We start from the raw sequence: 143,754 nt of genomic DNA on the forward strand, positions 1-143,754 counted from the left end.
GGAGGAGAAGAGAAAGATCTTCAAAGAGAAACCAGAAAGTCCAGTTGCCTCCTGAAAAAGCACCTTGGCGATAACCGAGACCTGGAGGACGGAGGATCTCCATATTTAACCACAAGAGGGAGTAAAAAAAGACCAGAATATTTGCTTGTAAGCCGTTCACTTAATAGAATAAACTTGTAGTGGTGCTATCTGAACACAAGAGGAAGACGATGACCAAAACATTGCTTGTAAGATACGAATTTAGCAGAATAAACCTCACCATTCATAGTTCCCCGATACTTAGAAGAAAACAGGAAAAGGGGATCTGAACCCCTAGAAAGTATTTTGGAGGAGTAATCAAATAAAACTCTTCCAAGTGATTTAAGGAACGAAGCAAAAACTAAAGAAAAAACAATGTAGGCTCTTAAAGGATCTTCATTAGGAGATTCATCAACTTAATGGAGAAGTCAAACAGACACAGTAAATGGTAGAGTAGATTTTTTTGCAGTATAAAATAAAGAAAGATTTTAGTATGAAGCTGACCTGGATAATAGGGCCCTCTTAGAACTATAAAACAAGGAACTCCAAACATGGTACCAAACTCTCCCTGAGATGTCTGGAGAAGATAAGATAACTTTTTGGGCCCCTTTTTTTTTTCTGTGAGCAAACTGGCACACATTAACAATGAAATTCTGTTATCTGCTCTCAAGAGTGCACTTATGCATAATGCACACATACACATGCTATATACGTACATAATTATATACCTTCACCATATATGTGTGTGTGTGTGTGTGTGTGTGTGTGTGTGTGTGTGTGTGTGTGTTTGAGCATTGCTCAATACACACACACACACATATATATGTTTTCTTATGTTTTCTTAAGTTTTCGCGGGTACTTACATGTATGGCATTTGGCTTTGCTCGGGTATTTTCCCACGTCATTGTAGTTGTGCTTTTCAAGTTGTAGCGACGTTTCGGCAGAATCTCATCTGCCATACAGAAGCCTGATGATGGCAGATGAGATTCTGCTAAAACGTCGCTACAACTTTAAAAGCACAGCTACTATGACGTAGGAAAATACCCGAGCAAAGCCGAATGCCATACACACACACACACACACACACACACACACACACAAATATATATTAATCAATGCCAATTTTGAATTTGTAGTGGAAAGAGGAACTCAAATTCACAAGGTTGATACTATATGGCAGAAAACTGTGGTTAAAATTGGGTGTTTTTTTTTTGGATACCACAAAGGCCCCCTCCCGGAAGGTAAAAGGAAAAGGGGTCATGAAGAGGATGCCAGGAAATCCTGCAGACCCTGGTCGAGCATTGCTTATAATGCTATCCCCTGGACAGAAGGGAGTGAACTGACAATAACCTGCCAATAAATAAAAAGATCCAGAATGATTAAAAAAAAAACAACTGGCTCAATTAATAGACAAGCATAGAAAATGTTAGAAATATATAACATATGCAGAATAAATTCCCAATATGCCACAACGAGGAGTGTTCCAAGGGATGCATTAGTACACTTTGAAAGAAAAAGAGGACAAGTTTGAGATTGTCACTTTAAATCTAAACTGCAAATTGATAATGTGGACATAAACGTCCTGAAGGAAATCCCTGTTAGAATTTTGAGAATAGAATAGAATAGAATAGAATAGAATAGAATAGAATAGAATAGAATTCTTTATTGGCCAAGTGTGATTGGACACACAAGGAATTTGTCTTTGGTGCATATGCTCTCAGTGTACATAAAAAGAAAAGATACATTCATCAAGAGTCAAGAATCATAAGGTACAACACTTAATAATAGTCATAGGGTACAATAAGACTAGACTAGACTAGACTAGACTAGAATAGAATAGAATAGAATTCTTTATTGGCCAAGTGTGATTGGACACACAGGGAATTTGTCTTTGGGGCATATGCTCTCAGTGTACATAAAAAGAAAAGATACATTCATCAAGAATCATAAGGTACAACACTTAATGATAGTCAAATCAGCAATCAAATCATACTAGGAAACAGTCAATATAAACCGTAAAGATGACAAAGTTACAGTCATACAGTCCTGAGTGGGAGGAGATGGGCGATCGGAATGATGAGAAGATTAATAGTAATAATAGTGCAGACTCTGTAAATAGTTTGACAGTGTTGAGGGAATTATTTGTTTAACAGAATGATTGCATTCAGGAGAAAAACTGTCCTTGCGTCTAGTTGTTCTGGTGTGTAGTGTCCTATAGCGTCATTTTGAGGGTAGGAGTTGAAACAATTTAGGTTCAGGATGTGAGGGTCTGTAGCAGACGTGGCATTCAACAGGTTCTGACCAGTTCTGGAGAACCAGTAGTAGAAATTTTGAATAGTTCGGAGAACCAGCAAATCCCACCTCTGACTGGAGATTTTACGGTATCCTTCCCCTGCCATGCCCACCAAGCCACACCCATAGAACCGGTAGTAAAAAAAAAATTGAATCCCACCACTGGTCTGTAGATATTTTCACAGCACTCTTTTTGACTCGTGCAGTATACAGGTCCTCGATGGAAGGCAGGTTGGTAGTAATTTTGAAAGAGAAAGGCATTCCTTCCAGATACTTTGAAGCAGAGAAAGTTTTCATTTCATTGGAACAAACCTGAAAAGGTGATTTTTCTCTATCAAGAACAAAGAATTAGACTGAATTCTACAGAAAAAAAACCAAGGAAGCAAAACCCTTAAGGTTAAACAAGAAATGATGGACACTTACAAGCAACTGGATTTGTACCAAGTTAGACTAAAGCAACAATGCTTACTGTGCAAAAATGGAAGGATACTGTAATTCCAAAATGGAAGTATGGCTGGAAAAACTGACAGAACTAGCAGAAATGGCCAAATTAATTGCTTTAATAATCATTATAAAATACATCCAGCTGTGTTTCTACTTGGAAACTGTTAGGAATATAAGTCACCTAACAGGTATTTAGGTTGGGAATATATAAACCAGGATAGACATTTTAATACTGTATCTTTAAGAAAATCCAAAAGTGTAATTGAGTGTGTTTTCTCAAAAGGCCATAAGATGGAGCCAGAAACCTAGGTTGTTTAGTCTTAGTCTCAGAAGAAGTCTCAGTGAGTCTCTTTTTCCTTCTGTTGGAGAATATTGCTGTTCCTTCTAATTGACTGTTATTCATGGATTTGATGTAAGTTTGTTACTGAACTGTTTTTGACGCTGGACTTTGTTATTGGATTATCCCTGGACTGAAAACTGACTGATTTTATCTGTGGATGACTTTGGACTGCTTATTTTGAACTTTGCTTAAACCTTTATTGAAAGTAAAAAAACTATATTTACTGTACAGTGTATCTGTGTGCTGTGTGTGTATTATTCAAACACTACTCTCAAATACGTCTCCCTGTATGCGCTCATTCTCCTCACAGGGAATTATCTTAACAGAAACCGCTTCTAAGATTTGGTGCTTGAGGCAGAAAAATAAAATTCTGACTTTGGAATTTGCTGGTTCGATCACTTTGTTGCTGTAGAAAGGGCTGATATATATTAAGTATGCAAAAGTAAAAAAAAATGAAGCTGTATATTTATTGATTTTATTTTACTGCACTGAAAAGAATTGGAAATGGTTTTTTTTTATTTTTTACTCCACAATTCTCTCTTCCCCTTCTCTCTCTTTCTTTAGTTTTACTTGTATTTTATACTTCGATGATTTCAATAAAAATTATACAGATAATTTTTTAAAAAAAGTGAATTGATGGTAACTGTTCTTAGTTATTTGAGTTCATTTTTTGCAGACATTTTTTTACAGAAACCAGTAGAAGATAGACAATTAAATCAAATAAGTACAGCAAAATATTCGAAAGCAACACCATATTTCTCTTTGTACCCATTATGTAATTTTATAGAATGACATAATTCCTGGAAAATTATCTGTACAAATAACATACAGACAAGAGTATTGAATGTAGACATTTAACATTTTATACCACTTCTTCATATTTTAAAAACATGTCTACACTCCTGAATTATTTGATTTTTTAATAGTTGCTCTTTTATAACTTCTGTAAGCAAATAAATAACTGTATAAGTTGTATTATTTTATTCATTTTTACTAAATTTTATAAATTAATATTTATGCAAAAAAAATACCCTGTAATGATGATATTTTAACCATAAGAAGGAGCCAAGGACTAAAATATTATTAATTTAATAGAGTAAGACTCACAATACATAATTTTGTGACAGTTTCTGAATTATCACACATGGCTAGTAGAATAATACAAGAAAGGAGAGAGTCAGGAAGAAGCAAAAAACATCCCAGAATTATGTTTTTTATACATTTGTTCTTTAATAACTTCTGTAATTATATGCTTTTTATTTTTCTTTCTTTCCTAATTATTTCAATACATGTCCAAAAGAATAATTTCTTCAGTTTTTCTTTCTTTCTTTCTTTCTTTCTTTCTTTCTTTCTTTCTTTCTTTCTTTCTTTCTTTCTTTCTTTCTTTCTTTCTTTCTTTCCTTCCTTCTTTCTTTCTAAAACAAAGAATCAGCACTTACATTTTAAGGAAGATTTGATGAAGTCCCAGACATGGCAAAGCAAAGTAAGGTTGTTTTTCTTTTTAATCTCCAAATTGATTTCACAGGCTTATAACTTTATACATTTGGCCGAGTGAAGTGCTCGGGACACAAGCATTTGAATAATATTATTATTGATCGCCTAATTCGGATCCTTTCTCATCCTGAAAATCTGTTAGGAAGAGGAGTCCCTAACTTGAAGTCCCAGACTGCCTCACTTCCTGGGATGTTCCTGAATGAGATCTTGTCCTGTGGCGTCTCCACATATTTATCAGGAAAAGGTAAAAGATGAAAACGGCAGCTACTTTGCTCAGGAAAAGCCCGATGCAGAGAACAATGGTGGATTGTTGCTGAGAGTCTGTGGAGAAAAGACAGTGGATTAACAAAACAACATAACAGATTTGGAAGGGACCTTGGAGGTCATCTAGTCCAGTGGTTGCCAACCAGTGGGCCTGGGACCACTGGTGGTCCATGAGCAAAATTTTGTGGTCGGCAGAGAAATGTCCCCCTCACCATAGCAATTAATCCAGGCTGTGCAGGAACACAAGGATGCACCACCCACATGGCCTGCGGGAACACAACGCTTGCGTCACTTGTGTTGTGAACAACATGAGGTAGTGAGAGGAGGAGGGAAACGGCGGAGGGGGGGAACTTGCCCCACACGCCTCACCTGGCCACCGGGCTGTTTCTTTCCACTTCTTTCTTCCGCTTTTGGCTGCACGCAAAGAAAGCAGCCAAAGTCTTTCTTTCTCTCCCCTAAACTCCGCCAGAAATGAGTCTTTGGGACCCTGCAAGGCCTCCTGCTCCAAGAGGCTGCGCTGGCACGACAAGTCTCACAAAGACTCTTTTCTGTCGGAGTTTGTGGGAGAGAAAGAAAGACTTCTGCGGCTTCTGCTGCTTTCCTTGCATGAAGCCAAAAGTCTCTCTCTGTCTCTGTTCCATGAGAACGGAGCTGGAGATGGTATCCTGCGATCCCAAATAAAGAATGATCAGTTGGTAGGAAAACAGGGTGGGAGATTTTCCTGCAGACTTTTGGGGGGAGATTTTCCCAGGGTCTCTGGTCCGTGGGATTTAAAATTGGAGCAGGAGGCCTTGCAGGGTCCCAAAGACCTACCCCGTTTTCCTACCAATCGATCGTTCTTTATTTGGGATCACAGGATATTGTCCCCAGCTCCGTTCTCATGGAACAGAGACAGAGGGAGAAAGAGAGACTTTTGGCTTCATGCAAGGAAAGCAGCAGAAGCTGCAGAAGTCTTTCTCCTCTCCCCCAAACTCCGCCAGAAAAGAGTGTTTGCCGGCGCAGCCTCGTGGAGCAGGAGGCCTTGCAGGGTCCCAAAGACTCATTTCTGGCGGAATTTGGGGGGAGAGAAAGAAAGACTTTGGCTGCTTTCTTTGCGTGCAGCCAAAAGCGGAAGAAGAAAGAAGTGGAAAGAAACAGCCCGGTGGCCAGGTGAGGCGCGTGGGGTGAGTGGGGCAAGTTCCCCCACTCTTCCCTTTCCTCCCTCCCCTCACTACCTCATGTTGTTTGCAATGCAAGCGACGCAAAGCCTGGATTAATTGCTATGGTGGGGAGGACATTTCTCTGCGGACCACCAAAATTTTCTCATGGATCACTAGTGGTCCCTAGCCCACTGGTTGGCGACCACTGTCCTATATTATTATTATTAACACGCTCTGATGCTAAGGAGTTCTACTCCCCCTCCCCACCTGAAATGAAGTCTGCTCCAAATGCAAAACACAAGCAGAGGAGAGGAGTTTCAATTTCAGTTTCAATTTCACAGCACCAAGCAGCTTTAGTACAGAACAGTTGAGCTAAGCCACGCCCAGGCTCCTTGCTGTCTCCTTGCTCACACAGCAAATACTGTTTCACTTTCCAAACAGCCCTCCACTCTCTCACACACTGACAGGATGCTAGTCAGATGAAGACTGATGGATGCTGGTAGGCAGAGGCAGAATTCCCCCCCCCCCCTCATATATTCCTCCCCCAAAACTAAGCCTGACCACATAGTTTTGTAGTGAAGCAAGGGTATAAAGCTAGTATGTTTATATATAAGACATAAAAACTTCCTGGAAATCAGTTTTGCTTTGAGTCTGGAAAGGATCACAAAGAAAATGCGAACTATGCAGAAGCAGGAAACACAAGTAGTCCTTGACTTACAGCCTTTCGCTTAGTGACTTTTCGAAGTTACCACGGCACTGAAAAAAGTGACTGCACACAACTGTTGTAGCGCCCCCCCCCCCACGGTCACGTGATGAAAATTCAGATGCTTGACCACTGATTCGTATTTATGATGGTGGCAGTGGCCTTGCCCCCTGGGGGCCATGGGTTCCCCTTTTGTGACCTTCTGACAAGGACACTCAATGGGTGTACTGACCAAAGCTTCCTGAGACACCAACACACACACACACATTAAATCCAAAACCCTTTTATTTTAGTTCGATGGCTGTGAATTATCGTCCTTCACAGCCCGTAATGAGTCTCAACCAGTTATAAATAGTCCCCTTTGGAAGTCTGCCAAAGTCCTTCGGGAGAAGTTTGATAAGAACCCACCTTTATCTTCCTTGAAGTGCTGGCAACGGCTAAAGTACCGATTAGCCTCTCAAAACCAAAACAGAGCACAAGTTCACCATGGAGCTTTCGGGTTCCAAACCGACCAGAGCCAACAACCTTGCTTCCTGCAAAGGTTCCCGTCCCTTTGCACTTCCTTTATATCTTATGGGAGCCTTCCTCCTGAGTCACCCCTTTTGTCTTAACTACTCCTGCCTTCTGGCAGCTCTGTGCACGCGCGCACTGGGAACAGGCTTCCCTAGTTCCTCTGCCTCACTGCTGTCAGATTTTGGAGGCTCCGGTGTCAGCACATAACTCCCTGATGGCCCTGGCTCCATCTTTGTGTGGGATGAAGGACCCTTGTCTGAGCCCTCCCCAGACTCCAGGACTGGCCCATGTTCCTCTCCGCTGTCCGATTCTGCTGCCATCTCCGCAGGCTGCCAGCGGACCACAACAATGGGAAAGCCAGATTCTCTGAAGCAGGGGGCGCCAACTGTTAGGGATACACCCTAGCAAGATCTGCAGGGCAGTCAGGCAGGCAGGCAAAATATGTGAGATAAGTGTTGTGTAGTTTACACTCAGTAAAAGCAGATACAGTGCCAATTAAAGTGGTTTTATTCCAGCAAGAGGTTAAGCTTAGTCAAAACAGTCCATATATCATACACTTATTTCAGTCCGTCCAGGGATTATCCAGTTGCAAAATTCCAATGTCAAAAATGGTCAGTACACTTACAAAATAACAGTCCGGTAATTTATCTCTTCACAGTAGAGAGAGATATGCAACAAACTCAACTCAAGTTCTGTCTGCAACTCCAGTAATTGCTAGCAAAGCGTCAGGGAATGTCAGCTTCTCATCAGCGTCTCTTGCTTCCCTTTATGGTGGTTTCACACCACACCCAAAACTACATGCTTTGCATTTAAAGTAACACATACTCTAAACTAAGAATCATAGCTTATATATTATTTTATCTTACCCAAACTAGTTAGGTGACCAATGTTATACCTAACATTCTCCCCTTTTGGGTAATATAATAATATATATAGCTATTTACAATCTTAACCCATAGTCATCACAACTCTCTTTGTGTTTTACTGCACCTTGGCTTTTGTAAATTGATCAGCAATGTTTTGCTCAGTCATACAATACTCCAATCTTATTAAACCATCTTTACAGATTGTCTTACATTCAGATATCTAAGATCTGTATGCTTAGATCTCGTTTTTACAGCAATATTTGTAGCCAACTGTATGGCTGCTTGATTGTCCTCATACACAACAATGGAATCATTAACAGTTAATCCCATATCCAACAACAACTGTTTATACAGAATTAAATCAGTACATAATAAAGATAGACATGAAAATTCTGCTTCCATTGTGGACATACTTATGTGTTGCTGTCTAATTGACCTCCAACCAATTAATGCTTTTCCTAATAGTATAGCCATTCCAGAAGTTGATTTCTTAGTGTTTATATCTGTTGCAAAACTTGCATCAGCATATGCACTTAGAATCAAATCATCTTTTGCTCCAAATACAATGCATAGTGCATTGTCCTTTAAGATACCTTAAGATACGCTTTGCTGCTTGCCAGTGTCGCTCATTGGGGTCAGCATTGAATCTAGCCAATTGATTAGTACTATAGGCAATATCTGGCCTTGACCAATTACTAATGTATGATAGACTACCAATTAATGACTGATAGATAGTCTTATCGAATTTTGAACTCTGAACATCAGTCCGGCAAAATTCCTGACTCATTGGAGTTTTTGCTGGTTTACAAAGTTCCATCTTATATGTTTTTAGTAATTGATAAATCTTATCCTCTTGAGATATCTTATAGCCATTATTGGTTTTATTTATTGTCAATCCGAGATACTGTTTTATCTCTCCTAATTGCTTTAATTTTATCCTTTTTCCTAATAATGATATTATTTCAGTTGCTTCATTAGTTTTTGTAATTAAAGCAATATCATCTGTAAACAACAATAATAATGACACTATTCCATTTTTCTCTCTTTTGAATAAACATGGATCAGCTAAACCTGCTTTAAACCCTATATTGTTTAACTCCTTAATATATTGGTTCCATTCGTAACCAGATTGTTTTAATCCATAGAGACTCTTTTTAAACTTCCAACAGTCATTATTAGTTTTATCATCCTTAATCCCTACAGGTTTCTTTAGGTATATAGTGTGCTGCAATGGTGCATGCAGATAGGCAGTTTCTACATCTAAATGATTTATGATATAGTTTTTCTTAGCTGCCCACACTAAAGCTGCTCTCAAGGTTGTTGCTTTTAAACTTGGTGCAAACACTTCATCATAATCACATGCAGTTTGATTAAATCCTTGAGCTACCAACCTAGCCTTATGGGTAACAGTCCCATTTGTACCTGTTTTTAATTTAAATATCCATTTACAGCCAATGGACTTTTCACCTGGAGGTAATGTTGCATTCTCATAGACTCCCATCTGTTTTAATGAATTCAGTTCCTTTTTCATTGCTGTATGCCAGTTCTCCTGATCCTTTGCAGGATACAATTTCAATTCTTCCACAGTGGTTGGAATTTTGCTAATCTGGCACACCATACTTGCCTGATACCTATCAGGTGGTCTACTTACTCGTGTTGACCTTCTAGGTAGAACAGGACTCACAGGTGGACTCTTATCTATAACCTGTTCCTGGTCATCTATTTCCTCTTCACTTATTTCTTCCTTAACTGGTGCTATTTTCTCTTCCTTTACTTTATCTTTAATTGGACTTTTACTAGTATGGTGGCTCGGGCCCTTGTAGGTTTCTATGACTACACTTTTATTCGAATCGTGTTCCAATTTTTGCCATCCCACATGTTCCAGGAATTGAACACCAGCACTACAATAAATTTTAGTTGTATCCTTTTCCCAGAACCTGTAAGATTTATGGTTAGATTCGTAACCTACAAAAAATAATCTTTTAGCCCTATGCTGTCCCTTATGTCTCAGTTGTGTGGGAATATGCACCCATGCTGGTGCACCAAATGTGTGCATGTAACTCAAGTCAGGTTTTCTACCATGCCACCGTGTGAATGGTAATTCACCAGTTGTTGAGTTAACAACATTATTCAATATATGATTACCACACATTGTTGCTTCTCCCCACAAATTCTCAGGTAATCCTGAATCTGACAACATAGTACGAGCCATTGCCTGCAGTGTTTGGCCTCGCCTTTCTATAAAGGAATTATGTTGGCCTATATGGTGCAGACCTTTTATGTTCTACACCTGCCATCTTCAGTCTATTTTGGAATTTAGTATTTATAAATCTCGTACCATTATCAGTTATAAGAGTTACTAGTTTCCTTTAGTTTTCCTCTCTGCAAACTTTAACCAATTAAAGAAATTCTGATATGTTTCCGTTTTACTCTTCATTAAATAACAGAAACCATATCTAGAATAATGATCCATTATACTTAATATATAACGAGCACCTCCCACACTTGGATTTTTAGGGCCTATAATATCAGCAAATACGACCTCTAGAGGCTCCTTAGTCTTAAATCCATTAATTCTATTTGCTGGTATTACCTTGCTTTTTTCTTGACTGCAAGCATTGCAGTGCAAATACTTACTGCAAGGCTTCAGTTTTATACCTTTAGACAGTTCAACTGTTTGCTTGAGCATTTTAAAATTTATATGCCCTAAACGTCTGTGTAACAAATGTATGCATTCATCATGAGGTTTAACGTTATTATACACTGTGTTAGCCACCTGTAATTGATCATCATTTAACACATACAATTCACCTTTTAAAGTTGCAGTCACTTTTTTACCTTCCTTTCTATTATGCAGTTTTCTCCCTAAAGGTAACTACATAACCTAGTTTAATCAAAACTCTAACTGAAAGCAAATTAAACTTAAGTTGTGGTACATATAACATTTTTACATTTTCTTTTATGCGAGAACAATATGCAGTACCTTGAGCTTTTGCTTTCAGTTTCCAACCATTCGCTAATGATATCTGCTGTGAACTCGTGGACATCTTAATAAATCTTTTCTTATCTTTTGTTATGCAGTGCGATGCTCCACTATCTACCACCCAAAAATTATTATTGTTCACAATTTGGTTGCTATACATGGCTAACTCTAAGCACTTTTACCCTTTTGATGCCTTTTTGCATTCTGGCTGGCATTTTGGCTTTTTTCTTTCTTGCAGAATCGGGCCAAATGTCCTTTTTCCACAATTAAAACATTTTCTAATTGTGTAGGCTGACGAAGATAATTCCTCTTCTTGTGGCTGTTCCCTTCTGAGTTGATCCCTTTCAAGCCTTCTCCTGGCTTCTTCAATTAATCTGCCAGTAATGTCAGTTAATGTGAGGTTGTCCTTGGGCAGCACTTCCAATGAAGTTACGTAATCATCATAACTCTGATCCAAAGAAGACAAAATTATATAAACCTGGTGCAGTTCAGTGAAGATAAGCTCTTTTTCATGCAGCTCCTGAAAAATCCTCTTCATAGTGTTTATATGAGTCAACATGTCTCCATTCTTTTGAAGATGTGTTCTAAACAGTTTCCGTGTAAGATTTATATGAGCTCCTACACTCTCTCGAACATAAATCTTCTTTAAATTATCCCAGCACTTAGCAGCTGTTTCTTCTCCACGAATATGGACAAGTTGCTGGTCACTGAGTGTGAGTCCTATTATACAGAGAGCTTGCTCATTTTTCAGTTTCCATTCTTGTAACTTCTGGGCATCATCTTCATCCTCTGGATCCCAAGCATCTACCTCTGGTGGGTTTTGTATTATATTCCACAAACCTTCTCTGCGTAGAAGTAGGCTGCATTTCATAGACCATGAAACATAGTTTGTTCCATCCAGTTTGGATATTAGAGACAAACTTGGTAAATTGACTTGTGCCATCTTTTTCTGGATATTAAACTATAATTAAACACAGCTGTCTGTTTACAGTATTGTGTAACTACACAAACTCTCACTTTATATAAGCCTGTTATATCCTGGTTAGTTTGACTGTGCAGCTGGGCCCATAACCAGTGTTAGGGATACACCCTAGCAAGATCTGCAGGGCAGTCAGGCAGGCAGGCAAAATATGTGAGATAAGTGTTGTGTAGTTTACACTCAGTAAAAGCAGATACAGTGCCAATTAAAGTGGTTTTATTCCAGCAAGAGGTTAAGCTTAGTCAAAACAGTCCATATATCATACACTTATTTCAGTCCGTCCAGGGATTATCCAGTTGCAAAATTCCAATGTCAAAAATGGTCAGTACACTTACAAAACAACAGTCCAGTAATTTATCTCTTCACAGTAGAGAGAGATATGCAACAAACTCAACTCAAGTTCTGTCTGCAACTCCAGTAATTGCTAGCAAAGCGTCAGGGAATGTCAGCTTCTCATCAGCGTCTCTTGCTTCCCTTTATGGTGGTTTCACACCACACCCAAAACTACATGCTTTGCATTTAAAGTAACACATACTCTAAACTAAGAATCATAGCTTATATATTATTTTATCTTACCCAAACTAGTTAGGTGACCAATGTTATACCTAACACCAACTTTTTGGACCTTAGGGACCACCAAACTCATAATTTTGGACCTTAGGGACCACTAGCATGAATTTTGACTGATGGTGGCTTGCTCACATTGGAGAGAGAGAGAGAGAGAGAGAGAGAGGGAGGGAGAGAGAGAGAGATCTGATCTAACCTCTCTTCCTCTCTCTCTCTCTTTCACACACACACACACAAGCAGGGGTGGGATTTCAAATTTCTTAACAACCAGTTCTGTGGGCATGGCCTAATTTGTGGGTGTGACTTGGTGGACATGTGACTAGCTGGGCATGGCTTGTATGTAAATATTATAAATATTTATATACATAGTGATTTTTTTTTATAAAGAAAGAGCAACTTTTACCCAAAATCAGGCAAAGCAGGCAGGCAGATTAAGTTGCTCACAGAATCACGGATTCACTTAGAGACCCGTGTTTCTGCCATCAGCTAGCTCAGTCTGTACTGTTTCAGTCCTAAGGAAGGTTTGGCTCAGCTTAAAAGCAGAGCCGAAGATCTAAAGATTAGTTATAAAGCAAGAAATCCAATGATTTCCTGCTTTCTAGCTGATCTAAATCTCCCAGCACAGCAGAACAGCTGATGGTCGGATAAAGGAAAAATAGCAACTTAGCAAGCAAGTTTGCTAGGTAAGGAGGAAGTGGGCAGGAGGACAGGCCATGTGGGTGGCACAGCCTTGTGTTCCTGCGCAGCCTGGATTAATTGCTTTGGGGGTGCTCTCGGGGTGACATTTCTCGGTGGACCACCAAAATTTTCTTGCCGACCACCACTGGGCCACGACCCACCAGTTGGCGACCCCTGCACTGAATAACTGTGCTACTAAGGTAACAGCTACAAAGATTCACTTAGCAAGAAAGGCCGTAGAAATGGAGCCAAACCCATGGAACCCGCATTTCACTTAGCAACAAGAAACATGGGCCCAATGGTGGCCGTAAGCCAAGGACGACCTACCCTGATGCCTAATTTCATTTAGCGTAAAACAAATCTGGAAAAAAACCAACAACAGCCACCCTCCAAGGTTGTACGTCAATAAAACCTCAGAAAGGAAAGTTTTGAAAGTCCACACTTACTTCCTGATTTTTTAAGCGGCCTTGTAATGAAGAGCCTGGTGGTTTCGTTGACCAGAGGCTGAGAATCGTGCTTGACCTGACAAAGGAAAATGGAGGAGTTCCTGTCTTCGGTGGCCATCACCTCCATGAAGCTTTTGTAGGAATAAGTGCCATCGGGGTTCAACGTTTTGGGGGCAACCATTCCTTTTCCGCTTGGGGCATCCCTGGCAAACAGCCCCATTGCTGCATTTTCTGGATAAAAGTTTTCTGCGTTGCAAATGACCATCACCGAGGTGTTCAGCTGGACGGGGGAAGGTGGAATCATCTTAAGATGTATTTGGGGAGGAACTGAGCAAAGAAAGCCAAAGAGATTGGTCGTAAGAGGTTGGGATTCATTTTTTTTTAAACAACGGGTTCTGTGGGTGTGGCCATGTGACTGGGTGGGCGTGGCTGCTTCTTCGTTTTTGCAGCATCCCCCATTTTGGGGGCTTTCTTGGCCTCAGGGAAGCCTCCTCGGGGGCGTTTTTTGCTCCCAGGAAGCTTCCCTGGGGCACAGGAAAGCAGAAAATGGAGGGAGGGGCTCGGCCCTCGATCCAATTTTTGCCTTCTTGAACATCAGAGGAGCCTTAGGGGAGCAAAAATGCCCCCCCCAGCTCCTCTGAAGCCCAGAAGGCCCCCAAAATAGGTGGCAACTGCAAAAAAGCAAAAAAAATAAAATAAAAGCCACGCCCACCAAGCCATGCCCACAGAACCGGTAGTAAAAATGTTCGAATCCCACCGCTGCGCATAACCTCCTCCCTCTCTGCAACTCAAGGTTCACCTACCTCTCAGAACATCCCCAAGCAGGAAGTTGGTTTGAGCCTTCCGAGATGAGTTGTGTTGGATCTGGCAGCTCAGCTGTGACCTCAGGTCCCCTTGCTCAAGCAAAATTGCCAGACTGCTTGCCACGCGGTACACCCTGCCCCGCGGTCCTTCACTAGAAAAAAATTTAGCCTTTTCTGAATGTATCGTTTTCCCATCCTTCTTCCAAAAAACTTTGATGGCTTTGGAGGAGAAGTTCTTTGCCAAGCATTGAAAAGAAGCCCACGATCCTGCCACGATCCTGTCTTGAGGGCCAATAATTTGAGGCTGGGATGGTTCGACTGAGGGAGAGAGCAGAGAGACATCAGTTGAGGTTCCTCAGGAACAACACAGGAGTCTCCAAGAATGTTTTTGGTCACAGAGACACAGCCTACCAAACATGGAGTTTACTCCCACAGGACTGGGAACCTCCATCCCGTCGAATGAGGGACGGAGGGCTACCTACTAATTGTGGAGACCGCAGTGCCTTTCCCTGAAGCCAGTTCTCTTTCTGGGACTCTTGATCCAGACTTGGTGAATTCAGCAAGTTCTGACCAGTTGTTCTGACCCACGCACTTTTCTGACAAATCAAACACAATTCAAAAAAAGAACAGAAACCTTGTGATGTTTTTAACAAAATAATTAGCTGTGATAAGCACAAGCCTTGCCAAACTGTGCGAGACTTGCCAAAAGATAACAGACAGGAAATAATATGCAAAATAAGAACCTTCAAATACAAACTCAGGATACTAGAATGTCCACGAGGCTGGAGTTTCAAAACGTCTTTGCCTTCTGCAAAGAAGATTAGTTTCACAGCTGGCTTTTATCTTCTTGAAGGAGGGGGCATTAACTTTCAGCCTTACTCCCGAGTTGCCCATGCTGTTGTAGCTGCTCTTTCCTCAGAGCAATCCTGCGTGCACATCCACTTAGCACAGGCTCCTCTGGAACCTCCTCATCGCTGTTGCCAGCCCCCACAATCTGTGAAGGCAGCAGTCTACTCCCTGATGGTCCTGGCCCCTCATCTGAGTCCTCGCTCTCCTCATCATCCGCACCTGCTGCTGGCTAACCACAACACCAGTTCTGGAGAACCAGTAGATGAAATTTTGAATAGTTCAGAGAACCGGAAAATCCCACCTCTGACTGGCCCCGCCAACCCCATCTTTTCTCTGCCTCCCATTGAGTCCCAGCTGATCGGCTGGGTCTCCTTTGGTTGCCTGCACAGGAGAACGGAGCTGGAAAGCAGGTTAGTGGGGTGGGGAGGGAATGGGGATTTTACAGTAACCTTCCCCTGCCATGCCCACCAAGCCACATTCACAGAACCGGTAGTAAAAAAAAAATGTGAATCCCACCACGTGGTCTGAACTTCACACAACTGTAGGCATCTTCAGGGCAGATGGTTGGATGCTGAGGCAGATCCTTTGTGTTGGATCCTCGGATGACCCTCTCACGCACATACATACACACCTGTTATGTCTCACCTGTATCCACAGGTGAGCAATCAAAACTCTAAAGTTCGAAAAATACAAGCAACCGAAAGCAAACCCCAACAAAGGTAACTGCTGAGGTTTTTCCAGTTCTCAGCAGTAATCCCGAAATCTCTTGGGCAATCCTGAAGTGCCTATAAATCACAATGCCTCCGAGAATCTTCACAGTACTTTCGCTCCAACAATACACTTTGCTTCTGGCAAATTTCTCAAGCCAATCCGTTTCCTTTTATCCCCTAAAGAGGGCGTGTTAGTCTCATTAATCACTGGCTTGACGCTTCTTTCCCAATTGAGATTGATGTCTCAATCTCCGTCTATTTCTCACGTCAAGCCAAGATCCCTCAAAGCCCTTTTCCTCACTTGAAACCTCTCGCACGTTTTCCTGATTATCTGTTCCTGGCTGCTGTGTAATCAGAGAGGGAGGACACCTCCAATAAATTAGGTTCGTCTCTCGTAGCTAAGTCCACTTCCTCATCCTGGCTACCTTCAAAATCACTCAACAATGCAGGGTGGAGATGGGAGGAGCCTGCGCCGTGATGAGCGATACGGTCTGCAATCGAGCTCCTCGATTGCAGCCGATATCTCCGCTACCGTCGGTCCAACGGACCCACGCTGTCCCGTAGGGGCAGCCACCGTGAAGAGCGCACCCTGAGGACTCCGGGATACCGCAAAACCCTGGAGAGCCCGGGTGAAGCTCTTCTTGCCAGCGGCGGAGAGGCAGCCCCATGCTGCTGAAGCGGGCAGCTCCAGAAGGAAAGAGTTTGAGAAAGAGTTTGTCGGTTGGGTGAGAACTTTTTTTTTTTATATTTAATTTTTGAGTTTTGAAAGTTTACTCTGACTATTTGAAGAAACCTGTGTGATTTTTGTTTTTTTTGACAAAACTGACTAAGCGCGTTCTTTTAGGGAAACGCCAAAGAGAGAATCCATTTTTTTTTCTTTTCTTTGCTTCCGGACTTTATTGTTATTTATTGGATAACTGGACTTTTTTTAATATATTCATATGTTTTATTCTTCTTCTGGATTTTTATTTTTGGGCTAGAGGCTTCTCTTGATTTTGTTTGATTTTGTGCTTTTGCTTTTGTGTATTCCATCGCCCACGGCTTTCCCTTTCCAGAGAGGAGGGGGAAAGTGAGAACTAAGATACTTTGTAACACTGCCACCTAGAGGCTCGGAAATATTTTACTTGAACTGGAAAAAACAGACTCTTCTTCTCAAGGACATCCTCTGATAAGATAGAGGAAAGCACTCTGTGGAATATTATTACAGGTGTCTTTCTGGATATTTATGGCTTGCTTTGAAGCTTGTGGGAAAGAGAAGGAGTTATAATTAGAGCCTTGGATAATTAAATAGAGTGCAGTGTATTGTTGCTTATTCTCTTTTTTAATTTTTTTCTGAGTTCTGCCAACCCCTCCACTAACATCAAGGTCTTTACTTTTAAGCTTGATTTATTTGCAAAGGGAAGCCTCTGAACTTTTTTTTTTTTTTACTTTTATTTTATTTTGATTTAATTTGCTTTATTTTTTTCTTTTTGCCCATTTGGATCCTGTTTTTCTGTTTTTTTTTTTTTTTAATGTACATTAGTGGACTATTTTTTTTTTCCTTTTTCAATTGAGGTTTCTTTTTTTTTTTTTTTTTTTTGCTGGACTAAGGTGTGGAATTTGAAGAAACTTATTTTTCTTGGTTTTTGTGTTGTTTTTGTTTTTTTCTTTTTCTTTTTCCCTTCTTTTTTTGGCTTTGTCTTGTTTATTATTATTATTGGGTTTTTTATTCTTACTTTTACTCTTTTTTATGGATTACTTTTTTTTTTATTGGATTAAGGTCAGGAAGAATTTGAAGAATTTTTCCTTTTTTTTTTTTTTTTTCTCTCACTATTGGCTTTTTTATTGTTGGCCTTTTATCTTGGATTATAACTTCATATTTTTTTTTGTGGATTAAAATTTGAAAGAACTTGAAGAGTTGGAACCACTTAAAATGAGTAAGAAACTTATATCTTCGGTGCCTCTATGTCTGCTTCTGCCTCCCACCTTCTGGACAGCGCCAATTCAGACATTGTTAAAGCAAGATAAAGAAAAAGAAAAAGAACAAGAAAGAGTATCCTTTCAGATGATTATGCAAGGAATTCAAGATCTTAAGGTAAAAATGGATACTATTGAACAAAGAACAAGTAGGATGGAACAGATGATGGTAAAATATGAGGAGAGACTTCAAAATGTTGAAGAGGGGGCAAACAAAGAGAGGAGAAGATTGGAAACATTGACAATAGATTAACAGTGATTGAACAAGAAAAAGTGGAGATGTTGAAGGGAGTTGGATAGATCAGAATTTTATCTCAGATTTCAAAATATAGAAGAAGAAAAAGGACAAGATTTGGCCACTTATAATGGTAGGAATTTTGGCGGAGGCGCCGAGATAACAGAAGAGAAGATGATGGATGGAATAGATGAGATATATCGAGTTTTTACAAGATATGCGATGAGAAATAACCTACCCAGAGAAGTTCATATTAGATTTATTAAAAATCTTTGAAGACACAAGTATTGCAAGTAGCAAGAGAGAAGCCACTGAAATACAAAGGTAAAGAAATTTTGGTTTTAAAACAAATACCTAGAAGAGTGAGAGAGATGAGAAGAGAATATCGATTCCTGACTAAAAGGTTATTGGAAAAAGAGGTGTCTTACAGATGGTTGATTCCAGAAGGATTGATGTTTACGTGGCAGGAACAGAGACATAGAATTGATTCAATCGAGAAAGCAGAACTGTTTTGTGCAGAGGTTCTTGGAGGGAGAGAAGGAGGAGCAGGAAAGGAGGTCTCATCAATTGAACCCCAAGAGGAACAAATGGAGATTGGAAAAGAAGAAGGTGCAGTAGGTGGACAAGGATATTAAAGATCAACGTGAGGCAAGACCCACGAGAGTGGTTAAATCTAAATATAAAATATAATTATGGAAGAGAAAAACTGATTACAATGAATATAAATGGACTGAATTCAGCTGCTAAGAGAAGGAAGACTTTCCATAAATCAATGAAATTAAGGTTTGACATAATTTGCTTACAAGAAGTTCATATTAAAAAGCAACATGAACAATTGTTATTACAACCAAAATTAGGGAAATTGTTTACCTCTTTGACACAATCCAAGAAAAGAGGGGTGGTTTTATATATTAAAGAGGCCATTCCAGCAAAAATGATTTATACAGATGATGATGGGAGAATATTAATGGTAGAAATAATGGACAATAATAGAAAGATACTTTTGATTGCAATTTATGCCCGAATGATAAACAGGAAGAATTCTATAGAAAATTACATACCAAGATTGCTGAACTTGACTATGCTAATATAATTATGATGGGAGACTTTAATGGAATTGTGGATAATAAACTTGATTATATCGCAACAGCAGTAAAGCATAACAGAAAAACTCTTCCTAAATCCTTTTTAAAATGATAGATGAACTAACTTTAAAAGACATATGGAGAGAAAGAAATGATAAATCTAAGCAATTTACGTTTCTATTCAAATAGGCATTTATCATGGTCCAGACTGGATATGATTTGGATCTCAACAGATTTAATGTCTAGTATTCAAGAAGTAAATATTGAAACAAGCACTTGGGCTTGACCATAACCCATTGACAATTAAATGGAAGGGACAAGGGAAAAGATCGAGATGGACATTAAATAATACTATTTTAAAGGATAAGGAATTTATACAATGGATGGAGAAAGAACTGGCCTTTTTCTTTAAAGAGAATAGAAAAGAAGACACCTCAACACAGAATGTTTGGGACACAATGAAGGCCTATGCTAGAGGCTTGATAATAGACTATACAAGAAAAAGGAATATTAGGAAAAGGCAAACTCTTAAAGCCTTGGATGACGAATATAAGAGACTTGAAAAGAATTACAGAAAATACCACACAGAAAAGATGTCAAACTGAAACTGGATATAACTAAACATAAAATGGACTTAATAGAGAAAGAAGAACTGGCACAGAAAATTAGGAATGCTAAACAGAATTATTTCGAGGATGCAAACAAGCCAGGTAGATGGCTAGCATACAAATTGAGAAAGGAGAAAGAGTCGAGGAAAATACTGCAGTTAATAGACGACCAAGGTAAAATTTGTTATGGCAGCAAAGAAAAAAAGAAATTATCTATGATTTTTATAAGCATTTATAAGAAAGAAGACATTGATGAGGAGAAAGTTAAACAATACTTGCAGAATGTAAATTTACCTAAGATATCTAAAGAGATTGAAGAAATGCTAGAAAGCAATATAACAATGATGGAGCTAAGCCAAGCACTTAAGAAACAAAATAATGGAAAGGCACCAGGTCCAGATGGACTTCCTGTAGAATTTTATAAAACTTTTCAAGAATTACTTTGTATTCCACTGTTAGAAGTTATGAATGAAGTCATGGTAAAAAAGATAATTCTAAAACATGGTCAGAGGCTTATATTACACTTATTCCAAAGGAGGAGGCGGACCTACTTCAAATCAAGAATTATAGACCGATTTCCTTATTAAATGCAGACTATAAAATTTTTGCTTCAATATTGGCAGAAAGACTTAAAAAGTATTTGAATAACTTCATCCACCCAGATCAAAATGGGTTTCAAGCCAAAACGACAAATTAGAGATAATATGAGAGTAATTTTAGACACCTTGGAATATTATGAGGCGCACCCTGAAAAGCAAATGGCTCTGATATTTTTAGATGCTCAAAAGGCATTTGATAATGTAAATTGGAGGTTTATGGTACTCCTAATGGAACAGATGGGCTTTGCTAGAAGATTTATTCAAGCAATAGAAGCAATTTATAATGAACAAACAGCTAAGGTAATGATGGAAGGAGAATATACAGATTCTATTAATATAAGAAAAGGTACAAGACAAGGTTGTCCTCTTTTCGCCTTTGTTATTTGTATTGACTTTGGAAGTGTTGAATAGAAACATTAGAGAAGATAAAACTATAAAAGGAATGAAAATCAAAAAGGAGGAATTCAAATTACAAGCTTTTGCAGATGACCTAGTCTTTATTTTGGAAGATCCTATAGAAACAGCCTCAAGCTGTTGGAAAAGATAGAGGCCTATGGGGAGGTGGCTGGTCTGAAAATAAATAGAGATAAAACAAAGATTTTGTCAAAAGAACATGTTGCTGAAACAAAGAGAAGAGTTGGCAGAACTGTTAAAAATCCAAGTTACAAACAAGGTTAAGTATCTGGGGATATATTTGACATCAAGATGTAGTACGTTGAAGGAGAATAATTATATTAAACTTAAACAACAGATAGCTCAAGATTTGAAAAAATGGGAGAACTTACAATTGTCATTAATAGGAAGGATCTCAACAATCAAGATGAACATTTTGCCCAGAGTCTTATTCTTGTTTCAAACAATACCAATTAGGCTTGGAAAAGAATACTTTGAGGATTTAAATAAAATTGTTTTGAAGTATATATGGCAAGGCAAGAAAGCAAGAATAAAGTTAAAGCTTTTACAGGATGCTAGATTTAGAGGAGGGTTTGGTCTGCCTAATTGGGAGTTGTACTACCAAGCTGCAAACTTGACGTGGGTTAAAGAATGGATAACATTAAGGAAAACCAGATTGTTGACATTAGAAGGTCATGATTTGTTGTTGGGCTGGCATGCTTTTTTATGGTACAAGGGAACCAAAACACAGGGGTATTTTAGAAGACATTATATACGGGAGTCTCTGTGGTTGAATTGGGAGAAGATAAAAACAGTGTTATTTGAAAATTCCAGTTTGGTTATCGATTTATAGAAGCGTTCTCTTATCCTATAATCTATAAAAAGGAACAAACAGTTAACTATGGGGAATTATTAGATGAAAAGGGTGAACTTAAATCGATACAAAAACTGGAAGAACAAGGTATACAGATGAATTGGTTTTCATATTTGCAAATATATTCAAAGTACTATGAGGATTCCAAAGCAGAGGGATTTTATGATAAGCAAACTGACTTGGATAAGATTTTGATGGGTACTGATGAAAAGGTGATTAAAAAATTGTATGGTTATTTATTGCAAATTAAGCTTGAGGAAGAACAAGTTAAGGAAACTATGATTGCGTGGGGAGGAATTTTGGATATGGGATTGATTTAGAGAAATGGCAGAAATTATGGTCGCAAAATTATAAAATGACAATGTCTACAGCCTATAAAGAAAACTTGTATAAGATGTTTTACAGGTGGCATTTTCCCCGACAAGGATAGCAAGAATGTTCAAGAACAAATCCGAAAAATGCTGGAAGTGTCATCAGAAACCTGGTTCATACTATCACATGTGGTGGACTTGTGAGGATGCTAGAAAATATTGGACTAAAATCCACATGTGGCTGGAAAAAATGACGAAGAAGCATATAGACTTGAAACCGGAGTTTTTTCTATTGGGAATCCTACCAGATACTTATAGTAAAGAGTTGAAATATTTGATTGTAAATGTATTGACTGCTGCTAGGATTGTATTTGCAAAAAATTGGAAAAATGAGAAAATTCCATTGCAAGAAGAAGTTCTAAAAAAAATTTTGGAATGTGCTGAGATGAGTAGATTGACTTTTGAAATTAGAGAGCAAGAAGATAAACAATTTTATTTAGTTTGGGATCTTTTCTATCAATGGTTGAATGATGAAATATTAAAATATAAAAGTTAGATAATAAGGAATAATAATGACTTTATTTTCCCTTTCCTTTTATTGGTTTTTGATACTATATCTATATAATAGTTTTTCTGTTTTCTTCTTTTTCCTATTTGGGATAGAATTGGTATGATTATAAGATTTGTTTTAGAATAAAATATTTAAAATATAGTCATCTCACAAAGGCATGACCGAATAAAAGTTTAGTCAATTTTTTTTTTTTTTTTAATAGCGATACTATGATTTATAAATTTGTATTGATAAGAGTATTATATAAGCTAATTGTAATTGTGACTATGAGGTGAATGCACAAAACCGATGGACCAACCGACTTACTGTGTGTACAAAAATATGGGGGAGCTGATACTTTTATGTTTTGTTGTTGTGTTTTGTATGTTAAAAAACAATAAAAAATTTAAAAAAAAAAAAAACAATGCAGGGTCATATCTCAGTGCCAGATCCTCTTCACTCGAGCTCACATCTGCTGACGGACCAGATTCAAATCCCAGAGTCACAACACACACCCCTGGCTAATCATCTTAGTCCCTCTCTTCTGAACTTTTTCCTAAGTCTCAAATCTTTTTTTGTGGCACGGTGACCAAAATCGGTTGCAGGATTCCAAGTGTGATCTTACTACAGGTTTTATAAAGCGTGAAGTATCACTACCGCTTTATAAAACCCTAGTAAGACCACACCTGCAACCGATTTTGGTTGCCATACTACACACACACACACACACAAAAGATGTTGAGACTTTAGAAAAAAAGTTCAGAGAAGAGCAGCTAAGATGATTAAAGGCCTGGAGACTAAAACACATGAAGAATGGCTACAGGATTTGGCCAATCTCGAGAAAAAAAAGGACTAGGGGAGACATGATAGCAGTATTCTAGTATTTGAGGGACTGCCACAAAGAGGAGAAGTCAAATTATTCTCCAAAGTAACCTGAAGGCAGGACAAGAAACAATGGTTGGAAACTAATCAAAGAGAGAAGCAACCTTGAATTTTAGGAGAAACTTCCTAAGAGTGAGGACAATAAACCAGTGGAACTACTTGCCACCAGGAGTTATTGGTGCTCCAACATTGGAAGTTGTCAAGAAGAGATTGGACAATCACTTCTCTGAAATGGTATCGGATCTTCTGCTGAACTAGAAGACTTTCAAGCTCCGCTCCAGCTCATTCGTTCTATTCAAAGCTCCTCCTTTATCACTAAAAATGAGGGATGGGTTTTTCTCCTGGTCTTTTTGCCCCAGACAGTGTATACTTTATTTAATAAATTTATTTATTAAACGTTTCGTCAGTTAAAAGCAAATTTTCACATATTGCAACATTGCTAAAGCACTGTATACATTCGCATTTCATTCCTATTAGCGTGTTATACATCTTTGTATTTACTTCTTCATCATTTTAAGTATTATTTATACATACATACATTTTTATTTACATTGGTTTACATGTAAACCTTATTGTTTTATGAGGTTACAAAATTATCATTCAACTCCTTTCCCTTATCCATTCGTCCCAGACATCCCATATTTTATAATATTCTCCTTCTTCCTTATCTTTCAATAACTTTGTTAATCTATCCGACACAGCACATTCGTGTACTGTATTAATTATTATGGTTTCTGTGGGGATCGTAGCCTGCTTCCAATTTTGGGCAGAAGTAATTCTAGCAGCTGTTATGATGTGGAACATCAGGTATTGATATTTCTTATGCTTGGTTCTAGCATGCCTAATAAAAAAAGTTCTGGTTTAAATTTTATTCTCTGTTTTAACAGATAAGAGATCATCAGAGTTGGAAGGAACCTTGTAGGTCATCTAGTCCAACCCCCCCATCCAAGCGGGAGACCCTACACCATTTCTGACCAATGGCAGTCCAATCGCTTCTTGAAAGCCTCCAGGGATGAAGCTCCCACAACTTCCGAGGGCAGCTTCTATTCCATAGGTTGATTGTTCTCACTGTCAGAAAGTTTCTCCTTATTTCCAGGTTGAATCTCTCCTTGATCAGTTTCCATCCATTATTCCTTGTCTGGCCTACAGGTGTTTTAGAAAATAGCTTGACCCCTTCCTCCTCCCTGTGGCAGCCCCTCAAATATTGGAAGACCGCTATCACGTGTCCCATGGTCCACTAGACTAGCCAAGCCCAGTTCCTGCAACCGTTCATTGTGTGTTTTAGTCTCCAGTTCCCTCATCATCTTGGTTACTCTTCTCTGTACTTTTTCTAGAATCTCAACATCTTTTTAATAATGTGGTGACCAAAACTGGATGCAGGACTCTAGGTGTGGCCTTACTAAGGCTTTATAGAGTGGTATTAGTACCTCCCTTGATCTTGATTGAATCCTTCTGTTAATACAACTTAGGATTGCATTGGCTTTTTTGGCTGCTGCTGCACACTGCTGGCTCCTATTTAGCTGGTTGTCCACTAAGACTCCCAGATCCCTCTCCCAGTTCCTGCTATCGAGCCTGGTTTCACCCAGTCTATATGTGTACTCTTGGTTTTTCTTGCCTAAGTGTAGGACTTTATTCTTCTCTACATTGAATTTCATTTTGTTAGATAGGGCCTGGTGTTCTAGTCTGTCAAGATCCATCTGGATCTTGAGCCTATCTTCTTGGGCGTTAGCTATTCCTGCCAGCGTAGTATCATCTGCAAATTTGGTAAGTTCCCCTTCTATTCCCTTATCTAAGTCATTTTGTTATTTCCTCTAACCATAATCTATTTTTTACCAGTATTTCCGTGCATGGGGGCGGGTCCACCACATATGAAAGTATGTTCCCTGTTTATCATTACATCTCCAACATTAAGGTATCATACTTGGGGACTTTTTGGCTGTTCTTGCTAGGGGTAGATGCCAGCGGTAAAACATTTTGTATATATTCTCTTTGTAAGAAACTAAACATTGTTAATTTATAATTTACAGTGTAAATACAGTGTATACTTGAGAGTGAGGTTCCTTCTGGCTGTCGTGATTTTTCCAGAAGTTGTGTGACTTTCACATATATTTTATAAAATCTCTCTTTTTGTTTCGGTTATTGTGGAACAGGAGTTGAACATAACACAATTTTCAGACTCCGTGTTGGTGATAGCCAGAAAGAACCTCATTTTATGCTTAATGCAGTGGTGGGATTCAATTTTTTTTTATTACTACCAGTTCTGTGGGCATGGCTTGGTGGGCAGGGCAGGGGAAGGATCCTGTAAAATCTACATTCCTTCCCTACTCCAGGGGGAAGGATACTGCAAAATCCCATTCCCTCCCCACCCCACTAACCTGCTTTCCAGCTCCGTTCTCCTGTGCAGGGCAACCAAAGAAGACCCAGCTGATCAGCTGTGACACAGGAGGCAGAGAAGAGATGGCGTTGGTGGGGCCAGTCAGAGGTGGGATTTGCCGGTTCTCTGAATTACTCAAAATTTCTGCTACCGATTCTCCAGAACTGGTCAGAAACAGCTGAATCCCACCTCTGGTACAAATGTCTATGGAGATTCTCAGTCATGGTTGTTCTAAAGGTCCTTTTTCAAGAGGTATTTTCTTCAGATTTTCCTTTGAAAAACACTCCGTGTAGAAAGTTACTGTGCACTTGCGCAATAAAGAGTTTACCGCTTTTCTTGAGAACTATTGGTCAATCTTCTTTGGATAATTCCTTACAGCGAGAAGGATTAACTTGTAGGGCCCCCCATCATTGTGAGTTTCTAAGAAAATATAGAACAGCTGTTTTTTTTTTAGATGTTATGAGGATTCCAGCGTTTGGCAGCGAGTTGGATTAGAATACCTTCAAGGTGCCTTCCCTTCCAGATGTAGGATTCTATCAGACGCTGAAGGTATGGTCCAACTATCCTGAAGTCCACACTTCAAGGACCAGATCAAACCAGGTGTCCCCGGTTGATCTTCAGAACTTCAGAGCTCTGATACTCTTTCTGACTTGCTCACTTAGCCACTCGGGTGGGAAGCAATGGAAGAAATCTCCTCCCCAGATCTATCCATGTTTCCCCAAAAATAAGACCCTGCCTTCAGTGGTGGCATTCAGCCAGTTTGCACCAGTTTGGGAGAACCGGATGTTAACTTTCTGAGTAGTTTGCACGAACTGGTTGTCGGAAGAAATCACCAGGGCAGAGAAACCGGTTGTTAAATGATTTGAATCCCACCACTGCCTGACTTAGATTGTTTTTGCCACCAGAAAAAGGCACCAGGTCTTATTTTCGGGGGATGCCATCCATTGACTAACGTCAATTGTGCGCGTCGCCCTGGCTTCCTTTTCGCTGTCAGAGGCCTTCAGGAATTTCTTCTTCTGTGGCTTTCCTGAAGGCCTCTGCAGGGGATAACAGACTCAGGATCAATCTGGCGCTTTCTTATCAGCTCCAGAGGCCTTCAGGAAAGATTTGCCAGCCTTGCTGGCTGCAGAAGAAATGGGCCGGCAAGTCAGGTGTTGTGTGTGTGAGGCCTGTCTATAACTGTCCAAAAGTAAATAGTAGGGCATCTCCACTCCCCACCCCCCAATTCCCACCTTAGCTTAATTTTTACCCATCCACTCTGGAGGGGGTGGGAAGTTAATTAGGGTTTATTTTTTGGTGGGGCTAAGGCTTATATTGTGTAAAAATCAAGCTAGGGCTTACTTTCAGGGTAGGTCATATTTTTTCTGCTCACCTCAACTTTCAGAGAAGCCCCTCAGGTTTGAAGCCACCTTAATGTTCCTCTCACCCTGGATTTTATTCCAGTAGCAACTCTGAGTAAAGGAATTGGTCTGATCTCGACTGTCAACACTCACCCGGATCTTGCAGGAGGAGGAGGAGGAGGAGGAGGAGCATCGGAAGGGGACTGCAGACGCTCTTGAAGGACCCCAAGGCAGCCATGCCAATAGCAACAGGAGAGTCAATCTGAGTTGACTTCGTGTCTTGCCGAACAGATCTTTCCACCAGAGCAAGAAACCAAAGAGGAACTCCCATTTCCTTTTCATAAAATTGGACCAATGCCTCAAGTTTGAATTTCTGGGTAAGTGATGGCATCTAGCCAATGAAGTCAGAGAAGCTGCTTATTGAGGACCAATAAAAACCATCCCTAAATCAGCACTATTCAATGACTAGCCATCCCGTCGTCCCAAAAATTAGAAAATTAGACTTTACTTCAAAGTGTTCTGACCCAGCCTTTGCAGAAGCAAGAAACAGACCCCTCACCAAGAAAAGAAAAAAACCCTCTTTATTTACACCAGGGGTCCCCAAACTTGGCAACTTTAAGTCTTGTGGATTTCAACTCCCAGAATTCTCCAGCCACCTATGGGAGTTGAAGTCCACAAGTCTTAAAGTTGCCAAGTTTGGAGACCTCTGATTTACACCTTGGGAATTAACTGCCTTCACCAACAGAAAGTCCAGGCAAGCGTCCTACAAGGAGTTCACTGATATAATAGTTGTCAGCCTCCAAGATTCCTTCTTCTGCTTGACTCTTTCCAGATACCATAGAAAGTGGAGCGGAGATGAATAATTGGGCCTCATGTGGGGAAGGGTGCTGAAGGTTGAAGTTGTGTGAATTGTAAAAGTTGGGATGCTTTCTTGCATACTGTTCTGACCCAACCCTGGTTCCAAGAGAACAAACACAAGACAAAGGAGTACAACCTTTTTTATGTTTCAGCTAAGAATTCTGTTTCTTCACAGATAAAAGGCTGCTGCAAACTAATTAACTTTGATAAGCACAAACCTTGCCAAAACTGTGCGAGACTGCCAAGAATCACAGATAAGAAATATTTCACAACACGAGGGTCTTCAAATAGCAGCTGCAATGTCCACGAGGCTGAGGTTCAAAACGTCTTTGCTTCTGCAAAGAGCATTTGCTTCACAGTGCTTTTATCTTCTTGAAGGAGGGCCATTACCTTGCGGCTCCTGAGTCGCCCATGCTCTTTCCTACGAGCAATCCTGCACGCACGTGCAATTGGCACAGGCTCCTCGGGAACCTCCTCATCGCTGTTGCCAGCCCCTACAATCTCTGAAGGCAGCAGCCCACTCCCTAATGGTCCTGGCCCCTCATCTGAGTCCTCACTCTCCTCAGCCGTCCGCACCTGCTGCCAGCTAAGCACAACACATACTGCACAAATGCAGACACTTATCTTTTCTAGGCCAAGATCAATCATCTTGACATACCAGATGTCTGAGATGCCATTAAAAAATGTACCCACATGACATCATGCACTCCTCGGATTGGATGTCCCCAATTTGAATTGTTGGGGATGGGGACATGGGATAATAATATGTAATTTCCATGCCTTTTGCTCCAGATCTCGTATTTCTCCTGTTGCTACCACTTCAATTTCAGTAAAAGTCCTTTTCTCTATAAAAATGGAGCCTGAGGTTTTCTTTCTTGGATTTTTGAATGCTGCCACACCTGACAATAGTCCCTATCAGCTCATTAAGATAAAGGCAAGGCCACAAGCTCCCAACTGGTCAGAACCTGCTGAATACCACCTCTGCACCACCCCCTCTGTGTCTTTCCTAGAAGTAAAACTTCAGAGCATCAGAGTGGAACTAAATTCTCCGGCAAATTATTATGAAATGTGTGGTTACCCTCTCCTTCCTCTTTATAGTGTGGTAAATGTGTGGTTATCCTCTCCTTCCTCTTACGAGGAAAATAAAATCGAACTTGACTTCAAAAAAAAAGAAAAGAAATATCTTTTTCTTTTAAAAAAATTCTGTACATATAAGCGCCATCATCTGTGTGAACAGCGTCAGATGGGCTTGCTACGTTATTTAAGCTGCCCAATTATCAAGCATGCATAGAGTAAATAAACAAATTTAATCACAGCTCTTCTGTTTGATCTTCCTCTCTGTCTCTGTCTCTTTCTGTCTCCCTCTGTTCTAACCCAAGCCTTGTTCAAATTAAACAAACACAAGCTGTGTATAAAAGCAAACCTTTTTAAATGCGGTGCTGGAAATTCTTTGCATTCCCGGCCAAGAGTCATTTAAACCTAATTGTCTGAGATCAAAGCAAGCCCTTTTGTTAGGAATAACAAGGTTACCTAACGTAGTTTGGGTAAAATAGTATATATAAACTATGATTGTAAGTTTAAGTGTGTGTCACTTTAAACTGCAAAGCATGTAATTTTGGGTGCGGTGTGAAACCGCCATAAGAGGGAACAAGAGAACCTGACGATTGCTGGTTTGATGGATTGATGGTTTGCTAACTGCGTGTTTTCCCTACTGCTGAGTTGCTGAAGGAAGAAAGGAGGTTTGACTTCTTCATATCTCTACTGCGAGGAGATATATTACTGGACTGATATTTGTAAGTTTACTGACCTCTTTTTCGACACTGGACTTTGCAACTGAATAATCCCTGGACAGACTGAATTAATGATAGATATATGGACTGTTTGACTATGCTAAAACTCTTACTGGAATAAACTATTTAACTAGCACAGTGTATCTGTTTTACTGAGTGTAAGCTACAAAAACGTTTATCTCACATATTTTGCCTGCCTGCCTGCCTGCCTGCAGTGCAGATTCTGCTAGGGTGTATCCCTAACACCTTTCAAGGTTGTCAAAGGCTGCCAAGAACAGAAGTCCAATTACCGATAAATATCAACTGACAGAAGTTTCAAAAACAAACTGGACTTTGCAAGGTTTCAACGAGGACTCAGAGTCTAAAAAACGTCTTTGCTTCCTGCAAAGAACACATCCCCGAGGGCTGGTTTTTTATCCCTTATGGGAGGGGCCATCATTTTCCAGCCTTACTCCTGAGTCGCCCTTGCTGCTTCAGCTGCTCTCTCCTTCGAGCAGCCCTTCACACACACACACTGGGTCAAAGCTCCCCAGGGTCTTCTGCTTCACTGCTGCCAGACCCCAAAAGCTCCAAAGGCAGCACCCCACTCTCTGATAGTCCTGGCCCCATTCCTGCATCAGACGAAGGACCCTCGTCCAAGTCCTCGCCAGGATCGCTGACTGGTCTCCTTTTGTCCTTGCTGTCAGAGCCCTCTGCCGTCCGCACCGGATGTTGGCGAACCACAACGCCCTCCCCCCCTCTTCCTCCCTTCCCCCCTCTCCCTCCCTTCCTCCCTCCCCCTCTCTCTGGGTCTCTCTCTCTCCCTCCCTCTTTCTCTCCCTCCCTCTCTCCCTCCCTCTCTGCTTCTCCCCTCCCCCCTCTCTTGTCTCTTTACACACACACAGCTTGTTGCTCTTTTCTTCTTTGGTTCTCCTTTTGTCATGCTCCTGGTGGAGACTGACTCCGAGGGAGAGGAGGAACAGCCGACAGGGATTGGAAGTGCAGCTCCGGAGGTTGTGGAGGAGGCTGGGGAAGGGCAGAGGCCGGCTGGGCAGTCAGAGGAGGATCCAGGCCCATCTCCTCTCCATCCTAGGGCACGCAGGGAGGAGAGGATAAAGGAGAGAGATGGTCTATGGGGGAGGAAAGGGCCTTGGTCCTCTTCATGGGCTGCAGCTGTGACAACTGGATAAGAGGACAGACATGCATACGGACTAGTGCTGGAAACAAAGCATGGAAATATCTCTAGTTTAAGGTTCCTCTCTGAGTTTGGTGTCCTTCCCAGTGTATATTCTGTTACCTGTGGATGTCCTCCAGCTCTTATCTTGCCTGGTTTGTACGGCTTTTTTCCTCCTTCTTGTAACTGTTTGTGTGGGAGTTTTTTGTCTTCAGTCAAGGATATATGGAGCTTGGAAGCAAAGTGAAGGAACAAAAGGGGCTTCACCGCTTTTTTGTGACTGTGTTTATTTTGTATCCCACTCTGGGTCATCACCCCTTTTAGTTGTTGAAAAACACACATATGTTCTCGATCTCTAGTCAAAAGACAAAGTGGTTAGCGAGTGCTTGCTAATTTACCTTATGGTTACTCACTCACACATTCATAGCCCCACAAAATTGCCACACTCAAATCACTTTCAGGTTCTTGGAAGATACCAGACCAAGGGAAGTTATAGTCACAACAAATTTACATAATATATAAACGTAAACTATATGCTATATACTTCGTGTGTGTACAATATCTATACTATATGTCAACTAGGAAAACAGGCATAGGAATGATTTATGAGTTGACACTATACTATATCTTTCTATGTACATAATAGCGAAATACCACTCATGCATCGTCACAAAAACTGCAGAACCGTCAATCCTACAAACTTGAAAGTTGACACGTATGTTCCTCTTGTCTTCTAGGTGCTCATTAAGGAAGGAATTTTCAAAATGACCATCAGAGCATTTAGAGCATTTCCTATATTATGAACTACACGCTCTGATGCTAAGGAGTTCTACTTCCCACCTGAAAAGAAATCTGTTCCAAAGGCAAAACACAAGAGGAGTTTCACTTTCAGTTTCAAAGCAGCAGGCGGCTTTAATACAGAACAGTTGAGCTAAGCCATGCCCAGGCTCCTTGCTGTCTCCTTCTTGCTCACACAGCAAATACTGTTTCAGTTTCCAAACAGCCCTCAACTCTTTCACACACTGGTAGGATGCTAGCCAGATGAATACTGATGGATGCTGCTAGGCAGAGGCAGAATTTCTCCCCTTTATTTTCCTCCCCAAAAGTAAGGTGTGTATAGGTGTGTATATATATATAGGTGTGTATGTATGTGTATATATACAATACATATCAATCAATCAAAATAGAGCTGGAAGGTTTTCTAGTCCAAACCTCTGCCAGACAAAAGGATGTCCAATCTCTTGTTAAAAACCTCCAGTGTTGCACCACCTACAACTTCTGGTGGCAAGCAATTCCATTGGTTAATTTTAGATTAAGTCCAACCGTAGGTGGCATATTCTATTATCTCCAAAATTTACTTTCTCTGTACAAGTTGATGGCTGGGCAGCTTAGACCAGAGGTCACCAACCTTTTGGACCTCAGGGACCACCAAACTCATAATTTTAAACCCCGGGAACCACTAATATGAATTTTGATTGATGGTGACTTGCTGATGTTGGTGGGAGGAAGAGAGAGAGAGAGAGAGAGAGAGAGATCTGATCTAACCTCTCTCCCTCCTTCTCTCCCTCTCTCCCTCCCTCTCTCTCATACACACACACACACACAAACACATAGAGGCAGGGGTGGGATTTATATTTCTTAACAACTGGTTCTTGGGCATGGCCTAATTTGTAGGTGTGGCTTGGATGTCATGTGACTGGCTGGGCATGGCTTGTATGTAAATATTATAAATATTTATGTAAATATTGAATTTTTTTAATAAGAAAAGAGCAACTTTTACCCAAAATCAGGCAAAGCAGGCAGGCAGATTGAGTTGCTCACAGAATCATAGATTCATTCAGAGATCTATCTTTCTGCCATCAGCTGCCTGAGTCTGTCACATAAAATTTGCTTGCAAGCAAACTCGTAAAATTTGCTCTGGGGGTGACATTTCTCTAAGGACCACCAATTTTTTCTCATGGACCACCAGTGGGCTGCGGCCCACCGGTTGGCAACCACTGGCTTAGATAATGTGCCAACCCCATCTAAACAGTGTTCAGATTGACAAAAATATCTATTGAAAGATAGTTTTTAGAAAAATATTCTTTATTTTGTGTTTCTTAAAATCATGTAGTCCTGGACTTACAACCATTTGATTAGTGATCGTTTGAAGTAACAACAGCGCAGAAACAAGTGACTTATGACTGGTCCTCACACTTAAGACCATCAAAGCATTTCCCCACAGTCAGATCGTGTAAATTTAGACCCTTGGCAATCAGCATAAATTTGAGGGTTGCGGCATGACCCACGGTGGTGCAGTAATGAGAATGCAGTATTGCTGGCTACTTCTGCTGTCTGCTGGTTGCCTGCAATTTGGTAGTTTGAATCGCACCAGGCTCAAGGTTGACTCAGCTTTCCGTCCTTTCTAGGTGTGTAAAATGAGGAGCCAGATTGTTGGGGGCAAGAGGCTGACTCTGTAAAACCGCTTACAGAGGGCTGTAAAGCACTGTGAAGTGGTATATAAGTTTAAGGGCTATTCCTTCCTTCCTTCCTTCCTTCCTTCCTTCCTTCCTTCCTTCCTTCCTTCCTTCCTTCCTTCCTTCCTTCCTTCCTTCCTTCCCCTTTCTTTCCTTCCTTTCCTTCCTTCCTTCCTTCCTTCCTTCCTTCCTTCCCTTCCTTCCTTCCTTCCTTCCTTCCTTCCTTCCTTCCTTTCCTCCCAGTGGTTAGAATGAAGTATTGCAGGCTGCTCTGCCCACTGCCAACAGTTTGATCTGACTAACTGGCTCAAGGTTGAGTCAGCCTTCCCTCCTTCCGAGGTGGGTAAAATGAGGACCCAGATTGTTGGGGGCAAGAGGCTGACTCTGTAAAACCGCTTACAGAGGGCTGTAAAGCATACTGTGAAGTGGTATATAAGTTTAAGGGCTATTCCTTCCTTCCTTCCTTCCTTCCTTCCTTCCTTCCTTCCTTCCTTCCTTCCTTCCTTCCTTCCTTCCCTTTCTTTCCTTCCTTCCTTCCTTCCTTCCTTCCTTCCTTCCTTCCTTCCTTCCTTCCTTCCTTCCTTCCTTCCTTCCTTCCTTCCTTTCCTCCCAGTGGTTAGAATGCAGTATTGCAGGCTGCTCTGCCCACTGCCAACAGTTTGATCTGACTGACTGGCTCAAGGTTGAGTCAGCCTTCCCTCCTTCCGAGGTGGGTAAAATGAGGACCCAGATTGTTGGGGGCAAGAGGCTGACTCTGTAAAACCGCTTACAGAGGGCTGTAAAGCACTGTGAAGCGGTATATAAGTTTAAGGGCTATTCCTTCCTTCCTTCCTTCCTTCCTTCCTTCCTTCCTTCCTTCCTTCCTTCCTTCCTTCCTTCCTTCCTTCCTTCCTTCCTTTCCTCCCAGTGGTTAGAATGCAGTATTGCAGGCTGCTCTGCCCACTGCCAACAGTTTGATCTGACTGACTGGCTCAAGGTTGACTCAGCCTTCCCTCCTTCCGAGGTGGGTAAAATGAGGACCCAGATTGTTGGGGGCTAGAGGCTGGCTCTGTAAACCACTTAGAGAGGGCTGGAAAGCACTGTGAAGTGATGTAAGGGCTATTGCTATCCTGTGGTCGCCATTTGCTTCCAGCAAGCAAAGTCAATGGGCAAAGTCCAACTGGCTTAACGACCACGGCAAAAGAGGTTGCAAAATTGAGGGTGCCTCATTTAACAACCAATTCGCTTAGCAACTGAATTCCTGGTCCCAATTGTGGGTCATAACCCAAGGGATGATCACCGTCATTTTAGCAGGGGTGGGATTCTACCGGTTTGGCCTAGTTCAGGTGAAACCCTTGTTACGATTTTGCGCAGTTCAGAGAACCAGCAAATTGTACCACTGACTGCCCTCACCCCCTCCTGCTCAGTCCTTTTCACACTGCCTGGTGAGCTGTTCTGACCCAAAACTTGTTCCAAGGAAACAAACACCAAACAGAGGTAAAAGCAAAACCTTTTAATGCTTCTCTGTGAACTCCGTTCATTCGCAGTTAAAAGGCTATGAAAACTAATTGTCCCAGATAAGAACGAGCCTTGCCAAGGGAGTGCAAGGCTGCCAAGGACAACAGATAAAGTTGTCAAGAAATATTTCAAACACAAAGAGCCTCCAAACACAAACTAAGAGAGTCCGAACGTCCACAAGGCTTGAGTGTGAAAGCTTCTTTGCTTCCTGCAAAGAACTCCTGTTTCTCAGCTGGCTTTTATCTCTTAAGGGAGGGGCCGTTACCTTGCAGCCTTACTCCCGAGTTACCCATGCTGCTGCAGCTGCTCTTTCCTTCGAGCAGCCCTGCGCGCTTGCACACTAGGCACAGGCTCCTCGGGGGCCTCTTCCTCACTGCTGCCAGCCTCCATGATCTCCAAAGGCAGCACTCCACTCCGGATGGTCCTGGCCCCATCTTTGCATCACATGCAGGCCCCTCATCTGAGTCCTCGCTCTCCGAGGCTTCAGCTGTCCGCACCTGCTGCCGGCGAACCACAACAAGAGCCTTCCTTCGCTCACTTGCCCAGCTGCCTCCCAGGTGGCCACTCTTCACCTGGCCTGAGCGAGAAAGGTAAGGCCAACAGCAGGGGTGGGGCCCACCATGCTCAGCCAAAGTGGGAGGTGAATGGGACACAGTGAGGCTTATTGCTGCCACCGCATTGCCACTCCGAACAGCCTACCACCACCGCCTCATTGCGTGGGTCAGTGAGTGGGTGGGGGAGGGTGAGCTGGCGGAGGGGTGATACTGGCAGCAGGGGGACTGATGCGCACAGAGAGGGGAGATTGCGCCACCGGGGCCCTTCCTGGGTGCTTCCCAAGCCGGCTTGGCCTGCGAGGGATGCGGGCGGGAGATCACCGGCCAGACTAGTGAGGTGGAGGGTGGGAGGGCAGGCAGCCCTCGGGAGAGTGCTGCACTGGGGTGCTGTGTGCTCTTGGGCCTCATGGTCTATCTACTGGAGGATGAAGGCCCTTTCCACGTGGTTCAATGGGTGCTAAATTTCTACACAGTTGTTCTGACCCAAACCCTTTCCCAATAAGACAAACATGAACCAAAGGGAACAGAAGCCTTTTAATGAGTCTTATGAATCCCCGGTTAAAAGGCGGCCGCAAACTAATTAACTCTAATTAACTTTGATAAGCACAAACCTTGCCAAAACTGTGCGAGACTGCCAAAAATCACAGATAAGAATTATTTCACAACACAAGAGTCTTCAAATACCAGCTGCAATGTCCACGAGGCTGAGGTTCAAAACGTCGTTGGTTCCTGCAAAGAATGTTCGCTTCACATCTGGCTTTTCTCTTCTTGAAGGAAGGGCCTTACTCCCGAGTCACCTGTGCTGTTGCAGCTGCTCTTTCCTGTGAGCAGTCCTGCATGCACGCGCACTTGGCACAGGCTCCTCAGGAACCTCCTCATCGCTGCTGCCAGCCCCCACAATCTCTGAAGGCAGCAGTCCACTCCCTAATGGTCCTGGCCCCTCATCTGAGTCCTTGCTCTCCTCAGCCGTCCACACCTGTTGCTGGCTAACCACAACATAATGTTTATTTGTCAAGCATGTATTAGATTACAGATATAATTAGAACATGATTACGATTACATGAAATGGGTACGAATAAAAGGGAACATTAGGACAGGGATGGTAGGCACGCTGGTGCGCTTATGCACGGCCCTTAAAGACCTCTTAGGAATGGAATGAGGTCAAAGTAGACAGTCTGAGGTCAAAGTTTTGGGGGTTTGAAGAAACTACAGAGTCAGGTAATGCATTCCAGGCATTGACCATTATGTTGCTGAAGTTGTATTTCCTGTAAGCAAGTTTGGTGCAGCTTACCCTCAGTTTGTATCTATTATGTGCTCGTGTATTGTTGTGGTTGAAGCTGAAGTAGTCATTGACAGGTAGGACATTGTTGTATATTATTTTATGTACTATGTTTAGGTCAGGCCGAAGGCAGCTCCAGGTAATTCTAGATTGTCTAAGCCCAGAGTTTCAAGTCTGGTGGCATAAGGTATTCTGTTGAGAGTGGAGGAGTGGAGGATTCTTCTTGTGAAATATCTCTGGACTCTCGATTGTGCTAATGTCCAATATGCAGTGCAGATTCCAGTGGTGGGATTCAATTTTTTTTTATTACCAGTTCTGTGGGTGTGGTTTGGTGGCTCTTGTAGGGGAAGGATACTGTAAAATCCTCAGTCAGAGTTGGTATTTGCTGATTCTCCAAAGTACTCAAAATTTCTGCTACCGGTTCTCCAGAACTGGTCAGAACCTTCTGAATATCACCTCTGGCGTGTTCCAGACAGATGAGCTGTGTTCAAGAATTGGTCTAGCAAATGTTTTGCATGTTCTACTTAGCAGTACAATATTACTGGAGAAAAAGCTATGCAGGATTAGGTTAACAACTCTTAATGCCTTTTTGGCAATGTTGTTCCGGTGGGCTCTGGCACTTAGATCATTAGAGATGAGTACTCCAAGGTCCTTGACAGAGGACTTCTTACTATAACCTTATTTAAATGGTCTTTATTGCATATAGTTAGGTTTAAAGATACTGGACCTTAAGAAGGAAGGGCCTGTTACCTATGGAAATCCCCTTCCCAAGAATATTTGTATATTTTCTATTCTATTTTCTCTTCACCCGAAGTCCAGTCCACATGTTGGACTGTAACTCCATCAAAATATCCAGATGTTGGAGAAGGTCCTTCTTTGGAGCTCTTGTCCACCAAATCATTTTGGAACAAGATTGGGTGTTATCAAAACGGGAGACAAGGAAAAAAAGATGGGAGTGTGAAAATTTATTTTATTTTAATGTAATTTATTTTACTTTACTATTTTATTCATTTCACTTCATTTTATTCCATTCCATTGATTTAATTTTAGTTTTAATTCTATTCCATTTATTTTATTTTAGTATTTTTATTCTATTCTGTTCTGTTCCATTTATTTTATTTTATTTTACTATTATTATTTGATTTGATTATTTGATATATTTGATTATTTGATTATTTTTATTTCATTTCATTTATTCTATTCTATTGTATTCCTATTATCTATTCTGTTCTATTCTATTCTATTCCATTCCATTCCATTCTATTTATTTTATTTTATTTTGCTATTATTTATTTGATTTGATTATTTGATTTATTTTTATTTTATTATTTTATTTTTATTTTTTATTTTATTTGTAAAATTTATTGACCACCTATCTTACCCAGGGTAAGATTATGATCAAATCAAAACAATCTACTGTTTTTTTCCCTCCACAGGTTCACCGCAACATTCCATTCTGGTTCTCTGCATCGTGCTTTTTCTGAGCAAAGTAGGTGTCCTACTTTCCATCTCTTCCTTTTTCCTAATAAAAAGGCATGGATGCAAGAGGGCCAAAGATCGTTCCGGAACATCCCAGGAAATGAGACGATCTGGAACTTCAAGTTAGGAACTCGTGTTCCCGATAGATTGTTCAGGATGAGAAATGATAATGGTTAATGAATCGATAATAATGCTATTAAAATGCTTGTATCGTGCTTCACTCTTCCCATCGTGTAACACAAAGCCTATAAAAAGCCTATAAAACAGAGATTAAAAAATAATAACTGTTCTGTCGCGGGAAAGATCTGACTCGAGACCAGTGTGAATTTCAGCTCTTTATTAGCTCTCAGTAACTTCAACAAAACCGGAGCCGCGTCAGCCTCTTTTATAGCGGTTGCTCGTGGCCAATGACAGTTTCTTAAATTTCCCGCCATCAGGCAGACCAATTGCAACAGTCTTTAAGTAACCAATCAATAGGCGGCAATAGCGGTCCAATCAGAATGTAGTATTACAAGTGTGTAAATATCTATATACAACAATAACCTTACTTTGTTTTGTCATGTCTGTGACTCAGTTGAATCTTTCTTAAATTGTAAATGCTGCTTCCTGATTTTGAAAAAGAAACAAACTAAGAAAACAGAAGTAATTGTTCTTGTGACATGCATTGAAATGTTCAAGAAAAACCAGAAATTAAAAAGCTTACCGAAGTCACAGTATAAAAGGGCAAATATTAAAAAAAAAAAAAATCCATATAATTTGGGAGTGTAGAAATGCTTTTGAAATATGAAGAAAGTGACCAAACATGAAATGTCCACGTTTAATACTTGTGTCTCCGCTATTTGTGGAGAAAAAAAGATAATTTTCCAGGAATTATGTCACCCGATAAATTTATGTTAAGGGGACAAAGAAAGAGACAGGGTTGCTTTCAGGCACTTTACTTAATTAATTGAATTAATTGTCTACCTCATACTGGTTTCATTCTTGTCCCTACATTTTCTCTACATACCTCAGGGAGATTTCAAAACCACACCAGAAGTTCCTTGTCTCGTGATTCCAATAGGATCCTATTATCTAGGTAGATTTCATATTGAGGGTTGCAATATGAAATCTCTCTTCTCTATTTTATTCGCCAGGAAACTGGTAAATCACCTCACGAGTTCCTTATCAATCTTTATTTCGATCAGGCTAAAAAATACTGGACTAAAATACACATGTGTTTGGGAAAAATGATAAAACAACCTATAGATCTAAAACCAGATATATTTTTACTGGGGATTTTGCCTGAAGGTTATAATAAAGAGATAACATATCTGATTATTAATGGACTAACAATATCTAGAATTGTATTTGCACAAAATTGGAAGAAATGAGATAATTCCAACAGTGGAGGAAACAATTAAGAAAATAATGGAATATACGGAAATGAGTAGGCTAACAATGGCAATTAGAGAACAGGAAGAAAAAGAGTATTATAAGATTTGGGAATTATTTTATGAATGGTTAGATAGAAGAGTAAGAAACTGAAATATGTGGTAACAGTAATAATAAATACACTGTGATTGATTATTTCTGAATGAGTAAGAATATGAAGATAACTTTGCAAGGACGAGGTTTGTTTTTAAAAGATGATATAGAATTTAAATTATAATGTTAACAATAATATAATAATGGACCAATATAGAATGTATATAGACCAATAATATAGAACGTTGATTAGAATGGTTTATGAATATAATCAAATAAGAAAAGTATAACAGTGTTACTATGCGCAGAAGATATATGTACCCTTTCTTTTCTTTCTTTCTTTCTTTCTTTCTTTCTTTCTTTCTTTCTTTCTTTCTTTCTTTCTTTCTTTCTTTCTTTCTTTCTTTCTTCCTTTCCTTCCTTCCTCTTTCTTCCTTTCTTTTTCTTTTCTTCCTTCCTTCCTTTCTTTTCTTTCCTTCCTTTCTTTCCCTTCTTTCCTTTCCTTTCCTTTCCTTTCCTTCCTTCCTTCTCTCTCTCTCTTTCTTTCTTTCTTTCTTTCTTTCTTTCTTTCTTTCTTTTCTTCCTTCCTTCCTCTTTCTTCCTTTCTTTTTCTTTTCTTCCTTCCTTCCTTTCTTTTCTTTCCTTCCTTTCTTTCCCTTCTTTCCTTTCCTTTCCTTTCCTTCCTTCCTTCTCTTTCTTTCTTTCTTTCTTTCTTTCTTTCTTTCTTTCTTTCTTTCTTTCTTTTCTTCCTTCCTTCCTCTTTCTTCCTTTCTTTTTCTTTTCTTCCTTCCTTCCTTTCTTTTCTTTCTTTCCTTTCTTTCCCTTCTTTCCTTTCCTTTCCTTTCCTTCCTTCCTTCTCTTTCTTTCTTTCTTTCTTTCTTTCTTTCTTTCTTTCTTTCTTTCTTTTCTTCCTTCCTTCCTCTTTCTTCCTTTCTTCTTCTTTTCTTCCTTCCTTCCTTTCTTTTCTTTCTTTCCTTTCTTTCCCTTCTTTCTTTTCCTTTCCTTTCCTTCCTTCCTTCTCTTTCTTTCTTTCTTTCTTTCTTTCTTTCTTTCTTTCTTTCTTTCTTTCTTTTCTTTCCTTCCTTCCTTTCCCTCCTTTCCTTTCCTTTCCTTTCCTTTCCTTTCCTTTCCTTTCCTTTCCTTTCCTTTTTCCTTTCCTTTCCTTCCTTCCTCCCTCCCTCTCTTTTCCTTCCTTCCTTCCTTCCTTCCTTCCTTCCTTCCTTCCTTCCTTCCTTCCTTCCTTCCTTCCTTCCTTCCTTCCTTCCTTCCTTCCTTCCTTCCTTCCTTCCTTTTCTTCCTTCCTTCCTTCCTTCCTTTCCTTCCTTCTTTTTTTTTTTTTTTTCTTCTTTTTTTCTTCCTTACTTTATCTATAGAGGGAGCCCCTTTGGCCTACTGGTTAAGGCACCAGGCTACAAACCAAGAGACTGTGAGTTCTAGTCCCGCCTTAGACGGCCTCTACATTTAGCCAAATATCTTGCAAGGCAGCATCCGTGTTGCTTTATTTGGAAAAGGCCAAGGAGGAAGACAATCATGGCTACTTTGTTCAGGAAAAGCCCCAAATAGAGACCATAGATGGATTGTCCCTGTAAACCTGTGGAGAAAAGACAGGAGATTGTTTTTGAATTATTTGTAATAAAGCCAGAAAAATAGAATAGAGTAGAGTAGAATAGAATATAGAAATAAGAATAGAATGGAATGGAATGGAATAAGAAATGCATAGAATAGAATAGAATAGAATAGAATAGAATAGAATAGAATCAGAAACGAAACTTTATTGTCACTTTGAATGTACACTAATCAGCATACATTAAAATGAAATTTCGTTGCAAACAGATCTCAAAAATTCTCCAACTCTAAGATGCACAACATAAGCATGACAAAATAAATAAATTAATTAAAGAAATTAAATACAAAATTATGCATATGCTGACCTATATTATGTGACACGGAGAAACAACGCGGTCTAATTAGGATGTCTACATGAACATGGCAAGAAAAATGACCCTTGTGAGTGTACCAGATACGGATGGCTCAGCGAACAAAGCTGTTCCAGATTCGGGTAATCCTACTAGAAATACTTCAAAAAAAAAAAACCCTTCCCCAGAGTGGAGTCACAGAAACAGACCTTAAAGCGGGTGTGTGGGGTCTCTAACGATGTTTCGAGCTCCAAGCACAGAGGATTGTACACATCATTGTTTCTTTAACTTGTTCTTCTTCTAATTTAACCTCTAATAAATATCCGTATAATTTCTTAATCACCTTTTCGTCAGTACCTGTTAAAATTTTATCTAAGGCAGTCAATTTATCATAAAAACCTTCTGTTTTGAGATCTTTATCATATCTAGAATGTATTTGCACATATGAAAACCAATTCATCCTTATACCTCGTTGCTCCAGTTCTTGCATAGATTTAAGTTCACCCTTTTCATTCATAATTTCTCCATACCTAACTGTTTGTTCCATTTTATATATCACTGGATATGAAAACGCTTCTATAGTTGAAAGCCAGACTGGAATTATCAAATAGTGTTGCCTTTTAATCTTCTCCCAATTTAATAATAAAGCCTCTCGTATATAGTGTCTTCTAAAATATCCATGTGTTTTAGTTCCCTTGTACCACAGGAAAGCATGCCAACCCAACAACAAATCATGTCCTTCAAGTGTCAATAATCTAGTATTTCTCAATGTAATCCATTCCTTGACCCACATCAGAGTTGTCGCTTGATAATATAACTCCCAATTTGGCAGACCGAACTCACCTTTTATTCTAGCATCTTGTAATAACTTTAATTTTATTCTTGCTTTTTTTCCCCTGACAGATATATTTCAGCACTATTTTATTCAACTCATCAAAATACTCCTTCCCTAATCTAATTGGAATTGTCTGGAACAAATAAAAAATTCTTGAAAAAATATTCATTTTAATTGTTGATATTCTCCCTATTAATGAAAATTGTAAGTTTTCCCATTTTGCCAAGTCTGTCACAATCTGTTGCTTGAGTTTATTATAATTATTCTCTTTAAGTGTGCCACGTCTTGCTGTCAAATGTATTCCCAGGTATTTAGCCTTATTTGTGACCTGGATTTCCAAGACTTCCGCCAATTCTTCCCTCTGTTTTACTAGCGTATTCTTCCTCAGAATCTTTGTTTTGTCTTTATTTATTTTTAAACCAGCTACCATTCCACATTCCTCTATCTTTTCTATCAACCTAGTCGCTGTTGCCAGCGGGTCTTCTAATATAAAAACCAGGTCATCTGCAAATGCTTGTAATTTGTATTCTTCTTTCTTAATTTTCATTCCTTTTATTTCTCTCGCCTCTCTTATATCTCTAGTTACAAACAACAGAGGTGACAGCGAGCAACCTTGTCTTGTACCTTTCTTTACAGCAATAGAATCTGTTAATTCCCCATTAATCATTACCTTTGCTGTTTGATTATGATATATAGCTTCTATGGCTTGAATAAATTTCTTACCAAAGCCCATCTGTTCCAATTGTAATAATATAAATCACCAATTTACATTATCAAAGGCTTTCTGTGCATCAAAGAATATCCACACCATTTGTTTTTCAGGATGTGCCTCGTAGTCTTCCGGTGTGTCCAGGATAGTTCCCATATTGTCTTTAATATGTCTCTTTGGTAGAAATCCATTTTGATCGGGGTGAATAAAATTATTTAAATATTGTTTGAGTCTTTCTGCCATTATTGAAGCAAAAATTTTATAGTCTGAGTTCAATAAGGAAATGGGTCGATAGTTCTTAATTAGTTGCGGGTCCGCTTCCTCTTTTGGCACAAGTTTAATATATGCTTCTGACCCATGATTTAGGTGTCCTCTTTTTTAACAAAACTTCATTCATAACTTCCAGAAGCAAAAGGTTCAACTGCTTCTGGAATGTCTTAAAAAATTCAGCTGGCAATCCGTCCGGGCCCAGTGCCTTTCCATTATTTTGTTTTTTTATTGCTTCCGTTAGTTCCATCATTGTTATGTTTCCTTATAACATCATTTTAATATCTTTTGGTATCTGAGGCAAATTAGCTTTCTGTAGGTATTGTTTAATCTTCCCTTCCTCTATTATCTCTTGTTCATATAACTTCCGATAAAAGTTCTGTACAATTTTTTTCTTCTCTGTGTTTCCATAGCAGGCTTGCCCTTGGTTATCTATCAATTGAGCTATTTTTCTTGATTCTTTCTCCTTTTTCAATTTATATGCTAACCATCTGCCTGGTTTATTTGCATCTTCAAAGTAGTTTTGCTTAGCATTTCTAATTTTCTGTGTTAGTTCCTCTTTTTCCATTAGTCCCATTTTGTGTTTAACTATGTCCATTTGTATTTTCACATCTTTTTTTAATGGTGATTTTTGTAGTTCTTTCTCAAGCCTCTTGTAATCATCCTCTAAGATTTTCAACACTTGTCTTTTCTTTTTGTTTCTTATCTTTGTATAGTCTATTATCAAGCCCCTAGAGTAAGCCTTCATTGTATCCCACAAGTTTTGTGTTGATGTATCTTCTGTTCTATTTTCCTTGAAGAAGAAATCAAATTCTTTCTCCATTTTCTGTGTAAAGTCCTTTTCTTTTAATAAAGCATTATTTAAAGTCCATCTAGATCTTTTCTTTGTTCTTTCCACTTAATTGTCATTGGATTGTGGTTTGCCCAGGTACCAGTTTCTATCTCAATTTCCTGTATGTTGGTAATCAATTCTGCTGACATTCATATCATATCTACTCTGGACCATGATGAGTGTCTATTTGAATAAAAAGTATATTGTCTATTTTTAATATTGTTTTATCTCCAAGTGTCCTTTAGGTTTAGTTCATCCGTCATTAAAAAAAAAGATTTTGGCAAGATCTTTCTGTTTTGTTTTATTGTTTTCTGTGTTTTATAGTCCATCTTCTCATTAATTATTTCATTAAAGTCACCCAACATGCATATATTGTCATATTCTAAGTCAATTATTGTCCTGTGTAGTTTTTATAAAATCCTTCTTGATTGTCATTTGGAGCATAAATTTCAATTAAAAGTAATTTCACATTATTGTCTATTATCTCCACCATCAAGACTCTTCCATCATTGTCCATATAAATTTGTTTTGCTGGAATTGTATCTTTAATGTATAAGACTACTCCTCTTTTCTTAACTCGTGTCAGTGAAGTAAATATTTTCCCTAATTTTGGCTGCACCAGTAGTTGTTCATATTGTTTTTTAATGTGCACTTCTTGTAGGCAAATTATATCAAATTTCAATTTTTCTAATTTATGAAATATTTTCCTTCTTTTAATTGCAGAATTAAGTCCATTTATATTAGTTGTAATCAATTTTTTCTCTTCCATGTTTTATACTTTATAGGAGGGGTTAACAGCTCTGGTTGGTCTCACCTCTCATTGTTCTTTAGGTTTCCCATTGCTTCCTACAGCTCCTTGTTCTTTTTGAATCACTTCAAGGCACCCCTCTTCTAGTTTGAGTATTGCTTCTTGTCTTTCCCTCTCATCTTTCTTGTCTCTGAAATATTCTGCATAAAATAATTCTGCTTTCTCAATTGAATCAATTCTATGTCTTTGCTCTTGCCATGTAAACCGAAGGCCTTCTGGTATCAGCCATCTGTAGTTCACACCTTTCTTCAAAAGAATTTTAGTCAGGAATTGATATTCTCATCTCTCTTATTTTTTCTAGGTACTTGTTTCAAGACCACAATCTCCTTGCCTTTATATTTCAGTGTTTTCTCTCTTGCTATCTGTAATATTTGCGTTTTAATGGCCCTCTTCGTAAATCTGATATGTACTTCTCTTGGTAGTTTATTTCTCAGTGCATATCTTGTAAAGACTCAAAAAATTTCATCTACTCCATCCACCATTTTCTCTTTAGTTATTTCCAGTGCTTCTGCCAGAATTTCTATCATTATTTCTGCCAAGTTTTCTCCCTTTTCTTCCTCTATATTTTGAAATCTAAGATAGAATTCCGATCTATCTATTTCCCATCTCAGCATACTCTTGTCCTGTTCAATTATGTTCAATCTGTTATCAATATCGCCAATCTTCTTATCTCTTTTGTTCCTCTCTTTCTTCAATTTTTTGGATTCTTTCTTCATATTTCATCATCATCTGGTGGATATTCTCAACTTTATCATCTGCTTTTTCTGTTCTTAACTTTATATCTTGAACTCCTTGCCAAATCATCTGTAGGGTCACCTCTTTCTTTTTTTCCTGCTGTGACATCACCGTTGTTGATCGTTGTCCTCCAGATGTCAAAGAAGCTGTAGTTGGTATTGAAGAACCAGTACTTGATGGTCATCTACTCATTTTTACAAGGCAGAAGCAATGAGAAAGAAAAATCTTTGGGTTCTTGTATACCCCTCCAATTAAATCCAATTGATTAAAAAGAAAACCATAAAAAAGCAAAAATTATAATAAGAAAAAAGAAAAGAAAAAGATCTTCAGGTTCAATACCTTAATCCAAGTAATCAATATAGAAAAAGCCCAAACAATATCATAAAAATAGTGCTCCAAATCCCAAAAAAAGAGAAGAAAAAAAAGGAGAAGAAAGAAAAAATAAAAATAAGTAGATCAATATGCTTTGAGGTAAAAAGGAATCCAAAGCGAAAAAAGAAAAGAGAAAAAGCAAAGTACTGAGGATTAAAAAAATAAAGATTAAAAATTAAAAAGGAAAAACCCTTTAACAGGCCACTGTCACAGATGTCAGAAAAAAAAATAGATTATTAAGGGGGGAAGATAAAGAAAGCAAAAAAACAACAACAAGCCACACACTGCCACAGTATAGTGTCCAAGGCTCTCTTGCCAAGTTAAGTTCCAAAAAAGCTTTAAAATTTTCTTCTCAAGACCCTCTCAATCGTCTTTCTTTTTACTTCTTGCTTTCTCTCACTATCCGAAAGCAACCACAGATAGTAACCCAGAAGAGCACCTGTAATAACATTCTTCCATGCTCGTCCCACTATCTTCACAAACTGGCTTATTGTCCTTGACCACAGTTCTTGTTATTGTCAGGCTTATCAAGCCACAAAGAAGAAAGAAAGAAACAGTATTTCCAAGCCTCTAGATGGCAGTGTTACTTATTGTCTCTACTTCCCCCCTTGAATCCAAAGGAAAAAAAGAAAGTTAAAAATGGCTAACAAATAAGCAGTTAAACTAAGATGCTTTTAGATATTTAACAGAAGCACTAGGAAAAAGAAAAAAGTTCTAAACAACGAAAAAAAAAAGAGTAAAGGAATCACTGAATGCAAAATTCAAGAAAAAGACCAGTCAATTTTAAAATTTTAAGGCGTTTGTAAAAAAAAAGTCCAGCAATCAAAAATATTAAACACACTAATCTTGACTGCAGGTTTAATCTCGCCGCTTTCCCTCTTCTGTCTTCACTTTAAACTTTTTCTCTTCCCTTCTCAGGGTGTTCTCTCAAATAGCAGTATTTTTTTTAAAAATCATCTCACCAGATGGACGCACTTTTGCTTTCCACTTTCCTCTTCCTTCCGGAGCTGTCCCAGCTTCAGCGGCTTCAATGGCCGCCTCTCTGCCGCTGGAAAAAAGGGCTTCTCCTGAATCAACCAGGGACTTTGTGATGTCCCTGGGATCAACAGGATGTGCCCTTCTCTGTTACCGTCTCTACGGGACGGTTTAAGTCCGCGAGGACCGTCCAGCAGCCGAGGTATCGATGGCGCTCTTAGAGCATTAAGATTGCATGTCGTACTGCCGCAACGCCAGCTCCTCCCTCCTACACTTCTTGGATTTCTTACATGGTTTTTTTCTTAACCCAGCCTTCTATTTATTTTTTTTTCATTTTCTCTTTTTTGTTCATCTCATTTTGTTTCTATCCGACCATTTGTTCACACTCACCTTCGACAATCACACGAGTCCCAGGTCCTCCAAGCAAAGCCTTAGTTCCCCTCCAGTCTTTCTTCTCCTTCACACAGCAATAAGTCCCCGCATCTTCCAGAGTAACATTATAGATGGAGATGGTGAAATCTGTGGCGGAATTTGGATAATCTCTTTTTATTCTTTCATCGGCTTCATCCGTCTGGATGTCTTGGTAGACGACTTTCCACTGAGGTTTGTCTACCAAGAACCATTTCACAGGACCAGGTGTGAAGGTGTCAAACACTTGACATTTCAGGCGGAGAACATCTCCTATTCTGACCAAAACAGACCTCTGGGGTTGCAAGAGCCATGAATCCTTGGCCTTAACACCTGAGAAAGAGGAACCCAGATTGTAGTTAAATCACAGAATCCTAGGGCTGGAAGGGACCTTGGAGGTCTTCTAGTCCAACCCCTTGCCCAAGGTAGAAGACCTTATACCACCCAGTCAAAGAGTTGCCCGATCATTCTTTGAATATCTCCAATGACGGAGCACCCGCAACCTCAGGAAACAAGTTTTCTATGGAGATTTTCAATCTTCCAGGTCTGGTTGTCCGAAAGGTGCTTTTTTCCCAAGAGGCAACTGGACTTTATGTTTTTTTTTTCTTTGAAGACGTTTTGCTTCTCATCCAAGAAGCTTTGTCAGCTCTGACTGGAGGGCAGGCGATGGAAAGACTTATATTCCTTGCAGACAACTGGTCATTTGCATCCTTTTAGAAGGTTGTTGAGGCCACTTGGAGGTTTGTCTGTGTCCTCAGGATCACCTGAGTATTGCAAATGGGTGTGGAGCCTTCTTAGAACTGTTGAAAGGACCGTGTTGTAGACCGGAGATAGATGATGCCATATCCACCCGCTTCTGTTGAGGAGGGATGTTCAATTTAGTCAAATTAGTCATTTTCGATGAATTTTGTGCTACTCGGGTGACCCTGGAGACACAGACAAATCTCCAGGTCGCCACAACAACTCTCTCAAAGAATGCAAAGGACCAGCTGTCTGCAAGGAATATAAATCCTCCTATTCCACACAATCCAATCAGAACTGAAGAAGCTTCTCAGATGAGACACAAAATGTCTTCAAAAGGAAAACTAGAAAGTCCAGTTGTCTCTTGAAAAAACACCTTTGGGACATGCAGGAAGCAAGCTAGAGATCATTGATTAATTGTTCTCTGCCAGAAAAATTTCGTCCAATCCTAAGTTGCATTAACAGAGGGATACAATTGAGATCAAGGGAGGTACTAATATCCCTCTATAAAGCCTTAGTAAGGCCACACCTAGAGTACTGCATCCAGTTTTGGTCACCACATTATAAAAAAGATGTTGAGACTCTAGAAAAAGTATAGAGAAGAGCAACCAGGATGATGAGGGGACTGGAGACTAAAACATGAAGAACTGTTACAAGAACTGGGTCTGGCTAGTCTAGGGAAGAGAAGGACCAGGGGAGACAGGAGAGCACCTTCCAATATTTGAGGGGCTGCCCCAGAGAGGAGGAAGGGATCAAGCTATTTTCCAAAGCACCTGAAGCCCAGACAAGGAATAATGGATGGAAACTGAACAAGGAGAGATTCAACCTGGAAATAAGGAGAAACTTTCTGACAGTGAGAACAATCAACCAGTGGAACAGAAGTTGCCTTCGGAAGTGGTGGGAGCACCATCACTTGAGACTTTCAAGAAGAGATTGGACTGCCATTTGTCAGAAATGGTGTAGGGTCTCCTGCTTGGGCAGGGGGTTGGACTAGATGACCTATAACGTCCCTTCCAACTCTGATTATCTGTTATCTGTTCTTACTTCTAAGTTGGTACTCTCTTGAACAAGCTTTCACCCATTACTTCTAGTGCTACCTGCCCTCTGGTGCCTTAAAGAATAAATCCATCCCCTCTTCTTGGTGAAACGCCTTCAATTACTGGAAGGCAATTGTCATGTCACACCCTATATGTCATGTCACTTCTATAGTCTGGACATGTCTACCATGCCTGGTTCCAGATTTGAATCTGATATACCCAAGTCCCTTGAGTCCTCCAGTAATAGACTAACAGAACTGGAAGGCACCTTGGAGGTCTTCTAGTCCAACCTCTTGCCCAAGCAGGAGGCCCCCCCCATTGATGGAGCACCCACAATCTCTGGAGTGGTTCTACCGATTGATTGTTCACACCAACAGGAAATTTCTCCTTCGTTCGATTGTTGCTTCTCTCTTTCATAAGCTCTCGCTCACGGCTTCTTGTCTTGGCTTAAGGTGCTTAGGAGAATAGGCCAGCCTTTTCTCCTCTGTGACAGCCCTTCAAATATTGGATGACAGCTGTCACGTCGCCTCTAGGCCTTCTCTTCGTTAGGCAAAACGTACCCGGTTCTCTCAAGCGACCATCGTATGTTTTCGCCTCCAGATGCCTCACCGTCTTTGTGGCTCTTCTCTGCACTCTTTCGATTTTGTTGCAGAATGCACAATAACAAAACTGGAAGGGATCTTGGAGTTCCAAACAGTGCTGAGATTCATATTTTTTTTAATACCGGTTCTGTGGGTGAGGCTTGGCGGGCGTGGCAGAGGAAGGATATACTGCAAAATCCCCATTCCCTTCCCACCCCACTAACCTGCTTTCCAGCTCCGTTCTCCTACGCAGGGCAACCAAAGGAGACCCAGCCAATCAGCTGGGACTCCATGGGAGGCAGAGAAGAGATGGGGCTGGGGCCAGTCAGAGGTGGGATTTCCTGGTTCTCTGAACTACTCAAAATCTCCGCTACTGGCTCTCCAAGAACGCTCAGTGCCACATCTTTGTCTCATCTTTCAAATTACCCCCTAACTGGGGAGTGGGGTCACTTGGTGCCTACATGGACAAGCACAAAAGTTCCTTTCTGGTGAGATTGATCTGATTATTTTTATTTTATTTCCTCTCCTGGGCTTGGCAAACACTCCCCTCTAAAGACGGCTGTAGCGGTGGTCAAATATGGCCACTCTGAATAGGAAGAGCTAACCAGAATAAGATTGATCAGGAGCGGTGAAGAAGAGGGCAGTAAGAAACCCGGGATAATTCGGTGCAACATCTAAATATAAGGTACCCCGGAATTAAAATTATAAGTTTTTTTTTTTAAAGAGAAATAACTAAAAGCGGCTGACAGAAAAAGTGAAGAGAAAAAAAAGTTTATTTTTTTAACAGCGGAATATGGCTTTGAACTTGGAAAGGAAGAAGATATTGGTTGAAACTGGTTAAATATATGATCTTGGCACTCAACAGGCATAACTAAAGCTGAACTTGAACGTCCCAAAGAAAAAAATAAAAATAGTAATTGATATTTGAATCTATTGGAACTTTGAATTTAAAAAAAAAAGCCTTAAATAGAAAAAAAGTGGGAGAAAAGGGTGAAGCTTGGATATAACAGAGAATGCCATCTAGTGGCAAAAGAATTTATTTATGATTTTCTACAATCTGATTTACTTCAAAGTTTGACTTGATACAAAATAAGTAAAATCTTGACACAAGTAAATAAAGACCCTAGAAAGTGAAAGTGGAACATTGAACATCAAAATAAAGAAAAAAGCAGGAAGGGTTAGGAACTGTTTGGTGACTTTGGTATAAACTCTAAATCTATGGATATTGGACTATTTGATGAATCTGAAAAATACCCAGAGTGGAACTAATAAAAGCTGATCAATGGAAATAAACTTTACAGATATCCGTGGAATTAAACTACTGGACAGAAGTGTTTTAAAATGCAGAATCTCCTTTGGATTAAAAATGGAACTAAAAAAAAAAAGAATGAAAGGAACGCTACCAAGAAAGAGGTGAACCGTTTTGCTTTGCTTTATAATTTTTGGAAATTGCGGTTTTAGAGTGTGGAAAGGGAACTTCACGAGGACCGTGGTGTCACCCAAGCAGGAAAAGCCCAAAGGGAACATCAGGCCAGCCATAAAACAAACTTGCATAGGAAAAGAGATTTAATAAAAGGTATTGAAAGAAGCCCCCTAGACAAAAGCCAAGTAATTAAGAAAGCTAGGGAAACAAGAAAAAGAAATCCCTTACAAACAAAAGGTCATACCAAATCAGCAAAACAAATAGACAAAAGATACGAAATAGATTCCATAGCAGACAGGAGATTGCCACCAAACAAATATAAGAAAACATTAGGATGAAACTGATAATCCAATCAAACCACCCCGCAGAGTTTACCCTCTGGCGGAAATGAAGACAACCCCCTGACAGGATTTAAAACATTAAGAAATACAAACACAAGCACTCACACACAAAAGGAGAAAAGGTATAAAAATCAGGAGTTTATTATACAAAGCTGGCTAGCCCCAGGAACGCAGACTTCTTGCTATCTCTTGCCTTCCTGAAGAATAAACCAGCTTCCAAGCAGTTGTCTGTGTCCTTGTACTGGAGCTCTCCCAGCAGGAAAACCGAATCCTTAGAAGAAAGACATTTTCCAGCCTTTCAACAAGAGCATGAAGAACAGCAAAAAGTGCCAGAAGAGGAGGAGTTGATTAAAGATGGACGATTTAATGGACAATTGGAACAACGTATATTAAAGTGAAGGGGGGGAAAGGATGGGAATTAAAAATTTGAGACTTGAGGGAGTAATTAAAAAGGGGGATATTTTAAAAACCAAACAAAGTAAAAGGGAACAGCAGGAAAGTAAATTGTGGAAGGAAGCTTTAAAGAGATAAGAGGGGATAAAAACTGGAGTAAGAAAAGGAGGGGAAAAACAAAGGGAAGAAGAAATAATAAGAAACAGGACCAGAAAACAAAAAAATATGGAAATCGAATATTAAGAATGGGGATTCTGCAAGGTGAGGAGGTGAAGTATAAATGTATTTGAAGTAATAAACTATTTAGAAAACAGGGAAATATAGATTATTAAAATGAAAGGTTGAAACTGAATTTTTTTTTGTTATAGGAATGTTCATTTTTTTGTTAAATTATATATAGAGATAAATGGAATAAATGGGGACAAGGGGAATTATGACAAGTTTCTGAACTATGTTTAAGAAATGTATAGAATATAGTTGAAATGAATTATGAGGATTGTCGTAATGAGATTAATGTAAGTTCTTATGATGAATTGAATAGATTAATTTTTCTTTTTGTAATTATAAACATTTCTATGTATTTGAAGGGGAAAGCACCATGAGGAATCTGGGCTAAAAGGTATATATGATATGTAGTTGCTAGGAGATTATTATTATTAATTTTTAGGTGATAATTAAAAGTTAAATGATTATTGAGATTAAAAGGGGAGTTAATTAAATGATATATAAGCCATAGGGGTGGCACCCTCAAATTAGTAATTAAGGGGGAAACTTTTTTGAAATGCTTGAATGGAATTAGAATTTGTGAAGTGATGAAATAAGAATATGAGATGGAATTGCAAACCTGACAAATGAAAGTATAAAAGTAAAATGAAGATGAAGATGTGAGAGTTATTTACAGTTTAAGGAAATAGATTAAGGAATATACCGGAACATTTATGGAAAAAGCTGGAGGAAAGTATTTGAGAAAAATAATAGAAAGTATGTAAAGTATTGGCAAGATACAAAATTAAATGTGAAAGATGAGTATGTAATTATAGTCACGTTTGCCTGGAAATGTGAAAACCTGGAATCATGCTGTTCAAGAAAAAAAAAAGATGTTTTTAAAATGTGGAAAACTGAAATAAAATTTTATACATATAAAAAAAGAAGTTCCTTTCCAAATAAACGCAACTCCAAAGCGGTGGGCGAGTCATGGAGAAGAAATGCAGAATTAATGGCTGTGATTTTATCTAAGTTCCTGCCATCCAGTGGCTTAATTTGAGAGGGACAAAGTTGGTGTGAAGCAGAGTTGCTTCCTGAAGCAATCTGGACTCTGACTGGCAGTGGGATTTCCTTCACGGTGGGACCACCACATCTTGAGAAAACAAGGCGCTCCGTCTCACCATCGGAAGTGACGTGAGATGGGCTCCTTCGCTTCTCCAACCTTTTGAAGCGCCCCTCAAAAGGGACTGTAGGAGACCACAGGCAGGAGATCGGAGACGGGGCGGGCCAGTGGTGGGATTCAACTTTTTTTTACTACTGGTTCTTTGGGTGTGGCTTAGTGGGCGTGGTGCAGCTTGGTGGGCGTGGCTTGGTGGGCGTTGCTAGGGGAAGGATACTGCAAAATTCCTATTCCCTTCCCACCCCACTAACCTGCTTTCCAGCTCCGTTCTCCTGTGCAGGGCAACCAAAGAAGACCCAGCCAATCAGCTGGGACTCAATGGGAGGCGGAGAATAGATGGGGGCGGGGCCAGTCATAGTTGGTATTTGCTGGTTCTCCGAACTACTCAAAATTTCCGCTACCGGTTCTCCTGGTCAGAACCTGCTGAATTCACCACCTCTGGGGAGGACCATAACTCACTTCCCCAGCTAAGCATTTTCACATTAAGCCATCATTGTGCTAACCAAAAGAAAATATCTACCACCCCTTCAGTGGTTCTTCCTCTGCTCCCAAGACAACTAAAGATGGAAAGTGAGATTGTTATTTGGGTGAAGATACTGAGGGATTCCTAGGAATTTTGAATGATTTCTGTGAACCCCTGCCCCCTCCCAAACAAAGGAATGTGAAAAAGAGAAAAAATGAGTCTGGAGAACCAGATTTTTTTGGGGGGGGAGTAGATCAATTCTTTAGTCTCAATGTGCCTTCCGTCAGGTTTAGCAGTAGCCATCAATGTTCTCATCTTTAAACGAATTGGAAGCCCGATGAGTAGCAAATCCAACGGATCATCCTAGGAGAGGCCAGGACTAATTAGCAGAAACACGGAGTCCAACATCTTACAGTTACTGTTATTCACCCTGGAAAGAGTGCAGAAAAAAAGCAACTGGGATGGTTAGAGGGCTGGAGTCTAAAATAGACGAAGAAAGGTTGCAGGAATTGGGTAGGTCTCATCTAGCGAAAAGAAGGACCAGGGGAGACAGTGCTCCAATACTGGAGGGGCTCCCACCAAGCAGAGGGGGTCGAGCTATTTTCCAAGGCACCCGAAGGCCAGACAAGAAACAATGGAAGGAAACTGATCAAGGAGAGAACCAACCTGGCCCTCGGAAGTCGTGGGAGCGCCATCACTTGAGACTTTCAAGAAGAGACTGGACTGCCATTTGTCAGAAATGGTGTAGGGTCTCCCGCTTGGGCAGGGGGTTGGACTAGATGACCTACAAGATCCCTTCCAACTCTGATTATTTGTTATCTGTTAACCCTGAAACTAAGGAGACATTTCCTGACAGTGAGAACAATTAACCAGTGGAACAACTGGCCTCCAGAAGTTGTGAATCCTCCAACACTGAAGGTTTTTTAAAAGAGACTGGACAGCTATTTGCCTGGAATGCTATATTTCTCCTGCATGAGCAGGGGGTTGGACTAGAAGACCTCCAAGGTCCCTTCCAATGCTGTTATTCTGTTGTTCTTTCATCCACTATCTCAGTTCCTTCTGTCTAGGGCCTTTCGGCCTGATCACTCACCTCCATTCCTTGCTGAGGACAGGCTGGAAAGCACAACGAAAACCAGACCGGAAAGGAAGACTCCACAAGCCATTGGAGAAGCCCGTTTCGTTAAAATGGCAACCAGTCTCAGGTCTCTTTGACTGTGGCGTAAACTGGTCTGGATTGTCACCCACACAATCGGTTGCTTCTGAATAGTATCTGGCTGCAGATTAGCCTACTCCTCAAAGGGGAAGTCACGACAGGAAACTGATTTGACATGAAGTCCGTTTTGGGGTTGTGTTACATTTTTGGGGAAGAATACTGTGGGAAAATAAATAGATTCCCACAAACGTCTGTTAATACTGAGCAGGGTTTTTCAAAGACTTTCCAAACAGACTGAGAGAGAGGGAGGGAGGGAGGAATCTCAGTGTCTTAGTGAACCACCATGGAAGTTATGAGAGCCAGCCGTGTGCTGCAGCTGCCCAAAAGGCCAATGTAATCCCTGGTTGCATTGATGGAGGGATTACATTAAGATCATGTGAAGTCTTAGTTAGTTTTATACTACAGTGGTAAAACTTGTAATACTGCATCCAATTCTGATCACCACAACACACAAAAGAAGGCGTTAAGACTCTGGAAAGAATGCAGATAAGAGCGACCAAGATGATGAGAGGGCTGGAGGCTAAAACATACGGGGAAAAATGGTTGCAGGAATTGGGTAGGTCTAAATTAACCGAAAGAAGGACCCAGGGGAGTCATGATTACAGTGTCTCAATATTTTGGGGGGGCTTCTACAAAGTACTTTATCGTCCTTACAAGAAAATTGAATGCCATGTTCAGTGTACATTATACATAAGAAAACTATTTTAAAAAAATCAAACTGAAAGACACATTCTTCGCATTCTATAGAATAGAATTGAGAACCCTTAATGTTGCATTAATATTGCACTATACGGTGGGATTCGATGCAGTCGTAGAAGAAAAGGGAGTCAAGCTATTCTCCAAAAGCACCAGAAGGCAGGAGGAGAAGCAACGGATGAAAACTCATCAAGGTGAGAGGCAACCTGGAATTAAAGGAGGACAATTCACCGGTGGAACGACTTACAGTGAGAAGTTGTCGGTGCTTCATCACCGGAGGTTTTTAAGAAGAGACTGGGCAGGCATTTGTCTGGAATGGAATAGGTTCTCCTGCCTGAGCAGGGGGCTGGACTAGAAGATCTCCGAGGTCTCTTCCAGCTCCTTTATTCTGTCATTCTATTGTTCTGTTGGTTTGTGGTTCCTCATATAACCATGGGGGTACAACCCGTTGCATTTTCACCTCTCTGTGAGGCCATGCGGATTCCTATATATTAGAAGGCATTTGCTGGCATTTTTTCTGACCTATAATTTCATTAAATGACGGCAGCCTTTTAATAAAAGGAGCTTTGGATGAAGTGAGCTGCAGCTCAGGGCAGCTTATGCCTTTTAATAATACCTGTAATTTGAATAAAAAAAGGCACTACCACAGGTAGACCTCGACTTACATTCGTTGAATGACTGTTCAAAGTTACAACAGCCCTGAAAACAGGGCCTTGGGACCGTTGTTCACACTTATGACTGTTGCAGCGCTGGTTCATATTTAGGACGGTTGCCCTGTTCCCAGGGTCACCTGATCCCCTTTTGCGAGCTTTGGACAAGCAAAGTCAAACCAGATTCACTTACTTAACAACTGCAGTGATTCACTGACTGTTGTGGTTCACCGGCAGCGGGTGCAGACGGCTGAGGTGTCGGAGAGTGAGGACTCGGATGAGGGTCCTGCATGTGATGCAGGGATGGGGCCAGGACCATCAGGGAGTGGAGTGCTGCCTTTGGAGGTTGTGGAGGCTGGCAGCAGTGAGGAAGAGGTCCCCGAGGAGCCTGTGCCCATTGCGCATGTGTGCGCAGGGCTGCTCGAAGGAAACAGCCAGCTGCGGCAGTACAGGCGACTCGGGAGTAAGGCTGCAGGATGATGGCCCCTCCCTTAAGAGATAAAAGCCAGCTGAGAAACCGGAGCTCTTTGCAGGAAGCAAAGACGTTTTTGCACTCGAGCCTTGTGGACGTTCGGCCTCTCTTAGTTTGTGTTTGGAGACTCTTTGTGTTGGAATTATTGCTTAGTAACTTTGTCTGGTGTTCTTGGCAGCCTTGCCAAAGCTCGACAAGGCTCTTTCTTATCGGAGCTAATTGGTTTGAAGCAGCCTTTTACCCATGAAGGAACAGGATTCGTAAAGAAACATTAAAAGGTTGTGCTGTTTACCTTTGCTTCCTTAGAACCAGGTTTGGGTCAGAATACTTACCAACGGTGTCAAGAAAGGCCGTAAAATGTGGCAAAACTCACTTAACACCCGTGGAATGGAAATTTGGGGCTCCTTGTGGCCGTAACCAGCTGTATTTTATACGGCTGTATTTTACAATCAAGCTCATCCACCCGGATAGCATGTCTGCACCACAAGTCAACGCTCCTGTCGCGCTCCCTTTGCTCCTTTGGTTCTGCGCAGATATTTCAGAAACCAACGCACGATTCCCCTTCTGCTTCTTTTGCTAAACCCCCCAAAGGGTGACATAAAATCATAAATTACGGTCTCTGCTTGAAACGGAGCCGCAGGTTCCAGCTGGCTATGACCTGCTTTGTAGAAGTGGTGCTGGAGAAAACGCCTGAGAGGCAGGGAAATCAACATCTTGTGTAGGCTCTGGAGTAGCTTTCATTACTCAAGTGAGTAACATCATTGAGGGTAGAAGGGAGTGGGGTTTGCTGAAGGAGGAGGAGGGGAGGAGGAGGGGAGGGAGGAGGGGGAGAGGGGGAGGGGGAGGAGGGGAGGAGAGGGAGATGGAGGAAAGGGGAGAAGGGAGAGGAAAGGAGAGGGAAGGAGGAGGAGGGGAGGAGAGGGAGGAGGAAGAGGAGGAGGAGGAGGAGGAGGAGAGGAGGGGAGAGGAGAAGAGGAGGAAGAGGAGAGGGAGGGGAGAGAGGGAGGAGGAGAGGAGGAGGAGGAGAAAGGAAAGAAAGAGGAAGAGGAAAAGGAGAGGGGGAAGGGAGGAGGAAAAGAAAAAAAGAAGAGGAGAGGTAGGGGAGGAGGAAGAGGAGCAAGAGCAGAAAGAGAGGGAGGGGAGGAGGAGAGGAGGGAGGGGGGAAGGAAGAGGAGGAGGAGGAGGAGGGGTCCCTGGTGCTCTCTAACGGCCATTTTTTTGCAAACATTTCGTTACCCAACTCTGTAACAGCATCAGTGCTGGAAGGGAGTGGGGTTTGCTCTCTGATTATATGCACGTTGCTTGCCCTGTCAGTGTTGGTGAGAGGGCAAACCACTATTTTATTTTATTTTATTTATTTTATTTGTCAATCACTTAAGACATAATAGGTATAAGTGTAAACATGAATAAGAATACAGGAAATAGGTATAAATAAATGGGGACAATAGGACAGGGACGGTAGGCAGGATGGTGCACTTACACACGCTCCTCACAGACCTCTTAGGAATGGTTATTCTCTCCTTTCCTTCCTTCCTCCTGCTCCCTCCTTTCTTTTCTCTCCTCCCTCCATTCCTTTCTCTCCTTCCTTCCTTCCCCTTCCCTGTTCTCCTTCCTCCCCCCTTCCTTCTTTCCTTCCTTCTTTTATTTTTTATTTTATTTATTGATTTGATTTGTCAATCACTCCCAAGATCCTAGGTATAAACACAGCAAATAGATACGAATAAATGGGGACAATAGGACAGGGACGGGAGGCACGATGGTGCACTTATGCACACCCCTTACAGACCTCTTAGGAACAACGTGAGGTCAACAGTGGATAGTTTGAGGTTAAAGGAGTACGGAGTTTGAGCACCTGACAACAGAGTCAGGTAGTGAAATCCAGGGATTGACCACTCGGTTGCTGAAGTCGTACTTTCTGCAATCGAGTTTGGAGCGGTTTATATTGAGTTTGTATCTGTTGCGTGCTCTTGTATTGATGTGGTTGAAACTAAAGTAGTCATTGACTGGTAGGACTAACAGCAAACCCCAATCCCTCCTAGCACTGATGATGTTAACTAGTTAGGCAACGAAACATCTGTCCTTAAGCTTCCCCCATTGATGTTGTTCGTGGGAAGGAAGCCATCTGGGAAGGTTGCAGCTGCCTCCCTCTCTCCCTCTCCACACCCAGGACGGCCAAGCTTGCCTTTCCTTTCCTATTTAAAAAGAAATAAATCTTTTTTTAAAAAAAAGCTTACTGCTTCGTGTCTTCCATTCTTCCTCGGAGCCTTCTGTTCTTCCACACAGCACTGTTTCCATGGATCTACAGAGCAGAAACATCTACTTGCAATTGGTTGGGTTAGAGTCACGTCAGAGCGGCATAGGATACAAAATTCAGATGTGTGGCCGAAAAGCCCAGGAGACAAGCATCCTAGCCATGCCAATTTCTGGAGGGGGTAGAGGGACGTGTCCCCCCGCTCCCTTTTTTAGGGACAATCCCTTAAAAACAAAGAACCAATTTTGGAAAGGGTAATTCCAGACAGACTTCGCTGCAAAGATGCTGGAGACCTTGGAAAATGTACAGAGAAGAGCAAAAACGATGATTAGGGGCCTGGAGGCTTAAAACATACAATGAACGTTTGCAGAGAAATATCAGGGAAATGCAGGGAAATGTTATATAAGCGTCCCGTATTGCAACTTTAAAAAAAAAATTGAGAAGAGAAGGATTAGGAATAGAGGAATAGCATAGAATAGAATAGAATTCTTTATTGGCCAAGTGTGATTGGACACACAAGGAATTTATCTTTGGTGCAAATGCTCTCAGTGCACATAAAAGAAAAGATACATTCGTCAAGAATCATCAGGTACATCACTTAATGATAGTCATAGAGATACGATAAGAGAATAGAATAGAATAGAATAGAATAGAATAGAATAGAATAGAATAGAATAGAATAGAATAGAATTCTTTATTGGCCAAGCGTGATTGGACACACAAGGAATTTATCTTGGTGCAAATGCTCTCAGTGCACATAAAAGAAAAGATACATTCGTCAAGAGTCAAGAATCATCAGGTACATCACTTAATGATAGTCATAGGGTACGATAAGAATAGAATAGAATAGAATAGAATAGAATAGAATAGAATAGAATAGAATAGAATAGAATAGAATTCTTTATTGGCCAAGCGTGATTGGACACACAAGGAATTTGTCTTGGTGCAAATGCTCTCAGTGTACATAAGAGAAAAGATACATTTGTCAAGAGTCAGGAATCATCACATATAACACTTAATAGTCATAGGGTACAATAAGCAATCAAATCATACTAGGAAACAATCAAATAGGATATTGGACTATAGAATAGAGTAGAACAGAACAGAACAGAACAGAACAGAATAGAATATAATTCTTTATTGGCCAAGTGTGGTTGGACGCACAAGGAATTTGTCTTGGTGCAAATGCTCTCAGTGTACATAAAAGAAAAGATTCATTCATCAAGAGTCAAGAATCATCAGGTCCAACACTTAATGATAGTCATAGGGTACAATAAGAATAGAATAGAATAGGAAAGAATAGAATAGAATAGAATAGAATAGAATAGAATAGAATAGAATAGAATAGAATAGAATAGAATAGAATAGAATAGAATAGAATAGAATAGAATAGAATTCTTTATTGGCCAAGTGTGACTGGACACATAAGGAATTTGTCTTGGTGCAAATGCTCTCAGGGTACATAAAAGAAAAGATCCATTCGTCAAGAGTCGAGAATAATCAGGTCCAACACTTAATGATAGTCATAGGGTACAATAAGCAATCAATCATACTAGGAAACAGTCCATATAAATCATAATGATATGAGCAACAAAGTTACAGTCATACAGTGACAAGTGGGAGGGGATGGGTGATAAGGAGTGATGGGAAGATTAATAGTAATCGTACTGCAGAGTTTATAAATAGTTGGACAGAGTTGAGGGAATTATTTGTTTAGAAGAGTGGTGGCGTTTGGGAAAAAACTCCTCGTGTCTCATTGTTCTGGTGTGCAGGGCTCTATAGTGTCATTTTGAGGGAAGGAGTTGAAACAGTTTATAGATCCAGGATGTGAGGGGTCTGTAGATATTTTCACGTCAAGATCATGTGAGCTTGCCTTCAGAAGTTGTGGGAGCTTTCAAGAAGAGACTGGACTGCCACCTGTCAAAACTGGTGTAGGGTCTGCTTGGGTGGAGAGTTGGACTAGATGACCTACAAGGTCCCTCCCAACTCTGTTAATCTGTGTCTGTATCACCCACTTTATAAGGCCTTGGTAAGGCCACACTTGGAATCCCGCATCCAGTTTTGGTTGCCATGGTGTAAAAAAGATGTTGAGACTCTAGAAAGAGTGCGGAGAAGAGCAACAAAGAGGATTAGGAGACTGGAGGATAAAACATACGACGAACAGTGGTAGGAATTGGGTAAGTCTAGTTTAATGACGAGAAGGACCAGGGGTGACATGATAGCACCTTCCAATATTTGAGGGGCTGCCCCAAAGAAGAGGGAGTCAAGCTATTCTCTAAAGCACCAGAAGGCAGGACAAGAAGCAATGGGTGGAAACTCACCAAGGAGAGAAGCAACCTGGAATAAAAGAGAAACTTCTTAATGGTGAGGACAATTTACCAGTGGAACTGCCTGCCACCATAAGTTATGGGTGCTCCATGACTGGAGAATTTTAAGAAGAGACTGGACAGCCATTTTCTGGGATAGTTTAGCTTAGCTTAGTTTATTGTCCTTGCACCTCGTACAACGAAATCAAACCCCATCTTCAGTGCACATCACGACCATGAAAATAAGCACAAACACACACCCTTCACACTCCACACATTGAATTGACAACCCCTGATATTGCATTGACATTGCACCGTGTAGTAGAATTCAACAGAGCTACTCCCCTGGGATAGAAGCAGGGCTGGGATTCTATCTGTTCTGTCCGCCTCTGTAGAACCGGTAGCTCTGAAGAGCAGCAGATATCAAACCGGTTCTGTGTCCGCTGCTGTTTTGGCCCGCCCGCCCGCCCGGGCTCTTACCTGACCTTTATTTCCTGCTTTTTCAACCTCAGCTGCTTTGCGTGGCACAGCCGTGGTTGAAAAAGCAGGAATAAAAAGTGCTTTTTCAACCGCTGCATACCTGCACACAGCGCTGCTCAGCTATCCAGGCAGTCCACACACATGCAAATCGTACATCACCAAACCGATAGTTACACCGGTCGGATTCCACCCCTGGATAGAAGCTGTTTTTCAGCCGATTTGTCCTTGTTTTTATTATCTGGTACTGTCTGACAGATGGTAATAGTTTAAAAAAAAAAAAGGGGCAGGTGCCCAGGATGTGATGTATCTTTGAGAATGTGTTGAACCAAAATAGCATAGGGCAGTGAGGGCTAACCTTCTCCTCATTGCGTGCCGAAAGTGTGTGCATGCACACATGTGTGCCTGCACCGATAATTAAATGTGCGCATGACCCCGGCCCCCCTGCGCATGCGTCTGCGACCCCCTGCATGGCCCACCCCCCTGCACATGTGTGGCAGATAACTGACAACCAGCTGACTGACGGGGGCGGTGCGTGCATGCGCAATGGATCTGTTCTGGGTGATGGCTTGCGTGCCGGCCGAAATGGCTCTGTGTGCCACTTCCTGCCTGTGTGCCATGGGTTTGACATCACGGGGATAAGGGTTTCCTACTAGAGTAGGAGGTTGGACTAGAACAGGGGTCACCAACCTTTTGGACCTCAGGGACCACCAAACTCATCATTTTAAGTCCCGTGGACCAGAGACCCTGGGAAAATCCCCCCAAAAGTCTGCAGGAAAATCCCGCACCTTGTTTTCCTACCAATCGATCGTTCTTTATTTGGGATCACAGGATACCGTCTCCAGGTCCGTTCTCAGGGGGAGAGAGAGGGAGACAGAGAAAGAGAGAGAGACTTTGGGCTTCATGCAAGGAAAGCAGCAGAAGCCGCAGAAGTCTTTCTTTCTCTCCCCCAAACTCCGCCAGAAATGAGTCTTTGCCGGCGCAGCCTCTCAGAGCAGGAGGCCTTGCAGGGTCCCAAACACTCATTTCTGGTGGAGTTTGCGGGAGAGAAAGAAAGACTTTGGCTGCTTTCCTTGCGTGCAGCCAAAAGCAGAAGAAGAAAGAAGCAGAAAGAAGCAGCCTGGATTAATTGCTATTGGGGGTGGGTGGGACATTTCTCTGCGGACCACCAAAATTTTCTCGTGGACCACCAATGGTCCCTGGCCCACTGGTTGGCAACCACTGGACTAGATGACCTACAAGGTCCCTTCCAAATCTGTTATGTGGTTTTGTTAATCCACTGTCTTTTCTCCACAGACTCTCAGCAACAATCCACCATTGTTCTCTGCATCGCGCTTTTCCTGAGCAAAGTAGCCGTCCTTTTCATCTTTTACCTTTTCCTGATAAATATGTTATTCCAAATCAAGGATTTTCCAGTAAGTCCCCAAAGTGCTTTTTCCAAAAGGCAATGGGACTTTTTAGGGATTTTTGTTGTTGTTGTTCTTTGAAAACATTTCCCTTCTCATCCAAGGAGCTTCTTCGGTTCTAACTGATTTTAGTTCTAACCGACTGAACTGAAAAAAAAAAAAAAGCTTTGGCGGGTTAGTCCACAAGTTTCCAAGTGCAGGTAGTCCTCGACTGACGACCCCAATGGAGCCCAACATTTCTGTTGTTAAGTGAGCCATTGCTTTAGTGAGTGTTGCCCCCATGTTATGACCTTTCTTGCCCCCAAGTTGTTAAGTGAATCACTGCAGTTGATAAGGGAGTAACCTGGTGGTTAAGTGAATCTGGCTTCCCCGTTGAGTTCGCTTGTCAGAAGGTCACAAAAGGAGATCATAGAAGAGCCGCGGTGGTGCAGTGGTTAGAGGGAAGTGCTGCAGGCTGCTTCTGCTGACTGCCAGCTGCCTGCAATTTGGCAGTTCGATCCTGACCAACTGGCTCAAGGTTGACTCACCCTTTCAACCTTCTGAGGTCGCTAAAATGAGGATCCAGATTGTTGGGGGCCATATGCTGACTCTGTTAAACTGCTCAGAGAGGGCTATAAAAGCACTGTGAAGCAGTATATAAGTAAATGCTATTCCTTCCTTCCTTCCTTCCTTCCTTCCTTCCTTCCTTCCCTTCCTCCCTTCCTCCCTCCTTCCTTCCTTCCTTCCTTCCTTCCTTCCTTCCTTCCTTCCTTCCTTCCTTCCCTTCCTCCCTTCCTCCCTCCTTCCTTCCTCCCTCCCTCCCTCCTTCCTTCCTTCCTTCCTTCCCTTCCTCCCTTCCTCCCTCCCTTCCTTCCTTCCTTCCTTCCTTCCCTTCCTCCCCTTCCTCCTCCCTTCCTTCCTTCCTTCCTTCCTTCCTTCCTTCCCTTCCTCCCTTCCTCCCTCCCTCCCTTCCTCCCTTCCTTCCCTTCCTCCCTCCTCCTTCCTCCTTCCTTCCTTCCTTCCTTCCTTCCTTCCTTCCTTCCTTCCTTCCTTCCTTCCTTCCTCCTTCCTCCCTCCCTCCCTCCCTTCCTTCCTTCCTTCCCTTCCTCCCTTCCTCCCTCCCTCCTTCCTTCCTTCCTTCCTTCCTTCCTTCCTTCCTTCCTTCCTTCCTTCCTTCCTTCCTTCCTTCCTTCCTTCCTCCTCCCCTCCCTCCCTTCTCTCCCAGTGGTTAGAATGCAGTATTGCAGGTTAACTCTGCTCACTACCAGCAGTTCGATCCTGACTGACTGGCTCAAGGTTGACTCAGCCTTCCATCCCGCCCTCCAAGGTCAGTAAAAAGAGGACCCAGATTGTTGGGGTCAATATGCTGACTCTGTAAATCACTTAGAGAGGGCTAGGAAGCACTACGAAGTGGCATATATGTATAAAGGCAATTGCTGTTGCTATCACAGGTCCTTGGGACACAGCAACGATTCATAAATATGAGTAGCTGTCAAGCACCTGAATTTTGATCACATGATTATGGGGATGCTACAAAGGTTGGAACTGTGAAAAACGCTCATAAGTCCCTTTTTTCAGTGCTCTTGTAACTTTGGACGGTCACTAAATGAACCGTTATAAGTCAAGGACTACCCGTATGGAGACGCCTGCTCAAGGTCAAACGCAACCACCTGATCGATTGAAGTTCAATGCTAAACTGGCATCAGATAAGAATCAAGAAGGGTTGGGCTTGGATTGCTTACAGCAACATAATCACTCTAAAATGATTAAGATTTACAGATTAACAGAGTTGGAAGGGACCTTGTAGGTCATCTAGTCCAACCCCCCTGCCAAATCATGGGATCCTACACCATTTCTGACAAACGGCAGTCCAATCTCTTCTTGAAAGCCTCCAGTGATGAAGCTCCCACAACTTCCAAAGGCAACTTCTGTTCCATAGGTTGATGGTTCTCACTGTCTGGAAATTTTTCCTTATCTCTCCTTGTTCAGTTTCCATCCATTATTCCTTGTCTGGCCTTCAGGTGCTTTGGAGAATAGCTTGACCCCTTCCTCCTCTCTGTGGCAGCCCCTCAAATATTGGAAGATGGTCTCCTGTCTCCCCTGGTCCTTCTCTTCCCTAGACTAGCCAAGCCCAGTTCCTGCAACCATTCTTCGTATGCTTTAGCCTCCAGTCCCGTCATCATCCTGTTTGCTCTTCTCTGCACTTTTTCTAGAGTCTCAACCTCTTTTTTTATAGTGTGGTGACAAAACTGGATGCAGTACTCCAGGTGTGGTCCTACTAAGGCTTTATAGAGTGGTATTAGTACCTCCCTTGATGCTGATTGTATCCCTCTGTTAATGCAATTTCGGATTGCATTGGCTTTTTTGGCTGCTGCTGCACATGGCTGGCTCATGTTTAGCTGATTGTCCACTAAGACTCCCAGATCCCTCTCACAGTTCCTGCTAGTGAGCCTGGTTTCCCCCAGTCTATATGTGTCCTTTGGGTTTTTCTTGCCTAAGTGTAGGACTTTACTTTTCCCTACATTGAATTTCATTTTGTTGGATGGGGCCCAGTGTTCTAGTCTATCAAGGTCCATCTGGATCTTGAGACGATCTTTTTGGTGTTAGCTATTCCTGCCAGTTTAGTATCATCTGCAAATTTGGAAAGTTTCCAAGTCATTAATGAAGATATTGAAAAGTCCTGGACCTAAGACGGAACCTTGTGGCACCCCACTGCTTACTTCCTTCCATGTAGACTTAGACCCATTAAGGACTACTCGTTGAGTACAGTTTGCCAGCCAGTTGAAAGTCCTCTCTGGGGCAGCCCCTCAAATATTGGAAGATGCTTTCCTGTCTCCCCTGGTCCTTCTCTTCCCTAGACTAGCCATGCCCAGTTCCTGCAACCGTTCTTTCTATGTTTTAGCCTCCAGTCCCCTCATCATCCTGGTTGCTCTTCTCAGCACTTTTTCTAGAGTCTCAATGTCTTTTTTGTAATGTGGTGACGAAAACTGAATGCAGTACTCTAGCTGTGTGGTCTTACTAAGGCTTTATAGAGTGGTATTAGTACTTCCCTTGATCTTGATTGTGTCCCTCTGTTAATGCAATTTAGGATTGCATTGGCTTTTTTGGCTGCTGCTACACACTGATGGCTCCTATTTAGCTGGTTGTCCACTAAGACTCCAAGATCCCTCTCACAGTTCCTGCTATGGAGCCTGGTTTCACCCCAGTCTATATGCGTCCTTTGGGTTTTTCTTGCCTAAGTGTAACTTAACTGCACCCCGACCTCTGCCTGCCTTTCTCCTGCAGCTACTTCACTACTTGCTCCGTCTGCAACATTTCCTTCTGCAGAGGCAGCAGAAGAGGAACTTCCCTTTCCTCCTTCTAAATATAGACCCATATTCCTGTTTGGGTTTTGCCACAAATGTCTAACGTATTCTCAGGCATCCTGTTTCTTTTTCTAAATCACGTGACCCTGAGCTCGGTCACTTGTGCCCCGGTTGTCCCTCCTTTGGATAACCGTGATGCGTTCTACGTGGGGCTACCCTTGAAGAGTGGTTTGGAACAGGGGTGGGATGCAAACGTTTTTATTACCGGTTCTGTGGACGTGGCCATGTGACTAGTTGGGCATGGCTTCTTCTTTTTTGCAACACCCTAGGCTCCTTTTTTTTTTTCTTCTTTTGCCTCCTGGGCCTCAGGGAAACCTCCTTGGCAAAGCAGTAAGACAGCGAGGGGATTCCCAGCACAGAAATGGATCCATATAAGAAAAATAAAAAGAAATAATAGGACAGGGACGGTAGGCACGTTGGTGTGCTTATGCACGCTGTTAGAAATAACAAGGTTACCTAACGTAGTTTGGGTAAAATAATATATATAAACTATGATAGTAAGTTTAAGTGTGTGTCACTTTAAACTGCAAAGCATGTAATTTTGGGTGCGGTTGTGAAACCGCCATAAGAGGGAGCAAGAGAACCTGCTGGATTGCTGACTGATTCCTGACTGGATTGCATGGATTGATGGTTTGTTAACTGCGTGTTTCCCTACTGCTGAGTTGCTGATTGCTGGAGGAAGAAAGGAGGTTTGACTTCTTCATATCTCTACTGAGAGGAGATATATTACTGGACTGATATTTGTAAGTTTACTGATCTCTTTTTCAACACTGGAATTTGCAACTGAATAATCCCCGGACGGACTGAATTAGTGAATGATATATGGACTGTTTTGCCTATGCTAAAACTCTTACTGGAATAAACTATTTAACTAGCACAGTGTATCTGTTTTACTGAGTGTAAGCTACAAAAACGTTTATCTCACATATTTTGACTGCCTGCCTGACTGCCGTGCAGATTCTGCTAGGGTGTATCCCTAACACACGCCCCCTACAGACCTCCTAGGAAAGGGGTGAGGTCAATAGGAGACAGTCTAAGGTTAAAGTTTTTGGGGTTTGGGGAAGAAACTACAGAGTCAGGTAGAGTATTCCAGACATTGACCCCTCTGTGGCTGAAGTCGTATTTCTTGCAATCAAGTTTGGTGTGGTTTGTTCGGAATCTGTCCACCAGTTAGTTGGGTTGGCAATATATAAACCAACAATGTATGTTTGTAGCTTTAAGACAAAATCACTGTATTGATTTATACTATATTCCGATGGATTGATATATTGCAAATTACCATAAGAGGGAGCTAGAGATCACAGCTTGCTCTCTCTGACATTCTGTTGCTATCTAAGGTTCTCTTTTGTATTTGTGCTGTGCTTATACTTTGATATCTGTTTATCTGTAAATGACAAAGGCAACCGGAAAGAAGACTTTGTAATTGGATATTCTTTGGAATGTAAAATGTATATGACCTGGACCATTTATTGGACTGTGCTATTTCTTAAAGAAAACTTTAACTCAATTTAGTGTGTGTGTGGCTGAATAATTATTCATAACTACTCTCATAAACATTTCCATGTGCATATCCTTGTTACTCAAGGTTTATTCTGTACATATCATAATACGGTTAACCTTGAGTTTGTATCTATTGTGTGTGTCTTTGTAAAACCCTGCTTCATCAGCCATTTAGAGAGAATCTTTCTTTATTTTTCCATAGCATTCTTCCCCAAAATGTAACACAACCAAAAGACATCTGACATATCACGTCAGTTTCCTGCCATAACTTCCCTTTTGAGGAGTTGGCTAATCTGTAGCCAGACACTAGTCAAAAGCAACTGATTGTGTGGGTGACAATCCAGACTTGTTTACACCACAGTCAAGGAGAGCCGAGACTTGTTGCCATTTTAACGAAACCGGCTTCTCCAATGGCTTGTGGAGTCTTCCTTTCCGGTCTGGTTTTCGTTGTGCTTTCCAGCCTGTCCTCAGCAAGGAACGGAGGTGAGTGATCAGGCCGAAAGGCCCTAGACAGAAGGAACTGAGATAGTGGATGAAAGAACAACAGAATAACGGCGTTGGAAGGGACCCCGGAGGTCTTCTAGTCCAACCCCCTGCTCATGCAGGAGAAATACACCATTCCAGGCAAATAGCTGTCCAGTCTCGTTTAAAAAACCTTCAGTGTTGGAGGATTCACAACTTCTGGAGGCCAGTTGTTCCACTGGTTAATTGTTCTCACTGTCAGGAAATGTCTCCTTAGTTTCAGGGTTAACAGATAACAAATAATCAGAGTTGGAAGGGATCTTGTAGGTCATCTAGTCCAACCCCCTGCCCAAGCGGGAGACCCTGCACCATTTCTGACAAATGGCAGTCCAGTCTCTTCTTGAAAGTCTCAAGTGATGGCGCTCCCACAACTTCCAAGGGCCAGGTTGGTTCTCTCCTTGATCAGTTTCCTTCCATTGTTTCTTGTCTGGCCTTCGGGTGCCTTGGAAAATAGCTCGACCCCCTCTGCTTGGTGGGAGCCCCTCCAGTATTGGAGCACTGTCTCCCCCGGTCCTTCTTTTCACTAGATGAGACCTACCCAATTCCTGCAACCTTTCTTCCTATATTTTAGACTCCAGCCCTCTAACCATCCCAGTTGCTTTTTTTCTGCACTCTTTCCGGGGTGAATAACAGTAACTGTAAGGTGTTGGACTCCATGTTTCTGCTTATTAGTCCTGGCCTCTCCTAGGATGATCCGTTGGATTTGCTACTCATCGGGCTTCCAATTCGTTTAAAGATGAGAACATTGATGGCTACTGCTAAGCCTGACGGAAGGGACATTGAGACTAAAGAGTTGTTCTGCTCCAAAAACAAATGTATGTTGTTCTCCAGGCTCATTTTTATTCTTGTTTCTTCTCTTTTTCCTTCCTTCCTTCCTTCCTTCCTTCCTTCCTTCCTTCCTTCCTTCCTTCCTTCCTTCCTTCCTTCCTTCCTTTTTTCTTTTGGTGGGAGGCAGGGGATTTATAGAAATCACCCATAATTCCTAGGAATCCCTCAATATCTTCACCCAAATAACAATCTCACCTTCGGTGTTTAGTTGTGTTGACAGCAGAGGAAGAACCGCTGAAGGGGTGGTAGATATTTTCTTTTGGTTAGCACAGTGGTTAGCTTAGTGTGAAAATGCTTAGCTGGGGAAGTGAGTTATGGCCCGCCCCATCTCCGATCTCCTGCCTGTGGTCTCCTACAGTCCCTTTTGAGGGGCGCTTCAAAAGGTTGGAGAAGCGAAGGAGCCCATCTCACGTCACTTCCGATGGTGAGACGGAGCGCCTTGTTTTCTCAAGATGTGGTGGTCCCACCGTGAAGGAAATCCCTCTGCCAGTCAGAGTCCAGATTGCTTCAGGAAGTAACATTGCTTCACACCAACTTTGTCCCTCTCAAATTAAGCCACTAGGTGGCAGGAACTGAAATGAAATCACAGCCAAAATTTATTCTGTATTTCTTCTCCATGACTCGGGAATCGGCCCACCGCTTTGGAGTTGCGTTGATTTGGAAAGAAACTTCTGTGCTTGTCCACGTAGGCATTAAACGACCCCCCAGTTAGGGGGTAATTTGATGGAGGAGACAAGGATGTGGCCCGGAGCATAATCAGTCGTTTGGTGCGCCATCAGTCTTGTTTCAAAGCCATTTGACCCCTGAAATACTGTTGTAATGACGAGGCAGTCGAGTCGTTTGATCACGAACAATTGAATCGTGATGATCTTTATTGGAGTCTACTCTTGCGTTTATACACATTTTTAATTATCCTCCATCACTGGTTAACTTTGGTTACTGCTTAACTTTCATTACTGTTTAGCATAGCAATTAACACAATTAATTATCTCTAGTTAAAGTCTAACATATGTTGACTTCCTCTCTCTCTAATCCTCCTTTAGATTAGTGACTTTGTTTGCCTGAGTTGTATTTGCTTGGAAACATTCTTGATCGGAGGTTTGCCCTCCGAGATTGGAACATTCCTGCAATTACAACTCTAACAAAATACCCCACTGATTTGGGGTTCTTTGAACTGGCGCCTGTCGTTGTGCTACTCTCGTTGGCTCTGAAGAGTGCTTTGAAGTTTCATGGAGTTTGAAGGTGAGAAGCAACCTAGAATTAAGGAGACACTTCCTAACGGTGAGGACAATTAACCAGTGGAACAGTTTTTGCCACTAGAAGTTGTGGGTGCCTTGTCACCGGAGGTTTCTAAGAAGAGACTGGACAGTTACTTGTCCGAGATTGTATAGGTTCTCCTGCTTGAGGAGGGGGGTGGACTAGAAGACCTCCGAGGTACCTTCCAGCTCTATTCTGATCCTTATCCTGGAGGCCTGGAGGCTAAATGGTATGATAAATGTCGTATATCTCATACGAACAAATGACGCGAGTCAGTGACTTGGTTCAGCTCGTTTATTGGGGTCAAAACACAAGTGGGGAAAGTGGGGAAGAAGTGCGGCTTAAAAAGGCTTTCTGCTGAGTGCTGCGGCCAATCGGGTCGTTTTGAATCGCCCGCGATCGGCTCAGCCAATCGCGGTCGATTCCGAGCGACCAATCAGTGCCGCGCACTCAGCCAATCCGGTGGCTGTGCGTTTTAGCCAATCCGGGTTGCCGGATTTCGAGTATGCAGATTTCTGTACAGAACACCCCTCCCCTCTTGGTTTGGTCCTACGTGACGTAGTCCCGTAAGTAGGCGGGGCTCCGTATTTTCCGACTTGACTTGCGTTGGTCAGTTGTCTTCTGGTTGTCGGCCGGTTCGGGTGGGACTCCTGTCGCTCTCCGCCTCGTTGATGGAACCGCCTGGAAGGGTGAGTCAGGCCTCTCGCCGCGGCTCCCTCCTGGTCTTCCCGGGTCGGTCGAGCTGCTGGCTTCGCTGCTCCCGCTCGGCTTTTCCGGGCTGGTTGAGCTGGCTTGGCTGCTCCCGCTCGGGCTTCCGGGGTCGGTTGAGCTGGCTCGGCTGCTCCTTCCAGGTGAGGCTTCGAGTGGGTCGCTCTCCGGTTCTTCAGATGGTGAGTACTGCTGGTTCCTTTCGGGTGGGTTTGTTCTTTGTGGGCTTCCCTCCCTCTTGGTTGGTGTCTTGCCGGTTCCCTACTGTACCTGGTGTCTGCGTGTCGGTTGTGTTTCCCGCGGTGGTTCTTGATCTCAGTTGGTCGATGTGGCGCTTCCACGCCGTCCGTCAGCTGTTTGGAGGCGGTACGAGAGTGGCCCTGTTGCTTGGGTGATCGTTGCCGGTACCCAGAGGGGGTCTCCGGTGAGGTTTTTTGCGTAGACCTTGTCTCCGGTGAGAATGTTCTGTGTTTGCTGGTAGAATCAGGGGTCTTTCCGGGTTGTATGTGGGTGCAGGCGGTCGAGCGGGATCGCAGTTTTCTTCCCATTAGTAGCTCCGCTGGGCTCTTGTTCGTTGTGGTACTCGGGTTATGTGTTGAATTAGGAGCATTCGATTTATCTTGTCCTGTATGTCGCCGGTTTCGATCTTTTGGATGGTTTTTTTGTAAATTGGACCATTTTCTCCGCCCTACCATTCGCCGCCGGGTGCGCCGGTGCTGTTAATGCGTGTCGGATTCCTCGTTCTGCTAGGAATTTCTCGAACAGTAGTGCGGTGAACTGGGGGCCGTTGTCCGATACGATGACATCTGGGAGGCCGTGGGTTGCGAAGAGTTTGCTGAGTTCTCTGATGACGGAGTCTGTGGTGGTCGTCTTCATGTTGCTTACCTCCAGCCAGTTTGAGTAAGCGTCTACGGTTACCAGGAAGGTGTGTCCTCTGGTTGGTCCCGCATGAAATCTACGTGGATTCGGGACCATGGCCCCCTGGGGTTTCCCATTCTCTGCTTGGGGCGGCGGGGGGTTTGGTCTTGATTCCTGGCACTGTTTGCAGGAGGCTACCCAGGCTTCGATCTCCTTGTCCATCCCTGGCCACCAGGCGTGGCTTCTGGCCAGGGCTTTTGTCCTAACGATGCCTGGGTGCCCTTCGTGCAGCATGCTTAGGACTTTTTTGTAATTTTTCCGGGATTACGACCCTGTCCCCCCACAATAAACAACCTTTTTGTGTTGACAGCTCTGTTTGTCGGCTCCGGTAAGCTTTGAACTCGCTGTCTTCCTCTTTTTCCGCCAGCCTTTCCCCACCCATCTCAGGACCTGCGCCAGACGTCTGTCTTTATTGGTTGCTAGGGCAATGTCTGACGCGGTCAGGGGTAGGTTGGGTAAGGTCTCGATGCTCAGGGTAGACGTGGTTGGTGCTGGGTCGTCGTCCAGGGTTGGCAACGGTGTGCGGCTGAGGGCGTCTGCGTGCGGAATTGTTTTGCCGGGCGGTGGATTAGCCGGTAATTATAGGCGGCAAGAAATTCGGACCACCTTGTCATTCTTGGGGAGAGGATGATTGGTGTGGCCCGGTCTCCTGCCAGTATTCCCAGCAGTGGTTTGTGGTCCGTGATTATGGTGAAGGTCCTGCCGTAAAGGTATTCGTGGAATTTCTTTACGGCCGCGACGATGGCCAGAGCCTCCTTATCCAATTGGCTGTAGTTTCGTTCGGGTTTTGAGAGGGTCCTCGAGAAAAAAGCGATGGGCGCTTCTTTTCCGTCGGCGAGGGTGTGGCTGAGGATGGCTCCTACTCCGAAGGGGGATGCGTCGCACGTTACCGTGATGGGGAGTGTCTCGCTGTACTGGATGAGGACAGCGTCTGATGTGAGAAGGTCCTTGGTTCTGTTGAAAGCGTCCTCTTCTCGTCTCCCCCACGTCCAGGTGGCTGCCTTGTCGAGCAGCCTATGCAATGGCTCCGCCGCGGTCGCCTAGATTTCCGTCGAAAACCTCCTGGAAGTCGCGCACGAGCTGTTCCTCCCAGTCCGCCTCGGCGACGTGGTTGGTGCCGGTCACTTCTAGTCCCAGCGGCGCGAACCATTGTAGTCCCAATAGGCTGGGGCGGTCTCGCTCGACGACTGTTAGCGGGAGTATCTCAGTGCGCCCTTTAAAGGTGACCTTGAAGTGCCCGGTCCCCACCACGGGGATGCGATTCCCCTGGTAATCTTTAAGGACGAGCGTTTGGCTCTCCAGCTCGTGCCGCTTCATGGAAGGTACTAGTTGCTTAATTTCCCGCCACGCGACCATGGACAGGTACGACCGGAGTCGACTTCCATTTTGCAGGGCGGTCCTCGATCTCGACCTCCACGTGGACCTTCCGGCTGTCCCAGTTGGAGGAATGGCCGACGATGACCGTTTGGTGGGTTTCCTCACGCTGGCGGCCTTCGTGTAAACGGCGGTTCCTCGCTTCCCGGCTTCAGCGGCTCTCGCTGTCCCGATCGCGGTTTCTTGGTGGAGTGTTGTTGCGCCTGGTGGTGTCGCGTCTTCGGGGGTTGTGTCTCGGTGGCGGGGCTGTGGTTCCTCTTTAGGCGGCAGACCTTTGCGATGTGTCCCGTTTGTCGCAATGGCGGCAGATCGCGTCTAAAACGGCATTCTGACCTTGGATGCTCACCCCGCAGCCGGCACACTGGAACTTTGATCTTCGGTTCCGTGGGTCGCGCCGGTCGCGCCCGTCTGCATGCGATGGACATCTTCCTCGTCGTCTTCCGGGCCTGAGGAGGACTCGAGGTCGCCGTGGTGCGTGGAGGTGGCTGTTCGGTAGTTGTCATCGGTTGCGGCTGCGGTGGTCCGTTCTGCGGTGCCGGTTTGCTTCAGTTGGGCTGCGGATCTCCGGGTCGCTTCCGCCGCCGTGGCGTCTGCGAGGGCATCAGCGAGGGAGATGTCGCCCTTTGCCATAATCCGGCTTTGCAGGACGGGATCCCGGAGGCCGAGGACGACGCGGTCCCTCAGGGCCTCGTCTAGATCGGTAAACCCGCATAGCCCTCCGAGGTCCCTGAGCTCTGCCACAAACTTACTGACGCTCTCACCCTGCTTCTGGTCGCGGCGATAGAATTCGTGCCGACAAATGAGGGTGGGCACAGCGGGTGCGTAGTGGCTCCTCAGCAGGGGTTCGAGATCGTCCCAGTCCATGATCTTCACATCGAGCGGCTTGGCAAGGGCTTTTGCCATTTTGAAGACCGCGGGGCCGCAGTGTGTGAGAAAGACGGCCCGTTTCCTCTGTCCGTTCGCGTCTTTGAGATTGTTGCTCTCTAAGAACATGAGGAATCGGTCGATGTAAGATTCCCATTCTTCAGTAGCAGCGTTGAAAGGAGCGGGTGGCACGTTGCCGCTGGCCATGTTGCCGGTTGCGGTCCCGTGGGCCACGTGCGGTGTGGGATTTGCTAGTATCCCATCCTCGTCGCCAGTGTCGTATATCTCATACGAACAAATGACGCGAGTCAGTGACTTGGTTCAGCTCGTTTATTGGGGTCAAAACACAAGTGGGGAAAGTGGGGAAGAAGTGCGGCTTAAAAAGGCTTTCTGCTGAGTGCTGCGGCCAATCGGGTCGTTTTGAATCGCCCGCGATCGGCTCAGCCAATCGCGGTCGATTCCGAGCGACCAATCAGTGCCGCGCACTCAGCCAATCCGGTGGCTGTGCGTTTTAGCCAATCCGGGTTGCCGGATTTCGAGTATGCAGATTTCTGTACAGAACAATAAACATTGAGGAAGGGAGGGATGTCTGGCTTATTGGAGGGAAAAATTAAGGAGGCGGGGAAGAGGCAATAGGATAGCTGTCTTCCAGTACTTGAGGGTGAGTCATAGAGAAGCGGGAATTGACGTATCCTCCAAGGCACCAGAAGGCAGGACTAGGAGTAATGGTTGAAAGTTTGTTAAAGAGCGATTCAACTTAGAAGTAAGGTGCAATTCCCTGACACTGAGAAAGTCTAACCCATGGAGTAGCTTTCCTCCTGGGGTTGGGGGGTGCTCCATCCCTGGAGGTGATGATATAAGGACTCCTGCCTTGGGCAAGGGGTTGGACTAGAAGACCTCCAAGGTGCCTTCCAGCTCTAGGAGTAGAAGTGGTATTCAGCAGGTTCTGACCGGGTTCTGGAGAAGTGCTAGCGGAAATGTTGAGTAGTTCGTTGAACCGGCCAATCCCGCCTCTGACTGGCCCCGCCAACCCCCATCTATTCTCTGCCTCCAGAGTCCCATCTGATCGGCTGGGTCTCCTTTGGTTGCCCTGCACAGGAGAACAGAGCTGGAAAGCAGGTCAGTGGGCTGGGAAGGGGGATTTTGCAGTAACCTTCCCCTGCCACGCCCACCAAGCCACACCCACCAAACCATGGCCACAGAACTGATACTAAAAAAATGTTGAATCCCACCACTGCCTTCCATCCTTCCAAGATCTATAAAATGAGGACCCAGATTGTTGGGGGGGAGGGGGAGGGGCAAGAGGCTGACTCTGTAAAGCACTTAGAGAGGGATGGAAAGCACTGGGAAGCGGCATATAAGCCTAAGGGCTATTCCTAAGAGGAAAGGGAGGGAGGGAGGGAGAAAAGAAAAGAATGAAGGAAAGGAAAAGAAAGGAAAGGAAAGGAGAGGAGAGGAGAGGAGAGGAGAGGAGAGGAAGGAAAGGAAAGGAAGGAAAGGAGAGGAAGCAAAGGAAAGGAAAGGAAGGAAAGGAAGGAGAGGAGAGGAGAGGAAAGGAAAGGAAAGGAGGGGAAAGGAGAGGAAAGGAAAGGAAAGGAAGGAAAGGAAAGGGGAGGAGAGGAAAGGAAAGGAAAGGAAAGGAAAGGAGAGGAGAGGAGAGGAGAGGAGAGGAGAGGAAAGGAAAGGAAAGGAAAGTGTTAAGTTTGAGCAATGAGAGGCTGAACCAGAGCATGAGTGCAACAGTACTTTATTTTACAAATAAAGGGCTGACCGTGCTTGCCAAGCCTGGAACTGGCTCGCAGCAATCAGCCACCAGTTGGACCCCGCAGCCTGCTTTTATAGCTGGCTGCTGGGGAGAACCAACCAATGGGAATGGGGGAATATCGCCCACACAAAGTGAGTGGACCTGAGTGAGAACTCCTTGAGTCCTCAGGACATAACACCCCTTCCCCCAGATGCGAACACGCATAGTCCTTGAGGTAGACGGGGTTTGTGTTGGCGCCCGGAGCGGCGCAACTCGGGAACATTGTCTGTCTGTTCGGTATCAGTCTGTGACGGTTGAGCCGGCATAGTGTCGCCAACACTCTCTCTGGACTGGGCATCCTCGAAACCACCGGGTTGGTTACTGGGGTCGAGCTCTCGTGGGTTGGATCAGGTTGGTCAACTCTCTGGGCGCTGTTGTCCGAGTTTGGGCTGACCGGGCGACGCTGGCGCAGACTGGTCGCTGGGTGCGGTGTGGCTGGGCGGCGGATGAGACGGTTCCCTTCTTCGACTGGAGACTCTGGATTCTTGTTTGCGAGGTTGCTGAAGCGCCTTCTGAGTTGGTCTATGTGTCTCCTCCAGACGCGACCATCCTCCAGCCTGACTCTATACGATCTCGGCCCGGTGACGGCGATGACCTCGCCCGGAATCCAAAGTGGGTCCCCAGCGAAATTCCTAGCGAATATCGGCTCCTGTAACATAAAATGTCTAACCCCGAAGTGGAAGCGAGGGGAGAGTCAGGGCAGTATTGTGGGTGCAGTCTATCTAATACAGTCCTCAGGCGCCGCCCATCAGAAGTTCCGCTGGGGACTTATTGGTGACTGCACAGGGGTTGAGTGCTGGCTCATCAGGAACCGTGAGAGTTTGTGGTGCCAGTCATCTCTGCCAAACCTAGCGAGGGCCTCTTTGGTGGTCCTGACGGCCCTTTCAGCCAACCCATTACTTGCAGGGTGAAATGGGGCTGTGAAAATGTGGCGAATGCCTAGGTTGGCTGCAAAACGGCTGAATTCTACTGATGCGAACTGTGGGCCATTATCGGAGACCAAGGAGTCGGGTAGTCCATGTGTAATGAACAGGCGCGTGCTAACACGTTGGTGATTGCTAGTGTGATGGTCGTGGATAGCTGTGCCACGTCTATCCATTTGGAATAAGCGTCCACGACCACTAGGAACATCTTTCCATGCACGGGCGGGCCAGATCGATATGGATTCTAGATCAAGGGGCGCTGGCGCTCTCCCATCTGGTAGGGGTGGCGATGGGGGGAGCAGGACGGGATTCCTGGCAAATGCTGCAGGAACTTACCCAATTGACAATGTCCTCGTCTAGACCCGGCCACCACACGTAGCTGCGTGCTAATGCCTTCATTCTCACAATGCGGGGTGTCCCTCGTGCAATGCCTCCAGGACTCGGTGCATAGCGAGCGGTCGGAATGACCACTCGAGTGCCCCACAGTAGACAACCCTGCAAACTGGACAGCTCCTGCATGCGAGTCTTAAAGGGTGCGAATTTGTTATCAACGTTGCCTCCCGGCCACCCCCTCCTCACCCAGTCGAGCACCTGGGCGGCGTTTGGTCTGCCTTGGTTTTGGCGGCGATGTCAAGGGCGGTGATGGGCAGGTCCAACTGGATGATTTCGAAAATGGCATTGACAGGAGCTGGGTCTTCAGCCGGAGCGGGTAAGGGCAGCGACTGAGAGCGTCAGCGTGGGATAGAGTTTTGCCCGGGCGGTGGATAAGTTTGTATGAGTAGGCCGCTAGGAAAAGTGTCCACCTTGTCATCCTAGGGGAGAGGACTTGAGGTGTCTGTTTGTCGCCGGCCAGTAGGCCCAGGAGGGGCTTATGGTCGGTGACCAGTTCAAGAAGTGGCCAAAAGGAATTCGTGAAACTTTTTCACGGCTGCAACAGCTGCTAGGGCTTCCTTGTCTATTTGGCTGTAATTTCGCTCCGTGGCCGAGGCGTCCTGGAGAAAAAAGCGATGGGGGCCTCGGCGCCATTGGCGAGTCGGTGACTAAGGACCGCCCCAATTCCAAAAGGGATGCGTCTGCTGCCAGTACTAAAGGAAGGTTGGGGTCGAATTGGATGAGCACTGCCTCTGACGTAAGTAGTGATTTGGCGGCGTTAAACGCCTGGTCTTCTTTGTGCCCCCAGTGCCACGGTGACTTTTTGTCTAGTAATCTGTGTAGGGGTTCGGCTACTGAGGCTTTATGGGGCAAGAAGGATGCATAAAAGTTTAGGAGCCCCAAGAAAGCTTGTAGCTCCGTTTTGGAGGTCGGTGTGGGAGCTTCGTGGATCGCCCTAACCTTGGACTCCAGGGGGTGAATGCCAGAGGCGTCAATTTTATAACCCAGAAAGTCCACCTGTCTAGTGGCAATGGCGCATTTTTTTTTTTTTTTAACTTGAGGCCATGCTGTCTGAACCTCTCTAACACTGCTCGCACTCTCTGGAAGAGTTGGGGTCTGTCCCTGGCCGAGACCAAGATGTCGTCGAAGTAGGGTACTACACCAGGGAGGCCCTGTAAAATCCACTCCATGAGGGACTGAAAAATACCCGGGGCAACACTTACGCCAAATTGGAGACGCTTGCATCGGAAGGCACCCTGTGAGTGACGATGGTCTGAAGTTCCGCTGTTTGGTTATCAACAGGGAACTGTTGATATGCTTGAGACATGTCCAATTTAGCAAAAATACTGCCCGGTTCGAATGTGTGCAATAAGTGCTGAATGACGGGCACAGGGTAGGCGCTAACTTGTAAATATTTATTGATTGTTGTCTTGTAGTCCGAGCAAATTCTCAGGCTACCATCTTTTTGAGGGGTGTGACAATGGGCGTCTCCCACTTGGCGAAATCTGTTGGCTCAATGACCCCTTGTTTTAGTAGTTTATCCAATTCAGCGTCTAGTTTTGGTCGAATAGCAAATGGAACTCTCACGTGGTTTTAATCTGATTGGGACTGCCTGGGGGTCAACGGTGAAGCGAGATGGGGTTCCATTATAACACCCCAGCTCCTCGCTGAACACATCTGCGTAGTCAGCGAATAAGGAGTCAGTGTCTGAGGTTGAGACAGCATGGACTCCTGTTAACCCTAGGCCGAGGTGGGGAAACCAATCGAGCCCCAATAAGGTGGGTAGATTGCCGTTAACTACCACTAGAGGTAGGTGGCCTTTAAAAGCTCTAAAACTGACAAAGAACTTGCCTCTGCCGATCACAGGAATGGCCTTCCCCTGGTAGTCCTTCAGACCGAACTGGCACCTCTGAAGCCGGGTAGTAGATAGGCTGGGGTGGAGTCTCTTGAGGGTGTTCCACGAGATTATTGAGAGCGCTGACCCTGTGTCAACCTCCATGTGGCACGGTTTACCTTCTAGGGAAACGGAGAGAGAAATTTTACTAACAGAGTGGCAATGTCGCCTGGCAAGGCGGTGCGTGCGACAGTTTAATACTTGCCTCTGTGGTCCCGAGTGCGAGGACGGGGTCTGTGTGCAGCGCTTTGGGGGCTTGGCAGACTCTCGAATGTGCCCCCTCTTATGGCAGTTTTGCAAACGGCTCCTTTAAACTTGCAGGTGGCCCTTTGATGTGATCCCCACAGGCTAGGCACAGTGTGATGTGCTTGGGTGGACCGGTGTATTCTTGTTTGGCCCCTACCTGCGACCGTCTGTCATTGGTGAGGCGGTGGACATCGTTCTCATCGTTGTGGGTTTCCTCCGCTTCCACCTCTTCGGAATGGACTGGGAACGATGCTAGCTTGGCACTTGGGCCCTGAATTTCGGTGGCTGAGTTCGTTGCTAGCTCGGCTGCTAGGGCCTCCTCGACCGCTTGCCGAGGTTGAGGTCTTTTAGCTAGCAGGCGCCTCTGTAGGTTGAGATCCTTGACCCCACAAACTAATTGATCGAGGAGCATGTCCTCCAGGTATGTTCCAAACCCGCAGTGCAGGGCTGCTGTTCTGAGGGCGGCCATATATTGATTGATGGTCTCCTTACTTGATTGCTTCCTCATACGGAACGTGAACCTCCTGGCGATTTGTGAAGGCCTGGGAGCGTAGTGGTTAGTGAGGATCTCAAGCACTCCGGACCACGGAGCGTTTTCAATTCTCTCGGCGCTACGAGTGCTGTGGCGGTATCGTAAAGCGGTGGCTCCGCAGTAGATTAGGAAATAGGATTTTTCCGATGCTCTCCCGCATCCACCAGGCCGACCGCATCGATGTAATGATTGAAGCGGTTCTTATACGATTCCCACTTCTCTTCGTCTGGTTTAAACGCCGGGAATACTGGGTTGGAACTCATGGTGCTGGAACGGCTGGGCTACCTGCGGAAAAAATCTCTCTGGGACTACGGCGCTCGTGAGTTACTAGTGATATCAGCTCTGGAGAGGTTTTTGCTACCCTCTCTTTCTCTCTCTGGGTTACCACGTTGGCTGCTAGCCATTGGAGGTGTCTTGATTCGCGCCAAAAAAGTGGGCGTTAGTGACTCTCTACAGCTCTGTGCTGTGATTCCTACTGGCTCGAAATTCAAATGACACCCGTTTGAATTTCGTGCCAAATGCAGAGCGGCTGCGGCTCGCAGCGCTTCACTTTCCCGTAGCGGGGCTAACAAGCGGCTACAGACGCTTCTAACTTTGAATCAGACCGCTTTCTCTGGCTGCGGATCTGCGTTTGCTCTTTTTGATCGCTCGTTTTGTTAGCTGACCGCTCTCTCTGGCTGCGGATCAGCGTTTCCTTATCGCCAGCCGATCGCTCTCTCTGGGCTGCGGATCGGTGGCTAGTGACTCAGCGGTTGCAAGGTGCATCTGGTAGCCATCCCACCCTCGTCGCCAGTGTTAAGTTTGAGCAATGAGAGGCTGAACCAGAGCATGAGTGCAACAGTACTTTATTTTACAAATAAAGGGCTGACCGTGCTTGCCAAGCCTGGAACTGGCTCGCAGCAATCAGCAACCAGTTGGACCCCGCAGCCTGCTTTTATAGCTGGCTGCTGGGGAGAACCAACCAATGGGAATGGGGAATATCGCCCACACAAAGTGAGTGGACCTGAGTGAGAACTCCTTGAGTCCTCAGGACATAACAGAAAGGAAAGGAAAGGAAAGGAAAGGAAAGGAAAGGAAAGGAAAGGAAGGAGAGGAGAGGAGAGGAGAGGAGAGGAGGGAGAGGAGAGGAGAGGGAGAGGAAAGGAAAGGAAAGGAGGGGAAAGGAGAGGAAAGGAAAGGAAAGGAAAGGAAAGGAGGGGAAAGGAAAGGAAAGGAAAGGAAAGGAGAGGAGAAGGAAAGGAAAGGAAAGGAAAGGAAAGGAAGGAGAGGAGAGGAGAGGAGAGGAGAGGAGAGGAGAGAGGAAAGGAAAGGAAAGGAAAGGAAAGGAAAGGAAAGGAAAGGAAAGGAAAGGAAAGGAAAGGAAAGGAGAGGAGAGGAGAGGAGAGGAGAGAGGAAAGAAAGGAAAGGAAAGGAAAGGAAAGGAAAGGAAAGGAAAGGAAAGGAAAGGAAAGGAAAGGGAAGGAAGGAAAGGAAAGGAAAGAAAGGAAGGCCAGGCTGTGGTGATATAATGGTTAGAGTGCAGCATTGCTGGCTGACTCTGCCCACTGCCAGCAGTTTGATCATGATCAACTCAAGTTTGACACAGCCTTCCACCAGAGATGGTATCCAGCAGGTTCTGACCGGTTCTGGAGAACCGGTAGCGGAGATTTTGAGTCGTTGGGAGAACTGGCCAATCCCACCTCTGACTGGCCCCGCCAACTCCATCTATTCTCCGCCTCCCATTGAGTCCCAGCTGATCGGCTGGATCTTCTTTGGTTGCCCAGCACAGGAGAACGGAACTGGAAAGCAGGTTAGTGGGGTGGGGAGGGAATGGGGATTTTGTAGTATATCCTTCCCCTACCATGTCCACCAAGTCACGCCCACAGAAATGGTAGTTTAAAAAAATTGAATGCCACCACTGCCTAGGAGTCTATGGTTTAACTACAATTTGGGTTCCTCTTTCTCAGGTGTTGAGGCCCAGGAATCATGGCTCTGGCAACCCCGGGGGCCTGTTTGGGTCGTAATAGGGGAAGTTCTCCAACTGAACTGCAAAGTGCATAACAACCTTATACCTGGTGGTGTGAAATGGTTCTTGGGAGAAGGGTCTCTGCGGAAGCTCATCTATGCAGATATCAAGACCGACGAAGAAGACAAAAGATTAACAAGGAATTCTCCAGGTTCCAAAATGGATTTCACCATCTCCATCCACAACGTTACTCTGGAAGATGCGGGGACTTATTACTGTGTGAAGGAGAAGAAAGAATTTCAGGGAGATAAGGATTGGCTTAAAGGACCGGGGACTGAGGTAATTGTAAAAGGTGAGTGTGACTGTGATGACCCAAAGGGGCGTTGCATAAAAGCAACCAAGTCACAAAAGTAGGTAAAGTCCCTTTAATTCCCCCCAATGCCCAGTTATCATCGGCTGGAGAAAAAACTCTCCCAAGAACAGTTTTTAAAGGGAAGAAATTCCTTCCGAACCCAAAGTACATCTAAATTATAAATAAAAACCAGTACAAACCACAGCTGCAGCAATTAACGAGACAGGGCAGGATAAGGAATTGCAGACTTCCAAAAGATAGCGAAACACAAACAGCTGTGAGGATGCCAGAACCCAGATAAGACGTGACAAACAAAGATAATTCACGCTTCGCTTTCAGCAAGGTGCTGTGTGCAAATGCCCTTTTAAAATCCTGTTTTCCCAGCTGCAGCTAATGAAGGGAATCAGGGCCCTATTCTCCCCCATAACCCATGCAACTCACATTGCTCCCTTCTCCATTCCTCCCTGTGTGCCCTAGGATGAAGAGGGGGTGGGCCTGGGTCTTCCTATGAATTCCCTCTCCCTTGTTCTACCTCTCCCCTGCTTTGCCCAGACTGTGCACTTCCCAGATTCTTCCACAGCCACTGGAGCCACACTCCCACTCCCTGTCAGCTGCTCAGCCTCCTCCTCAGAATCAGATTCCAACAGGGGCATGATAGTGAACAAACTATGCGTGAAGTTTGTTTACTTGGCCAAATAAGACCTGGTGCCTTTTTTTGGTGGCAAATATATATATATATATATAAGACAGGGTCTTATTTTCGGGAAAGCACTGTACACGAATGGCTGTAAGTCAAGGGCTAACATGATTTATTTCTGATCTATATTTTCTTATCCACCAATCTATTCTGTGCAGGTAGTCCTTGAGTTACAACAGTTCGTTTAGTGGCAGTTCAAAATTACAACGGTATTGAAAAAAGTGACCATTGCCACGTCCTCAGGGTTACGTGATCTAAATTGAAATGCTTGCTCACTGACTCATACTTATGATGGTTGCAGTGTCTCAGGGGGTCATATGATCCCCTTTTGTGACCTTCCAATGAGCCAATGGGGGAAGGTAGATTCACTTAACAACCATGTTACTAACTTAACAACTCCAGTGATTCACTTAACAACAGTGGCAAGAAAGGTTGTGAAAGGAGGCGAAATTCACTTCACAAACATTTCGCTTAGCAACACAAATTTTAGGCTCAACGGTGGTTATAACTTGAGATTCTACTTGTACTTTGCAGAAAAATACAGTATATCAACGGATATTTTCCTGCATTTTCACTCTAGAATTTTCCGGGGACCTTTTGACATAAATGTAAACTGACTTTAGGTCAAATTGAACTCTGGTGAGTTTTGTTTTGTTCTGTGCATCACGTACAACTAGACAAAGAGTTATTTCTGTAACCAGAATTGGAAATCCATCACACATACACACACATCTTTATGGGTACCCCAAAAAACCCCAAATCCCTCCTTCGGCTAAGTTTATCCATCTCTTTCAATTATATTTATTGAAATATTTTAATTATTGAAATATTTTAATTATTGAAAATATCATATTTTAAATATTATATTGTTCATAATAGCAAATCAAAAGGGAAAAAAAGTCAAAAACAATACAGGAAATAAAACCCACAAAATGAAGAAACATAAAGAGGTCCTTCTCTTGAACAGATAATTAGACTTTTATTGTCTCTCATCCCTCTTAAATATTTTACAGATCCCTTCATCCATTTAGTTCTCCTCTTTCTCAATCTTCAGATCCATAAATCATCCATTCCTTATTTTTCCCTTTCTAGCAAAAAGTCCATAAAAAGCTTCCAGACTTTCAGAAAATTTTCTTGTTTGTTCCCCTTTGACACTTCTTTGTGTGTGTGTGTGTGTATGTGTGTGTGTGTGTGTGTGTAATATCTATCTATCTATCTATCTATCTATCTATCTATCTATCTATCTTTGGTTGTTCGGGTTTTCTCCCGCGTAAGATTCGAAGTATCTAGGCAACGTTTCGATGAAGTCTCATTCATCATCTTCAGGCTTTTTGGAAGAAGCAGCTGCAATCTCACATCACTCTGAGAAGCACAGAGCCGAAGACAGAAGCCTGAAGATGATGAATGAGACTTCATCAAACGTGCCTAGATACTTCGAATCTTACGCGGAGAAAACCCGAACAACCAAAGATCCACATATAAATACCCTGAGAACCTCAGAAAACAAATATATACATATATATATATATATATTTGTAAGTTTTTATGGTATTACATGTATGGCATTCGGCTTTGTTCAGGTATTTTCCCACGTCATTGTAGTTCTGCTTTTAAAGTTGTAGCAACATTTTGGCAGAATCTCATCTGCCATCAGAAGCCTGATGATGGCAGATGAGATTCTGCCGAAACATTGCTACAACTTTAAAAGCACAACTACAATGACATGGGAAAATACCTGAACAAAGCCGAATGCCATACATACATACATACATGCATACATACATACGTACATACATACACATATATATATATATATTCCATTCCATGTCAATCATGCGTCCATTAGGTACATATTTCAAATTATTTATTCATTATTCTAATTCATCTTAACAACATAGTAGTAATCACACTCCCACATACGTAATATAAATACAATCTAGTATATCTATTACATTAATTCCTCTTATTACTTTATTACTATGTCTAATCCCTTTTAGTTTATTCTATTTTCTATCCATTGGTAATTATTTTCACCTCTATCTAATCACTCTTTCAGGTTTGGACAAATACAATTCTAGCCGCTGTTAAAAGATGTATAATTAAATAAGTATTTTCTTTACTATATCCTTCTGGTACCATTCCTGATAAAAATATTTCAAATCTATATGTTATTTGATCATTTTCTCCAACCACGTATGTATCTTAGTCCAATACCTCTTAGCTTCTGTGCAAGTCCACCACATATGATAATATGTTCCTGGTATTTGATGACATTTCCAGCATTTAATTGATTAGTCTTTAAACATTTTCGCTAGTTTTGCTGATGCTAGATGCCATCTATAAAACATCTTGTACAAATTCTCTTTGTATGCTGTCAATGTTGTCAGTTTACAATTCCTGTCCCACAGTTTCTGCCACTTATCCAATTCTATGGCATATCCCAAAATTTTTTGCCCACACTATCATCGTTTCTTTTACTTGTTCTTCTTCCAGATTGACACCTAATAAATAACAGTATAATCTTTTAATTAGTTTATCCTCCATTCCTGTTAGTATTCTATCCAATTCTGTCAACTCTTTATTAATCCCTTCATCTTTAATGTCTTTTTCATACCTTGCTTGTATCTGCATATACAAATATCATTGTATCTCTAATTCTTGTTCGTGCAATTCTTGTTTTGTTTTGAGTTCACCCTTTTCATTTAAAATATCTTTATATCTAGTAATACTTCCAATTTTACAAACCTTTGGATAGACAAGTGCATCTATTGTTGATAACCAGACTGGTACCTTTTGACACTTCTGATGTTTCCCAATTAGTTTCTCCACTGTGAGAATTTCATTTCATTCCAGGCAGTCCCTGAGTTATAATAATTCATTTAGTGACCGTTCCAAGTTACAACAGCGCTGAAAAAAGTGACACACTTAAACGGCCCCACTCCTGGTTAGACAAATTACCCCTTGTCTGGGTTTACTATGATGCACAGAAGAAACCACTGTCATAAATACAAAACTCCACCACGGGACAGCTAACCAGGGTTAAGTCTAAACCAAGTTAGCGTTTCTGCAAATGAGATCAGTTTAATACCTGGGAATAAAACTGTGATTGAGGTTTTTCATTTTCAGCATGACAAATCAAGGTTTCTTTTAAGTTTCTAGAGAGAGTAACTCAACCATTCCAATTGCTGTTGGAGTGTCTAGCTTCATCCTGGTTTGTTTGTTCTGCGTGGCGCTTTATGTCTACCTAAAGATGAAAAAAGGTGAGTAAAATTGGGCCTGCCTTTGTGTTACGTGGGAAGAAATTTCCCCCGTTCGTTCCCAGCTGGGACACACATCACAGATGCTGAGAAGCAATGGATGCAGAAGCCAGCTGCCAGAAAGTAGAATTCTTTTCACGTTGGAAGGCAAGAAGCCAAAAAAAGAAAAGAAAAAGAGTGACACTGCACAAGTGTTCCTGGCTTGCAAGCAGCTTGGGAGTGTGAATCTGAGCCTTTTATGCTTAATTCCAGGGGTGGGCTTCAAAAATTTTAGCCAAGGGTTCTCTGCCTGGTTGCTAGGTGTGTGTGGCCTAGTTGCAGGGGTGGGATTCTACCTGGATGGACCCGTTCTATAGAACCAGTTGTTAGGATTCTGCCCAGTTCAGAGAACTGGCAAATCATGCACTTGGCTGGCTCCTCCCCTCCCCGCCCACTCACTCCTTACCTGGCATGCGCGCCATCAAACTTGCCTGCATTTGGTAAATTGCTATTTTTCCTGTTATTTTTTCCCTCCGACCATCAGCTGTTCTGCTGTGCCGGGAGATTTAGATTAGCTAGAAAGCAGGAAATCATTTGATTTCTTGCTTTCTAGCTAATCTAAAAGCAGAACTGTCCTTAGGACTGAAGCTTCTATTTTTCAGTGCAGACTCAGGCAGCAGACTGCAGAAAGATAGATCTCTGAGTGAATCTGTGATTCTGGGAGCAACTCAATCTGCCTGCCTGCTTTGCCTGATTTTGGGTAAAAGTTGCTTTTTTATATATAAAAAATTCAATATTTACATAAATATTTACAATATTTACATACAAGCCATGCCCAGCCAGTCACATGTCCACCAAGCCACACCCACAAATTAGGCCGCACCCACCGGTTGTTAAGAAATTTGAATCCCACCCCTGCCTAGTTGGTCTCCTGCACCACAGCGGGTGGGGGCCTTTTTGCCCTTCCCGGGGCTCCCGAGGCTTTCCTCAAGCCTCCGGGAGGGCAAAAATGGCCTCCCCGGGCTCTGGAGGCTCTCTGGAAGCTGGAAAAGGGCCCATTTCCAGCCTTCCCAAACTTATAGGAGGCCTGTTTTTCACCCTCCCTGCGCAGCCTGCGTTTACATGCATCCAAAACAGGCCATGTGGGGACTCCTGGGAGGGGTGGGTGGGGCCAGCCAGGAGTGGGATTTGGGCGGTTGTCTGAACTGCACACAATCTTAGCTAGGGGCTCTCCCGAACCTCTGCAAACCCCCAGCAGCCTAGCCCTGTTTAATTCTCCTTTGAAGTCTCTGCAGCTTGATGGGTTTTGATGTGTTTCTGATTGCCCTGGGTTTTGTTTTCCTGGGTTAATCTTGGTCCCAGGTCTTTTGTTTTTTCTGTCCTTGGGATTTAATCCTGTCCAGGGCAGGAAAAGGGGAGTCCTGGTTTTGCCTTGGAGAGTTTATTTTTTAGCCTGATTCCCCTTTATCTTAATGGCTCTATTTAGGTATTTCTGTTGGCAGCTCTGTTAGCAGGGCTGCTCTGAGTTTTCCTTTCAGCTGATGCTTCTTGTTTTTTTTTAAAGGAGGAAGGGCTGGCTTGAGTCTCTTGGCACTGTTTTCTGAGGTTTTCTTGTGCTGTGAGGGTTTTTTAGGGGGGGCACTGTCCTTTTGGAGTGTACTTCCCACAGTTAAAAATCAAAGGATGAAGGTAAGATTCGGATGGTGTTTTTCAAACATGGCCACTTTAAGAGGTGTGGACTTCAACTCCCAGAATTCCCCAGCCAGCAAGCGTTCCCACACCTCTTAAAGTGGCCACGTTTGAAAAAAAACACACAACAGACAACAGACATAGTGTGCTAGAAAGATGACTGTTTTATTCAGTGTAAAAGGAAGGGGAGGGAAAACACAGGCTTTCAAGATGGATGCCAGCCCTTCAAGGTAGGCCAGCTCAGCAAACTGTTTAACTGGAGCGTTAACTGCTGATATAAAAACCTCGACCGTCACATTCAGATAATGTGAGGAAAGAAATAGATTATAATTTACAACCATGAATTTTTGCAAATGTTTGCTAATTCTGTTTTTCTCTTGTGTCCAGGTCTAAGGAGCAGCCCTACAAGGTCTGTAGAAGTTTGATATCTTTCTGTTAGCTAGTTCTTGACTTACGACTGTAACTGGGAGCGGAATTTCACTTGCTCAACAAGAAACATGCTGGGTTTTTTTCTCTTTTTGCTACGGTTGTTGAGTGGCACTTGGCAATTCTTAAGTGAATTACACGGTCATTAAGTGAGTCTGGCTTAACATTAAGTGAATTGCTTGTCGGAAAGTCGTAAAAGGGGATTCCATGATTCGGGGAAACAGAAACCACCCCAAATACGAGTCAGCTGCCAAGCATAAAATGGGCATAAAATTCACTTAACAAGTGAATTTTGTTAAATTAGTTAACACTTAACTAACACTACCTTAGTGACAGAAATTTGGGCTCAACTGTGGCCGTAAGTTGAGGACTACCTGTATCTAACCTGGCTCTCCACCTCATTTCACTGACAACCCCTAAGCACGCTGCAGAATTCATCCTCCTTCTCTTACAACCAGTCCAGCGGGAAGGGAGGGGGGTTGGACTAGAAGACCTTTTGAGGTCCCATCCAACCCAATTATGCTATGAAGCTCCTTCTCTTTCTCTGGCTGTTTTTATGTGGCTTTTTCAAACCCAGCTGGGGTTTGATTGCTACCAAGAAGCTTGGAGCTGGAATGGAGTGGCATCCAGCCAGCTATTTCGATCCTGCTACTCTCTCCTTTCTCTTCCCTTTGGAAAATTCATGGCAACCCCCTCCGAGGAGATGGCATGCGGGGCGGGGGGACAGGGATAGGAAGTGGGGGGGCAGAGAATTAAAAGCTTTAGCTCCTGCAGGGCCGCTCTGCCCATCGCATTCAAAGAGCAGCCCCTGAGAATGGCATTAAAGTGAAGACAGATGGATTTCAGATCTGTAATCTGGTTTTAATTGGGAGGGACGGGGCTGGGATTAAAAGCTGCGAATGAGCCTGCTGATTCTGGAAATGGTGCTAATTTGATTCCACCCTGTCTATAGTGCTCTCTCTCTCTCTCTCTCTCTCTCTCTCTCTCTCTCTCTCTCTCTCTCTCTCTCTCTCTCCATGGCTCTCTCTCTCTCTCTCTCCCTATCTATCATCTCTATCTATCCTCTCTCTCTAGCTCTATCTCCTTCCATTCATACCTCTCTCTCCCATCTCTATATCATCTCTCTCTATCTCTCTCTCTCTCTCTCTATCTTTATCTATCTGTCTATCTATCTATCTATCCATCCATCTATCTATCTATCTATAATCTATGTATCTACCATCTATCTATCTATCATCTTTCTATCTATCTATCTATCTATCTCTCTATCATCTCACTATCTCACTATCTATCTATCATCTATTTATCTATCCCTGCTATCTATCTATCTATCTATCTATCTATCTATATCTCTCTCTTTCCATTCATACCTCTCTCTCTCATCTCTATATCATCACTCTCTATATCATCTCTCTCTCTCTATCATCTATCTATCTATCTATCTATCTATCTATCTATCTATCTATCTATCTATCTATCTATCTACCATCTATCTATCTATCATCTTTCTACACCTGCCTATCTCTCTATCTTATCTATCTATCTATCTATCTATCTATCTATCTATCATCTCTATCATCTCTCTCTCTATATCTCTCTCCTTCCATTCATACCTCTCTCTCTCATCTCTATAACATCTCTCTCTATATCATCTCTCTCTCTCTATCATCTATCTATCTATCTATCTATCTATCTATCTATCTATCTATCTATCTATCTATCTATCATCTATCTATCTATCTATCATCTATCTATCTATCTATCTATCTATCTATCTATCTATCTATCTATCTATCTATCTATCTATCTATCTATCTATCTATCTATCTATCTATCATCTCTATCATCTCTCTCTATATATCTCTCTCTTTCCATTCATACCTCTCTCTCCCATCTCTATATCATCTCTCTCTCTATCATCTCTCTCTCTCTATCATCTATCTATATCTATCTATCTATCTATCTATCTATCTATCTATCTATCTATCTATCTATCTATCTATCTATCTATCTATCTATCTATCTATCTATCTATCTATCTATCTATCTATCTATCATCTATCTATCTATCATCTATCTATCTATCTATCTATCTATCATCTCTATCATCTCTCTCTATATATCTCTATCTCTTTCCATTCATACCTCTCTCTCCCATCTCTATATCATCTCTCTATCATCTCTCTCTATCATCTATTTATCTATCTATCTATCTATCTATCTATCTATCTATCTATCTATCTATCCATCCATCCATCATCTATCTATCCATTCCCTCATTCCTCCCTCTTCCCTTTCTCTCTCTCTCACCATCTCACTTTCTTTCCCTTTCCTTCCCTTTCTCTCCCTGTCCTGCTCCCCCTCCCCCAATTTTCTCCCCCTCCCCTGTCCCCCTCTCCTCCCTTTCCCTTTCCCCCTCCCCATCTTCCTCTCTTCCTCTCCTCATCCCTCCCTTTCTTTCTCCCTCTCCCTCCCCCTTCACTTCCCCTCCCTATTCCCCTCTCCCCTTCCTCTTGTTCCCCTCCCTCTCCTTCCCTCCTTCTTTCCTTTCATCCATCCCCTCTCCCTCCCTCTTCCCTTTTTCTTTGTCTTTTCTTGCATCTAATAATTGGGGTAAGCTTTACCTGCTCACTTCCAAGCCCCCCAGGTAAATCACCTGCCCCCGAAATCTGTGCCACTTCAACAGAGCTGCAGAGCTCAGAATAACAAGGAACAAATATTCCATGTTTCTCTCTAGGCAGAGACAAAATAGGCACATTAAATGTATCGTATACTTAAATACGTGAAAGCTGTCATCCACCTCCATTATTATATAGGTATTTTTTAAAAAATCCAAACCTTCCCTGGAGGGGATACGGGGAAAGAAACCGCCACTCAAATGCCAGAGAAACATTTTGTCTTTTTGCTCACAAAACAAAACAGGAAAATGGACCTTCTGCGGTCAAAAGATTGTCCCCCATTGGCTGTTGTTCTAATTTTTTAAAATTTATTATTATTTATTACCCTGTTTCCCCTAAAATATAACCTACCCTGAAAGTAAGTCCTGGCTTGATTTTTACAAGTGTACCCAATATAAGCCCTACCCCCCAAAATAAGCCCTAATTCAGATCCCTTTCACTCCAGAGTGGATGGGTAAAAATTAAGCTAGGGTAGGGATGAGTGGGTGGGTGGAGCTACCCTACTACTTAACTTTGGACAGTTGTAGCCAGGCCTCGCACACCCCAACACCTGCCTTGCTGGCTCATTTCTTCCGCAGCTTTCCTGAACACCTCTGGAGCTGATAACAAAGCTCTGGATCAATCCTGAGCTCCGTTATTGGCTTCAAAGGCCTTCAGGAAAGCCTTACCGGCCACAGAAGAAGAAGTTTTTGAAGGCCCCTGACAGCAAAAAGGAGGCCGGGGGCGATGCGCGCAAGTGAGATTAGTCAGTGGATGATTTCATCTGAAAATAAGACCTGGTGCCTTTTTTTTGGTGGCAAAAAATAAATAAATAGATAAGGTCTTGTTTTCAGGGAAACATGGTATTTAGCAGTTTTCTCAAACTATAAAAGACAAAAAATGAAAATTGTGGGGTAGTGTAAACCACGTGTAGGCTATGGCCTCTTTATAACCTGTGGACTTCAACTCCCAGAATTCCCTGGGCCAGCCATCATGGCTGGTTCAGGAATTCTGGGAGTTGAAATCCACAAGTCATAAAAGGGCCCACAGTTGCCCCCCTTCTGTGGTCTAGACTAGAGATTTGCTAATTTAAATACTTTACCTGTCAGACAGTTTCAAGTTTGCAGGAAATAACACATCTACTTTAAGCCATATCCCTGCATCGGTTTATCTGGAGACAAACCTATTAATTAAACCATGAAGAGGTTTTTCTCTTAGTAGACACAAAGAGGTTAAGTTCGCACAATTTGCTAACCCGGGTTATCACAAAACCCAGCAGATTTTTCCACTACTAATCCTGATTAAATTTGTATTTTAACCAAGCTCAGCTGATCCTGGCTTGATGCATTGTGCAAACCTCCATATCTGGTTAAGCATGCGGTTCTGTGTATGGTGTGAATCCAGAACATGCATGACGGATAGTCCTCGACTTATGACAGATAATAGATAACAGATAATCAGAGTTGGAAGGGACCTTATAGGTCATTTAGTCCAACCCCCCTCCCAAGCAGGAGACCTTCACTTAGTGACTGTTTGAAGTTACAACAGAAACCACCCCCCAAGAAAAAATATTTATGACTTGGATTTGAAGCTCTGGAGTTATGACATTGTGGTCACAGGATTGCATTTTGGGGCACTCAGCAATGCACCCACATTTACGGCCATTTGCAGTGTCCTGCAGTCACGTCAACATGATTTATAATGGGTTGTTGGTTTTTTTGCCAGAAACTGGCTGTCAGGATTCTGGCAGTTACTCCAATTAAATCATGACCCTTGAGCCACACTCCCAAAAATTAAAGTGGATTTATTTGAAATTAACATTCTACGTCCAGCACTAACCTGGGCGTAGCCAACTCTGAGATACGTAATTCACTGTCACCCTTGATCCTCCTTTTCCCCCCACCCCTCTGGGTGTATCATCCAACAAAACACATCCATAGCCCAGAGTCACCAATCATGCTCTCCAATTAGATTTTTGCATAGCAGAAGCTTCAGTCATCTAATCGGTCTTTGAAGAAAATATGAACGGGATGTACTTTCGATTCCACACTGCCGCCTGCTCTTTAAAACTCCCCCCCATCCTTCTTTCTGTTAACAACTATAAAATGTGTATACAAAATGTTTTATGAGTCGACACCGGCATTTTCTTCTGACTGCCGCAAAAAAATGTCGGCAAATCAGATCACGCGATAACCCGCTGAATAACTGGCCCTCTTTACGACTCTTAATTCCAGGATCGATTATGGCTGTTAAGTCGAGGAAGACCCACCATTCTATAACCAGATTACAAGTAGTCCTCTACTTACAACCACAATAGAGTTCTAAATGTCGGTTGCTAAGCGAGGCGGTGGTTAAGTGCGTTTTGCCCCATTTTTCTACCTTTCTTGACCCAGTTGTTAAGTGAAGCATTGCATTTTTTTTAACTGGGTAAGATGGTTCTTAAGTGAATCTGGCTTATTTAGCTGATTTCCCTCTTACCACATGACGCCAATCCAAGATATAGAATAAGAAACAAAGAAATGTTATTTTTTTTTCTTTCCTGCCATTTGTTGTTTGGAAACATTGATTCCTGGTTCATCCACAAGGTCACCAAGTGGTTCTGAAATATTCAACATGTTGTTTTTGTTGTGGTTAACATTTTTGATCAATAAATAGAATTTGAGGCAAGGGAATCGGGGGAAGCGCTTTCAGCTGCCAAGTCAGTCCGAAAAATGAGGAAACGTGGCTTGAATTTTATATGCTGTTTTTTATGCTTTAATGTATTATTTGCAAACACCCCAGAACCCCTCTGTGAGGGGTATTAGAGGTTTCTAAAGAATAGAATAGCATAGCATAGCATAGGAATAGGAATAGGAATAGGAATAGGAATAGGAATAGGAATGGAATGGAATGGAATGGAATGGAATGGAATGGAATGGAATGGAATGGAATAATGGAATGGAATGGAAGGGAAGGGAATGGAATGGAATAATGGAATGAAGGATAGAATAGAATAGAATAGAATAGAATAGAATAGAATAGAATAGAATAGAATAGAATAGAATAGAATAGAATAATGGAATGAAGGATAGAATAGAATAGAATGGAATGGAATGGAATGGAAAAGGAATAAGAATAGAATAGAATAGAATAGAATAGAATAGAATAGAATAGAATAGAATAGAATAGAATAGAATAGAATAGAATAGAATAATGGAATGAAGGATAGAATAGAATAGAATGGAATGGAATGGAATGGAATAGGAATTAGAATAGAATAGAATAGAATAGAATAGAATAGAATAGAATAGAATAGAATAGAATAGAATAGAATAGAATAGGAATGGAACGGAACAGAACAATAGAATAGAATGAAATAGGAATAGAATTTGGAATAGAATAGGAATAGAATAGAATAGAGCACAGTAAAGTAAAAAATAAAATAACATAATAAAAAATAAAATAATAATAAAATAAAATAATAAAGAAAATGAAACAATACAATAAAATAAAAATGGCCATAGGGTCTCCTAATCTCTCTCTGCATTTTCTCCTCAGGTCTGAGGTCACTTTTCCAGAAAAACCACAACCTTCTAAGCAGGTACAAGTGTCAAAGTTACTTTTAAAATTACAGGTAGTCCTCGACTTAAAACGGTTCACTTTAGTGACCATTCGAACAGCACTGAAAAAAGGGGCTTAGGACCATTTTTCACACTTAACATTGCAGCATTCCCCTTGATCACGGGATCAAAATTCGGGTCCTTGGCAGGAGACTCATATTTATGACGGTTCCGGGGTCCTGAGTCTTTGACAAAGACTCTTTGTCAATGGGGAAGCCAGATTCACTTTACAACCATGTTACTCATTTAACAACTGCAGTGATTCCCTTAACAACTGCGGCAAGGAGGAGTCGTAAAATGGGGCACAATTCACTTGACAGCCGTCTTGCTTAGCAACGGAAATTTGCAGCTCAATTGTAGTTATAAGTCGAGGGCCACTTAAACAGGAATCATGAAGGAATGTCCTTTTAGGCTGACCCCCATCTCAGTTTCAAATACTTTGGCAGCTATTTGTTGCAAGTTCACAATACACTTAACTAGGTTAGGTGAATCCAAGGACGGAGTCGCCCGTCCTGTCAATTTCCAGATATATGGACTTCAACTCCCAGAATGCCACAGCCAGGTTAGTCAGTGCAAAGATTTGTGGGAGCTGAAGTCCACTCGTCTTCAATTTGTCAAGGTTGGAAAGAAATATCCTGTCTTTCTTTCTTTCATCATGGATTAAGTTTACTGAGTCTTTACAATGGTTAATTATATATTTTAAAATCCTGACGTTACTATTTTATAAGTAGCTCAAGGAGGTGAACAAATCTAATAGTCCTTCCTCCTCCTATTTTCCCCCACAACAACCCTTTGAGGTGGGTTAGGCTAAGAGAGACTGTCCCAAATCACTCATCTGGCTTCCGTGCCTAAGGCGGGACTAGAACTCAGAGTCTCCTGGTGATTGGCCCAAAATCAGTCAGACTGCCTAAGGCAGGACTAGAATTCAGTCTCCTGGTGTTTGGCCCAAAATCATCAGCCAACTTCCATGCCTAAGGCTGGACTAGAACTCACAGTCTCCTGGTGATTGGCCCCAAATCACCAAGACAGTGTTCATGCCCAAGGCAGAACTAGAGCTCACAATCTCCTGGTGATTGGCCCCAAATCACCAACCATCTTTCATGAACTCACCATCTCCTAGTGATTAGCCCCAAGTCACCCAGCCGGTTTTCATGCCCAAGGCTGGACTAGAACTCACCATCTCCTGGTGATTGGCCCCAAGTCACCTAGGTCCATGTATAAGGCAGCAGTAGAACTCACCATCTCCCGGTGATTGGTCCAAAGACATCCAGCCAGCTTTCATGCCTAAGACAGAACTAGAACTCATTGTCTCCTAGTTTCTAAACCAGCCCTTTAAATACTACACCAAACCGACTGCAAAATAATGAGGGTTTATCTTAGTTAACGGTGGTTTGGGTTATATGTGGAGGCGGCTTTGTTAGTTTATCATTCGCTGTCTTTGGAGTCCCCAGAAGATGCATTCATTTTGTACCCATTTAGACCCACTGCGGTGTGCAACCATTGGGTTTAAAATCCCAAGCCAACGGGTTTAAAATCCCAAGCCAACAGCTCATTTTCTGCTTCTGTTCCAGACTTCTGGGGATAAAGAGATTGTCTACGCTGACCTCAAAGACCCAAGCGGATTACAGGTTCCTAGAAAAATCGATTTGAAAGAGCACTCGGAATATGCTACCATAAAGGGAGCACCACCTGGGGCCGCAGACAAAGGAACTTTTACTGTGCACAGCCTGAATCCGTGAAACAGAAAATGGAGGCGCGATTGTGGTTGCGTCATACAGAACCGCAAAATCATTTCACACTTTGCATTTTTGAGCCAAACTGAAACAGAACTTTGACCAGCAAGACCGGCCAAGATGTTTAAGGAGACAAGTCCGTTAAATGTTAGAAATGTAATCAGATACCAGGTTCATATTATCTATCACATGTGGTGGAGATGCCTAAAGGCAAAAAAATATTGGACAAAAATACATACATGGTTAGAAAAAAAAATGGTAAAGCAAACACACAGATCTAAAATCAGAAATATTTTTGTTGGGTATCCTACCACAAAAATACAAGAAAGGAAATACATATTTAATTTTACATGTGTTAACAGCAGCTAGAATTACGTTTGCACAACAGTGGAAAAATGAAGAGATCCCTACAAAGGAAAATGTAATTAAAAAAATATTAGGATGTGCAGAAATCGATAGTTTAATACTCAGAATTGAGGAGAAGGAAGAAACTGAATACTTTTAACATGGGATTTGTTTTATCAGTGGCTAACGAGCAGAAACAGAAGTTAGAAATTTAAAAACATGAGAATGATTAATTACATAAGGAAACTTCACTAAAATGAATAAGCAAATACTATTATTAGTGTGTGATTATTATTAATGTTATGAATATTATTATTATTATTATTATTATTGCTATTTCTCAAAATTAACGGTACCCAGACAACACATTGTTTATGTAGACACTGAATTTTTATGTTTCATAATAATAATTGAAAAAAAATGAAACAGAACTTTGGAGTTTCACCTGATTCTAAGCGCTGAGGCTTGCCAGTTGTAAAACAGGCACATCAAAATGGTTGTAGAAAATTATGACACAATATAAAATACAAATGTTGTAAAATACAGTGGACCAAAAGATATGAAGAATTGTTTCAGGAATTGGGCATGACTAGTTTAACGAAAAGAAGGGGTGACATGATAGCAGTCTTCCTATATTTGAGGGGATGCCCCAAAGAAGAAGAGGATCAACCTATTGTCCAGAGCCCCAGAAGGCAGGACAAGAAGCAACGGATGGAAACTCATCAAGGAAAGAAGCAACGTAAAACTAAGGAGAAATTTATTGACAGTGAGAACAATTAACCAAGGGAACTGCTTGCCACCAGAAGTTGTGGGTGCTTCATTGCCAGAGGTTTTTAAGAAGGAGCAAGCAGTGTGCAGCTGCCGCCAAAAAAACTAATGCAATCCTAAGCTGCATTAACAGAGGGATACAATCGAGATCAAGGGAGGTGCTAATACCCCTCTATAAAGCCTTAGTAAGACCACACCTAGAGTACTGCATTCAGTTTTGGCCACCACACTATAAAAAGATGTTGAGACTCTAGAAAGAGTGCAGAGAAGAGCAACCAGGATGATTAGGGAACTGGAGGCTAAAACATACAATGAACGGTTGCAGGAACTGGGCCTGGCTAGTCTAGGGAAGAGAAGGACCAGGGGAGACATGATAGCAGTCTTCCAGAGAGGAAGGGGTCAAGCTATCTTCCAAAGCTCCTGTAGGCCAGACAAGGAATAATGGATGGAAACTGAACAAGGAGAGATTCGACCTGGAAATAAGGAGAAATTTTCTGACAGTGAGAACAATCAACCCATGGAACAAAAGTTGCCCTTGGAAGTTGTAGGAGCTTCATCACTTGAGACTTCCAAGAAGAGATTGGACTAGCATCTATCAGAAATGGTGTAGGGTCTCCCGCTTGGGCGGGGGGTTGGACTAGATGACCTACAGGATCCCTTCCAACTCTGATTATCTGTAAATCTGGATTAGACAACCATTTGTCTGGAGTGGTATATGGTCTCTTGCTTGAACAGGGGGTTGGACTAGAAGACCTCCAATGTCCCTTTCAATTCTATTCTATTAAAGGGCACTATTATAATCTGTGTGCATTTGGGGAAGAAAAATGGAAACACCCTATGCAAATATCGGCAGAAATATGCACCAAAGCATACCCCAGTCTTAATAGGGCTCTATATTTCCACTTCCCAGAAACCACAGGTAGTCCTCGACTTACGACAATTGGGACCAGAAAGTCCATTGCTAAGCAAGACAGTTGTAAAGGTAAGAGTTGCCTTCGGTGAGAAGGGTGGCATAGAAGTTTGATAAATAAACAAATGAACAAATAAATAAATAAGCCATCCCCAATTTTCCTATTTTTTTTTAGCCATGGTTGTTAAGCGAATTGTGTGGTCATTAAGTGAATTTGGCTTCCCCTATTGATTTTGCTTGTTGGAAGATGGCTGGGAAGGCCTCAAGTGGCCATCACATAATTCCAGGACCCTGCCACCATCATAAATATTGCTGGTTGTCAATCATCCGAACTTTGATCATGTGATGATGGGGTATGCGACATGGTCATAAGGGCAAGGACTGGTCGTAGCTCACGTTTTTTTCAGCGCCGTTGAAAACTTTGAATGGTCACTTAATGGATGGCGGTAGGTCCAGCACTGTGTTCTGACCAAGGCTTCCTGAGACCATAATTAAGCACACGCTTAGTTAAAATAACTCTTGTTTTATTTCAACAGCTGGGAATTATATTCATTCCCAGCTGGGAATGAGTCCCAAATAGTTCCTCGAGATAAGCACACACCTTTCTCTCCTTTGAATTTCTGCCAACAACTAAAGTGCCAAATTAACTGTAAAAAACCAAACGGAGTACAAAGTCCACACAGAGCTTCGAGGTTGAATCTGAACAGAGCGAACAACTTTGCTTCCTGCAAAAGTTTCTCTATCTTTGCACTTCCTTTATCCCTTAAGGGAGGGGCAATCACCTCCCAGCCCTAATCCCGAGTCGCCCCTTTTGTCTCAGCTTCTCTTGCCTTCTAGCAGCTCTGCGCACACTCGCACTGGGAACAGGCTCCCTTTGTTCCTCTGCCTCGCTGCTGCCAGACTCCGGAGGCTCCGGAGTAAGACTCCAGACTCCCCAATGGTCCTGGCCCCATCTCTGCATTGGATGCAGGACCCTCGTCCGAGTCCCCTCCAGGTTCCCTGACTGGTCCCCATTCTTCCCCACTGTCCGATTCCACTGTTATCTGCACCGGCTGCCGGCGAACCACACTAGACTGCCTGTACGTGAATATGTTGCTGAAGTCACCAAAGAAACTTGGAGATACTTTGAAATGATGCTCAAAATTTATTGAACAGAGGTCGACTGAGGTGCCGGCTTGCAAAACGGAGAGAAACAAAAATTGGTCTTTATTTCTATCTGGACAGAAAAGAGGCCGTGAACTCCAGAAAGATCCCTTCCATTATTTCTACTTTTCTTGTTTTCCTGCAAGACGGCGGCTGCCTCCCATTCTCCACGAAATGTAAACACTTCAAAAGATGAAAGAAGGAAGAGATGCGGTAAGGAACCTCGTGGAATGTCTAAAGGCCATTTTATTTTATTTATTTATTTTGTCTTTTGCCCTACGGCTGGTTTCTGCCGCTAAGATACTACATGGCAGCCAGAACATCCTTGCAGCGTGGATGATGTTTGGATGCCCAAACTGAGCAATTGCATTAAACTAAAACACAGAAATACTGACTCACTAGATGAATAACACAGACTTAGGCTGCATTAACAGAGGGATAGAAGCAAGATCATGTAGATAGGTGATAGATAGATAGATAGATAGATAGATAGATAGATAGATAGATAGATAGATAGATAGATAGATGATAGATAGATAGATAGATAATAAATAGATGAGAGACAGAGGGAGAGGGAGAGAGAGACAGAGAGAATAACTGTATTGTCACTTTGAATGTACATTAATTGGCATACATTAAAATGAAATTTCGTTGCCTACAGCTCTCCAAGGGTCACCACCTCCAATGTACGCTACATAAACATGACTAAATAAATAAATTAATACAAAGAAAAGACTGGTACAGGGTCTCCTACTTCAGCAGGGGGTTGGACTACAAGACCTCCAAGGTCCCTTCCAACTCTATTTTAGTATTTATTTGATTTGTCAATCGCTTACAAGATACAGGTATAAGAATAAATATACAATAGTTTTGAATACATGAGATAGATACTTATAAGAAAAATAAAAAACAATAGGACAGGGATGGTAGGCACAATTGGTGTGCTTATGCACGCCCCCTACAGACCTCTTAGGATAGGGGCGAGGTCTATAGTAGACAGTCTAAGGTTAAAGTTTTTGGGGTTTGGGGAAGAAACCACAGAGTCAGGTAGAGTATTCCAGACATTGACCCCTCTGTTGCTGAAGTCGTATTTCCTGCAATCAAGTTTGGTGCGATTAAACTTGAGTTTGTATCTATTGTTTTCTCTTGTATTGTTATGATTGAAGCTGAAGTATTCATTGACAGGTAGGACATTGCCATGTATGATTTTATATACTATATTTAGATCAGACCGGAGGCTAGTTCTAGGTTGTCTAGGTCTAGAGTTTCAAGTCTGTGGCATAAGGTATTCTACAATGAGTAGAGGAGCAGAGAACTCTTCTTGTGAAATATTTCTGGACTTTTTCATTGTGTTAATATCAGATACATGATATGGGTTCCAGACTGATGAGCTGTATTCGAGTATAGGTCTAGCAAATGTTTTGTATGCTCTAGTTAGTAGCATGATATTACCAGAGAAGAAGCTACGTAGGATTAGGTTAACAACTCTTAATGCCTATTTGGCTATGGAGTTACAGTGGGCTCTAGGACTTAGGTCATTTGAGATGAGAACTCCAAGGTCCTTGACAAAGCTTGGATCCTCAACAAGGTCTTGACTATTTAGCTTATATTTTATTTTCTGATTTTGTTTCTGCCAATATGTAAGACAGAGCATTTATTGTTGAGATTTGAGGTTGCCATTTGTTTGACCATTCTGATACATAGCCATGGTCTTTTTGGAGGGTAGCAGTATTGTCTGTGGTATTGAACAGCTTTACATCATCAGCGAAGAGAACGCAGTTGCTCTTAATATGATCATAGTGGTCATTTATGTAGAGTATGAAGAGAGTTGATTCTAAAACACTGCCTTGGCAGACACCACTGTTGACAGGTACAGAATTTGATAGGACACTCCCAATTTTGACCATTTGTTGTCTGTTTGACAGGAATGCTTCTATCCAGTTATGCAGATGTCCAGAGACACCATAAGATTTTAGTTTTAGGAGTAGTTTGTCTCGTACCACTGAATCAAAGGCTTTACAGAAGTCTATGTAGATTGCGTCTATTGTTTTGCCCTGATTGAGTTGTGTAGTCCATATGTTTTTGCAGTGTAAGAGTTGCAGATTACAATATTACAAAATTACAATAGAATAACTGTTATTCTGTTAAAAGGCACTCTTTGTTATACATCTATTTCCACATCCCAGAAACTGCAGGTAGTCCTCGACTTACAACAATTGGATTGTTGTACAATTTTACAACAGAGTCCTTCAAGTTCTATTATTCTGTTAGTTGCCAATTGTGCTGGTTGTTTTTAAAGTATGCTCTTCCTATGTTTGACCAGGGAAGAAAATGGTAGAAGTGATGTCCCTGTTAGGGTGATGTGCCATATCTGCAACTCTCATAGACCACAGATGTTGCAGCATCCCCATCACATAGAATAGAATAGAATAGAATAGAATAGAATAGAATAGAATAGAATAGAATAGAATAGAATTCTTTATTGGCCAAGCGTGATTGGACACACAAGGAATTTGTCTTGGTGCAAATGCTCTCAGTGTACATAATTGAAAAGATATATTCGTCAAGAATCATTAGGTACAACACTTAATGATATTCATAGGGCACAATAAGCAATCCAATCATACTAGGAAACAGTCAATATAAATCGTAAGGATACAAACGACAAAGTCACAGTCATACAGTCACATGTGGGATGGGTAAGAAGGAGTGATGAGAAGGTTAATAGTAATAGTAGTGCAGACTTAGTAAATAGTTGGGACAGTGTTGAGGGAATTATTTGTTCAAGAGTGATGGCGTTCAGGGGAAAACCGTCCTTGTGTCTAGTTGTTCTGGTGTGCAATAGCTATAGCGTCGTTTTGAGGGAAGGAGTTGAAACAGTTTATGTCCAGGATGTGAGGGGTCTGTAAATATTTTCACAGCCCTCTTTGTGACTCATGCAGGATACAGGTCCTCGATGGAAGGCAGGTTGGTAGTCATTGTTTTTTTCTGCAGTCCTAACTACTCTCTGAAGTCTGTGTCTGTCCTTTTGGGTTGCAGAGCCAAACCAGACAGTAATAGAGGCGCAGATGACAAGCTCAATATGACCCAGATCCAGGTGCTTGACATATTTATGATGGTCGTAGTGACTGGGAGGGTCACATGACACCCTTTTGCAACCTTCCCCAAAAGCAGCCAGATTCACTTCCCATCCGTGTTACAAAATTAACAGCTGCAGTGATTCACTTACCAACCGCGGCAAGGAAGGTCGTAAAAGGGGGGAAAAAATCACCTAAAAAGAATCAGTCACACTTAGTGACAGAAATTTTAGGCTTAATTGTGGTCAGAAACCTCGAGGACTAACCTGTATTCTCATCGCTCAGCTAGCCTTGCAGGTTGTATGTAACAGAACCGTCCCTGCCTGAATTTTGATTAGATTTCTTGTATGAATCTATGAATATCTATGAATATATGACCACACAGAACACGAGAGACATAAAATTGACTGTATGTATGTATATATGTATATACCGTGTTTCTCCAAAAATAAGACCTGATCTTATATTTTTTGGGGGGTGGGGAATAAGCACCAGGGCTTATTTTTGAGGGATGGGTTGTTGTTTTTCATGGTGGCGAGTGTGGGGGCCAATGGCAGCACTGCTATTGCTGGTCTGGTTCTCCCCAGCGGTCCCCACACACTCGCCGCCTTCTGTGTAGGCCACGCCTCCCTACCCCCGGTCTGATGACGATCTTCAGTAGGGCTTATTTTGGGGGGTAGGGCTTGTATCAGGCTCATGCTTTAAAATCAGGCTAGGACTTATTTTCAGGATAGGTCTTATTTTCAGGAAAGTATGGTATGTATATACAAACACGTGTGTCTCGGCAATTCTTAGCAAATCTGGTAAATGCTAGAACAGATGAAATGAATACAGACCTAACAGGCTTCTGACAGTATCTTTACTCCATGCCACAATACTAACAAGTCCAAGAAGCTGTGATTTGTTCAAAGTCAGCACTAGAGCATGCATATTCCCACCATACCTTTTTATGCTAACCCCACACCCTCTCATTCCCCTTAGCCAGTAACCACCATCCGTTAGTTAAAACACCTCCCCCTCCATCGATCCATGCCACAGGCTGTCAGCACATCAGTTAGCTATGAGTCAGGAGCTGGCGTTGGCTCAGTGAGCATGCATGACCCCTCCGCTCACCTGCCTAGTGTGCTGCAGTCCCGAGACAGCCAAGACGCCTGGCAAGCCATCCCTTCGCAGCCCTTTTGGCAAGTGGAGCCTATTCCATCCATCCGTGCTGCAGCCCACGGTCCCGGAAACACAAGCCAACCACGGGCGGAGTTCGTCAAGGACATTGGACAGGAGGAGTGGGAGGTGCATCCCAGCTTGTTTGGTGAATACACACACACACACACACAGCACACATGTATATGTATATACACACACACAAACACAAGCTCACATGTATATGTATACACACACACACACACACACACACATATATCAATCTTCACTAGAGCTTATTTTTGGGGTAGGGCTTATATTAGGAGTATGCTTTAAAATCAAGCTAGGACTTATTTTCAGGATAGGTCTTATTTTTGGGAAAACACAATATATGTGTGTGTGTGTGTATATATACCCACACACACATATATATGTATACACACATATATATGTATATATGTATGCACACACACACACACACACACAGTCAATTTTTCCATTTTCCATTTTTATCTTCCAATCAAACCACTGAAATGTTTCTTTTTCCCATTATTGGGCCAGATTGATTCTTCCGCTGTCAGCATATATATCTCAATAAATGGTGATACGTTTCATTTATGCGCTCTGCAATCGTGTGGAAGGCTTCCTGCTGTTCCTGCTGGAGGAAGCCGAGGTTTTCTAGACCGCAAGGGTTGTGCTTGTGCTTCGAAAATAGAAAAAAACCAAACGGGGGTCTCCAGAGAGAGAGAGAGAGAGAGATGAACCGATTGAGGGAATTTTAAATATTGGATCCCAAGAAAGGTGACCTGGTGGTGAAGCCCCCCCGTGGATGGGCAGGAAGGAATTTGATAGATCTCAAGATTTGGCAAAAAAATATGTCAAACGTGTAGTAGCAATGTGGAAAGCCGTTGTTATTTGGGGGAGTTTCGTGAGATGTTTTGATTTCTCCTTTATATTAAGGAAAGTCTAGAAGTTTAGAGCTTCTTCTGAGCCAACCTGCTGGGGTTTTTTTGCTCCTTGTCATGCCCCTGGTGGAGTCGGACTCTTAGGGAGAGGAGGAACAGCCGACAGGGAGTGCAAGTGTGGCTCCGGAGGTGGTGGAGGAGGCTGGGGAAGGGCAGAGACCGGCTGGGCAGTCAGAGGAAGAACCAGTTCCATCCCTTCTCCATCCTAGGGCATGCAGGGAGGAGAGGATAAGGGAGAAATGTGAATGGCGTGGTCTACAGGGGAGGAAAGGGCCTTGATCCCCTTCATGGGCTGCAGTTGTGAGAACTACATAAGAGTTTGGACCTGTGTTCTGGCAAACACTGGAGACAAAGTGTGTGGTGTTTTTTTTTGGTTTGAGGTTATCTTGGTTGGCGTCCTTCCAACAGACCGTGCCTACTTATCTCCTTGAATTTGGTAAATACTTTCTCTGTTCTGTTGTGGAAATTTCATCACTGTAGTTTGTTTGGTTTTTATTTTCACCTCTGTATGCTCATTAAATTTGGACTGTCTTGCTTTCTTTCGAAGACTATTTTTGAGTACGTTTTATCTCCAACTGAGAATTGTTGAACAGCGGGGCCGAGTTGGAGGCATTAAAGGACATTTATTTACGTTTTGGATTTTGTTACGTTTGTGTTACACTCTGGGTCATCACACTCCTTGAATACAAGAGAGTGGTGGAAAATCTTCACGAAGGTGCAAAACATTTCTTATTGATTTTTCATTCCCATCACGCAGTCAGGTGCCAATCAGTCAAGAACAAGGTTTGCAGCCTCTAGTCCATATACATTTTTTAAAATAAATGAACACTGGCCTGTAGCTGGTTGACAAACCACACTCAATGCGTAGTCCTTAACGGTACTACTACATGGAGGGAAGTAAGCAGTGGGGTTCTGTCTTAGGCCCAAGACTCTTCAATATCTTCATAAATGACTTAGATGAGAGAATAGAGATGAGGGAAATAGAAAGTGAATTTACTAAATTTTCAGATGATGCTAATCTGGCAGGAATAGCCCAACACCCCAGAAGACAATCTCAGGATCCAAAAGGATCTTGACAGATTTGAACAATGGGCCCTATCCAGCAACATGCAATTTTAATGTAGAGAAAAGCAAAGTTTTACACCTGCTCAGGAAAAACCAAAGGTATAAATACAGATTAGGTGAAACCTGGCTCAATAGTAGTAACTATAAGAGGGACCTTGGAGTCCTAGTGGACAATCACTTAAACATGAGCCAGAAGTGTGCAGTAGCTGCCAAAAATGTTAGTACAATCCTGGGTTGTATAAACAGAGGCATAGAATCACAATCATGTGAAGTATTAGTACCGCTTTATAAAAACCCTAGTAAGACCACACCTGGAATTCTGCATCCAGTTTTGGTCATTACATTACAAAAAAAAAGGTTTGGACAAAGTGCAGAGAAGAGCCACTAAGATGATTAGGGGACTAGAGGCGAAAACAGATAATCAGAGTTGGAAGGGACCTTGTAGGTCATCTACTCCAACCCCACCCAACCCAAGCAGGAGATCCTACACCATTTCTGACATATGGGAGTCCAATCTCTTCTTGAAAGTCTCAAATGATGAAGCTCCCACAACTTCCAAAGGCAACTTCTGTTCTATTGGTTGATTGTTCTCACTGTCAGAAAGTTTCTCTTTACTTCCAGGTTGAATCTCTCCCCTTGTTCAGTTTCCATCCATTGTTCCTTGTCTGGCCTTCAGGTGCTTTAGAAAATAGCTTGACCCCCTCCTCCTCCTCTCTGGGGCAGTCCCTCAAATATTGGAAGACTGCTATCATGTCTCCCCTGGTCCTTCTCTTCACCAGACTAGCCAGGCCCAGTTCCTACAACCATCCATCGTATGTTTCATCCTCCAGTCCCCTCATCAACCTGGTTGCTCTTCTCTGCATTTTTTTAAAGAGTCTCAACCTCTTTTTTATAGTGTGCTGACCAAAACTGGATGCAGTACTCTAGGTGTGGTCTTACTAGGGCTTTATAGAGTGGTATTAGTACTTCCCTTGATCTCGATTGTATCCCTCTGTTGATGCAACTTAGGATTGCATTGGCTTTTTTGGCTGCTGCTGCACACGGCTGGCTCCTATTTAGCTGGTTGCCCACTAAGGCTCTGAGATCCCTCTCACTGAAACATTTAATGAGTGGTTGCAGGAATCGGGAATGACGAGTCTAATGAAAATTAGGACTGGAGGGGACCTGATAGTAGTCGTCCAACATCTCAGGGGCTGCCACAAAGAAGAGGGAGTCAAATCTATTTTCCAAAGCACCAGAAGGCAAGACGGATGGACACTAATCAAGGACAGTTGCAATTTGAGGTTAAGGAGAAACTTCCTGATAGTGAGAACAATTAACCAGTAGAATAACTTTCCTCCAGAAGTTGTGGGTGCTCAAATACTGGAAGTTTTTAAAAAGAGATTGGGTGACCATTTGTCTAAAATGATATGTCGTTTCCTGCCTGAGCAAAGGGTTGGACTAGAAGATCTTCAAGGTTCCTTCCAACTCTGTAGTCTGTATTCATTCAAAGAGACTGGAATACACCATTATTTATTGCAACGCTATTTGAGCTAACGCCATTGTTTGGGGTCATATCCTTCGCGTTTTGCAAAGCAATAAAGAAGCTGAAATAAAACCAAGGGCAGAATTCAAGAGGCGTGGTGATGTTTGACTTAGCATCTGCTTTACTTAATGACCAGCCCCAAAGAAGATAGCTAAACAAGGACTATCCATATTGTCAGGTCCTTTCTTTAAAGGTCTAAGCTTTTCAGAGTTGGGCAGGCATTCAGTGGTGTTAATAAGTGAAGAGCGGATGGCTAAAACGTTCTCTTTAAAGCTTCCCATTTTCTACTCACGGATAACAGTACGAGAAAGACAGATAGAAATAGCAACATTCAAAATTGTGTTTGCTCCAATTGTGTCTTCAAAGGGCAAGGCCTAGAATTTTACTTCCCTGTTTTCCCAAAAATATAACCTACCCTGAAAGTAAGTCCTAACTGGATTTTTAAACATGCACCCAATATAAGCCCTACCCCCCCCAAAAAATAAGCCCTAATTAAGATCCTGCCCACTGCAGAGTAGACGGGTAAAAATTCAACTAGGATGGGGACAGGGTAGATGTAAAATGGCCCTACTACTTACCTTTGGACAATTGTAGCCGGGCGTCGCACACCCCAACACCTGCCTTGCCGGCCCATTTCTTCTGCAGCCGGCAAGGCTGGCTAGGCTTTCCTGAAGGCCTCTGGAGCTGAGAACAAAGCTCTGGATCGATCCTGAGCTCTGTTATCCACTGCAGAGGCCTTCAGGAAAACCTTGTCAGCTGAAGAAGTTTCTGAAAACCTCTGAGAGCAAAAAGGAGACCAGGGGTAACACACACAAGTGAGGTTAGTCAGTGAAGGTCAACCCCCGAAAATAAGACCTGGTGCTTTTTTTTGTGGCAAAAAAAAAAAGAGAGGGGGGGGGTCTTATTTTAGGGAAAACATGGATACCTCCCTCTGAGCCATAGAACATTTTGCTCTATTAGGATTATTAATATGATGTGATAAATTAATAACAAGAAACAGTGATTTAAAAAACAACTATTAGCAAGAGCTAAGCCAGGGAAGAGAAGGCACTTACAGTATAATCTTCAGTTAAACAGAGTCTTCAGTTACAGGTGCTTTAATGAAGCAGAAAATAGAATATTAAAAGCAACCGCAGTGTTTGGAACCGTTGTGAAGGAAACGATTGAAATCCATACAGAAGTTAAAGATTCTCTGAAAACACGACAGCTGCGTCGCGAGAGAAATTCAGGATTATGACAAGGGCTTAACAGATAACTGATAATCGGAGTTGGGAAGGACCTTGTAGGTCATCTAGTCCAACCCTTTCCAAACCTGAAGGGAGGAATAATTTTAAATTGCATTCAGGGACCGACTTTGAAGTTTGATGCAGCAAAGCACGTCGACACAAGTTCGTGGCTGTCTAACACATCAAGATGTTGGCTTTCCCAGGCCAATTTCACCAGTCCTTGAATTACAGTGGTTCGTTTAGTGACGGTTTGAAGCAGTGGAGGTACTCAGCAGATTTGGACCAGTTCTGGAGAACCAGTAGTGGAAATTTTGAGTCGTTTGGAGAACCAGCCAATCCCACCTCCGAACTGGCCCAATCTCCATCTCTTCTCTGCCTCCCATTGAGTCCCAGCTGATCGGCTGGATCTCCTTTGGTTGCCCTGCATAGGAGAACGGAGCTGTAAAGCAGGTTAGTGGGGTGGGCAGGGAAGGGGGATTTTGCAATATCCTTCTCCTGCTACGCCCACCAAGCCACACCAAGCCACGCTCACAGAACCAATAGTTAAAAAATTTGAATCCCACCACTGGTTTGAAGTTACAACAGCACTGGAAAAAGGGCGCTCAGGACCATTGTTTACACTTATGACTGATGCAGCGTCAATCACATGATCAAAATTCAGATGCTTGGTGTCGTATCGGCCGATACGATCACAAAAGATGCGAGGCAGTGACTAGTTTTAGCTCTTTTTATTCAGGTTTTAAAATCTGCCGCCGGCTGGGTATGCGGCGGCTTATATTGAACTGGTGCCGGGCACCACAGCCAATGACAGCTGTTCGAATCGCCCGCGATCGGCTCGGCCAATCGCGGTCGTTTCGGAACGGCCAATCAGTGCCGCGTGCTCGACCAATCCGGTTGCTGTGCGCTTGTCCAATCAGGGTTGTAGGATTCCAAGAATGCTAATGTCCATACAGAACACTTGGCAACAAGGCTCCTATTTGTGATGGTTGCAAATATCCCGGGATAATGCGGTCCCCTTTTGCAACCTTCTGACAAGCGAAGTCAATGGGGGAAGCCAGATTCAGTAGAGAACCAATGGAGATGGATACACAGACAGACAGACAGACAGACATGGAGAGAGAGAGAGAGAGAGAGACAGAGACAGAGACAGAGACATAGAGATAGACATGGAAAGAGACATCGATATAGATAGCAATAGCACTTAGACTTATAGAGCGCTTCACAGGGCTTTCCATCCCGCTCTAAGTGGTTTACAAAGTCAGCCTCTTGCACCCCCAACAATCTAGGCCCCTGTTTTATCAACCTCGGAAGGATGGAAGGCTGAGTCAACCTTGAGCCGGTCAGGATCAAACTCCTGAGCAGCAAATGAGCTTGAAATACTGGCTCCTAACCGCTGCACCACCAGATATAGAACAGGTGATGATAGGTAGGTAGGTAGATGTAATAGATAGATAAATAGATATAGTTAGATCAGAGAGATTAGATAGATAGATAGATAGATAGATAGATAGATAGATAGATAGATAGAGAAAGAGAGAGATACAGATAGATAGGTAGGTAGATAGAGATAAAGAGAGAGATAATAGAGAGAGAGAGAGATGTAAAACTTAGATAGATAAATAGATATAGATAGATAGAGAGATTAGATAGATAGATAGATAGATAGATAGATAGATAGATAGATAGATAGATAGATAAAGAGAGAGATACAGATAGATAGGTAGGTAGATAGAGATAAAGAGAGAGATAATAGATGAGAGAGAGAGAGATGTAAAACTTAGATAGATAAATAGATATAGTTAGATCAGAGAGATTAGATAGATAGATAGATAGATAGATAGATAGATAGATAGATAGAGAAAGAGAGAGATACAGATAGATAGGTAGGTAGATAGAGATAAAGAGAGATAATAGATGAGAGAGAGAGAGAGAGAGATAGGTAGGTAGGTAGATAGAGATAAAGAGAGAGATAATAGATGATTGATAGATAGATGATAGATAGATGATAGATAGATAGATACATAGATAGATAGATAGATAGATAGATAGATAGATAGATAGATGTAATACTTAGATAGATAAATAGATATAGTTAGATCAGAGAGATAGATAGATAGATAGAGAGAGAGAGAGAGAGAGATAGGTAGATAGAGATAAAGAGAGAGAGATAATAGATGATAGATAGATAGATAGATAGATAGATAGATAGATAGATAGATAGATACACAGAGAGACAGACAGAGACAGGGGAGAGAGAGAGAGAGAGAGACAGACAGACAGACAGACAGACAGAGAGAGACAGAGTGACAGAGACAGTGTGTGTGTGAGAGAGAGCTGAGACATAGATAGATAGCAATAGCACTTAGACTTGCATACCACTTCCTAGTACTTTGCAGCCCTTTCTAAATGGTTTGCAGAGCCAGTCTATGGCACCCCAACCATCTGGATCCTCAGAAGGATGGAAGGCTGAGTCAACCCTGAGCCGGTCAGGATCAGAGGCCTGGCAGTGGGGCGGTGAGTTCGCCTGCAGTCCTGCACCACCACAGCTCTTATAGGTGGCACCTTCGTGGCTGCCATCTTGGCTTTTTTGGCCACCCCTTACCCGATACCTGCTATTGTTGATCTCAGCCCGGTTGACTTATAAACCAAGGAATTTGACAGAATGGATGTAAGGACCAGGTTTTTCATGCCTGCGTTTCCTTCAGACAAAAGCCAGACAGGGATTCATAGAAAGTAATCAAAGTTATCACCAGGATGTCAAGATGATTTATTCGTAAGCTATATTAAGGTGCAAATGTTTCATCAAAACAAGGTTGGAACCCCTTGTAAAGATTTTCTATCTCTCTCTGTACTCGGTGGAATGATCAGTAATGGATGAGTTTTACTCCAAAGGCCATCATCTGGTACCAAGGAAATTATTTTGAGATCAAGGAATTAAGCACAGGAAGGACATATCGGGGGAAAAAGAAAACTTTAAGAAAGAATCCAAAGCTATCTTTATATTAAAAGGTACTCCTCGGCTTACAACTATTCATTAGTGGCTGTTCGAAGTTACTAGGGGTAACTGATGATGGATGCTCATGCTTACGACCAGTCCTCACCCTTACGACCATTGTAGCATCCCTATGGTCACATGATGAAAATTTAGAAGTTGGGCAAATAGGATTAGATGCCAGCAAAAGTCAAGAAGGAAGCGGGATTCGCTTAATGTTCCCTCCGGTTCGTTTAATGAATGTGGTGATTCACTTAACAACCAGGTTTTTCTTTAAAAAGGGTTCTTGTTGTGCCTCCCAGGTTTGAACCAGGCCAGTCAGCAGATGTAGGCTCGTGTGAGGAAGAAGATCTGGCATTGAGATTCGAGCCTGCATTGCTGAGCGACGTTGAGAGGAGTCTGGGGGAGGAGGAGGAGTTGAATCTGAGAGATGAGCCTGATTTATTAGAAGTTTCAGAGGCGTCTGTCCCTCCCTGATTGCACCTCAGGTGTTACCTGTTAATCAGGAAAGTGTATCAGAGGATTCAAGCTGTGATGAAACTGCCGGATGCTGGCTGGATGCCAGAACTAGGAGAAGATTGAGACGTCAATCTCAATTAGAAAGGAGACATCCAGCCAAGGCTTAATTAATGAGACTGACACGCCCCTTCAGGGGATATATAAGGAGCGTGCTAACGCCTCTCCCCCGCTCGAAGCAAAGTGGATCTTTAGTGCTTTTGGGATTCGGAAGAATACGTTTGAAGCGGCCGTCGTGATTTATGAACAATTCAGACTTGCCAGACAGATTCCAGGAAGACGGCTAAGGACTGTGAAAACAGAGCAGTTAACTCTTTTGGGTCTGGTTTTGTTTTGCTTGAATATTTGAACTCTGGAACTGTGTATTCTCACCTGCGGATACAGGTGAGACATAACAGGTTCTAAAATGGAGCGTGACTCGCTTAACAACTGCCTGGCTTAGCCGTGGAAATCCTGGTCTCAACTTTGGTCGCAGGTCGAGGACTACCTGTATACAAAGGATCAAACAGCTGTTGGAAGAAAAATCTAGTTCCAGTTCCAAAGTCAGGAGGCTGCTTGGAAACAAATATTCTGTTTTGTGATGTGGAAAACCAACACACACACACAACATGCAGTTCTGGGATAGCTGACCAAATGGAGTTGAGCGTGGGTGCGTTTCTAAAAAGCTGGCCTCCTCAGTTTCTGCTTCGGGGCAGGGAGACTGGGGCTGGTTCCTGCCTCCCTGAAGGTTTTTCCCCATTTCTCCTTTAGAGGAAATATTCTGACTTTTTGTTTTTCTTTGCCAGCAACTGTGGCTGGCATGTTCTGGGATAAAACGATCTGCTTACAGCTCTCTTCTTAGCAGCTCAAAGGTATCTGATCAAGAACTGGTGAAATTAAACTTTTTGTAACTGAGCTGATAGATTGGAACAGAATATGGAATGGAATGGAATAGAATAGAATAGAATAGAATAGAATAGAATAGAATAGAATAGAATAGAATAGAATAGAATAGAATAGAATAGAATAGAATAGAATTGGAATGGAATTGGAATTGGAATAGGAATAGGAATAGAATTAGAATTGGAATAGAACAGAACAGAACAGAACAGAACAGAACAGAACAGAATTAGAATTTGAATAGAATAGAATAGAATAGAATAGAATAGAATAATAGCATAGAATAGAATAGTAGAATAGAATAAAATGGAATGAAATGGAATGGAACAGAATAGAATAGAACAGAATAGAATAGAATAGAATAGAATAGAATAGAATAGAATAGAATAGAATAAAGAATAGAATAGAATAGAATAGAATAGAATAGAATAGAATGAAATAGAATAGAATAGAATAGAATAGAATAGAATAGAATAGAATAGTTGGAAGGGACCTTGGAGGTCTTCTAGTCCAACCCCCTGCCTAGGCAGGAAACCCTACACCACTTCAGACATCACTTCTAGACTGCCTTTTTAATACTGGGGCAAGAAAGGTTGTAAAAAGCAAGGCAAAATGCACTTAACAAATGTCTCACTTAAGAACAGAAATTTTGGGTTCAATTGAAGCTGTAAGTTGAGGACCACCTGTAGAGGTGGAACTCCAGCTTCTGCATTCTTGGAGATAATCAATCAATCATCTATCTATCAGAATCGAGTTAGAAGGGACCTTGGAGGTCTTCTAGTCCAACCCCCTGCTCAAACAGGACAGTTTTATTTACTGTCCATCTTACCAATAGGGGGACTAAACAGTAATCAATCAAGAAATCAATCAATCAATCAATCAATCAAATGCAGAAGGAACCAGGCTGGGGAACTCTAAGGCTGAATCACACCTTTGATTTAGAACATAGAATAATTGGGTTGGAAGGGACCTTGGAGGTCTTCTAGTCCAACCCCCTGCTTAGGCAGGAGACCCTTCACCACTTCAGACACCATATTCTGCCTTTTTTAATATTGCCCAAAATATTTCATTCTTAGGAGGGTGGATTTCCCTCACAGCCAACCCTGTTAAATGAGGAAAGTTACAGAGAGTCAAACAAGTCAACATGGTAACCATGACGAGAGGATGTAAATAACCATTTATTTATTTACTTATTTGTCAAATATTAGATAATAGGTATAAGTATAAACATAGTTATGGATACATGAAATGGATACATAGAAGAAAAATAAAAGAAACAATAGGATAGGGACGGTAGGCACATTGGTGCGCTTATGCATGCCCCCTACAGACCTCTTAGGAAAGGGGTGAGGTCAATAGTAGACAGTCTAAGGTTAAAGTTTTTGGGGTTTGGGGAAGAAACCACAGAGTCAGGTAGAGTATTCCAGACATTGACCCCTCGGTTGCTGAAGTCGTATTTCCCGCAATCAAGTTTGGTGCGATTAACCTTGAGTTTGTATCTATTGTTTGCTCTTGTGTTGTTATGGTTGAAGCTGAAGTATTCATTGACAGGTAGGACATTGCAATGTATGATTTTATATACTATACTTAGATCGGACCGGAGGTGGCGTAGTTCTAGGTTGTCTAGGTCTAGAATTTCGAGTCTGGTGGCATAAGGTATTCTACAACGTGTAGAGGATTGGAGAACTCTTCTTGTGAAATATTTCTGGACTTTTTCAGTTATGTTAATATAAGATACGTAATGTGGGTTCCAGACTGATGAGCTGTATTCGAGTATTGGTCTAGCAAATGTTTTCTATGGTCTAGTTAGTAGTGTGATATTACCAGAGAAAAAGCAACGTAGGATTAGTTTTAACAACTCTTAATGCCTTTTTGGCTATGTAGTTACAGTGGGCTCTAGCACTTAGGTCATTAGAGATGAGAACTCCAAGGTCCTTGACAGAGTTTGGATCATCAACAAGATCTTGACTATTCAGCCTGTATTTTATTTTCTGATTTTTTTTGCCAATATGTACGACAGAGCATTTGTTTGTTGAGATTTGAAGTTGCCATTTGTTTGACCATTCTGATACATAGTCGAGGTCTTTTTGAAGGGTAGCAGTATTGTCTGTGGTGTTGAACAGCTTTACATCACCAATGAAGAGAACGAAGAGAATGCAGTTGCTTTTAATATGATCACAGATCTTGATTTCTGTTTTGTTTTTTTAACCCCTACCAGCAGTTCTGCAAATGGACACCCGGCTGTGTGAAAAAGCTTATATTTGAAATATTGCCTGTGGCAACTTTATTAGAAGGTCTTGATCTTAAGGCGAAAGAAAGAAAAAAATCGACTGCGTTTTTATTGAACGGGGATAAAAACGTCAGTGAAAGACCTATTGGTTGCATTCACACAATAGGCTAAGCTTCATTAGTTTTAAAGGAGGCAGCTTAGCACACGGCACAAACCCAGCCTGTTTGATTCATGGTTAGGCAGATTGGATCGATCCAGAGCATGGACTTGCTCAGGGAACCAAAATTCACAGGGTGCTGCATAATGAGACTGTAAAAAATGTGTTTCCTTCTACGGCAGGCAACAGCTAACCTTGGCTGACCTCAAGAAGCGAAATACAGCTCTTTGATCAGTTGGAGCCCGTTTGGTGTAATGGTTCTGAGCAATCACCAGGAGACGGTGAGTTATAGCCCTTTTTTAGGTATGAAAGCCAGCTGGGTGACATTGGGCCAATCACCAGGAGACTGGGAGTTCTAGTCCCACCCTAGGCATGAAAGCAGGCAGGATGACTTTTGGCCAATCACCAGGAGACAGTGAGTTCTAGTCCCGCCTTAGGCATGAAAGCCAGCTGGGTGACTTTGGGCCAATCACCAGGAGACTGGGAGTTCTAGTCCCACCCTAGGCATGAAAGCAGGCAGGGTGACTTTTGGCCAATCACCAGGAGACTGGGAGTTCTAGTCCCACCCTAGGCATGAAAGCAGGCAGGGTGACTTTTGGCCAATCACCAGGAGACTGGGAGTTCTAGTCCCACCCTAGGCATGAAAGCAGGCAGGGTGACTTTTGGCCAATCACCAGGAGACTGGGAGTTCTAGTCCCACTCTGGGCATGAAAGCAGGCAGGGTGACTTTGAGCCAATCCCCAGGAGACTGGGAGTTCTAGTCCCACCCTAGGCATGAAAGCAGGCAGGGTGACTTTGAGCCAATCCCCAGGAGACTGTGAGTTCTAGTCCCACCCTAGGCATGAAAGCAGGCAGGGTGACTTTTGGCCAATCACCAGGAGACTGGGAGTTCTAGTCCCACTCTGGGCATGAAAGCAGGCAGGGTGACTTTGAGCCAATCCCCAGGAGACTGGGAGTTCTAGTCCCACCCTGGGCATTAAAGCAGGCAGGGTGACTTTTGGCCAATCACTAGGAGACTGGGAGTTCTAGTCCCACCCTAGGCATGAAAGCAGGCAGGGTGACTTTGGGCCAATCACCAGGAGACTGTGAGTTCTAGTCCCACCCTAGGCATGAAAGCAGGCAGGGTGACTTTGGGCCAATCCCCAGGAGACTGTGAGTTCTAGTCCCACCCTAGGCATGAAAGCAGGCAGGGTGACTTTGAGCCAATCCCCAGGAGACTGGGAGTTCTAGTCCCACCCTAGGCATGAAAGCAGGCTCGGTGACTACCATCTTGACTTTTTTGACCTCCTCCCTGCAGATACCCCTGAACTCATCTCTAGGAAAACAGGAGTCTTGGTTCTTCCTGCCCAACACCTCGAAATGCAGATTGAATTTCATTGCCCCAAATGCAAACCTAATTTCATTCATTCATTCATTCATTCATTCACTCCGGAGACTTAGCAGATGTTCCCGAGGCCCCTTGTGTTATATCACACCTGGTGGGGTTGTCACAGCTAGCAAAACAGATTTTTGATACTGTCCAGAGAGTCCTCGATTTATGACCACAATTCAGTCCAGCATTTCTGTTGCTAAGGGAGACAGTTGCTAAGTGAGTTACTCCTCCCCCCCTCCCCCGTTTTAACACCTTTCGTGCCTCCAGTTGTTACATGAATCACTGCAGCTGATAAGTTAGTAACCCGGTTGTTAAATGAACCTGACTTGGCTTGCCAGATGATCACAAAAGGGCAGAGGTGGGATTCAGACCGGTTCAGGCAAACTGGATGATAAATTTACACCTGGTTTTCCAAACTGGTAGTTGAACTGACCGTCTGGCCCCTCCCAACTTGCCCCGACCCTCCCAGTAGTCTCCATTCAGCCCAAGGTCCAGTAGGCCAGGCCCACCAAGGCCACGCCCACCCAGCAACCGGGCCGTGAACCAAACGCTGGGATGTTTGAATCCCACCAGTGCAAAAGAGGATCGCATAACCTTGGGACCTAGCAATGGTCGTAAGTATGAACCAGTTTCCAAACGTCTGAATTTTGATCGCACGGCCCTGGGGATGTTGCCACAGTTGTAAGTGTGAAAAATGATCATAAGACCCTTTTTCCAGTGCTGTTGTAACTTTGGTCACTAAACGAACTGTTGTATGTAGAGGACTACCTGTAGATATGAACATTTAGTAGATATGATCTTGATTTACGACAACAGCAAAGTTATGGGCAAAATGCACCAGTATAGTTAATTTTTCAAGAATACTTTTTTTCTGTGTGCAAGAAAGCTACTTTTAGTGCACTAGACCAGTTTATTATTGTTGTTGTTACTGATGTTGTTAATATTATTGTTATTGTTATGTTGTTGTTATTATTATTATTATTTAATCTTTAGTGAGATTCACAGCCTTTGGGGCTGGTTGGTAGCTCAACAGCTCGAGTCCTAACCGAGGACCTAGGAACTGTTCAGGTCGCGTCGGAGGATATAAGCTGTTCCAAGTAGGGTGGCTTTTTTTGTAGAATCAGGGTATTCAAGTCTGATAAATTCAGGATTTCCAAATAGCGAGGCAGCCCTTTAGGTATTGCTCCAAGGGCTCCAATCACAATTGGGATAACACACAATTTCTTTTTCCAAAGTTGCTCAACTTCGATTTGTAAGTCCCGATACTTTGTGATTTTTCCTTGCTGCCTGTCTTCAATTCGTGCCTCACCAAGTATTGCAATGTCAATGAACCAAACCTTTTTCTCTTCAATTATTGTTATGTCAGGTGTGTTGTGGGCCAAGTGCCTGTCGGTCTGAATTCTGAAGTCCCACAAGATCTTGACTTTTTCATTCTCCAGAACCTTCTCAACTTGATGTTCTCAGTAGTTGCTACTATACTCAAAATTGAAACTTTTGGCACAGTTTCCAGTGAGTGATTTTAGCAACTCCGTTACGGCATTCTGGGTAGTCAGTTTGTGAAATTTTGCGGCAGCCACTGATTAAACGATCAATTGTTTCCTCTTTCTCATTACAGAGACGGCATTTGCTGTTGGTCGAGACATGTTGAATCTTTGCCTTCATGCAATTTGTGGCTAAGGCTTGTTCTTGAGCAGCCAAAACTTTCAGTAGTAGCAGTAGTAGTAGTATTAATAGTAGTGATAGTAGTAGTTCCTTCAGTAGTAATAGCACAGTAGCAGCAGCAGTAGTAGTAGTAGTAGTTGTTGTTGTTGTTATTATTATTATTATTATTATTATTACTACTACTACTACTATTTTAATGGACTATTCCCATTTTAAAATAAAAGTTACTAGTCCCTAAGGTGCTTAGGCTTTAGCAAACTCACCAGGAACAACTATGCGAGTGTCACTACGAAGCCAAGCGCCACGGTTTTGCTCGTTCTGTACTTGGAGCTGTGACTGAATGAATATTTACTTGCAAAGTGAATTTGTGTGCAAATATCCTTGATTCGGGTGATGGTTGTTGGCAGACTTTCCGGTGCATTTGAATTGCAAGATCTAAAATTATGGCATTGCAAAGAGCCAACAATCCTGGGGTAGCGACAACAGCAGTTAGACAATGCCTGCGTCTGTTTCCCCACATGGATACATACATCACAACACATTTAACATAATGACTGAATCAACCCCAGTTGAAGTTTCCATAATATGCTGAGCCATCGATTAAACCAACACATTGGATTTGCAGAAGATACTAAGGGAATCAGGGCTTGGCTTCAGAAAAATGTAGAAAGGGACTCTCTACCTGGTTGCAGGGTGGGTGTGGCCCTGGTGGGTGTGGCCTAGTCGGCCTCCTGCATCATGGCGGGGGGCGCGTTTTTGCCTTCCCCGGGCTCCGGAGGCTTTCCTTGAGCCTCCAGGTGGGCAAAAAATGGCCTTCCCGGGCTCCGGAGGCTCTCTAGAAGCCAGAAACAGGCCTATTTCCGGCCTTCTCAAACTTGCAGGTGGCTTGTTCTTCGCCGAGCTTCTGCATGGGCCCTGCGCTTCCCTGCATCCAAAATAGGTTGCATGGGGGTTCCTGGGAGGGGTGGGGTGGAGTGGGCGGGGCCAGCCAGGAGCGGAGATTTGTGGGGTTCTCCAAACTGCATAGAATCTTAGCTGGGGGGCTCTCCTGAACCCCTGCGAACCCCCAGCAGCCCAATTCTTGAAAGGAACCCGCAGATACACAGACACACGAAGGTACAAGCGATTGGACCACCATTTTGTCTAAAATGGTATATAGGGCTTCCTGCTTGAGTGTTGAAGCTGCCACAACTTCTGGAGGCAAGCAGTTCTACTGGTTAATTGTTCTGACTTGTCAGGGAATTTCTCCTCCTTGGTTCCAGGTTTGCTTCTCTCCTTGATGAGTTTCCACCCGTTTCTTCTTGTCCTGCCTTCTGGGGCTTTGGAGAATAGATTGACTCCCTTCTTCTTTGGGGCAACTCCTCAAATATCAGAAGACTGCTATCCTGTCTCCCCTGGTCCTTCTTTTCATCAAACTAGACACGCCCAGTTCCAGCAACCGTTTTTTATATGTTTTAGAGATAGATAGATTGATAGGTGATAGATAAACAGACAGGTGTAGCTGTAGATAGACAGACAGATGTAAAAAAAGACGCTGAGACTCTAGAAAAAGTGCAGAGAAGAGCAACCAGGATGATGAGGGGACTGGAGGCTAAAACATACGATGAACCGCTGCAGGAACTGGGCCTGGCTGGTATAGGGAAGAGAAGGACCAGGGGAGACAGGATAGCAGTGCCCCAATATTTGAGGAGCTGCCACAGGGAGGAGGAGGGGGTTATTCTCCAAAGCACCAGAAGGCCAGACAAGGAATAATGGATGAAAGCTGAACAAGGAGAGATTCAACCTGGAAATAAGGAGAAACTTTCTGACAGTGAGAACAATCAACCAATGGAACAGAAGTTGCCCTCGGAAGATGTGGGAGTTTCATCACTTGAGACTTTCAAGAAGAGATTGGACTGCCATTTGTCAGAAATGGTGTAGGGTCTCCCACTAGGGTGGGGGGTTGGACTAGATGACCTCCAAGGTCCCTTCCAACTCAGATTATCTGTTATCTGTTAGATAGATAGATGATAGATGGATGGATAGATAGATAGATATTTTTTTTTGTATCACGGTGACCAAAATTGGATGCACTATTTCATGTACACCTCATTAAGTGTTATAAAGCAGTAGTCCTCAACTTACAACAGTTCATTTAGCAACCGTTCAAAGTGCACTGAAAAGCATGAGTTGAGACCGTTTTTCACATTTATGACCACTGCAGCCTCCCCATGGTCACATGATCAAAATTCAGACACTTGGCAACTGACTCATATTTATGACAGTTGACCGTCCTGGGGTTATGTGATTCCGTTTGGTGGCCTTTTTGACAGGCAACGTCCACGAGGAGGCCAGATTCATTTAATGGTCATGTTGCTAATTTAATCATGGCTGCAATTTGCTTACCAACTGCGGCAGAGAAGGCGGTAAAACAAATTGTATCCCTGTTTGGTTTGGTGGCAGCAGTGCCTCTGATAGTCCCCACAGAGAGTAATGAGCACAGTGGATAGAAAGTCCCTACAGAGAGTGGCAAGGACAGTATATAGAAAGTCCCTACAGAGAGTGGTGAGGACGGAAGATAAAAAATCCCTAGAGAGTGGCGAGGACAGAAGATAGAAAGTCCCTACAGAGGGTGGTGGGGACAGCAGCTAGAAAGTCCCTACAGAGAGTGGTGGGGACAGAAGATAAAAAATCCCTACAGAGAGTGGCAAGGACAGAAGATAAAAAGTCCCTACAGAGGGTGGTGGGGACAGCAGCTAGAAAGTCCATATAGAGAGTGGTGAGGACACTAGATAGAAAGTCCCTACAGAGAATCGTGAGGACAGTAAATACGAAGTCCCCACAGAGAGTGGTGAGAACAGAAGATAGAAAGTCCCTACAGAGAGTGGTGAGGACAGCAGATAGAAAGTCCCTACAGAGAGTGGTGAGGACAGAAGATAGAAAGTCTCTAAGGAGAGTGGTGAAGAGAGCAGATAGAAAGTCCCTACAGAGAGTGGTGAGGACAAAAGATAGAAAGTCCCTAAGGAGAGTGGTGAGGAGAGCAGATAGAAAGTCCCTACAGAGAGTGGTGAGGACAGTGGAGAAGATCATAGGAAGCTCGTTTCCCTTTATTCAGGATGCTGCTTATAAGCACTATGTGCTTAGAATTGGAAGTATCATTAGAGACCCCACACACCCACTTTATGACCTCTGTTTCTGTTGCTCCCCTGTAGGAGTGGGTTTCAAAATATTTCTAGCAGGACTACCAGATTCTGGAACAGCTTTGTTCCCTGTGCCATCTGTACCTGGTAAACTCGCAAGATTCATTTCTCTCGCCCTGTACGTGTATACATCCGAACTAGACTGTGATGTTTCTCTGTGTCATAGAATATATGTGGGTAGATGCATAATTTTGTATTTATGTATTTTTGTCATGGTTAAGTAGTGTATATTGGAGGTGGTGACCCTTTGAGAGCTGCATGTGATGAAATTTCATTTTAATGTATGCCAATTAGTGTACATTTAGACTTAGAACAACTTTATTGTCACTTTGAATGTACATTAATTGGCATACATTAAAATGATATTTCATTGCCTACAGCTCTCAATGGGTCATTGCCTCCAATACACATTACTTAGCCATGACAAAATATAAATAAATACAAAAAGTATGCATGTACCCACATCTATTATATTTCACGGAGAAACAACACAATCTACTAAAGCAGCAATAGAGTTATTCTAAGTTTAAGTCTAAACTGTCTGCCTTTTCTGAATACTGACCTTGGCCGATCTCCTAAAATTATGAAGCAAACGAGCTTGGAAGAGAGACAGCAGGATATCCCAGGCCTTGCAGGCTAAAGGGAAGTCAAGAATAATCTGTATTATTCTTCTGTAAAACTGAAGCCAGGAAACCTAGATGGAGAGAATAAACTAACAGAGTTGGAAAGGGACCTTGGAGGTCTTCTAGTCTAACCTGCTTAGATAGGAAACCCTACACCACTTCAGAAAAATGGCTATCCAATTTCTTCTTAAAACCTTCCAGTGTTGGAGCATTCACAACTTCTGGAGGCAGGTTGTTCCACTGGCTAATTGTTCTGACTGTCAGGAAATTCCTCCTTAGTTCAAGGTTGCTTCTCTCCTTGATTAGTTTCCATCCGTTGCTTCTTGTCCAGCCTTCAAAGGCTTTGGAGAATAGCTTGACTCCCCCTTCTTTGGGGCAGCCCCTCAGATATGGGAACACCGCTATCATGTCACCCCCTAGTCCATCTTTTCATTAAACTAGACGTACCCAGTTCCTGCAACCGTTCTTCGTATGTTTTAGTCTCCGGTCCCCTAATCATCCTTGTTGCTCTTCTCTGTTCCTTTTCTAGAGCCTCAACATCTTTTTTTTAACATCGTGGTGACCAAGGAAACAAATTCAAATGAAAGTTCAACTCTAGAAAAACTTCTTTGCATGTTGTAAATATTTGTAGCTCGTGGCTGAGCTGTCCTTGGTGGTCTCTGAACTTGGCTCTTTTCTTGCAGACATTTCATGACCCAACTAGGGAACATCATCAGTGCTAGAAGAGAGTGGGGTTTGCAGAGAGGAGGAGGAGGAGGAGGAGGAGGAGGACTTTGTAGCTCAGGGTTGAACTGTGGGGTCCTTGGTGCTTTTTGAGCTTGGTTGTTTTCTTGCAGACATTTCATTACCCAACTAGGTAACATCACCAGGGCTAGAAGGAGGAGGAAAGGGGTTTGTTTGCTCTCTGTTTATACATAGTGATTGTCCTGGTCATTGTTGGAGGGAGTTTTCTTGGTAATTTTTTGACTAGGCTATGGTTATTTTTAGCTTGTTGGTCTGAGTTGGCAGTTCCAGGAGGCAGGGAGGAAGGGAGGAAGGAAGGAAGCAGGAAGAGAGGGCATGGGGAGGGAAGGAGGGAGGGAGGGAGCAGGAAGGCAGGAGGAAGGGAGAAAGGGAGGGAGAAAGAGAGGGCATGGGAAAAGGAAAGAGGAGAGGAGGGAAGGGAGAAAGGAAGGGAGAAAGGAAGGGAGAAGGGAGGGAAAAGAGGAACAAGGGAAGGAAGGAAGGAAGGAAGGAAGGAAGGAAGGAAGGAAGGAAGGAAAGAAAGAAAGAAAGAAAGAAAGAAAGAAAGAAAGAAAGAAAGAAAGAAAGAAAGAAAGGAAGGAAGCAAAAGGGGAAGGAAGGAAGGAAGGAAGGAAGGAAGGAAGGAAGGAAGGAAGGAAGGAAGGAAGGAAGGAAGAAAGAAAGAAAGAAAGAAAGAAAGAAAGAAAGAAAGAAAGAAAGAAAGAAAAGAAAGAGGAAGGAAGCAAAAGGGGAAGGAAGGAAGGAAGGAAGGAAGGAAGGAAAAAGAGGAAAAGGGAAGGAAGGAAAGAAGGAAAGAAAGAAAAAGAGGAAGGAAGGCTGTTTCACAGCCCAGTCAGTGGAAACCACTCAATTTGACACAAGGCCAGGAAAAATGCTTCAAGCTTATTACTCACTTTCTTCAAAAAGATTTACTGTTTTATTGCAGGGAGAATCCCTTAAGCTCCCAGCAGCACATGGCCTGACAGCCGAAATACAGGAGAAGCGGAGAGCCAAACCCTTCAGGACACCAGGAAGCCTTCACCACCTCTGTTCCCCCCGTCCCTGTTTCGCACAACGCAGATAGGTAAGGATTTCTGGCTAGCGTCTGTTTTGACCCCACGAAAATACTCTGTTTTGGCTTCGGTTACAAATGTGCCAGAATCCAGGCGCTTTGTTAACAGCTTCTGCAGAAAGCCCTGGTGGAAATAGGGCTGCAGGAGTGTGTGTGTGTGTGTGTGTGTGTGTGTGTGTGCTTGGGTACAGGTAGTTCTCGACTTACGACCGCAATGGAGCCCAACATTTCTGTTACTAAGCGAGACAGTTGTTACGTGCATTTTGCCCTGTGGCACGCCCTTTCCCTGCCAACTCGTGTTAAGTGAATCACTGCAAGCAAATGTTGAGTGAATCTAGCTTCCCTACTGACTTTGCTCATCCGACGGCCGCTAAAGGGAATCAGGGGACCCCGGGACACTGCAACCGTCATAAATACCTGCCAGTTGCCAAGAAGTCTGAATTTGGATCGCCTGACAGCACCCCCCTCCCCCAGGGAGGCTGCAATGGTTGTGTGAAAAGGGGGCACCAGTCCCCTTTTGTTCAGTGCCGTCGTAACTCCGAATGGCCACTAAACGGATGGAGGGTAAGTCGAGGTCCACCTGGATTGTGGCAGCCAGTTTTCCTCAAACGGTGTTGTTTTGTAGTCTTTGTGAAGACAAGAGCATAAAATCCTCCTCCACACACATGTACCGTGGTTCCCCGAAAATAAGACCCTATCTCAGTGGTGGTTAACCATTTTTGGGCTCCTGTGCCAAAAATTGTGCGCGCTTGCACGCTCACGCTCACATGCCAACACCCAGAAGGCAATGCATGGCTCCCATGCCCCCTGCGCATGTGTGTGTAATCCTCATCCACCCACCCCTGCCACCTCCTTACCCGCACTGCACCTCACAGCTGATTTTGGGCGGGTTTGAGGCCTTTTTCGGCCTCCCAAAGGCTTGAGGAAGGCTTCTGCAGGCTGAAAACTAGCCCTGTTTTGTCACTTTTGGTATTTTTGGAAAAACAGGAAAAGAGTCATCCATCATGCTCTCCGGTAATATTCTTGTGCACCGACAGCCAAGATGATTATCTGAGACATTTGAGGAATGCACTGCTTTCCCCCACTCCGTTTCTGCTGGCAACTAAAAGACCAAAGGTTAATTTTTTTTTTAGTTGACAACCTGGGTGTAGCTGACTCTGAGTCATATCCTTCATTGTCACCACCTGACCCTGGTTTTCCCCCACCACCTGGGTATATCATAATTCCTATTCTCCAATGGGACACCTCCATAGCCAAGAGACAGCAATCATGCTCTCCAGTTAGAATTTTGCACGGCAGAAAACTTTGGTCACCTTGTTACTATCTTTAAAAACATTTCTGGAATGCACTTTCGATTTCCAAGCAGCTGCACTGTTCCCCCCTCCCTTTCTGTTGGCAACTCTAAAACTCTAGAACTATTTTATGAGTTGACATAAGGCTTATTTTGCGGGGGTAGGGCTTATATTGGGTGCATGTTTAAAAATTAAGCCAGGGCTTACTTTCAGAGTAGGTTGTATTTTCGGGGAAACAAATGGCAAGTATTGTATCACACTGACTATTCCAGGATATTCATTGTTGGTTTTTATCCAGAAGAAAAAACGAAGGCATATTTTCTTTTCTCCAAATAACTTTTTGCGCTGACAGCTTGGCTTCAGCTCCATCCGCCAAACCGTTAATGGGTTCGCGTGACATTAGACAAAGAAGAAACAAGAAAAAACAACGCTCACTTTTAACCCATTTTGCATAATTTATCCAGGTTGGGGGAAGCACTGCGTTAAACGGAATCATGCAACGCAGAAAGGATTCCTCCCCTTTTGCAGGAAAGTCCTCGATGTACGACCACAATTCCCAGTGGAGATTCGGTCATAAGTTACTGCAGTTGTCAGTCGAGGCACTCCTGTGACTGGACCCAGTTTTCAGACTTTATTTTGGAATATTGGAAAATAACTAATATAGGAATACTGCTTTCATGTCACCCTTAGTCCTTCTCGTCATTAGACAAGACATACCCAGTTCCTGCAACTGTTCATCCTATTTTTAGCCTCTGGACCCCCTTGTGCATTCGTTCAGACAATGGGACTAAGTCTACATGGAGGGAAATAAGCAATGGGGTACCACAAGGATCCGTCTTAGGCTCGGTACTGTTCAATCTATATATATAAAAACGAAATGCCACTCACACATCATCACGAAATCTCCAGAACTGTAAAGCCTACAAACTTGAAATTTGGCATTTTGGCTTCTGGGTGCTCACTAAGAAAGGATTTTTTGAAATGACCATCAGAGCATTAGCATTTCGCATATTATTATTATTATTATTATTATTATTATTATTATTATTATTATTATTATTATTATTATTATTATTCTCTGATGCTAAGGAGTTCTACTCCACCTCCCCACCTGAAAAGAAATCTGTTCCAAATGCAAAACACAAGCAGAGGAGAGGAGTTTCCGTTTCCGTTTTAGTATCACAGCACCAAGCAGCTTTAGTACAGAACAGTTGAGCTAAGCCACGCCCAGGCTCCTTGCTGTCTCCTTCTTGCTCACACAGCAAATACTCTTTCAGTTTCCAAACAGGATGCTAGCCAGGTGAATACCAATGAATGCTGGTAGGCAGAGGCACAATTCCACCACCCCCCGCTACATTTTCCTCCCCAAAAACTAAGCCCGACCACATAGTTTTGTAGTGAAGCACAGATATCGAGCTAGTATCTTCATAAATGACTTAGATGAGGGAATAGAAGGGGAACTTACCAAATTTGCAGATGATACTAAGCTGGCAGGAATAGCTAACATCCAAGAAGATAGGCTCAAGATCCAGATGGATCTTGACAGACTTGAACACTACGACCCATCTAACCAAATGAAATTCAACGTAGAGAAAAGTAAAATTCTACACTTAGGTAAGAAAAATCAAAAGGACACATATAGACTGGGTGAAACCAGGCTCAATAGCAGGAACTGGGAGAGGGATCTTGGAGTCTGAGTGGACAACCAGCTAAATATGAGCCAACATTGTGCAGCAGCAGCCAAAAACGCCAATGCAATCCTAAATTGCATTAACAGTGGGATACAATTACTACCACTCTATAAAGCCTTAGTAAGACTACACCTAGGATACTGCATCCCGTTTTGGTCACTACAAAAAAGATGTTGAGACTCTAGAAAAAGTGCAGAGAAGAGCAACCAGGATGATTAGGGAACTGGAGGCTAAACATACAATGAACAGTTGCAGGAACTGGGCCTGGCTAGTCCAGTAAAGAGAAGGACCAGGAGAGACGGGATAGCAGTGCTCCAATATTTGAGGGGCTGCCATAGAGAGGAAGAGGTTAAGTTGTTTCCCAAGGTACCTAAAGGCCAGACAAGGAATAATGGATGGAAGCTGAACAAGGAGAGAGATTCAACCTGGAAATAAGGAGAAACTTTCTGACAGTGAGAACCATCAACCCATGGAACAGAAGTTGCCCTCAGAAGTTGTGGGAGCTTCATCACTGGAGGCTTTCAAGAAGAGATTGGACTCCCACCTGTCAGAAATGGTGTAAGGTCTCCTGCTTGGGCAGGGGGGTTGGACTAAATGAACTACAAGGTCCCTTCCAAGTCTGTTAATCTGTATCTTATTATTCCCCGTATATGGTGTTCCCTCTTTATTCTTATTTTTTTTTAATATTCTGCTCTCTCTCTCGCCTGTGGTCTTTCTGTTCGCCGCGAAGCCTCTTTGGTAGTTTATTTCAAGCATTTCACTTTATTCCTCTTGGAGCAGCCTCGTTTGTCATCTTAAGGGGCCCTGCTGTGGAGAAAAACAGAATAAAAATGTTGGTAGATTAAAGGACTATTGATAGAGCTTGACACACAACAAGGGATGCATACAACAGGAAGTGCCTGGAAGGGGACAGAGAAGAGGAGAAAATTGGTCTCCAGCTTGTACCCAGCAGGACCCCACCCCAAATTTTTGAGAAAGCAGCTGGCAGGGACTCGTGATGAAGTCGCTTTCGGGCAGCTTTGAGCTCTAAAGGAACCCATCCCATTTCACGTCTCGCTAAGCCACAGTAAGCTTAACCATAGCTTAATATGTGCAACAGCACACATATTGGATAATATTCTTCGGGGTTATGTTTCTTTTGTGTGAGGCCCTCGGCTCCGTTAGGATGGATTGATTAAATTAGGTCCGTGTTTATCTAACTGGGCAATTTTAAAATAGGTGGGCTTCAACTCCCAGAATTCCCCAGCCAGCACTGGCTGGGAATTCTGGGAATTGAAATCCACCCCATGACTTCAGTGGCTGATGTTGAGAAACAATGCTGTGGAAAAACAATCTGAGAAATGAATAATTCTCTTCTCTCCTCTCCTCTCTTCTTTTCCCTTCCCTTCCTTTCCTTTCCTTTCCTTTCTGTTCCCTTCCCTTCTCCTCTCCCCCTATCCCCTCCACAGTTCTCTCTCACACTTTCTCTCCCTCTGTCTGTCTGTCTGTCTGTCTGTCTCTCTCTCTCTCTCATGCTAGTCAGGGAATTCTGGGAGTTGAAGAATTCTGGCGGATGTTGAGAAAACAATGCTGTGGAAAAAAATCTGAGAAATGAATAGTCCTCTTCTCTTCCCTTCCCTTCTTTTCTCTTCCCTTCTCCTCTCTTCTCCCCCACTCCCCTCCCCTCCATAGTTCTCTCTCTCTTTGTCTCTGTCTCTGTCTCTCTCTCTCTCTCATGCTAGTTGGGGAATTCTGGGAGTTGAAGTCCACATGACTTCAGTGGCCGATGTTGAGAAGATAACTGCTGTGGAAAGAAAAGAGAAACGAACAATCTCTCTCTCTCTCTCTCTCTCTCTCTCTCTCTCTCACACACACACACACACACACACACACACACCTATTATGCTGTTTGGCGAATTCTGGGAACACATCTCAAAGTTGCCAAGTTTGAAAAACACTGAATTTTTTTTAAAAAACGAATTTAAAAACACCCCACTCAGAAAGCAGAGTTGGAAGGGTTCTTGGAGGTCTTATAATCCAATTCCCCCCAACAAAGGAGACCCTAGACCATTTCAGAAGAATGATTCTGGGTGTTTTCTCTAATGAAATAAATATTTTATTTTATTTTTTCCCCTAAACTAAAAGAGCTGGGTTTGGAAAACACCGCAAGTCATAAAACTGTGGCTTACAAACCTTAAACATGGTTGTATCCAAAATACTGCCAGACACTATAATTTATACACCACAGGGGCTAAGCTTCTACAACACACCAATACAATCTGATTTACAAACCACTGGTTTAGCACAATCACATACATCTGGTTTACAAAACAGAAGCTTAAAAATTCCTATCTTTAAGCAAAATGATTTGGTCAAGTCTAGCAGTTAAAGCAATAGACTCCAAACCAGGAGCAGGTGAGTTCTAGTCCCGCCTTAGGCATAGGAGCCAGCTGGGTGACTTAGGGCCAATCCTCAGGAGACAGTGAGTTCTAGTCCTGCCTTAGGCATGAACGCCAACTGGGAGACTTTGGACCATTCAGCAGGAGACTGTGAGTTCTAGTCCTGTCTTAGCCATGAAAACAGCTGGGTGACTTTGGGCCATTCACCAGGAGATGGTGAGTTCTAGTCCTGCCTTAGGCATGAAAGCCAACTGGATGACTTTGGGCCAATCACCAGGAGACGGTGAGTTCTAGTCCTGCCTTAGGGATGAAAGGCAGCTGGGTGACTATGGGCCAATCACCAGGAGACTGTGAGTTCTAGTCCTGCCTTAGGCACGAAAGGCAGTTCGGTGATTTTGGTCCAATCACTCAGGAGATGGAAAGTTCTAGTCCTCCCCTAGGCATGAATCGCCAACTGGGGGACTTTGGGCCATTCACCAGGAGACAGTGAGTTCTAGTCCTGTCTTAGCCATGAAAACAGCTGGGTGACTTTGCGCCATTCACCAGGAGACGGTGAGTTCTAGTCCTGCCTTAGGCATGAAAGGCAGCTGGGTGATTTTGGTCCAATCACCAGGAGACGGTGAGTTCTAGTCCTGCCTTAGGAATGAAAGGCAGCTGGGTGACTATGGGCCAATCACCAGGAGACTGTGAGTTCTAGTCCTGCTTTAGACATGAAAGCTGGCTGGGTGACTTTGAGCCATTCACCAGGAGACAGTAAATTCTAGTCCCACGTTAGACACATAATCCAATTGGGTGACCGTGGGCCACTCAGTACCTCTCAGGTCAACCTACCTCGCAGTGTTGTTATTGTGGGGAAAATAGGAGACTGTGAATTCTAGTGCCTAGAACTTTCATGCCTAAGGGGGAGGCTACCATCTCCTGGGGATTGTCCTGATCTCATGGTGAGATGGACTGCAAAGGAACATAATAAACACATAAACTAACAAACAAATAAATAAATGTAAAAAAAGGCGGGATTTACTCACATGGCGGGGGGGCGCCATTTTGACTTTAGGGGGTACCACCCTCCTTGGGGATACTTTGCCCCCCCGGGGCTCCCTCGCTTAGCTGGTCCTGCATTGCTGCGCATCTTTTTAAAGCCTCCACATTGCACAGCATTTTTGAGAATTTACAAAACTTCCCCAGCCAGCTCCCTTACCCTGAGACGTCTGGCAGTGTGCGAGGGTCATGAATTATTTACACAAAACCTGTGAGGGTGGGCAGAGAGAGAGAGAGACCAGCAATTGTGATTCACACCAGCAATTGTGGCTTTTTTTGGAAAAGAGATCCATGCGTACAACCAGCTGGCACACTTCCACTAATACTTCCATCTGGTTTCTGGCCATCAGGCTCTCATTAACGAACGGAAATCCTGTTTTGGAAGCTGACATATTTTCCCCTCCAAACAATACTTGTGGGTCAGCGTTTCATTTCTCTCTCTGCCAAGAAATAAGATATCTTTAGATACGAACTTCACGGAGTTTTTCAGTGTCTGGTGTCTTTTTTAAAAAAATATTCATATCTTGTCTTTCTTATTTTTAGAAATAAGTCAAGGAATAACTAATATTTCTACCTTGTCCTATTTTCCAACAGCTCTGTGAGGTGGGGTGGACCGAGAGAAGGTAATTGGCCACCAGATCAGGACAATCACCAGGAGACGGTGAGTTCTAGTCCTGCCTTAGGCACTGAAAGCCAGCTGGGTGACTTTGGGCCAATCACCAGGAGACTGTGAGTTCTAGTCCTGCCTTAGGCATTGAAAGCCAGCTGGGTGACTTTGGGCCAATCACCAGGAGACTGTGAGTTCTAGTCCTGCCTTAGGCATTGAAAGCCAACTGGGTGACTTTGAGCCAATCGCCAGGAGACTGTGAGTTCTAGTCCTGCCTTAGGCATTGAAAGCCAGCTGGGTGACTTTGGGCCAATCACCAGGAGACTGTGAGTTCTAGTCCTGCCTTAGGCATTGAAAGCCAGCTGGGTGACTTTGGGCCAATCACCAGGAGATGGTGAGTTCTAGTCCTGCCTTAGGCACTGAAAGCCAACTGGGTGACTTTGGGCCAATCACCAGGAGACTGTGAGTTCTAGTCCCGCCTTAGGCATGAAAGTCAACTGGGTGACTTTGGGCCAATCACCAGGAGACAGTGACTTCTAGTTCTGCCTTAGGCATGAAAGCCAGCTGGGTGACTTTGGGCCAATCACCAGGAGACAGTGACTTCTAGTTCTGCCTTAGGCATGAAAGCCAGCTGGGTGACTTTGGGCCAATCACCAGGAGACTGTGAGTTCTAGTCCCACCTTAGTCATGAAAGCAGTCAGGGTGACTATGAGCCAATCGCCAGGAGACTGGGAGTTCTAGTCCTGCCTTAGGGATTGAAAGCCAGCTGGGTGACTTTGGTCCAATCACCAGGAGATGGTGAGTTCTAGTCCTGCCTTAGGGATTGAAAGCCAGCTGGGTGACTTTGGGCCAATCACCAGGAGATGGTGAGTTCTAGTCCTGCCTTAGGGATTGAAAGCCAGCTGGGTGACTTTGGGCCAATCACCAGGAAGTGGTGAGTTCTAGTCCTGCCTTAGGGATTGAAAGCCAGCTGGGTGACTTTGGGCCAATCACCAGGAGACGGTGAGTTCTAGTCCTGCCTTAGGGATTGAAAGCCAGCTGGGTGACTTTGGGCCAATCACCAGGAGATGGTGAGTTCTAGTTCTGCCTTAGGCACTGAAAGCCAACTGGGTGACTGTGGGCCACTCAGTCCCTCTCAACCCAACCTACCTCACAGGATTGTTGTTGTTGGGAAAACAGAAGGAGGAAGGAGTATTAAATATATCCACCGCCTTCAAGAATTAATAATAAAGGCAGGATCCAAATAAATTTCAAAGGCCACTGAGAGACCCAGGAGAATCAACATGGCAGAACTCCACCTATCTGACCCTCACAGGAAAAAAAATGAACTGAATGTAATTTTTTAAAAAAACTTCCCTGCAGACAGAAAACTAGCCCCTCAAGCATTTTGTCTGCTGGGCTAGATTTCTCCCTGCGAGTCAAGACATTCAAAAATTGATCCCTTCTTTTATTCAATCGACAGCTGTCCCCTTTCGACATCTCTTATTCTGAGCTACCTTTCGTTCAGTGTTCCTTCTCTCCCTCCCTCCAAATGCAAAACAGGCAGCTCACTTTTCTTTTTAAAGAGCTCACTAAGCATCTAAGAGGAATTTGTGAATGTTCTTTTAAAAAGTAAAACATGGCTTGGAGGCTTGACGGGGGGGCAGTGGATGATGGATGCTGACTTAAAAAATATGGGGTTTTTTTTTTGTGGCTTGGGGAGGCGCCTCCCGGCATCCTGGTTTGAATTTTTAAACCGTCTTACTCACATTTCCCCACTTGATTCCTTCACCAGAAGACACTGGAACATCAAAATTAATATTTGTCAGGAACTGGTGATGCGGGCTTGCAATTAAAAAAAAAAAAGGGAAATACACAGGCAACCGACACAACGAGGTCTAATATCTTAAGGAATAGTAGCAGAGACTACTGTTTTATTCTCTTTGAGATATGTCTAGTTTTAGACGGTCCCGGGGAAGTGAGTGTAATAATTGTGCCGGATAGCAAAAAATAAAAATAAATCCCTCGGAATACTAATTGACAAACTGTGATAGCCGAAACCCTCCGGAATGCCTCTAAACAAGAAAGAAAATCTCAGAGTGCAAATCCCCAAACAATAATTCCAGATCGGCTTTGTGCAAGCAAGCATTCAAAAAATAAAAATAAAAAACGGGCTTAGCGCATGAATCACTGTATGCAAAAACCAATGGAAATTAGTACTCTTGTCCTATAACTTAAAAGATAAAAGACGCCATCCCAGCCACAGGGTGTGATTAATACAAAATAAAAGGTGATTACATTGGCGGGTTTGGCGGGCCGAGCACTTTGTCCTGGATTAATCGCCTAAGAGGGTTTCAAACAAGCATTGAGAGAGATTTGTGGATTTAAATAGAGAAGAAAACACACCAAGGGACGGGGAAAGAGAGCCAGTTTGGTCCAGTGGTTAAAGCACCAGGTTAGAAACCAGGTGTTATGCCCTTGTTGGAGTCTGATTCTGAGGAGGAGATTGAGCAGATGACAGGGAGTGGGAGTGTGGCTCCGTTGGGTGGCTGTGGAGGAAACGGGGGAAGGGCACAGTCCGGCTAGGTAGGAGGAAGACCCTGGGCCAGGCCCTCTTCATCCTAGGGCACGCAGGGAGGAACGGAGAAGGGAGCAATGTGGTTTATGGGAGAGAAAAGGGCCCTGATCTCTTTCATTAGTTGCAGCTGGGAAAACAGGATATAAGTGGGGCGTTTGTACACGGCTCCTTGCTGGAAGCAAAGCGTGCATTATCTTGGTTGAGGTTTATCTGGGTTTTGGCGTCCTCCCAACCGTGGGTGCTGCGTTATCCTTTGAAAGTCTGCAATTTATCATCCTGGCCTGCCGTGTTAATTACTTCAGTGTGGTTTGTGTTGTTGTTTTTTATTATTTCTAATTATCTTTACTTTGGGTTCGGGCTGCATTTCTGCTCTTCGTAGACTGTTTTTGGAAGAGTTTGTTATCCAGGCAAGGATAATTGGACATTGAGGCCCAAGTTGGAGGCATTAAAGGGAATTTATTCTACTGTGATGACTTCGTTATTTTTTGTGTCATGCCCCGGGTCATCACACCAGGAGGCTGGGAGTTCTAGTCCTGCCTTAGACATGAAAGCTGCTTGAATGATTTGAGCCAGTCACCAGGAGACATGGAGTTCTAGTCAGCAGTGGGATCCTACCTCTTCCACTACCGGTTGGTGATTGCGCGCGCGCACACACACACCCCTAGTGCGTGTGCCCCTAGTGCACACACGTAGCTTTCCACACACCAGCTGAGACCTGCAGCACCAATCAGCTGAGAGGATAAAGAAGAGAACAGTGCAGGGACTGGTGAGAGGGCCAATCTTCCACTTTTCTCTCCTTTCTCCTCTCAGCTGATCGTGGGAGGCTTTTTTTTTTAACTACCGGTTCGGCCAAACCGGTTCAAACCGGTAGCATACCACCACTGATTCTAGGTCCTGTCTTATCCATGAAAGTCAGCTGGGTGATTTGGGGCCAACCATCAGGAGACGGTGAGTTCTAGACCCCGCCTTAGGAGTGAAAGCTGGCTGGGAGACTTTGGGATAATCCCAGGAGATGGTGAATTCTAGACCTGCCTTAGGCAGGAAAACCAGCCGGTTGGATGAATTGGGGCCAGGCACTCTCTCTCAGCCCAACCCCCCCCAGGGTGGTGTTGTGGGGAAAACAAGAGGAGGAAGGAATTTGTTCACTGCCTTGAGCTAGTTTTGAAAATAATAAAGGCAGGAAAGAAGAAAGAAAGAAAGAAAGAAAGAAAGAAAGAAAGAAAGAAAGAAAGAAAGAAAGAAAGAAAGAAAGAAAGAAAGAAAGAAAGAAAGAAAGAAAGAAAATGAAAAGAGGGAGGGAAGAAGAGGCAGGGGCAGAGGGGAGGGAAGGAAAGAAAGAAAGAAGGAAAGAAAGAAAAGAAAGAAAGAAAGAAAGAAAAGAAAGAAAGAAAGAAAGAAATGAAAAGAGGGAGGGAAGAAGAGGCAGGGGCAGAGGGGAGGGAAGGAAGGAAGGAAGGAAGGAAGGAAGGAAGGAAGGAAGGAAGGAAGGAAGGAAGAAGAAAGAAAGAAAGAAAGAAAGAAAGAAAGAAAGAAAGAAAGAAAGAAAGAAAGAAAGAAAGAAAGTAAGTAAGTAAGTATTTGGGAGCCCAAGGATAATAAATCAAATGAGGAAGGAGGCAACAGCTTTCTTTTCTTTTTTTTTTTTTTTTCTTTCTTTTCTCTTCCTTCCTTCCTTCCTTAAGAAAGAGAGAGAAAGAAAGAAAGAAAGAAAGAAAGAAAGAAAGAAAGAAAGAAAGAAAGAAAAGAAAAGAAAAGAAAGAAAGAAAGAAAATGAAAAGAGGGAGGGAAGAAGAGGCAGAGGCAGAGGGGGAGGGAAGGAAAGAAAGAAAGAAAGAAAGAAAGAAAGAAAGAAAGAAAGAAAGAAAGAAAGAAAGAAAGAAAGAAAGAAAGAAAATGAAAAGAGGGAGGGAAGAAGAGGCAGAGGCAGAGGGGGAGGGAAGGAAGGAAGGAAGGAAGGAAGGAAGGAAGGAAGGAAAGAAAGAAAGAAAGAAAGAAAGAAAGAAAGAAAGAAAGAAAGAAAGAAAGAAAGAAAGAAAGAAAGTAAGTAAGTAAGTATTTGGGAGCCCAAGGATAATAAATCAAATGAGGAAGGAGGCAACAGCTTTCTTTTTCTTTCTTTTTTTCTTTGCTTCTTTCTTTCTTCCTCTTCCTTCCTTCCTTCCTTAAGAAAGAGAGAGAAAGAAAGAAAGAAAGAAAGAAAGAAAGAAAGAAAGAAAGAAAGAAAGAAAGAAAATGAAAAGAGGGAGGGAAGAAGAGGCAGAGGCAGAGGGGGAGGGAAGGAAAGAAAAGAAGGAAGGAAAGAAAGAAAGAAAGAAAGAAAGAAAGAAAGAAAGAAAGAAAGAAAGAAAGAAAGAAAGAAAGAAAGAAAATGAAAAGAGGGAGGGAAGAAGAGGCAGAGGCAGAGGGGGGAAGGAAGGAAGGAAGGAAGGAAGGAAGGAAGGAAGGAAGGAAGGAAGGAAAGAAAGAAAGAAAGAAAGAAAGAAAGAAAGAAAGAAAGAAAGAAAGAAAGAAAGTAAGAAGTAAGAAAGAAAGTAAGTAAGTAAGTAAGTAAGTATTTGGGAGCCCAAGGATAATAAATCAAATGAGGAAGGAGGCAACAGCTTTCTTTTCTTTCTTTTTTTGCTTCTTTCTTTCTTTCCTCTTCCTTCCTTCCTTCCTTAAGAAAAGAGAGAGAAAGAAAAGAAAGAAAGAAAGAAAAAGAAAGAAAGAAAGAAAGAAAGAAAGAAAGAAAGAAAGAAAGAAAGAAAGAAAGAAAGAAAGAAAAGAAAGAAAGAAAAGTCAAACAGGAGTCCCTCACCATCTCAGACAAATGGTTATCCAATCTTTTCTTGAAAATCTCCAGTGATGTAGCACCCATAATTTCTTTTTTTTATTCAACTTCATTGTCATGCTCTGCTCAGCTAGAAAAACTAAGATCAACCTGTAGCAGGTTGTCAAAATGAAAAGCCCTTTAAATGCATTTTACGAAACTCCCCTCCAACTCAGCTCACCAAGATTGCATTAGCAAAGTGCCTCTCAGTAGGTAGGAACACCAGGCTGTCCCTCAGGTGTAAAAGCACCTTTGGGACACCTATTTTTCATTTTTTCCCCCATCTTGGCTTTCTACCCTAATCAATCTGTCAATTTTGAGGGTTTTCCCCTCCCCAGTTCTTCATTTTTTTAAACAAAAATACCATTATTTGTTTCTCTCCAGTTCCTCATTTCTGTGAATATGTCGTTTTCATTTCATCAAACGCTAAGTCCTTTTTCAAAAAAGAAAAAAAAGAAAAAGTTTGCACAAATGCAGTATTTGGAAACTATCTGCTTGCACTCACATATTTAGTGGGCAAGCTTTTTCTACTTGCAGACACGTAGGATGTCGTATCGCTTAATATTTACAGTTTTTGCAAACACTTGTAGAAAGCATTTATCTTCCTTCTTTTCCACGAATGTCTGCATTTTTGTGCAGGTTCTTTTTCCCCCAGGGTATTTTTAAATTGTTGATAAACTATGTCACGCCATTGAGGGGGCTGTGAATTCTGTTTTGTCTGGTGTCTGGATAGATAAATTTCTCCCCAACTCGAGTCATGAGTGGTGAGATTTGTGGCAGATTTACTGTTTCTTATTTTCTCCTATTTAAATATCTTTCAGAAGGAATAATTGAGACTGTGAAAGAATTCTGTTTCTTTTTATTTTTCCAAGTATAGATACTTGGTCCTTGCTTCTTGTCCTGCCTTCAGGGGCTTTGGAGAATAGGTTGCCCTCCCTTGTGGCAGCCCTTCAAATTTTGAAATGCTGCTATCATGTCCCTCCTTAGTCCTTCTTTCCTCTACTCATGCCCAGTTGTGTAGGAAGTTAGCACTCACCCCTCTCCTGGAAAATTGAAATATCCTACGAAATGTGAAAAAGGCAAAATATTTCCCCTAAAAAGAGTAGAAACTCAAGAGCAGAAACTCACCTCAGAAGCATAAGCTCACCCCCACCTTTGTTAATAAGTGGGCCATTAAGGCCTGGGCCAGAATACTTTACATAACAAAGATCTCCAGGTAAAGCTACAGCAATTGCTCAAAAGCCCTTTCAGTGCGTCATCATCCAGCAAGGCTCAACCAAGCCTGGAACTCAGGACAGCCTACAGAGTTGCCCCTGGGAGTCTGACAACCAATCAGAATACAAGCTCCAATTTAAATCCCAACAGAGGGTATAAAACCCAGGCGCTCTCAGCACCTCAGCCATTTCTTGATCTCTTCCTTCACCTTGGAGCAGGTGATCATCCTTCCTTTTCACTCTGGAGCTCCAGGCCACGTGGTTCTGCTGTCCACCATTAAACCTTCCAAACAGCCTCCATGTTTCCAGCGTATTCTTCCCCACTTGGAACTGTGTTGTAATGACCAGGCAGTCGAGTTATTTGATCATGAACAACTGAATCATGATGATCTTTATTGGAGTCTAGTCTTGCATTTATACACATTTTTAGTTATCCTCCATCACTGGTTAACTCTGGTTACTGCTTAACTTTCGTTACTGTTTAGCACAGGAATCCATACAATGAATTATCTCTAGTTAAAGTCTAACATATGTTTACTTCCTCTCTCTAATCCTCCTTTAGATTAGTGTCTTTGTTTGCCTGAGTTGTATTTGCTTGGAAACATTCTTGATCGGAGGTTTGCCATCCGAGATTGGAACATTCCTGCAATTACAACTCTATAGAACTGAACCTGGATAGATATTTCTTTCAACAGCTGTTATTCATGTTTTAGCCTCCAGGCCTTTAATCGTCTTAGTTGCTTTTCTCTACATTTTTTCCAAAGTCTCAACATCTTTTTTTTTTTTTGTAGTATGGTGACCAAAATTGCTTGCGGTATTCCAGGTGTGGCCTTACTAAGGTTTTATAAAGCGGTGTTAATAAGTCACATGATTTTGATTCTATGCCTCTGTTGGTTCAACCCAGAGGTTGTATCATCTGGTTGAGCTCTGCTGCTCCTTTTCTCTGCCCCTATGTGTTCTTGGATCAAGGGCAGAAAACAATTCCTCCTCCTCTTCCTCATCGCGGACTGGCTTCAGCTGCCTGAAGCCTCAGCTGTACTTAAGCCAAACCTCTCTCAAACGGCTAGTTGGAGCCACTGACCAACTCCCCTCCAGAGGTGCCCAAAACTGATTTCATCCTTCTCTCAGCTGGCATCTGGAGAGGTTTCTGGGGAAGTCATCATGCTGGCTTTCCCTCCAGCTGCCTGGGGCGAGTTGTCCCCACGGCGAATTGGATGTATTGAATCATCCTGCGACAACTCGTCGCTGGTATTGGCAAACCGGCTGTCGTAGTCCTCTCCTTAACCGTCCAAGAAGCTAAGGAGAGTCCCTTCTGAATCTTTTTTTTTTACCCCACCCTGTCAATTCATAAAATATTTCTCTGGTCTTTTTATAGTTGCCAACAGAAAGGGAAAAAATAAAAATAAATCACTAAAAATAAATCACTAAACCAAAAATGCATTCCATAAATGTTTTCAAAGATAGTAACTAGGTGACCGAAGTTTCTGCGGCACAAAATTCTAACTGGAGAGCCTGATTGATGACTCTGGGCTATGGAAGTGTCCCATTGGAGGATATGAATTACGATACACCCAGGGGGGTGGGGGAAAACCAGAGTCAAAGGTGACAATGAATGATGTGTCTCAGAGTCAGCTACACCCAGGCAATGCTGGTATGTTTACTCCCGATAAATTCTTTTGAAGCTTTGGAAGTTTGACTTGAGACTATGATTTAAATGGGGTTAAATGCCAGAATCCTGACACACCCATTATACAGCTGGAGGTGGAATTCTCACCTCACAATCAGGAAGCTGTGAGTTCAATCCTAGGTAGAGGCAGATATTTCCATCTCCAGGCACACTGAAGATATATCTGCTGCAGTGGTAGGGTTGTCAATTTTTTACTGCCGGTTCTGTAGGCATGGCTTGGTGGGCGTGGCATGGCTTAGTGGGCGTGGCAGGGGAAGGATACTGCAAAATCCCCATTCCCTCCCCACCCCACTAACCTGCTTTCCAGTTCCGTTCTCCTGTGCAGGGCAACCAATGAAAATCCAGCCAATCAGCTGGGACTTGGGAGGCAGAGAAGAGTTGGGGGCGGGGCCAGTCAGAGGTGGGATTTTCCAGTGTTTTGAACTACTCAAAATTTCCACTATGGTTCTCCAGAACTGGTCAAAATCTGCTGAATACCACCTTTGATCGGCTGAACAAAACTCAGCCCTGGCGAAAGGAAGGGCATCCAGACATTAAAACGCTCTGCTAGCTCCACTCAGTTGCCCAGACTGCACCCCGTAAGGGATTATGGGGTTGTTCAATGAAGATGAATGATTATACAGCTGCAGACTCCGCCCTCGCCGTTCCCTAGGCAACATGTCTTCACCCCGTATTTCAAGGTCTTCCTCACCTACCATTCCGGCACAGCTGAGCGGAGAGGAACAATCATGCCACACAACAACTTTGACACTAATATATCCCAGAACTGCACCTGCTGGGGATGACTTAATTTGAAGTCAACCCTGAGCAAGGTTCAGGCTATGTTTGCTTCTCAATGCAAAACATCCAGGAGATTTTTTTTAAAAATCAAATTATGCATTTATTATTATTTTCCCTCTGGCTGAGATTGCTGCCTCAAAGCTCAGGCCGCTGAGTTTGGCACAGAACTGATATAAACGTAATCCTTGAATTGGGCAGAGCGGCTAACTTTCCAGTGGCTTTCCCGTTCCTCTCGACAGCACACATCACAAGTACTTTAGGCGAAGTGAAAAGCATTTAATTAAGGGATGTCAAGTCGTTATAGAGGATATAGAAACAAGTGATAGAAACCAGGACATGTTCTAGTCCTGCTTTAGTCATGGAAGCCAGCTGGGTGACTTTGCGCCAACTACTAGGACACTAGGAGTTCTAGTTCCACCTTGGGCATGAAAGCTGGCTGGATGATTTGGGGAAAATTACCAGGAGATGGTAAGTTCTAGTCCTATTTTAGGCATGAAAGCCAGCTGGATGAATCATTGCCAATCACCAGGTGATGGTGAGTTCTAGTCCTGCCTTAGACATGAAAGCCAGCTGGATGACTTTGTGCCAACCTCTAGGACACTAGGAGTTCTAGTTCCACCTTAGGCATGAAAGCTGGGTGATTATTGGGCCAAGCAACAGGAGATAGGGAATTCTAGTCCTGCCTTAGGTATGCAAGCTGGCTGGTTGACTTTGGGCTAACCCAGTAGTGGTATTCTACTGGTTCATCCCGGTTCTACCGAGTCGGTAGCAGCGATGACCATCTGAGACTGAACCAGTTCTCTCCGTTGTTCTGCTATTGGGCCCACCTGCCGGCCTGGGCTCCCCTACTCCTCTTTATCCTCTGCTTTTGAACCGCGGATGCTCTGCGTGGCACAACAGAGTGCTGAAACTACCGGGAGAGTGAGGCTTGCAAGAGGTGAGTTGGAACACCCCTGCGCCTGTGCAAAGTACGCATTTGGTGCACACACACCACGCAAAGTGTGTGCACGTACACAAAGCACGCCCACCAAGCTATACCCACTAAACCGGTGATTAAACCTTTTGAATCCCACCACTGGGCTAATTCCCTTGGAGGCAGTGAGTTCTAGTCCTGCCTTAGGCATGAAAACGAACCAGGTGATGTGGTAACTTCGAAGAGTCATTAAGCAACCAAGTCCTGAGCTGAGGACTACTTGTAGTGGCAATGTTGTTCAGTGTTTTGAAGGGTTAATTCAGCACCAGAAAAATAAACCCAGGCGGTGGATGCTTCATTGAACATCTTTGTAAATATAATAAGTAGATTTTACAAACCAGTTGTAGATTTCTCCAACATGGAGCAAATTCAGACAGAAACATGTTGCAAGTAATTTCTGTAGCACAGAGAAAAGAGAGAGAACTTTAGTTCAGCAAGCAAGCAGAGGAGAGAAACAGTTTCATCTTCAATTGACAGACTCAGAGTTTAACATAGCTTGAGAGCTGCAGCACTTAATAGAGAGCCACGCCTAGGCTACTTCTAGTTTCAGTTTTGTGACTAGGCCACTTCTAGTTTCAGTTTCCCGCCTAGGCTAGTTTTAGTTTCAGTTTCCAGCCTAGGCTACTTCTAGTTTCAGTTTCCCGCCTAGGCTACTTCTAGTTTCAGTTTCGTGCCTAGGCTACTTCTAGTTTCAGTTTCCAGCCTAGGCTACTTCTACTTTCAGTTTCCAGCCTAGGCTACTTCTAGTTTCAGTTTCCAGCCTAGGCTAGTTTTAGTTTCAGTTTCCAGCCTAGGCTACTTCTAGTTTTAGTTTCCAGCCTAGGCTAATTTTAGTTTCAGTTTCCAGCCCAGGCTACTTCTAGTTTCAGTTTCCCGCCAGGCTACTCTAGCTCAGTCCAGCCCAGGCTAGTTTAGTTTCAGTTTCCAGCCCAGGCTACTTCTAGTTTCAGCTCCCGCCTAGGCTAGTTTTAGTTTCAGTTCCAGCCCAGGCTACTTCTAGTTTCAGCTCCGCCCAGGCTACTTCTAGTTTCAGTTTCGTGCCCAGGCTACTTCTAGTTTCAGTTTCCAGCCTAGGCTACTTTACTTTCAGTTTCCAGCCTAGGCTAGTTTTAGTTTCAGTTTCCAGCCTGGGCTACTTCTAGTTTCAGTTTCCCACCTAGGCTACTTCTAGTTTCAGTTTCCTGCCTAGGCTACTTCTAGTTTCAGTTTCCAAAAACAGTCCTCATTGGCTGACTTAGTTACTATACCTATTGATTGGCTGACCTTGTTATGAAGCTCTATTCCAGTTCATGAATATTCTCTGACAAATGTTTGGCCTTCAGTCTGAACTGGCTTTGTAGTAGAGTTACATTAAAGGATGTCAAGTCATTCTAGAGCAGTGATGGTTAAACTTTTTGGCACCGAATGGGCAAAGTGCGTGCACACATGCACACCATCAAAACACAATGCACGTGTGTCTCCTGCGCATGCATGCACATATCCCATGCATACATGTGTGTCCCCTGCACATGCACCGCACCCCCGATGCATGCACCCCGCTCTCCTAAATGTGCCCCACCCCCCACACATGCGTTTCAGAGACCCAAAGACAAACTGGCCGCTCGGAGGCACACGCGCGCAACAGAGATGGTATTCAGCAGGTTCTGACCAGTTCCGGAGAACCGGTAGCGGAAATTTTGAGTAGTTTGGAGAACCAGCAAATACCACCTCTGACTGGAGGTTTTACAGTATCCTTCCCCACCAAGCCACATCCACAGAACCGGTAGTAAAAAAAAATTGAATCCCACCACTGGCACGCATGTGTGGTGGGGCTGAACTGGAGTGATGGCTCTTGTGCCCACAGAGAAGGCTCTGCATGTCACCTCTGGCACATGTGCCCTTGGTGCGCCATCCTGGTTACACAAGATGTAGAACCTCACCAGGAAATGGTGAGTTGTCGTCACTTGGATGACTTTGAGCCGATCATCAGGAAAAGGGGAGTTTTAGTCCCATCTTAGGCCCAAGAGCTGGCTGGGTGACTTTGAATCAATTACCAGGAGACGGGTAATCAACTAACCAAGGAGAGAAACAACTTGGAATTAAGGAGAAATCAGTGAGAACAATTAACTGGAGGAACAACAGTTCCAGTGGTGGGAGTCAATTTTTTTTTAGCTATGGTTCTGTGGGCGTGGCTTGGTGGGTGTGGCATAGCTTGGTGGGCGTGGCTTGGTGGGCATAGCTTGGTGG

At 43.0% G+C, this 143,754-nt stretch overlaps 3 protein-coding genes across 4 annotated transcripts; 1 reads left to right on the forward strand and 2 right to left on the reverse strand.

Moving 5' to 3' along the window:
• Positions 1-4,172: 4,172 nt before the first annotated feature.
• On the reverse strand, positions 4,173-27,583 carry LOC113452832 (tyrosine-protein phosphatase non-receptor type substrate 1-like). Its single transcript, XM_087928860.1, has 4 exons — positions 27,449-27,583; positions 14,530-14,847; positions 13,727-14,053; positions 4,173-4,909 (listed from the first exon to the last, which is right to left on the reverse strand). The coding sequence occupies exons 1-4, from the start codon at positions 27,531-27,533 to the stop codon at positions 4,743-4,745; spliced, it is 897 nt and encodes a 298-aa protein (XP_087784986.1). The 5' UTR covers positions 27,534-27,583; the 3' UTR covers positions 4,173-4,742.
• Positions 27,584-38,683: 11,100 nt separating this feature from the next.
• Positions 38,684-55,327, reverse strand: LOC148125992 (tyrosine-protein phosphatase non-receptor type substrate 1-like). Its single transcript, XM_087928862.1, has 3 exons — positions 55,136-55,327; positions 47,665-48,015; positions 38,684-41,416 (listed from the first exon to the last, which is right to left on the reverse strand). Exons 1-3 carry the CDS (start codon positions 55,206-55,208, stop codon positions 41,259-41,261), a joined length of 582 nt encoding a protein of 193 aa, XP_087784988.1. The 5' UTR covers positions 55,209-55,327; the 3' UTR covers positions 38,684-41,258.
• A 13,305-nt stretch (positions 55,328-68,632) lies between these two features.
• LOC148125993 (signal-regulatory protein beta-1-like) lies at positions 68,633-97,555 on the forward strand. Of its 2 annotated transcripts, none has more exons than XM_087928817.1 (6): positions 68,633-68,843; positions 82,549-82,899; positions 86,749-86,856; positions 88,909-88,930; positions 95,142-95,184; positions 96,775-97,555. In XM_087928817.1, the coding sequence occupies exons 1-6, from the start codon at positions 68,771-68,773 to the stop codon at positions 96,940-96,942; spliced, it is 765 nt and encodes a 254-aa protein (XP_087784943.1). In that variant the 5' UTR covers positions 68,633-68,770; the 3' UTR covers positions 96,943-97,555. The 2 variants fall into 2 exon arrangements, with proteins under 2 accessions (XP_087784943.1, XP_087784942.1); XM_087928816.1 differs by lacking the exon at positions 68,633-68,843 and adding an exon at positions 69,513-69,697.
• The last annotated feature ends 46,199 nt before the right edge of the window (positions 97,556-143,754 follow it).

The sequence above is a fragment of the Pseudonaja textilis genome, chromosome 3 (assembly GCF_049901715.1).
Source record: "Pseudonaja textilis isolate UNSWEBS1 chromosome 3, rPseTex1.2, whole genome shotgun sequence".
Lineage (NCBI taxonomy): Eukaryota > Metazoa > Chordata > Lepidosauria > Squamata > Elapidae > Pseudonaja > Pseudonaja textilis.

What these genes read in the sequence shown, in the direction of transcription:
- LOC148125992 (XM_087928862.1), bottom strand. Translation starts at nt 55,208, where the DNA reads ATGGCTTGTGGAGTCTTCCTTTCCGGTCTGGTTTTCGTTGTGCTTTCC. An exon ending in GTCCTCAGCAAGGAATGGAG is followed by an intron (nt 48,016 to 55,135) that starts GTGAGTGATCAG and finishes CCTCTTTCTCAG; the next exon opens with GTGTTAAGGCCAAGGATTCA. An exon ending in GACTCGTGTGATTGTCGAAG is followed by an intron (nt 41,417 to 47,664) that starts GTGAGTGTGAAC and finishes TTTTCTCCACAG; the next exon opens with GTTTACAGGGACAATCCATC.
- LOC148125993 (XM_087928816.1), top strand. Translation starts at nt 69,619, where the DNA reads ATGAGAACATTGATGGCTACTGCTAAGCCTGACGGAAGGGACATTGAG. An exon ending in GACTGAGGTAATTGTAAAAG is followed by an intron (nt 82,900 to 86,748) that starts GTGAGTGTGACT and finishes GTTTCTTTTAAG; the next exon opens with TTTCTAGAGAGAGTAACTCA. An exon ending in AACCACAACCTTCTAAGCAG is followed by an intron (nt 95,185 to 96,774) that starts GTACAAGTGTCA and finishes CTTCTGTTCCAG; the next exon opens with ACTTCTGGGGATAAAGAGAT.
- LOC113452832 (XM_087928860.1), bottom strand. Translation starts at nt 27,533, where the DNA reads ATGGCTGCCTTGGGGTCCTTCAAGAGCGTCTGCAGTCCCCTTCCGATG. An exon ending in CCTCCTCCTGCAAGATCCGG is followed by an intron (nt 14,848 to 27,448) that starts GTGAGTGTTGAC and finishes TCTCTCCCTCAG; the next exon opens with TCGAACCATCCCAGCCTCAA. An exon ending in GCCGCTTAAAAAATCAGGAA is followed by an intron (nt 4,910 to 13,726) that starts GTAAGTGTGGAC and finishes TTTTCTCCACAG; the next exon opens with ACTCTCAGCAACAATCCACC.